Source organism: Moschus berezovskii, chromosome 16, assembly GCF_049115385.1.
Source record: "Moschus berezovskii isolate FMDL1 chromosome 16, NW_MosBer_1.0, whole genome shotgun sequence".
Lineage (NCBI taxonomy): Eukaryota > Metazoa > Chordata > Mammalia > Artiodactyla > Moschidae > Moschus > Moschus berezovskii.
In genome coordinates, this window is record NC_142475.1 from 53,180,604 (window position 1) to 53,319,582 (window position 138,979).

Genomic DNA, 138,979 nt, shown 5'->3' on the forward strand with positions numbered 1-138,979 from the left:
CTTCAGCGCCATGCACGCGGACACGCAGCACTCAGCCTTGCCAGAAACAGACAGCCATGGCAGAGCAGATCGCTCAGAGTGACAACAGTCCCGGGGATGCCAACCTGAACTTCAGGAGGATCCATGGAGGCTTCCTGGAGGAGGTGTGCAAAGTAAGCGAGTGTGACGGGGAGACCACCTGTGCCAGAGAGGTGGACAGGACAGAGGTGCCGGGTGCCCAGTGGGGGGTGTGGGGGTGAGAGACGAGTCACCGACCCCCCAGGGCCATCGGCAGACAGGGCCCAGGAGGACAGCAGTTTGCCCTTTGCCTTTGAGCCTCTGTGGGCTCCGAGTTGCTCACCCAGGAGCACAGGCTCAGAGGGGGGAAGACAGACCTGGGTGGGGTTGGTGAAAGGTTCCAGCCAGGGGGAAAGGGGGAGACGGGGGAGGGGAGGATGCAGGAAGGGGGAGGGGAGGATGCAGGAAGGGCCACAGAGCCTGTGTCCTGGCCCCCAGCCCCCAGGCCCTCCAAGCAGCAACTTCCATACCTTCAATGGGGCCTTGTGGACACAGTCCCAGCTGGGCTGGTTCTCAGCTCGGGAGCCTCAGGAGAGCCCTTTAAGCCCTCACAGCCTCAGTGTCCTCATCGATAAAATGGGCCTAAAATCACAGAGCTCAGAGAGCTGGGGTGTGGAGGGAGTAGGGGGGCTTCAGGAACTTTGAAGACCATTGTGTTATTTGTGTACAACAACCACAGACACACTAAGACAAAGGCCCACATTCGCACGGATGCACGTGCACACACGCGTGCATGAGCACGCTCACGGGCCCACATCCGCACACCCACACACGGGCACAGACACGCAGGCACACGCGCGTTCAGCCTGTGCCCACCTGTTCTCACGCCCCAGTCTTCACAGGTGTGGCCTCAGGCAGGATTAACAAACAGCAGACACCGTACCCTGCTGCTGCTGCTGCTAAGTCACTTCAGTCGTGTCCGACTCTGTGTGACCCCATAGATGGAAGCCCACCAGGCTCCCCCGTCCCTGGGATTCTCCAGGCAAGAACACTGGAGTGGGTTGCCATTTCCTTCTCCAATGTGTGAAAGTGGAAAGTGAAAAGTGAAAGTGAAGTCGCTCAGTCGTGTCCGACCCTTAGCGACCCCACGGACTGCAGCCTACCAGGCTCCTCCATCCATGGGATTTTCTAGGCAATAGTACTGGAGTGGCTTGCCATTGCCTTCTCCGACACCGTACCCTACTTATAAGAAAATACCGATCAAATACTCCAGTTAAATAAGCTGATGTCAGGCCCAATAAAAATGAAAAAGCAGAAACAACGTTCAACACGTGAGACAAGCAGAAAGCCCTCGGTGCATCCCCTGGGTGCTGGGAGTGAGCCCCTGGAGCCTGTAGCTGAGGCCCACCCCTCACCTCCCAGTAGCAAACCCGGAACAGGCCGGGCCTGGCGGGCAGGCTCCGGGCTGGGCCCGGGGGGTCGGCCAGCAGGGGTCTCCCTCCTCTGCTCCCTCCCCAAGCAAGAAGTGGCAGTTTTTAGAAAGTGTCAACTTATTCCCAGCTGTTGTTGCCAAAAAGGGAAAAAAAAGAAAAAACTCTCCTTGGTTTCAAGGAGACTCACAACAACTTCAAGAAAACCACGTGAACGTGATGGGTGCGTTCGTTCCTCTGAGTATCCAGCAGAGGCCAGAGGCCCACGTTTGTCGCACGCGGTTTGGAGCCGCTGGAAGGGGGCCGGGCGGGCCGGGGCCCTCGTCGGGGCCTGGTGTTGTTCCCCCAGGGCCAACGCCAGGCTTCCTGGAAGGCAGCGTCTTTTCTCCCTCCTTATTCCCGGGAATAATGGCTCTTGACATAAACGACTCCCGCTAGCAATTAGTGGTGATTAATGTAGAACTCGCTGCAGAAGTGGAGGAAGTTCGCCTGGAGGGGGCGGGCAAAGCTGGCATATTCACGGCTTTGTGACAAACGCGCGTGGAACGGGAGGCGGGTGCTCCTGGGGGCGTCCTCCAGCACTCTCGGGCCTGGGAACCAGCGGAGGCCAGTGTGGCCAGGGACTGATGACCGGGCTGGGGTCAGAGGACGCAGGCCCCTTCCAGGGACGCTCGCCCACCACAGACCCAGGTGCCTGGGGCTCCAGACGGGAGCCCTCAACGGCCAGGGGAGACCAGCCGTCCTGCGGCCGGAGCGCGGCTAAGCTCGGGCGCACACCCACGCTTTCCTTCAGCTACAAGCTGACCCCACCCGGTGTACCCATCCCTCTGTCCCACGGAAGAGGAGACCAGGGCCAGAGAGGCGAGCGAGCTTGGCCACGGCTCAGGGCCATCAGAGCAAGCACGGACACCGAACCAGGAACCTGCTGGGCGCTCTGCCCGCCATGGCGGCAGAGCGGAGTCTCCCAAGCTGGGAGAGTGGGGGACGACGGGACTGGCCTGGGCTGGGGCTGGGACGCTCTGGGGCGGGCCCTGCCCTCTCTCCTTGGGCCACAGGAGCCGGCAGAATGACCTGAGCCTGAATGACAGAACACCCTGCAAACTTCCGGCCCCCCTGCCCTCATTAACACCACCCCCCCCTCGCCCTGGCCTGTCCCCAGGATCCCCATTAACTCCATCATGGTGGAGGAGAAGGGATGCTGGCGGTCAGCTCCTCTTTTTAATTTAATTTCAGGGCTCGTTAGCGTTCAATAATTAAAGGCCATGAGAACACTCAACACCCCGGCAACAGCCCAGCACTGGGGCCTCAAATGGGCCTCAGCAGCTCCTGCTGGAGACAGTCCCTGCCCCACAGAGAAAAACCAGCCTCAGGCCAAGTGACAGAGTGCCCATTTCACAGATGAGAAGCCTGAGGACGGACCAAGCCAAGGGACTTCAAGTGCTCCAAGTGCACGCTTCCTCGGCCATTCAAACATCTCAGCCATCACCAGGCTGGTCCTCCTGCCACGCTGAGCCTGGGTCCCCAACACACCCATCTGTCTGAGGCCTCCAACGAGCTGAGCCCGCCACCACCACTGGAGTCTCCCAGGCTCCCCAGACGGCCTCCTCTCCAGCCTCCCCATCCCAGAGGATAGAAGCTCCAGCTTTCCTGCTGCCCCCGGCCAAACCCTGGGCCTCCCTGACACCTCTCCTTCTCTAACCTTCAGGAAATCGCACTGAAGCCGCACCCCTCTCCCAGGTTCCTCTCGGATTTCCAGCACAACTCATCTGGATTGTTGCAATTGCCTCTAGCTCTTGTGGACTTCCCTGGTGCTTCAGATGATAAAGAACCCACCTGAAATGCTGGAGACCTGGGTTTGATACCGGAGTCGGGAAGATCCCCTGGAGGAGGGCATGGCAACCCACTCCAGTGTTCTTGCCTGGAGAATGCCATGGACGGGGGCCTGGTGGGCTACAGAATATGGGGTCGCAAAGAGACACGACTGGGCAACTAACACTTCCACTTTTTAGTGCCTCTGTGGAACCCGCACCCAAAGCTATTTTCAACCCATTGCAGCAAAGTGATCCTTCTAGACCAGTGCTTCTCAAACCTTCTTTCATTTTCTGCCCCTCAGCACCTAAGGAGTCTTTCTAGACATGTCTTCCTAGTTTGCCCCCCATGACATTTTAAGACCACAGATGAACTGTGCATCTCTGTGTGAGTACTTCATGCCTAGTATGTATGTGCTTCAAACATAACAAATAAGATTTCTTCACTGAAATCTTAAGAACCAGAGTTAAGAACCGCCCCCCAGGAACCAGATTTTCCCCTTGGGGGTGAAATCAACACCACCCCTATGAATGCATACTTTAAAGAATTAATGAGATGCTGCCATTGCTCTGCTCCAAGCCCACCCACCGTGGAACGAGCCAAAGTTCTGCTAATTCGGTCCTGACCCCACACAAGAGGCCAGCATCCTTCACCTCCTGGGCTCCCCTCCTCAGAGTCTGCCCCCCACCCTCCTTCCCTGGGGGCTTTGATCAAAACCCTCTCTGGTGCCTTCCTCCCTCACCTGCCTGAAACCCCTCAAGCCTCTCAGCAGCCCTGGATGGCAGCAGTCCCTGGGGCCTGCAACCCCACACCCAGGGCAGGTCGCAGAGCAGAGAGACCATCTGAAAAGGAGCGACAACAGCTCAGCAACTCCATGGAAAGCAGCAGAAGGCACCTGAGGACAGGCCGGGAGGACAGCTGGCTCTGCAGGAGGACAGAGGACAGGGAGAGCGGCCCACGCCCTTCTCCTGCCACGGGCCCCGCAGAACCTGACTCCACGAGGCCTCTTCACAGCTCCCTCCTCTCGTTCTACAGCGTCTGGGGCCGGTGACCTGGGCAGTCACACTCCAGGGCCGGTTTAACGCTCTGCTATCATCATCCTGCCATTTTCCTGATTTTGAACAAGGGCCCCTGTCCCATCTGGCTCTGGGCCTGCACAGTCTCGCCCGCAGAGGCTGTATCAGTCGGGAGGTGCTAGACCGTGCCGCGGGAGGAAACACCCTTTGAATCTCAGGAGCTGGGGCAATGATGGGCGATTCTCACTCTTACTACAGGCGCCTCCAGGACGCATGACGGTGGAGGGGGCACTGTCTCCAGGGCCACGGATCACAGGGCAGAGGAAGGAAAGACTCCTGAGGGTCTTGTCCCAGCAGGAAGTCCTCTGGCCCCGAAGAGACGCATGTCACAGTGACCAGGACTCGCTGGCCAGCACTAGCCGCAGGCCTCACCTAAACACAGGGGGCTGAAGGAGCAGCCCCCATGCAGGGAGATTCCAGAGGCAGGATCAGGACACCCTGGGTGTCCCTGCGCTCGTCCAGCCCACAGCCCCGCTCCTGAGCCAGGGCCGAGGCGGTGGCCCTGACCTGGGCTGGGAGCTCCCTCCAGACCCCATCCGGCCTCCCTCATTGTCATTCCAGGCTGAGCACAGGCCGCATCTTAGGGGGAGGGACGAAAAGTGGTCCTCGCAGCAACTCAATTAATCCTCCATCGGAAATTCTAACACGATCAATTTGGGGAGCCGGCCGACATTGTAACACAGTAATTAGGAACAAGTTTCAACTCCCGGCTTCCTTTGAAGATTGTAATTGCAATTAATTAAACATTCTCACTGTTCCTCAGAGTCTGTTCCCGAGGAAACTGGAGCAGAGGCAAGGGGTGGAGGGGCCTTGACCCCTGTTCCCAGCAGTGCAGGCATCAAATGGGAGCCGTCTCCTTGGAACATGGAAGGACGTGGCGTCTCCTGTCTCCCTGGGAATGCTGTGTTGGCTAGGAGGTTAGAGGGAACCTGCCTCGGGTTCTGAGCTAACACCCCGACTCCTGTCCTCCCCCGGGGACCCCAGGATGCCCAGCTTCCCTGCTCAGCAAGCTGAGAGCCCCCAGTCACATTCATAACATTCAGAGCAGCCCCCACAAACAGGTTCTAGGGACAGAGGTCCTGCGGGACCACTGACAGGTCGCAGCCTGCGCTGAGTACTGCTGCACCAGCGGTGGTGTGAATGACCTGGCGAGGCTGCCAGTGCCCCGAGGGAGGGATGTGGAGAGGAGGTGTGCACTGGGCTCCAGGGTGGAGAAGCAGGACAGAGGAGCAGCAGCCACCCTGGGTTACGACAAGGGGACGAGGCTAGCTGCCAGAGAGCGGACAGTCCCAGCAGAAACAGCTGGCCCTCTGAGGCTGCCACTGCATGCCAGGCCGACCCAGGGGCCCGAACAATGAGCTCCCCCACCTCCACCCAGTGTCCCACCCAGAAGCACTGTGACCATGCTCCCACCTGCCACTGAGGGCCTGAGACTCTGGATAAGTGCTGACCCAGGGCTGCAGCGCCGGTGCATAGAGGGCCCCACTTTCGAGCAGAGGGACGCTGTCTCCCGGAGCCTGGGAGGCAGCCACTGCCCACGCCAGCAAGTACCAGGCCCCAAGGTCACAGCACTCAGCCCCTGACACAACACCCGCGATATTCAGTGCAGAACACCAGGCTTGCTTCTGAGAATACGGCAGAATCTTCTGGCAAGTCAGAGGGGGTGAAAGGGTCTGCAACATTCAAAAGAAGGTGTTTCTCTCCAATTTTCAAAAATAATTGGAAGCATCATTTTTAAGATTTTATCCCCTCAGCCTAAGACTCGAAAGCCAGCCCAGGATAAAACAGCGAGACCAGAGGGCAGAGGCACCCCACCTGGGAGGTCATGCCCGAGGAAAGCTAGGGCAGAGGGGCTCAGGTGGGCTTTGAGCATCCTAGCAACCAGAGCAAAAAGGCCAGGTGAGGGCTCCACAGCACAGTCTGTACAGAGGGCAGCAGGAGACTCTGCGTCCCCGGAGGGGGCTGCCCAGACACTCATCCAAGGGACAATGAGCAGAGGTCCTGACGCCTCCCAACTCCCCCACCCACAGGTTTCTTGATGCAGGAAGTCTTCCCATCCCTGAATGCCCCCCCCCCCCCCACTGCGTGGGTGGTCAGGAGACAAATTAGATGATCAGCCTTGCTTCACAGGAAAGAGTAGAGGTCCCGCTGTGGCCATTTCTGACCCAAGCTTTTCTCCAGTAACAGCATACTTAATTGGAAGAGAAAACATGTAATTTAGCAAAACAAAAAAAAGTCAGCCCAGGGGCCACACCCCAGGGCTCACACCTCCTGGCTGTGATGGACATAGGAGTCACCTCCTCAGCATCCCTTCCATTCCCCTCAAGCAGACCCCCCATACTGTTCCTGGCCGTATTCTTAGAGTCCAGTCAGGGTAACTCCACTCCCTGGTCATAGGGGTTGGTTCAGGAAACACATGCCTAGGTCAGTCAGTACAGGATACTCTCTGATTTGGGACTAGACACGCGACCCTACTGGACCCATAGGCCATTCAGGGAAGCTTCTAGGGGCTTGAGATGGATCCATTCTTCCATGAGAGCTCTGGGACGCCAGTGGCCTCTCTCCTCGTCAGTGGCCAGGGAGGCTGAAAAGTCAGGAGGCGCATCAGGCATGCTGCCATCATTAAGGAAGCTAGTCTGAGGGCTAGATCCAACCTTGAGCTCCTGGGTCAAACCTTACCTGAATCTCAGTTTATTTCTGGATCTTCCAGTTACATGAACCATTCTTTTTAACTTTCTGCCATTTAAGCCTGTTGAAGCCAGGCCTTTTGTGGCTATAATGTGGAGTTCTAATAATATGCTGGCTTATGCTCTTGAGCACGTTCCTTCCCCTCTCTAGGCCCCAGGGCCCTCTTCCACCCACTGACCTCATGGAACCACAGGGAGGATGAAAAGATGCAGTAAACATGAAAGGGCTTTGGGACCCTAGAGTCTTGTGGGGAGGACTCTAGAGTCTTCCCCATAAGGGGACGGCGATTCACCAGTGAGAGTCCCTTCTTGCTCATTGTGTTCTGGCCTTGCACCCCCTGCTTCCAGTCCTGTGACCTTTGAAGCTTTTATTTTTAATTGCTCAGCCTTCGCACAGTCTGTCCGCTCTGCCTGGAGCCCCCTCCCCAAATGTTCAAGTGACGGGTTCTCCTCACTCTTCCAATCTCAAATGTCACCTCCTCCAAGAGGCCCTCATGACCACTTTGTTTGAAATGGGGCCTGTCCTTACTCCTTTTCTTCATCGTACTTACTGCTGTTTTTATTTTTTTAATCACGTTTGTTTCTTTAGTAGATTACTTATTTGGTTACTTAGCTTTCCCCCCTAGGTCAGTACTTCTCAAACTAGAGGTGGGAAAGGGCCACGTTTTTATTTCCAACACGTCATAGACGAATATTCCATGTGTGCATGCCAAGTCACTCAATGGTGTCTGACTCTTTGCGACTCCATGGACTATAGCCCACCAGGCTCCTCTGTCCATGGGATTCTCCAGGCAAGAGTACTGGAGTGGGGTGCCATGTCCTCCTCCAGGGGACCTTCTGGACCCGGGGATTGAACCTGCATCTCCTGTGTCTCCTGCGTGGGCAGGCGGGTTCTTCACCACTAGTGCCACCTGGGAAGCCCCAATACTTCCATAAACTACATTAAAAATACATTGCTAGAAAAATTTCTATTTAAGGAATATACTAAACATAAACTCCAAATTCTTATCACACTTTACAGTTATAAAGCTACTCTGGCACCTTATAAAAGTTTCTAAACAGTTCCTCCCCATGTATGCTGTTTTTGGGTGAAGTGCAGGCTGGTCCCCACAGCACAAGAGAGGCAGAGCTTAAACACTGGCTTCCCCGGCCCGCAGGCGGGATGGCGGTGCAGCAGTCCCCACGCAGTCTCCCAGGGTCCCCAGAGGGACTTCCGCCCGCCTGCAGGCCTACCTAGCAGCACAGCACGCCCCTCACTGGCTTCCTTCCCTTCCCTGTCTCACCTCCTCACTCCCCTACCTACGGGTCCAAGGGTCACCGCCCGCACCAGGCACCTGCACCCAAATCCACGTTTAGGGCCTGCTTCTGGGGAACCCGAACAATTAGTATTCAACATAGGGATATTGACAGAATCCCTAACGTCATTTCTGTTACCCCGTCAGGAGTCACACACATGAGGATCGCGGTGTAACCACCATACGTCTCTAAAAATTGAAGAGACAGTCCACAAGTAGAAAGGAATCTGGAGCAGGGTCAGGGGTCTTAAAGGGGGAAGCTGAGGACCCCTCCTGCAGAGCCTGAGCCCCTGTCCTCCACAGCTGAGCATTTCTTGTCACTGGTTCTCCTGCACACACTTTGGAAAAACCATCTCTGCCCACCACCAGGACGCTATAAATAACTCCTGGATTAGAAGAAAGGGAAAAAAAAAGCTCCAATTCCATCTGTACTTGAGTAAGAAGGTGCCCTCCAGCCCCCTGCTTCCTGCACTGCCTGGGATCCAAGCCCCCAACAAGAGGAAGGCTGGGCCTTTGCCGGCAGGTGGGAGGAGAAGGTCACCTGGGTCCTGCGTCCAGCAGCTCTGCCCAGCACCAGGAGCCCATGATAGTCTGGCCTCTGCCAGAGCTTCTCACCTACAGAGGGAGACACCCAGGATGGAGGCCAGGTCACCGATGGCCTCAGCCGCTCGCTCAGCCCCATAAGAGGGGTGGGGGTGGGAGTGGGGAGCAGGAGGACCCTCTTCTCTGCAGAGCCAGTACAGAGGGCCGGCAGGAAAGCCCAGGACTGGACTCCCGGTGTGATGTCTGGGTCCTGGCACCTGGTTCCCCAACACATCCTACCCGCCCCTCCCCCGCCCCCGCTGCAACTGCTGTGTCCCTTCCCTCCCATTTCTCCATCCGTGCCCCACCCCCGACCCTGATGCGCCCCTGTCCTGGGAGACGGGACCCCTGCTGAACTTGCAGTCGCACGGGAACCAAATCGCAGCTGCTCCCGGGAGCGCAGGGACCCAGGGTCCTCACCTTCAGTGTGGGGGTGCCAAGGCCCACCAAGAGGCTGGGACCAGGGTCCCAGAGGGCCATTTACTGCCCCCCCCCACTATCCCGGGTCTTCTCCCCCCTACAGTCGCTCCAGGCCTGGCCAGCCCATCCCAGCTGCCACTCCAACTTCCCGCCTTGATTCATTATCCACTTGGGACAAAGTGGACATCCCACACCACCGCGGACCTGACCCCCGAGGATCTGGCTGGCACCAGACTCCCGCCCAGGTGTGTCTGCCTAGAGCCTTGGAGAAGGAGAAGCAGAGGCACTGTACGCTTTATTGACAATCTCGGGACCGCGCTAGCCCAGCCGGGGGGCGCCCCCGCCGGGCGAGGCGGCCTCAGGCCCCGGGAAGACGCTGCCCGCTGCAGCAGGCACCGGCGCCAGCAGCACCAGGCCGGGCCGGGGGCCGGCGCCCGCGTGCGGGTAGCTCAGCGCCAGCTGCTCCAGGCGCCTCTTGCGCAGCGCCGCCTGTGCCGTGCTGTGCAGGGGCCGCAGCAGCGCGGGGGGCGGCGCGCCCGGGCCGCGCAGCAGGAAGTCGAAGCCCGTGCGGTCGTGCGGGTCGTAGAAGAGCGGCCCGCGGGCCGGGTCGGGCCCCGGCGGCCAGGCGAACGGGAAGGGCAGCGTGAAGTCCTCGGTGAGCACGCGGATGGCGAAGTCGTTCTCCTTGCCCAGCGCGCGGTAGGCGCGCCCGATGCCGCGGAAGTGCGCCTCCCACAGCTGTGCGTCCCCACCGTAGATGTCCGGGAACTGGGGCTCCTGGGGCGCGGCGGGGCCTGCGGGCAGGGATGGAGGAGCGGCCAGGGATAAGCAACTCCCGCAGCCACCGCGCTGAGCCAGAGAGGCCAGGGGGGGCCACGTGGAGACAGAGAGGGAAGGGGTGCCGGAGAGGGAGACTAATTTCCAGGGACAGCGCTAAGGAGCCGTGAGAGGCAGAAAGGCCCAGAGGGGTGTGTTAGAATATAGCCACTACATACTATTTGGGCGGAAAGTTCCAGAAGGGGAGGAGTCTGGATAGCTTGGCGGGGACCACGCAGAGCCTGCTGTGGACTTGGGGTCGTCCCCAGAGAGCAGGGGTGACCTGATGACTCTTAGTGGAAAGTCCATCCTGGGCCTGGGCAGAGGATGACCGAGGGGGAGGGGGAGGGGGAACAGAGCCAGGTGAGGGTGAATTCGAAGGAGGACTCAGCAGGGCGAGCACGGAGGGGCCAGAGCTGGCCTTGTGTCAACAGATGGAGGGAGCGGGGAGCCCCGCCTGGGCACAGGGATCTGGGACCCAGGGGCCGACCAGCTTGACCATCTTCACCAGGGAGACGGATCTGGTTGGAAGCTGGGCTGGCGCTGTGTCTGTGGGACACCCCCCTTCTGCCTCTCTCTGGGAGCACATTCCAGGAGAAATGGGGACCTGTCTGATCGCTGACTCACACGTGGATTCCCAGGAGCGGGGGTCTGGTGAAATCCAGCGGTCCACTCTCAGATATCACATGTGTGTGGACGCAGCACTCTGCCCCTGGTTGGGGGCCTCTGCACCCGTGAGGCCCATCCATCCATAGCCCCAGGCAGCAGCCCAAGCCGCCACTCTAAGCCCACACACCTTCTGTGAGCTGCTAGGAGAGACCCTTCCCCCCGCCCCCTTCCTTCCTTCAGCAAAGTGCTTAGTTCTGGGGGTCCTGAACTCAGAGATGCAGCCATAGGCCCTCCTTGGGGATAGATAAGCCTCTGGGGATACAGGACCAACTGGGTAGCTCCTTGGAGACAAGGCAGGACTCGGGGGGAGGTCCTGGGAGGAGTCGATGGATGAACCCATACAAGGCTCTGACCGTGAGTTCTCAGGTCCTCCCGCACACCCCTGTGAGGGGCGACAGCACTCAGACTGTTTTCCTGGTGAGAATGCAGACCCAGAGAGACCCGCCCTGAACTGATGGCCACAGGAGCACTCCATGTGCCACACCCTCCTGCTCGGAGCCCCTGGACAATGACTCTCCTCCCCTTGTAAGTACCCTGGGGCATCTATGTATGCCAGGCTCTGCCACAGCTGTGCACAACACACACTCGGCTTCTCCCAGGCCAGGGACAGGAGCCAGCAGACCCGGGTCAGAGGTCCTTCCTTCGCCTGGGAGAGCCTGGTCTGGGTTCTGGATTCCCTGAGCCTCAGTTTCGCCATCTGAAAAATGAAAACAGTCGAGCCTGTTCTGCCATCCTTGTGGATGAGAAGGTCACGAACCTTTGTGACCCTCTTTGTCAGTGGGAAGTGCCTTTCTAGCTCAGCACCAAAGTGGTTGCTTCCAGAGCCACAGACCCAGGTAGGAGAGGCCGTGGACCGGCTCTGAGCAGGGTGTGAGGCCAGAGGGGCTGGCTCGGGGCCCACTGCACTCAGCACCTTGGACAGGTCCGAGGCAGCCTTGCAGGAGCCTCAGATTTGGGTGGGCAGAATGGCTGTGCCCCCACCCAGGGCAGCCTGTCCTGTCTACCAGGACACCTCCTCCCTGAAGGCCTCCAGGGTGAGTGGCCGGAGGCACAGCACTGCACCGGTGTCCACACCACTGACCTTAGCACCAGCAGGCAGGTGGGCTGTGGGGAGAGGCTTTGGGGTGTTGCTATGAGCCGGGGGTGAGGAGAGCTGTGGAGAAGGGGGGAGGGCCCCGGGAGGCAGGAGAGGACTGACCACCCCTGACCGGCATTTAGCCAGGTGGGTCTGGTGGCTGCGGAGCAGACAGGTGAGGGGTAAGGGCTGCCACGCAGACCACAAGGCGGCCAGGGCAGCAATCCAGGGGAGAGGGGCTGGGGCTCAGCGGAGAAGTGCTGGTTCTACATGTGTCTTGAAGGTGGAGCCCACAGGCTCTGCCGATGGAGGGGCTGGTGGGGGAAGGGAAGGGGAGCAAAGGGAGGACACGCGGTTTCTGGCCTGAGCCACTGGAGGAAAGGAAGCCCCATGTACTGAGAGGAGCAACTTGGGGCTAGGGGCTCAAGAATCTAATTCTGGACCAGTGATGCCTTCAGACAGACCGGGGAAGAGGTGCAGAGGAGAGTTAGCTGGAGTCTGGGCTTGAGGTGGGGCAGGTCCAGGCTGGAGACAGACAGACAGACTCCTGGGAGACGATGGCATTTAAAGCCACAGGGGAGCCCCTGGCGGTCCAGTAGCTAAGACCCATGCTCTCACTGCCGCAGAACTGGACATGATCATGAGAACAGAGAGGGAAGAAGCCTGAGAAGCCGGCCTGGCCCCCAGCTTCCCCAGGTCAGGGAGAGGAGGTGGAGCGACAGTGATGTGAGAGGAGAAGGGGAGCCTGGGGCCCTGAGAGTCAGCGGAACCCTGCGCTGCCCCTTCGCACACACTGCGTGTAAGTCTCTCAGTCGTGTCCGACTCTGTGCCACCCCATGGACCGTAGCCCGCCAGGCTCCTCTGTCCATGGGATTCTCCAGGCAAGAATACTGGAGTGGGTTGCCATGCCCTCCTCCAGGGGATCTTCCAAACCCAGCGATCAAACCCACGTCTCCTATGTCCCTGCATTGGCAGGCGGGTTCTTTACCACTAGCGCCACCTGGGAAGCCCCTGAGCTGCCGATGGGTCACGTCAAAGGGCACCTGAGAACTGACCTCGGGTTCAGCAGCGTGGAGGTCACCCCCGACCCTGACCAGAGCTGCTGTGGCCAAGTCCAGGAAGGAGGCACTGGGTCCACTGCGTTCCAGAGCAAACGGGAGGGAAAGACCAGGAGGCAGCACGTATAAATAACCTTTTCCTGAATTTTTGCTAAAAATGGGGAGCAGGGAAATAGGGCGGTAGCTGCAAGGGAAGTGGGGTCAGGAGACAGGATGTGTAGCTGCATGCTTTTATGTTGATGAGAAAGATCTGGTAAAGAGAAAATGTCAGAATGCAGGAGAGGAGGCTGGAGAGGTGCTGGAGTGATGGCCATGTGCAGGAGGCCAGGCTGGGCCTTGGCTGGGAGGGGGCGGTTCACGCAGGGAGCAGGCGGGGGAGCACGGGGCCCATGGGCCCAGCTGCAGGTGGGCGGCCGCCATGCCCGCAGCCTGTGGGGGTCCTGTTTCTCCGTGAGAGAGGGCGCAAGGCTGGCAGCTGAGTGTGCAGAGGGAGAGGAGGGTGGGCCCTGGGAGCAGGGGTGCGAGGCGGTTGCTGGGAGAGGGGAGGGGCTGGACGAGAGGAGGGATGCCGTGGGACCCTGGCACGGAGTCCCCCCTGCAGCTCGCAGCCAGGAATGTAACGGGAGCATCAGCCTGGTTGAGTTGATCCCCGGCAAGGTGCCCGCAAGGACTAGGCAGAGAGCTGGGGCGGAGGGGTGCCGTCAGATGAGAGAGGGCCCAGGGCAGGAGGGTGTGGTGCGGGTGTGATGATCACTGCAGAGCTGGATGGGGGCGTGAGGGGGCAGGACAGGGCGGGGAGGAGGCAGGAAGCAGGCTGCAAACAGTGGACTAAGGTTCTGCCCACAGTGCTGGAGTCCTGGTCCCAGATTGGGGTCAGCGCCGGGCTGCAGTCTGGATGCTGGTAAGGCATGACCACCGCATGGGTGGCTGGGGACACGTTTCTCAGAGAGGCATCTGGGGGACTGAGGGGCCAGCAGAAGGGAGAGATCGGCCATGCGATGGCAGCAGAGGTGGAGAGACGGTCAGCGTCCAGGCCCCAAAATCCACGGGGTGGGGGGGATAAGAGCCCTCCCCGTATGGGTGTGTGTCTGCTTTTGTTACTGCTGACCACGTGGCATGTGGGGTCTAGTTCCCTGACCAAGGATAGGACCCACGCCCCCTGCATTGGGAGCACGGACTCTTAACCACTGGTCCACCAGGGAAGTCCCAGAGTTTGTACTTCTGAGGACCTGGGACGAGCCCTGGGCTTTTAGGGAGGTGGGGGGAGGGGGCCAGAGAATGAATAGGAAGGGCTCTGAGGAGTGAGGAGGGCCCTGGCCCGCGCCCCGGCTCAGGGTCCATGGGCTGCAGGGCCCCGGGGTCCCCACCCTACCCTGCCCTGCTGTGTGATCCTGGGGAACCCCCCAGGGAGAGGTGGGGGTGCTGCCTTCTCTCCCACGTTCGCAGAACCCAGCTGCCACGAGCGCCCCGTTCTCCTCCATCCCGACCCCCTCCGCGTGTCTCACCTGGAGTGGCTACAGGACACGGGGGCAGACCTGCCGGGCTGGGGTCCCCGGAACAGGGGGAAGCCATGTCAGCAGCCTGAGGTCAGGCTTGTTTACCTGGCTGCCCAGGAGACTGGGGGAGGGGCCTTCTGGGAAGGAGAGAACCTTGCATTTAAAGGGACCCCACCTGAAAGTGCCCTGGGGCTGGGGGGAGGGTCAGCAGGCACGGGGGCCTCTCCCCTGACCCCCCACGGCTCACCTGGCCCTTCTCAGGAGCCGTGGGGACCCCACCCTGGTGCTCGGAGACCTCCGTCCTCACCCCAGTGACCTGCCCGGGCTAACCCCTCCCTGCTGGCTCTGAAGCTTGGAGCCCGGCAAGGGGCTGGACAGCCTCCAGCTCTCCTCTGGAAGCCCTGGGGAGCGTGTTTTAAGTCCACTAACAAAACGACAGGGGCAGCACAGGATACAGAGAATCCCCCTGTGTTCCTCAAGCTGGTGAGAGAGGAGCGCACGGCTCCCTCCCGTTCACCCCCATGTGAGCCCACAGCACAGCTCCTGACCCACGATGGCCAGCTGCTCTGGGCACAGGCACCTGGGGACCGTTTCCTCCATCAGGGAGACCCGGGTCCCGAGTGCCAGGGGTGATCCTGAGAAGCGGCGACCCAGAGCCCAGGTGGCGCTAGTGGTAAAGGAAAGAGTGGTACAGAGTCCTGCCGATGCAGGGGACACAAGAGACGCAGGCTGGATCCCTGGGTGGGGAAGATCCCCTGGAGTAGGAACTGGCAACCTGCTCCAGTGTTCTCGCCTGGGAAACCCCATGGACAGAGGAGCCTGGCGGGCTACAGTCCGTGAGGTCACAAAGAGTCGGACACAGCTGAGCACAGACACAGACCCCTGCCTGGCACTCACCGCCTCACACCTACCAGTGCGTCCGTAGCCCCTGGCCAGGAAGGCGTGGACTCGGATGTGGGGGAGGCCCGGTGGGTGGGAGCACGGCCAGCCCTTGGGCCTCAAAGGCAGCTGAAGGATGCCTGTGTCTCAAGGACCGGCCTGCTTCCCAAGGTCCTGTGCTGCAGCCACATGGGCCACCAGACACCAGCTCTCAGGGCAGACGTCGTACCAGCTCAGCCCAGCCCGGTGACCCTGGGTGGCCGCTTGCTATCCGCATGGTGGGGTCAACACAGGAGAAAAACCAGACACTGACATTCCACAAATGGTCACTGAACACTGGACAAGACAGGCCTGTTAACAGCCACGCAAGCCCTGCGTAATAGGGTAACTGCCAAACCGTGGCAACAAGGAGCAACTTCAATAAGGTGGTGCCATCCAGCGGTCCAGGCCCACCTGCAGCCATCCAGGCATCCAGGGCTCCAGGGCAGGCCTGGCTCCTTCCAACTGTGGCTCTGCCCCTTGAGGGCGTGGTCTCATCCACTGTCGTTCCCATCTCCTTCTCCACCAGGAAGAGGAGGGTGGGGGACCCTCTCTGGCCAGCAGTTTCCCTGGTAGCTCAGCTGGTGAAATTCCTCCTTCAACGTGGGAGACCCCGGTTCGATTCCTGGGTCGGGAAGATCCCCTGGAGAAGGGATAGGCTACCCACTCCAGTAACCTTGGGCTTCCCTGGTAGCTTGGATGGTAAAGAATCTGCCTGCAGTGCAGGAGACCTGGGTTCGATCCCTGGGTCAGGACGATCCCATGGAGGAGGGCATGGCAACCCACTCCAGTATTTTTGCCTGGAGAAGCCCATTGACAGAGGAACCTGGTGTTCTGCAGCCAGAACCTGGCGACCATGGGGTCGCAAACAGTCGGACACGACTAAGCGACTAAGCACAGAAATTGTGCACTTCACTTCTCAAATGCCAGGGTGAGAATTAAGTCACGTGGTTGCTCTTGGCTGCAAGGGAGGCTGGGGAATGTAGTCGCAGCTGGGCGGCTGGGTGCTCAGCATTCGAAGGGACAGCTGCTGGCCGGCCTGCCTCCACGATTAGGATAGACCCAGCGTGCAGTAGTCCAGTCTCCCCCTGAAGCACGCTGTCTTGTTTCCTAGTGCTGCTGTGACAATCACCACAGTCAGTGGTTTAAGACAGCATCACTGGGATGCATCACTGGCCGTGCTACTCCCACGGCTCCCGGGAGAACCGGCTCCCCCCTCTCCCTGCTCCTGGGGACAGCCAGCATCCCTTGGTACCCACGCCCCCAACCCCCACCCCTGCCCCGTGGGCACATGGCCTCCTCCTCTTCTGTCTGTGATAAAACTCCCCCTGCCCGTCTCCATAAAGATGCCTGTGGTCGCTTTAAGGGACCTCCCAGATAATCCGGATAATCTCCCCATCGGAGGATTCTTGACTTAATCACAGCCACAAAGCCCCCCCCCCCTTTTTTTTTTGCCATATAAGGTAACAATTACAGGTTCCAAGGATTGGAACATAGCTCTCTTTGGGAGGCCATTATTCAGCCTCGCTCCAGGCCGTAAGGAACGATTTGAGGACAGGACTTGACCCCAGGGCACGTGGTAGGACAGAGGGAGGCGGGTGAATCAGGGCGATTCAGGTTAAGTGGTCATCTCCGGGAGCCGCTGGGGCTCAGCGCCCCTGCCCAGGCCATCCTGTCTGAAGGTGAGGGCCTAGTCACCCACCCACCCGATCAGTCATGAGTTAAGTGCTGCTCCCCGGAGAGGTGATCCCCTGAATCTCCCACCAGGGCCAGAGAGCCCTTCAGACAAAGAAACACAGGGGCTGGCATGGAGCTCCCGGGACGGGAAGAGCCCAGTGCATGGGAATGGGGCAGGCCCATAGTTCCCCAGCCTCCACCTCAGGGAGCTCACAGCCTAACTGCACAGAGGGCAAAGGTCAAGGCCATGAAACAGACAGCCGTTGGGATGAGGATGAGAGGAAACTCTCAGGGACCCGTGGGGTGGCAGCGGCAGGGGTAACCCCCGGAGACCATCCCGTGGTCGAGGTCAGCCTCGTGGAGCCATGACACTGACGCTGAGAGCCAAGATGGGATGCCACGGGGAGGGAGGGAAGGAGGGTCTGAGGACGGGCCCCTGCAGACACCCTGTGGCGGCAACGGGCACAGTACCCCGGGGATGAGAAACCGCCCCCAGGGGCCAGGCAGCTGCTGAACAGTGAGTCGAGGGAGCGGCACCGAGGGACAGTGGGGGCCTTCTGCAGCCTGGGGTCCCGACCCAAGCATTCCTGCCTCTTCCATCTCCACAGTCACCTCCCTTCTCAGCAGCTCGTCCCCTGCCCCGGCCCCCCACTGCCCAGAGGGCAGGGCAGAGCGAGCGGGCCAGGCTGAGTGTGGCGTGGGCACAGGCTGCTGGCCACGGGCAGGGCACCCGCCGAGGAGGAGGGGCAGGCAGGCCCTGCAGCCCAGGCTCCCCACTTAATCCCCTCCTGGCGCTGCACTGCCTCTTGGTTATTTTTAAAATCTCATTTTCAGAAAGTGGAGAAGAAAACCTCTTTCTTTGGCCTTTTTCCCCTTTTTTCTCTGTGGAAGATTAGGAGAGGGGTGTGGAGGAAGGAGGGAGCCTGGAAGAGCAGGAGGCACCTTTGGCTGCCCACCTGCTTGGGTGCCAGGGCCTCTGCTGACTGCCCCCCACCCCGAGAGCCCCAGAGACACAAGGCGGGACCCCTCCTTGGGCAGCCAGGTCTCAGCTGCTGCTTTCGCCCAGTGGGCGCATTGTCAGTGCCAACTTTACGCTGGAGCATGGATGGTGGGGGCTCTGGGTGTCCACCCTCATGGGGTGCAGGGCCTGTGGGGAGAGAAGGCCAACAGGGATCCGCCCCTGGCTGGGAGGCTGGGGGAGGGGCAGGAGCTGCCTGGAGCAGGGCCCGGCGGAGGGCAGGGAGGGTTCTAGAGCTAGACTGCATGCATGGGCAGAGCCCAGTGAGCCTGGGTGGCTGGCAGGACATGGACTGACCTCAGGGGCCAGGGAGCCTGAGGGCCCATCAGGCAGGTGCCCTCACTGCTCCCCCACAGGACATTCCACAGGGGAGGACCTCCCTGAGCCAGGAAGGCCTGGAGCGTGGGACTGGACTCCCAGCTCTGCTCCTGAGGCTGGGCCAGCTGTCTGCCAGCCTGCTAAGTCGCTCCCAGTTCTAACCCTATGGACTGAAACCCGCCAGGGTCCTCTGTCCATGGGCTTCTCCAGGCAAGGAGACCGGAGTGGGTTGCCATTTCCTCCTCCAGGGGATCTTCCTGACCCAGGGATCGAACCCGCAGCTCCTGCACTGCAGGTGGATTCTTTACCACTGAGTCACCTGGGAGCCCTGGGCCTGCTGCGTTTGATGGTTAAATACCTCAGGAGGGTGTCAGGCAGTCTGATGTAGCCACTGTGCTCCTGGGAACCCATCCTCAGGGGGTAGAATTTGTCTGCCAGTCATCTCCCATCAGAACCCCAGCCGACACCACCCCACCTCCCAGAACTCAGAGTTCCTGTTGAACCAACCTCTGCAGGGAGAATAAATGCTCTGGGAGCCCAGAGAAGTCAGGAGTGGTGTCTCAGAGGAGGTGACTTGGGCTGGGGTCCCCAAGGGCGAATAGGAGAGTGCAGGTTTTTCTTTAGGAAGCAGGGGTGTGGAGGGGCGGGGTGACACCGGGTGAAGACCAGGCTCGTGCACGTGCGGTTACGGCTGGCTGCAGGTGCAGGGATGGGCCATTCGGGGGAGAGACTGGGCTCAGCTCTTAATGCAGTGGGGTTACAGCCAAGGGGCAGGGCGGAGGGGGTGGGGGCGGGCAGTGGATGGAAAGTAACTAGGAGGAGGTATTAGGAGTAGGGGTAGTCTAGCTAGATCCACCTACCAGGGTTCTTGCGGAGGCAGGCTGGGTGCTCACACCTCACCTGGGAGAGAGCCGAGGATGAGGACCCTGAACAGAGGCAGGGGGCGCGGGGCAGGGGAAAGGAAGAGGGAGCGGTGTTCTTGCTAGAACTGCACTATGAGGAAGAGCAAGGATGGGCCCAGGAGAAGGTTCCGGAGCCCGGCTAAAGTTTGGTCCAGCAAAGACTCTTTGTCAAGGACATTCCAGGAGGAAGGCATTGTAGAGGCTCACAGGGCTGGCCTGGCTGCGGCTGGGAACTGAGGGGGCTGGGGTGGGCATGGAAGGGGGCAGAGAGAAGCGGCCTGGGTAGCAGGGCAGGGGCAGGGCTGCTGGGCCCTGGGTCAGGCCCGTCCTCTCTGGGGCAGTAGCAGCAGCCTCCTCCCCTAGGGGTCCAGGCTGGAGCCCGCGAGCCGCGGTGCGCCAGGGGCCTGGGCGGTGGGACGCTGAGGCCCCCCTCCCACCCGCGACCTGCCCTCTGCGCTCAGGAGGGCTGTGGCCGATGGCGAGCCCGTTTCTGCGGGAACGGCCCGCCCCTGGGGTCCCCCGCCTCGAATCCTGCCTGGGCCCACAGCGCCATCTGTCGGCGGGACGGGAAGGCTGGAGCGGAGCTGGCCCGAGGCCCCTGGGGAGGGACGGGTACCCTGCGGAGCAGGGTGCGCGATGGTCCACTGGCCTCGTGCTCACCCTGGGGTGAGCTGTGAGGGCCTGGTTTTTAACCTGGCTCCACCGTTGGCTGTTGTGTGACCTCCAGCCAGTTCCTGACCCTCTCTGAGCATCATCCCCATCGCAGGGAGGTGAGCACACCCGTCCTCCAGGTTACTATGAAAAGTGGCCATGAGGCTGGGAGCCCACATGTGGCAGAGGTGGTCCCCCCTGGCACTGAAGGTGCTCCCCAGTTCCTGAGAGTTTCATGGGGGAAGCAGGCGGGCGGAATGACCCAGCCGGGGACTTGCAGCCCTGACATCTCACCGTTTTCAAACGTGGTGAAGGGTAGCAGGAGCTGGACAAGGATCAGACCCAGGTCTCAGTGTCCCCTGGGGCTGACGCCTGTCCCCACAGGAGGCTCATCCACTCCCACCCTAACATCCAGCCCCCCCTTGGACCCTGCAGGAACAGGAGTGCCCCCCCCGCCCCCGCCCGGCAGCTCATCCATTGTCCATCTGGGGCTTGCTAGAAAGTTCTGTGGAAAACCTGCCTCCCTGTAACCCAGGTATGTTCCAAGAGCCCAGAAGGCCCGTGGGGAATTTCTGGGGCCAGGGCCCAGGAACCGACCCCCCACCCCGGCTCATCCCTTTGGGGGCCAGCCTCTTTCTGTACCCTGCCTTCTCCTCCCTTCTGCCTGGAGCCCTAAGGAGGGGTGGGCAGCTATAGAGAACCCCAACCCAATGCTTCCCTCTTGGCCCCAATTCCAAATTCCTAAGGGGAGGAACTGGTTGGCCCACCTTGCCCGGTCAGCCTTGTCGATGTCCAACAATGGCTCACCAAAAAAGAAAGAAACCAAAGGCCCTGACCTGCAGCATTGCCCATGACCGTGGTGTAAAGGCTCCCACTACAGCTGGTCCCCTGCCGCCCCTGTGATGGTTGGCACAGAGTCTGGCAGAGATCCACGGTACCGCCCCATATACAGACAGAGACACATAGATCACCTCTAGGACATGAGTGACAGTAAAATACATGCAACAAGCAAGAAGTGGTGAGCTAGGGACACTTATTACCTCTGTTTTTATTAGCGTCCCTTCCATTGTAGGCTTCTATGGTGGTATTTAACAAGCAACCCTCAACATTGCTGAGCATTTAAGCACTAATCACACAAGTCTGTAGGCCACTAGACAGAGTGGCTATAGGGGGGCCCACCCTGGAGGTGTCAGGGCCCAGCCCTGAGAAAGGGTCACTGTCAACACCTGTTCTGGGAGCTTTGTGGGATCCAGGCTCCCAGGGACCCTCCTTCATGATTCATGGACCCAGTTTTCAACAGTCCCTTTCACGGTGCTGAAGGATGGGAGAGGGCGAACCGGGCTACGAACGGGACTGCCCCACACGCCCCCATCAGAGCGAGCTGAGCCAAAGGCTTGGGGAAAACCCCATCCCCCGGCTGCCTGGATGAGCAGGACCCTGCCCGATCCTCACTCTCAGCCTCAGGCTCCTCCCTGCACAGCGTGCAGATCCAGGAGCCCCATCTCGTGGGACATCCTGAAGTTCAGCTGCAGTTAGCCCTGGTGCGGCTGCCCACCAAGTCAGCCGTGCCGTGTTGGGCACCCATCTCTTGCCAAGCCCCTTTCAGGGAAAACCAGCTGGGGAAGGGGCATCACCAGCCCCTATTTCTAGAGAGGTCACAGCCTTGGAAAGGTCGCCTGCCCGGCAGAGCCAGAGCTGTGGGGCTGACCCCCGGGGCGGCTGCAGTGCCCCCAAGGCCTCAGAGGTAGGCGGTTGCTGTCTGTTGACTCTCTGGCTTCCTGCACGTGGCCAGGGTCCCACACGTGTGTGTCTCCAGGACACAGGGGCTGCGGGCACAGCACAGCTGCGAGGACGCCTCAAGATCAGGGCCGGCTGGGCAGGGGCTGCCCCAGAGCGCGCCGGCCCACCAGCAGATCCAGACACCAGCTGTCCACTGCCTGGGGCCTCCTCACCGGTGGCCCCTCCACACGGGAAGACCCTGGGGCCTCCGGCAGTGGAGTCTGCTGACAAAGGTCCCTGCTGGGAGCCCTGGTCTGTCTTCGGGACCTAGCTCCCCTGTAGCCACACAATTGGACCAGGGGACCACGAGCAGGAAGCCCACTGCGGACCCGCCCAGAGGGCTTCTGCTGGGCGGCCATTCAGTCCAGCTCTGCCTGCTTCCCACACGGAGCACACAGTAAGTTACCCGTTGCTGCGGAACAAACAACCGCAGACTCAGGGACCTAAGACTCCACGCGTTTACTGCCTTGCAGCCGCTTGGGTCAGGAATCCAGGCGGGCTTTAGCTGGGCCTCCTGCCTCGGGGCGTCTCCAGGGTGCAGCAGGGTGTCAGCCAGGTCCACAGGTGTCCAGAAGGAGACAACTAAGAGCCAGAAGTGGAGGGACTCGCTGAGGGCATAGGTGTACACACACGCACGCGCGTGCACACACACACACGGGGGCTGTATACACACACACACACACACGGGGGCTGTATACACACACACACACACACGGGGGCTGTGCACACACACACACACACACGGGGGCTGTGCACACACACACACATACACACGGGGGCTGTGCACACACACACACACACACACACACATACACGGGGGCTGTGCCCAGACACAGTGTTTGATTCCACAGCCCTGTCCTTTGCAAGGTGCCGTGGGTGCTGCAAGCATTGTGACCTCAGCGGTGAGGTCAGGGCTGGCTGGGGTGGGGGAGGGGGACCCCAGAGATAGAGCTGCTCGGCCAGGCCTGAGGAGAGAGTGAGCAGCACCTCCAGACTGCACCCCAACATGGATGCGCAGCATTCACAAAAGATACACAGCCACGCCAGGACGGACAGGACCTTCTCAGGCAGGTCCCAGAAACCCAGGTCAGCCCAGCACCGGGCAGGGGTCCCCCACAGGGCAAGGCAGCAAGGGGCGGACCCCCAGGGCCTGGGCCCAGGACGGAGGGGTCCTGCAGAGTGCCGGCAGCCGCCTGGAGTGGGAGTTAGGGGTGGACTCCCACCTGGCAGCCCTCAACCTGGTGGAGAGGAGACTGGGGGACGGCAGCGCGGTGCGATGGGGTGCAGGGAGAGAGAGGGGGCTCAAGTTCCAGCACGGCCTTTGCCGTCACACCACCTGTGGCTGCCGATGCTTGTGGAGACCAACGGTGTGAGATGGAGTGGACGGATGGACAGAGCGTGGGCATGCTGTCCCTCTGCTGCCCGGAACCTCGACCTCATCGAGAGGGTGCAGCAGCCTGTTTTCTAAGAGACTTGAGGGATGTGCACGAAGGGAAGGTCCTCTGTGGCCTTTGGTTCGGGGTTCCCTGCGCCCCAGGTGGGCCCAAGGGCAGCTCTGTCTCCTGAGTCCAGCAGCAGGTCAGAGGCTGGCGGGCAGGCTCCCTCTCCAGTCCCCAGCCCCCCAGGCCCACAGTGTGCTGCGTGGGGACTGGGGCAGGTCGGCTTTCCAGGCTGTCCGGGGGGTGCCCAGGTGAGGTTCTCACCTGTGCTTCCATGTTCGTGTCTGTCCCCGAGGGAGCCGCCCGCCCCGCCCCACCACGCAGCTCTTCTGTTCTGCACCATCGCTTCTGCCTGCGTGCTCAGGCCGGTCTCCCCTCTGCCACGTCCCGCCTCACGTCTGGGGCGAGAAGACGCTCCCCCTGCAGCTGTCTGCTGACTGCGTTCCTATTCTCCTGTCTTTTAAAATACGCTCAATCCTGGTCGCCACGGGACCCGGGGTTTGGGGGGGTTGGAGGGGGCAGGTTTGTGGTGAGACACAGATCTCGCTTGCGGCTGTGGTCAACCCTGAACGGCCAAGGCCCCTCCAGGGTGCAGGAGGGGCCACGTTCGGTGAGAAAAGCTGAGCCCTCCAGGAGCAGCACGCGACTGGCTGGTTTTCTGAGAGGCCGTAGGAAGGAGGGGGCTTCCCAGGTGGCCCTGGTGGGTAAAGAACCCACCTGCCGATGGAGGAGACTTAAGAGATTCAGTTTCGATCCCTGGGTGGGGAAGATCTCCTGGAAGAGGGCACAGCAACCCACTCCAGTATTCTTGCCTGGAGAATCCCATGGACAGAGGAGCCTGGCGGACTACAGTCCATAGGGTCACAGAGAGTCAGACACGACCGAGAGACTGAGTACCCACGTAGGAAGGGGGGCCTTCCAGGAGGGGCGGTGTGTGTACTGAGCCCCAGCGGTCACACCCCTGGGATGCAGGCTTTGGAGTCGCAGCCAGTCTGAACGGACGCTGTCCTGCAGAGGCTGTGTTGTCCTGGGGCGGGCCGCTGAGCCTCTGTGTCTCAGCACCTCATGGGGTTGGTGTGAGGACAGGGCAGACAGGATCAAGCTCCTGACACAAGCCCTTGCTCATTGGCACCAGTGGGGGTGCTGGTGAGGTGGGTGGTGGGGCAAAGTACAGTCTGGGAGAATCCCCTGCTGACTACACAGTCACTGGTCCCCAGAGAGGCAGATGGTGGACAGGGGCAGAGGGTCCTCAGGCTGGACATGGCCAGGGATGGGGAAGGCCCCCACACTCCAGGCAGGAAGGCCAGCTGGGAGGGGAGCTGAAGGTAGCAGCTCCAGGTGGGCGGGAGGACAGTCCCACTGTCCGAGGCTGACCTTGGCTTCTCCCAAGAGCACGCCCCCAGCAGCATCCACTCACTCGGTCAGTCACTGGGCCTTCGCCCCGGGCCTTCCCTGGGACATGCGGGGGACCCAGAAACAGCCAGTACATCTCCAGGGGGACTGGGAAGGAAAAGGCCCAGGGGTTGGTCAGTGGAGCCGCCAGGGTTTCTGTGAGCTCAGGGGGAGTCAAGGAGGGCCATCAGTCATCAGGGAGCCGGGGGACACACCCCCTACCCTAGGATGCGCTGACCATGGCGAGCAGGCAGAAGGCAACTTCACGTGGCCCCTGCAAGGGGTCAAGGAGGACGGGGAGGGGGAGGACACACGCTCTGGGCAGACAGGAGAGCGGAGGCCCAGGCTCAGCCGGAAGGGCTCAGGCAGCTGACCCGGTGCGGAGGCTGCAGAGGACAGGCCGCTAGGCTCCCAGTGAGCTGGAAAGGCTGGACCCAGAAGAGCCCGGCGCGGCTGATGGCTGCTCTGGACATGTCACTCTACTGTTCTTTGCACAAACATTTGCTGAGTCCCTGCTAGGAATACCAGGCACGGTTCCAGGTGTTGGGGACACAGCTGGAAAGAAGACATGAAGAGCCCTGTCTCCTGGCTTACATTCCAGTGGGGGAGACAGCCAATAAACACTAGACATGGTCCAGAGAATTATAGTGTTCAGGTGGAAAGGGGTCCGGGAGGAAATCCACAGGTTTAGGGAGTGGAGAGTGCGGGGCGAGGGTCAGATTTTAAAGAAGCTCATCAAGAAAAATACAACTGAGCAAAGAAGTGAAGGGGGGGAGGTGAGGGGCTGAGCCGAGCAGCACTCTGGAGGGAGGATGGTCCCCAAACAGGAACAGCCAGTGCAAAGGTCCTGAGGTATAAGTGTGCATGGCGGGTTCAGCAACAGCGGGAGCCCTCTGCACCTGGGTTGGGTGGAGTGAGCAAGAAAAAGCCAGAGAAAGGGACTTCCCTGGTGCTCCAGAAGTTAACACTCCAAGCTTCCACTGCAGGGGGAATGGGTTCGATCCCTGGTTGAGGAAATGAGATCCTGAATGCCCCAAGGATCCTGCGTGCCACGAGGCGTGGCCAAAAAGTAAAAAATAAATAAATGTTTAAGAGAAAAGAAATAGCAGAAGGAGACGAGATGGGGGTCATTTTTGTTCTTATTTCTTTGGTTTGGTTTTTTAAGCTATGTTGTTGTTCAGTCGCTAAACTATTTCTTTCTTATTTAAATGCAGTGAAATTCACCCTTGTCAGTGTCCAGTTCTACAAGCTTTTTCTTTTTAATTAACTTAATTTTCTGGGGGCCATACTGCGCAGCATGTGGGGTCTTAGTTCCCTGACCAGGGATCGAACCTTCACCCCCTGCAGTGGAAGCTCCGAGTCCCAACTGCTGGACAGCCAGGGAAGTCCCAGTTCTAGATTGGGACTCATGCAGGGTCCCAAACTCATACAGTGGTGTATTCACTACCACACACAAGCTATGAAACTGTTCCATCTCCCCCTGCAAATTCCCCATGCCGCTTTTCGCAATCAATCCTCCAGCAACTCCACTATCCCCAGAAACCACTGATCTGTTTTCTGTCTGTACAGTTTTACCTTTTCAGAATGTCACAAAAATAGAACAAGGCAGCAGGCAGCTTTGGGGGTCTGTTTTCTCATGCAGCGTAGTGCACTTAAGCCTCCTGCACGCGGTCCCCTTCTTCAGTCACCCCTCTCGTTACTGCTGAGTAGTATTTCTGTGGATACTGAAATAAAATGCACAGTGTTTTGTGCATTCACCAGTTGAAGGACATTTGGATTTTTTCTGTTTGGGGTTATTATAAAGCCACAGTAAACATCTGTGTACAGATTTTTGTGTGACGTTGTCATTTCACTTCGGTAAATGCCTAGGAGTAGAATAGCTGAGTCGGATAGTAAATGTAGGTTTTCCTTTCTAAGAAAGTACCAAACTACCCTCCACACTGGCTGTACCATTTTGCATTTCCACGGGCAGTGATGGGACCTCTAGTTACTCTGTCTTCTCACCGGCACTTGGTATTTTCTGGTTTTTCTTTTCTCCATTCTAGTAGATGTGTATCGATATCCCACTGTGGTTTTAATTTGTTTCCCTCGTGGGGAATGGTGTGGAGCAGTTTTTATGGGCTTATTTGCCATCTGCTTTTCTCCTTTAGTGGAATGTCATTTGAATCTTTTTACCTGTATTTTCTCAGGTTGTTTGTGTTTTGTTCATATGGTATTTGTATATTTCAGGCATAGTCTTTTATCAGGTATGTGATTTGCAAATTCTTCCTCCAAGTCCAAAGCTTATCTTTTCATTTGTTGTAGCTGTCTTTCAAAAAGCAGAAATTCTTAATTTTCGTGAACTTATTTCCCAATTTTTTATGTTATGGATGGTACCTTTGGTGTCACATACAAGACCTCTTTGTGCAGCTCAGGATCACAGATATCCTCCTAAAGAGATTCTTCTGGAAGTTTTAGAATTTGAGGTTTCACTTTAAGTCTGTGACCACCTTTGAGTTAATTTATGTTTGTAGTGAGATATAAATTGGGGTTTATGTTTTACATGTGTTTATCCAGTTACTGCAGCACCATTTATTGAATAGACTATCCTTTCTTAATTGAATGGCTTTTGCACCTTCACCGTAATGCGTGTGGGTCTTCTTCTAGACTCTATAGTTTGCTCCTTTTGTTTCTGTCTCTGGGCTTTCATCAATACCACACTGCACTGATCACTATGACTCTATTATAAACCTCCAGATCAGCAGTATCAGCGCTCCAGTTCTTCTCTCAAAATCATTTGGCTATCTTCATTCCTTTACTTTTCCATATAAATTTTAGGAACAATTTGTTGGCTACTACAAAAATAAAAAAATGCTTCTGGAATTTTGATGAAAATTGCGTTGAATATGTAGATAAATTCAGAGAAAATAGACAACAATATTGAGTCCTCCAATCTGTGAACATGGTATGTTGCTCCATTTATTAAAGTCTTTATTTCTTTCAACAGTATATTTTACAGTATATCAATCTTACAATTATTTGATACATTTATACCCAAATATCTCATGATTTTTAGTGCTATTGTTTATAGTACCTTTTTATTTTAATTCCCAGTTCGTTGATGGTACCTAGAAACATGACTGATTTTTGTATGCTGACTTTATATTTGCCAATTTGCTGAATTCACTTTTAGTTCCGGTAGGGTGGATTTTAGATTCTTTGGAATTTTCCATTTAGATAATACCATCCTCTCGGCCTCTATGGCACCTCCCTCCGTAAACACACGGGGCCATTCAGATGCATACACCCAAGGCCTCTTTTCCCTTTCAGAATTTCCTCCCACATCTCTGAATTCACAGAGAACCAGTCCTACATGAAGGTACCTCAGAAGTCTGCCCATGCGGACAGACAGAGTCACCCCAGCACCATCCTGCTCTGCAAGTCACAGAGCAGCCAGGCCACCCTGATGCCCAAGGACAGCAGTACATTAATTGAGGAAACCTACAATGCAGGTGACCCCCAGCCCTGGGACTCGGTTCCACCAGACCCCATCAGTCCCTCCCCCTGAGGAAGTCTTGGGGACAAGGGCCAGAGCCGGCCCTCCTTGTAGGACCCTGGGGTGTCAAGAGGCGTGGATCTGGTGCAACTGTCAGCAGGGCCTCCTCATTGGCCTCTCCACACCTCCTGGGACACTATGAGAAGCCCAAAGTGCCCTCTCTCAGCCCTCCCCGCCACTCTCCTCCAGCACCGTTCACACCCTAGAACCTCAGCTCACACCTGGCCCTCTCACCGGAATGCTTTTCCCCTCCTCCAAAGGATGACCTGCCTTCATCCTTGTAGGCAGAGCTAAAATGCCACCCTCTCTGGGAAGCCAGTCCTGACTGCCCCTTTGTCTTAGGATTTATCACCCCTCCTCTCTGTGTGTGCCCAGGGCCTTTTATACAACTTCCCCACAGAACTCAAGTCCGCTGATCCTGGGTAGGGCTCTCCTGGGCTGGAGACTCCTTCAGAACGGAGCCAGGCCCTCACTCCCCTTGGAGCCGCACACACAGTCTTAGAATAAATGAACACCTCTGAATGTTGGGTGACTGGATGGAGGATGCAGGGGTGAGGAAAGAGGGAGGGTTGAGGGGTGGAGGCATGAAGGCTCGATTCATCAACAGATAGGAGGATGGATGGGTAGATGGGTGAAGAGCGAGTAGATGGATGGATAGATGGATTTAGGAATGGAAGGTCGGATGGACCGAAGGTGGGTAGATGGGTACATTTATTAATGGATGGACTGATGAATGAGCATAAGGATGAGCAGGCAGGTGGGTGGACCGGTGGACTGATGGATAGAAAGACATGGATAAATGTATGGATGGATGGACAGATCGACGGACGCATGGATGATAGATGAACGGGTGAATGGATGGGTGAAAAGGAGACTGAACCAGTGAATGGAGCGAGTGCTGCACGAGTGAGCGAGAATGCATTCCCTGCTTGCTTTCTTGCTTCTGATCTCAGAAGGACCGGCAGAGCGGTTAGGAGTCCCAGGATCTCCCAGAGTCCCCCGCCCTGCCCTGCGCGCCCGGCCCCGCCCTGCCCTGCGCGCCCGGCCCCGCCCTGCCCTGCGCGCCCGGCCCCGCCCTCCCCTAAGCGCCAGGCCCTGCTGGTGCACCGTGGCCCTCCCACAGCGCACCCACCTCACGCCTTCTGCCTCAGCCATCTGCTTCAAGCTGCTCCGGGACCTCGGTGGTTCAGACTCACACCTGAGGTCCATCATCAAGAAAATCAAGACCTTGGCTCAAGGGGACCCCAACCTGGTGCTAGAAACCATTCACAACTGCTTTGTAAACAACCAGCAGGTGGGAGCAGTTAGGGCTCTTCAGGGCGGGCGTGCGGAGGGGAGGGGAGGGCTAGACCCAAAGCAAGTTCGGACCTTGGTTCCTCCGGACAGCAGAGCCATGATTTGCGGCAAGCCAGTCTCCCCATGTGTCCAGCGAGCCAGCAAGGGGTGGGTGGAAAGTAGACCAACATATGTGGACCATCCTCTGAACAGTCTCTCGATAAACGATCGTGATTCCCAGAGATGAGAACACTGACGCTTAGAGGAGGGAAGTGATTTGCCTGAAGTCACAGGGGAGGGATGGTTGGGTGGATGATTAGGGGAAAGCTCTATCTGGATTTTTTAATGAATGGATAGATAAAAGAAAGAATGGATGAACTGGTAGAATGCTCTTTAGATCCCCTGGCAGTTCCCTGAGGATGGGGACAAGTGTTTATTCATCTGTCTCTGCAGAACCTAGCTCAGGGCTGTTCACAAAGGTGTCGCTGCATGGATGGCCAAATGCGTCCACTATGCTATCTCCTCGCTGGCCTCTTTACACACACACACCCACCCCCCGCCACTGCTGCTCCCATGGCGACTCCCCACTTAAGTCCCTGAGCCTGTGTCCACCCTGCCGCCCACAGATCTCCACCCGGCACAAGTTGCAGCTCTTCCACGTCCTAGGGGCGGTCATTAGAGCCAGTGAGTCCCTGGAGGAGACCTGGGAGAAGTCCTTCATGCAGCTGGCCCTGGAGAACATGACCAAGATCACGGTGAGTCTCCCCCCACCACCCACCCCCAGCAAATAGGCCATTCCACAAAGGCTTCTGGGGTGCAGGCAGCTGCCGCAGGGACCCAAAGAATGTTGAGAATGCCCAGCCTTGTGGCTGACCAAGCGATTCTGCCGATTTTCTTATTTTCTTACCACCAGCCCCTTCAGAGGGACAACCTCATGCACCCACTTTACAGCAGAGAAAGATGAGTCTCAGAGAGTTCTTGGCTGGTCTGTGCATCCCACCCATTCCCCAGGCAGTGACTCAGCCCTTGGCTGCCTGCCTCTGGGTCTCCACCTATTGAAGACCACAGGTTTGGACCTGGACCGCACATCCCCCAGCAGGTGGGGGCAGGTGCTTCTCTGGGTGCACAAGCCGGTCCAGGACTCACAGGGAGAGCACGTGCCTCCTGGTGCCTCCATCCTGCACAACGCCCAGCACGTGCCTGGCTCTGGGTCCGTTTTAGCCTCTGTGCTGGGCGGTCCTGCATCCTTGCAGCCCAGCTGCTTGGGTCCTTTGCTTCTGGAAGACGCTTGCCTGATTCCCCAGGACATCGTCTCCTGGGCTTCTCAGTACTAGGCTTCAGGAACGCCTGACTCACAGACCCAGAGCTCTCCATAGTTCCTCGTGCGCCCGTCCCGCCTCCCCGCCCTTCGTGCTCCTCTCTGAGGAGCCGTCGCCTTCCACACCTTTGACTGCATTCTCTGTGCGTTTCCGTGAGCCTTTCGCTTTGGTCTTGGTCTTTGTTCTCAGAAAGTTCCCATCTCATCAGCTTAATAGCTGCACAGATGCAGTGTCAGCTCTTGTCTCTCAGGATATTAAAGGGACAGGTTTGCTTCAGGCTTTCTCTCTGTTTGGCCTCTATTTCCTCTGAGTAGCTTTTCTCTGGGTTTCATCCGGTTTGCGGGTTTGGCGATGGTTCTGGTCCCTCCCGCACCCGCGGCCTTCTCTGTGTGGCCATCTGCCTGTGCATAGGAGCTGCTAAGGTGCTCTGGGCACACAGGAGGGTGATGAGATTGGGGTCCACTGCAGAGTTACAAGGTGAGCCCCCTTCTGTCCTCCATGTGTCCCCATCCCTGAGAGTCGTTCCTCTCGGGCCATCCAGATTTCCCGGGGAAGACCTGATCTGGGGCTCAGCCCCGTGCGGCAGAGTGGAGAACCTGACCCAGGAAGTGTCTGTCCCCCACCCTCGCAGGCCTGGCCTCCCCACCCAGAGACCCTCAGCCTGGCCTCTCCAGAGACCCTGCGGGTGTGCAGGGTGGGGAAGAGATCTGGGCACTGGACTACTTCGCACACACTCTACCCTCTCCCCGGCCTCCCCAGCTGTAAGCATCTGGGAGACGCACCCCCCAGGATTTCTACCAGACCACGTGTGGTGTTGGTGGGGGCCAGTTCTCAGCTTGCCTCACCGCCAGCTTAGCGCTCAGCCCAGTTACCTCACCCAGAGGGTTGGCTATCACCCTTTGTAAAAATCTCCTAAATGTAGAGTAGTTGAGGGCTGTTCCTGAAAGAGCAAAATCAGGTTCAACCCACCATCTTAACCGGAAGCCCTCATAGTCACCTTTTCAACAAATCATAACGATATAACGATTTCATATGATGACTCAGACAGCACGGAGAATAAGCCCTGAGTGTGGCAACACAGCGCCGGGCGGCCTGAGGCTGCCCCTCCAGTAGGGCGTGGTGGGCCTGGCTGGGGTGCAAGGAGGGCAAGGGGGCTGGCCAGCTGGGCCTCTGCCCCCGAGACGCTGACACTGACTCCTCAGGCCAGAGATCTCGGGACAGAAGCAGAGACTCTGTTTCTGAATCCCTGGTGGTTAAGAGTTAAGACTCCAAGGCCGTGATGTTGTCCTAAGCTCCCAGGAGTTCCGGAGAGAGATGCCATTGAGTAGAGCCTTCAGGATGCGTGTCCAGAGTGTAGGTGTTGGAGCGAGCTTTCAAGATGGACTCGCGTTTGGATGGACAGGACAAGCGGGCACTGTGTTCCAGGCGGGAGACACAGCATATGTGCAAAGGCTTCGCAGCAGGGATAACGACGATGGGATTCTGGATCAGGAAAAGGCCCATGGATGTGAACATTCACGTGTGATCCTGAGCCCTGGGGATGAGCCTCACCTTCACCCGCCTGCTTTGCGTGTCGGGCTTCCTCAGCCTCAGTTTTCCATCTAAAACCTGGGTTGACAGTAGCTGTCTTGCCCACCAAACCAGACCCCATGTGTGAGATGTCAAGGCACCATCTCACCACCCACTCTTCCTTTCTGCCCCCTGCCCAGGAGCTGGAGGAGGCCTACCAGGACGCAGCCAGCAACCTGCTGGTGGCCATCTGCAGGCACTCGTGGCGGGTGGTGGCCCAGCACCTGGAGACCGAGGTCCTGTTGGGCGTCTTCCCGCATCGCAGTTTCTTCTACGTGATGGGCATCATGGCCTCTGACGGTATGTCCTGCCCTCGGGGTGTGGGCCCGGCCACCCTCTGTCTGCAGGCTAGCAGGGCGGGGCAGGCCGTGAAGAGAGCAGGAGGGGGCCGGCAGGGCTGCTGACCCACGGGACACACTCAGGACCGAGCATCAGCTGCTCAACAGGGAAGCCATCCAGACGGCCACAGGCTGCGGCCCGGACACCCCCACGGCCCATCTGTGCTGCCCGTCCTGACGAGGCTGCGCTCCTGCCCTCGGCATTTCAGCCACAGGCCTGGACACAGCCAGGGCCGAACGAGGAGGTTCCAGGAGGAAGGCCTGCACTGCTGCACGGTCCGTGGTCCTCTCCGTTGGTTCCCGGCAGACGGACAGGCCGAGCTCACAGAGACTGCGACAGCCCTGGGCACCCAGCCACACGTCACAGGCCCGGGAGGCCCATATTTCTGTGCCTCCTCCGTGGCTGCTGCCTCTGAGCCACTGGAAGAGCCACCTTGGATAGTGGGGGGGCTGTGAGGACCCCTGGGGAGCCCTCATGGGGGGGTCTCACCAGGATGAGGCTCAGCTAACACTCTGAGTTCCTGTCATGCCCGTCTCTGCCGTCGGGAGCTCACAGCCTCGGTAGGGAGGCAAACTCACCTCTCACCAGGCACTCATTCACTCACTCACAAGCACGAGCTGAACTCACTGCTGCCCAGCTGGGGGGTACTTCTGACCTGGTGGGCATCAGGGAGGACATCCCAGAGGAGGCAGACAACTCTGAGCCACGCCTTGCAGGATGAGTAGGGGTTTGAGGAGGAAATGGTGTGAGTACACCTCGGGGCCTTAGGAAGGAGCTAGTCAACAGCCTCAGCGGCAGGGGTTGGGGGGGTTCAGCTCAGAGGGAGAAATGGGTGTGGTGGGTCTGCTGTCTCCAGGGCGACCCAGAGGGGAGGGCTCAGAGGCTGCGCTTGGGAATAAGGCTGGGAGGAAGCAGGCCTCAGCTTGGCTCGTCTTTGCACCCCTTCCCTGGAGTTGACAGGCTGGGTGGAGGTCCCTCTGTGCCTCGGGTCACCTCTGAGAACCCCCAGAGCAATCCCCGAAGTGGCCCCTCTTTCTGAGGCTGGATTTCCAAAGCTCCATAAAGGCTTTCCAGCCGCCCAGTGTGCCCCTCTCTGGGCCTTGTTTTCCCACCGTTGAGGAGACCCAAGCACATCCCAAGGGACCATGCCCAGAGGGAACCCCTGTTCCACTGTCGGTGAGCCTGAGGCCCAGAGAGGGAAGCTGACCCACCTGAGGTCACACAGCATGGATGGCAGGACCATGACGCCAGCCCAGCGCTCTGGACCCCCAAGTCCAGCTCACCAGCCTCAGAGCTCACCTCCCCCAGGGAGCCGGACACACACGGGGCAATGTAGCCCTGACTCACTCATGTCCAAGGGATGGGGGAGATGGAGCCCAAGATCCAGCCCCGGCCGTGGACACAGGACCTGGCCTCCAGTGACCGCCACCTCCACTCTCTCCCTCAGAGAATCTCTTCAAGGAGGGAGAGAAGGCTGACTGGGAAGAGCAGCTGGCCAAGGTAGGGAGGGAGCCCAGCCACGGGGGCCTTCTGCGGGGATGATGGGGGGCGAGGGTGGGCACCCGCTCAGCCCTGGGAGGGCGGAGGAGGCTCACGACAGGAGGCGGAGAGAAGGGAAGGCTGGTACCGAGGAGCAGCAGGGTCCCTGGGAGTCAGGATGTGAACTTGTCTCTAGACACCTGACACAGAGCAAGTGTCCAACACACACAAGGCCCTTCCCGCCCGCCCTGGGGTCTGGGTCCATGGCTGAGGGGCCCAGAGAGGATGCAGAGGCCAGATGGGAGAGCAGAGGGGCAAGGAGGAGGGTGGTGGGGACTGAAGCTGTCACGGCGAGGACGGGTGTCACGCTGCTCCCGCTCCAACCACACACCACATGGCCGGGAGAAGGGACGCCGGGCCTGGCAGGCCTGGATTCAAGTCCAGATTCAACCAACCGCAGCTGTGTGTCCTGGATGGCCTACTTTGCCTCTCTGTACCTTATTTCCTCTATCAAATGGGGGTGAAAGTACCAACCCCCAGTGCTTGCTGTGAAATGATAGGAAATAATCTACACGGTGTCTGGCACTGTGCGTGACAGACAGGAAGCCCTCACTCACTGCATTAGTTATTATCATCATATAGTAGCAGCAGAATAGTTGTAATTAAATAGCATTTAGTGGGAATAACAGCGCCAGCAGCAGCAATACAGGTAATTAATAGAAAAATAAGACAGAAAATCACTAAGTACATAGAAGACTTGAACAACATACTTAACCAAATTGATCTAATTGATGTTCTTTTCAAATGTAAATGGAACGTTACCAAGACAGACCGTTTGCTGGGCCATATATCAGGTTTCAATAAATTTAAAAGGACTGAAATCAAACAGAGTACATTCTCTGCCCAGAACATCAATTAGAGATCAGTACCAAAAATATATCTGGAAAAATTCCAAAAACTTGGAAATTAGACATCACTCTTAAATAACCCACAAGCCACAGAAGAAATCACAAGGAAAATATTTTGAAACTATTTAGAAAATATTTTGAAATGAATGAAAAAGAAAGCACAATATGAAAATTTGGAAATTTGTGGGGCTCAACAAAAAACAATGCTTAGAAGAAATTTATATTTGTAATGCCCAGACTGGAAAAGAAAAAAGATAAAATCTATTATCTAAACTCCATTTTAAGGAGCCATCCCCCAAAGTGCAAATTAAGCCCAAAGTAGAAGAAAGAAAATAATAAAAAGTAGAAGAAAAATCATGATTTTTTTTAAATGGACAATCAATAGAGAGTAAATAAAACCAAAAATAGGTTTTTCAAAAATATTAAGTGATAATTTCTTTGATAAGCTGATCAAGAAAATAAAAAATATTCATTATCAGTAAAGATAGAATATCACTGAACAACCTTTAAACATTTATGATTCCAATAAATTAGGCAATTTAGATTGAATAAACAAATTCCCTAGAAAACACAAGCCACAAAACTGACAAGAGAAGAAACAGAGGATCTGAGTAGCCCTGGATAAAAGAAATTGGAGTCATATTTTATAAACCTTCCCACAGGCTTCGCTGGTTAATTCTATCACAAGTTAAAGTGTCAGTCGCTCAGTCGTGTCTTTGCGACCCTTTGGACTGTAGCCTGCCAGGCTCCTCTGTCCATGGGATTCTCCAGGCAAGAATACTGAAGTGGGTTGCCATTCCCTTCTCCAGGGCATCTTCCCACCCCAGGGATTCAACCTGGGTCTCCTGCTTTACCGACAGATTCTCTACCATCTGAGCTACCAGGGAAGCCCATCACAAGTTAATGCAGAAATAATGCCAATAGAGCAAGAAGGAACACTCTTGAAAGCATCTTATGAGGCCAGCACAACTCCAACACCAAAGCCAGAAGAAGACATTACAAGAAAGCTACAGACCAATATCTTTTATGAAGATGAACTCAAAAATATTTAGCAAAAGATTAGCAAGAAAAATCTGCCTTTTTGTTTACCCACCTGGAATCTCTCACATCCCAGCCCTTTGGGGTTTCTACAGAGACCTTGTTAATAGCTGTGAGTCACGAAACCGCTGGCGGCTGATAATGAAAGTCCACCTCTCACCCTGTCGCCTCTCTGAAGGTTGAGAGGTGGGTCAGAGTTCCAACTGTCGATCCAGGATTGGTTCTCCTGGCAACTCGCCCTCATCCAGGGGCTCTCCAGAAGTGGAACCAGGCTTCTTGTGAACAACAAAAGACACCTTTACTGCTCTCATCACTTAGGAAAGGGTTTCAGAAGAAGATGAAGACCACGTGTATATTTTTAAGTCCCAGTATAACATTGAGGGAGGCTCTTCACAAAGCAGGAGTAGGAGGAAACTAGTATCTATGGAAACCCTACCACTCACGTACCTAATGATGAGTGAATGACCCCTTCCCACTAAGATCAGAATAGGCAAAGAGGTCCGCAGTCTCCACTTCTGGTCCACATTGCACTGAGGTCCTAGCCAGGGCGGTAAGGTAACAGACAGGTGAAGACAGATACGCGGATTACAACGGAGAATGAAAAGCTGTCTTTGCAGACAACGTGATTGCATACACAGAAAGTCTCACAGCTTTTTAAACTCTGGGACCATTAATTACTAATAATTGAATCAATATGCAAATGTCAACTGAATTTCTGTGTACTAACAATAAACAATTGGAAAATAAACTTCTAAAAAACTATGATGCAGTCACATTAAAAACATGACTCAGACAAATTTAACAAAATATGGGCAAGATCTTTACAAAACACTGCAAAAAGAAATTAAATAAAACCTAAATAAATGCAGATAAATGATCATGGATAACAAGAGTCAATAATGTTAAGATGTCAATTCTAAAAATTGATTTGTGTATTGCTAGTGGTGATGCCAACCAACTTCATTATAGAATTAAATAAAATCTATAAAATTTTATACGGAAATTTCAAAAGACCTAGAATAGCCAGAACAATCTTGAAAAAGAGCATAATTACAAGAATTACACTAGCTGACTTCAAGATTTCCTATATAGCTACAATCAACAAGATAGTGAGAATTGACAGAGATAGAATAGAAACTCCAACATAAAACCACACTTATGTGATGGATTAATTTATTTTTAATGGTACCAAAGCAATTTAATAGGGAAAGTCTTTTGAACAAATGGTTCTGCAACAATCACCTATCTGGGGGGTAAAAAGGAACTTTAATGCCTGCCTCGAACCATTCACAAAAGCTAATTTGAGATGGGCCCAAGGCCTAAATATTAAAAAACAAAAAAGTTTCTTGAGGAAAACACAGGAGACAATCTTGCCTTTATCTTGGGGCAGGTAAATATTTCTTGGAACCCAGAAATCACTCAGCATAAAAAATTTTTTAAATGGATAAATTGGATTCCATCTGAATTAAAGCTCCTGCTCATCCCACAATACTATGAGGAAATGAAAAAAGGGACATCAGAGACATGAAGAAAATATTCACGAGACATATCTCTGACAAGGGATTGTATCCAGAATAAGTGAAGAACTCTTCCAAAAATCAGGGAGGAAAGACAAACAGCCCAGCTGCAAAAGTGAACGAAGATTTAAGTAGGCGTGTCACAGAGGAAGGCAGATGAATGACCGAAAGCCACAGACACGACGGTCAGCATCTTGAATCCTCAGGGAAATGTCAGTTAACATGTGGGAGCGACCTCCACCCCCCACGGACAGACCTCAGAGGAGAAAGAAGGGCTCAGCCAAATGCTGGTGGGGAAGTGCCCGCTGCGGGCGGGATGGGGAAACCTGCTTGGAAAGCTGACATTTTCTTATACCGTTAGGACTCGGCAGTTCCACTGTCAGTACTAACCCCAGAGGCATGAAACATTCGTACACAAAATTACACCCAGAAGCATGTTCCCAGCAGCCTTATTCACAAGAGCCTCAGACTGGAGACAGCCTGTGGAGGCAGACTCATCCCCTCCCAGAGATCTAAAATCACTGACTTGTCACCCACCTGAGGAAACTGGAGACAGGAGAGCGAGTTACACTGATGCTGAGCAGCAGAAATGAAATAATTAAAGAACAGAAACGGAGGCGTCAACGTGAACAAGCGTGCAGCAGCACGGCAAATCTCAAACACACACTGAGGGAAAAAACACCAGACACAGGGCTTCCCTGGTGGGTCCGGTGGCTAAGAACCGCCTTGCCATGCAAGGGACATTGGTTTGGTCCCTGGTCCGGGAAGATTCCACATGCTCAGGAGCAAGTAATCCCAAGTGCCGCAACTGCTGAGACTCCTCTCTGGAGCCGGCGAGCCGCAGCTACGGAATGAAGCCCAGGCTCTAGAGCCCGAGCCCCACAGGCAGAGAGGCCCCTGCGGTGAGAAGCCCGCACACCGCAATTCAGAGGAGCCCTCCGCAGGAGAAAGCCCGCTCGCAGCACCGAAGACCACAGCCAGAGACTGAATCAGCATGTCTCTTTAAGAAACACCAGACATAGAAAAGCACACACCGCAGGACTCCAGTCATACGAAATTCTAGAAGAGGCAAAATTAACCTTATGGCAGGCGAACTGAATCAAACCGGTCTTGTGGGGATGGAGATTAACTAGGAGTGATCATGAGAGAGTTTTCTGGGGCAGTCAGAAATGGTCCACATATTGATGGGGTGAGACATTACTCTGCCGACAAAGGTCCGTCTAGTCAAAGCTATGGTTTTTTCCAGTAGTCACGTGTGGATGTGCGAGTTGGACCATAAACAAAGTTGAGCACCGAAGAATTGTTGCTTTTGAACTGTGGTGTTGGAGAAGACTCCTGAGAGTCCTTTGGACTGCAAGGAGAGCCAACAAGTCCATCCTAAAGGAAATCAGTCCTGGATATTCACGGAAAGGACTGATGCTGAAGCTGAAGCTTCAATACTTTGGCCAGCTCATGCGAAGAACTGACTCATTGGAAAAGACCCTGATGCTGGGCAAGATTGAAGGCGGGAGGAGAAGGGGGCGACAGGATGACATGGTTGGATGGCATCACTGACTCGATGGACATGACTTTGAGCAAGCTCCGGGACTTGGTGATGGACAGGGAAGCCTGGCATGCTGCAGTCCACCGGGTCACAAAGAGTCGGACACGACTGAGCGACTGCACTGAGCTGAGACACACGTACGTTTGTCAAAATTCATTGCACTGCACAGTGATGATACCTGTGTCTCACTGTAAGTCAAAAAGACCGCAATATTAAAATATTTAAAGCTTTAAAGAGAATTCTGGAAACAGATGTGGTTCAAATTTCATAATATTTCAAAATACAAAAAGAAATATGGGGCCCACCTTATATATTCTGTAAACATTCTTAGCAGGGTCTAGGACTGATGCAGAATCAGATAGATGACTATCTCTGCTATGGAAACATGCAGAATTCACACTAATTCCCATAAACAGTGTTGTAGCAGTTTGGGCTCCACTTTGGCCCCAAATGCTGGAACATGCTGCCATGAACAAAAAAGAGACACCGAAGGTTTGGGGGAGGGGACAGAAGCCCCTGGTGCTTCTGGAGAAATTAGGAGCTTCCAGGAGGCTAGGGTTCCCTGGGCATTCAGCAGACACCTGTCCTGTGGGCATGTGGGAGAGCCGCCCAGGTCCTGCTGCACCCCAGCAAATGGACCAGGTGTGGGGCACGACCGGGGCAGACAGGCTCCTCTAGATTCTGCCCTGTTGTGTGTGCATGCTAAACCGCTTCAGTCATGTATCTGACTCTCTGCGGCCCTATGAACTGTAGCCCACCAACCTCCTCTGTCCATGGGATTCTCCAGGCAACAAGGTGTAGGTTGCCATGCCCTTCAGGGGATCTTCCTGACCCAGGGATCAAACCTGCATCTCATGCTTCCTGCATTGGCGGGCTGGTTCTTTACCGCCAGCACCACCTGGGAAGCGCTGGAGGAGTGGAGATGGCTAATGTGCAGTGAAAGCATTAGTCACTCAGTCATGTCCCACTCTTTGCGACCCCATGGACCGTAGCCCGCCAGGCTCCTCTGTCCATAGGAATTTCCAGGCAAGAGTACTGGAGTGGGTAGTCATTCCCTTCTCTAGGGGATCTTCCCGACCCAGTGATAGGGCTCAGATCTCCTGCATTGTAGGCAGATTCTTTACCATCTGAGCCACAAGGGAAGCCCTAGGCTAGAGCAGTTTCCATTTCCAGGTCCAAGGGTGCATCACCAGAGGGGGTGCAGACGGTCCTGCCTGCAGAGGGCGCCCTTGTCTCCGAGTATGGCCCTGCTAGTGCCTGGAGAATCCCAGAGACAGGGGACCCTGGTGGGCTGCCGTCTATGGGGTCACACAGAGTCAGACACGACTGAAGTGACTTAGCAGCAGCAGCAGCAGTGCTCCTTTAGGGTAGATCCCCAGAAACGGAATTAGTTGGGGAAATGGATGCATAAAATAGTGAAGTCTCTCAGTCGTGTCCGACCCTTAGCGACCCCACGGACTACAACCTACCAGGCTCCTCCATCCATGGGATTTTCTAGGCAAGAGTACTGGAGTGGCTTGCCATTGCCTTCTCCGATATAAATTTTAGTTAACATTGCCCAAACCTGCACGTTAACGTGATTCAATCACCTCCAAAATGTGGAGCTTTTGCTATTTCTCAATCTTGGCCAAAATGATACATCATCTTAATTTCCATTTCTTAATATTAGTAAGGTTGAGTTTATATATCTCTATTTTTAAGTGGATTGTCATTTTTTTCTTATTGGTTTATAAAGTGCTCTTTGTCAATGATATTAATTCTTGGCAACAGATCACGGAAAGAAAAAAAAACTACTGTGTCTTTCAACATAATTTATGGTGATTTGGCTAAACAAACTTCTTGAAATGTTTATCTTCACATTTACCAGCCTTTTCTTCTTTTAAGGTATTTGGGTTGGGAGCATAATTAGAAGGAGTCTCTCCATCAGAAAGAATCTTAGGATCAAAATCTTAGACGACTTGTATTGTGGAAACCAGGAACACTGAAAATAGAGAGGCTGTGTATTTATCATCATAAAATGATGCAGTGTTAGGGCTTTTAGGACTTTATGTTTAGAAGGGACTTCTCATTCATTTATTAGATCATTGGTTCATTCATTCATTCAAAAATACTGACAGAGTGTCAACTACCTGTGGGCACTGTTTTCGGTGCTGGGGAGACAGCCATGGGCAAACAAGACCAACCTTGCCCCCCAGGCACCCACACTCTGGTGCAGCCACCTTGAGGGGACACGCCACGGGGCCTCTCTGACAGCCGAGCCCCGGCCCAGCCCTGGGGACATGGTCAGGCTCCTGGTTTCCAGCCCCTCCTTGAGACTCTCCAGGGAGGGGCATCTTGAAGCATGAGTTTCTCATCCCCAAGGGCAAGCAAACAAGTCAGAGAGCGGACCCTGGAGCCTCAGGAGAGGGAAGCGGGGAGAAGGACAGCGGAGTCAGGACCCCAAGCGGTTGGGGGCGGGCCGGACTGGGGGAGACTCACAGGGTGGAGACAGAGACCCTCTGCACACCCACCCCTGTCTGCTCACAGATGGCCAGCAAGTCGGTGCCATTTCTGAACATAGAAGGGTGGTCCAAGGAGCTGCTGGAGGCACTCACCAAGCCTGACCAGACACAGCAGGAGCAGCCCCCGGAGAAGGTGGGACACCCGCACCCCTGGTGCCCACCGCGCAGGCCCAGCGCTCTGTCCATGGGCCCCACACCCAGAGCAAGCCCCAGGCCCCAGAAGAAACAGAGGGCGGGGGCCGGGCGGTAGGACTTGCTGCCACACCCTTGACGCTTCATCACCAGGCCAGGGATTGCTGGTCACAAAGCAGAGCGGCGCAGGGGCCTGCACGGGGGAAGTGGCAGGTCGCCCGGTGGGCAGGGGCTGAGAAGGGGTTCAGGCTTCAGACAGGAAGCTGAGGGCTTCCCCAGGCCTTCCTGTTCATCTACTATGGGCTGATGCTGCAAGCCGAAGAGAACGGCACCGCGGTCAGGACACACCTGAAAACCCTGCTGGAAACGTCCCACCAGTGGCCCAAGCAGAGGGAGGTAAGGCTGTAGCGGCCACTCAGTGCCAACTGCCTGACCCTGAGCACAGGCTTAGCCTGAGCCTGGTCACACTGAGCCCTGACCTGAGCCCTGACCCTGGTCATACTCTGAGCCGTGACCCTGGTCAACACACTGAGCCCTGACCCTGATCAAACTCTGAGTCCTGAGCCTCATCACATACCGAGTCCTGACCCTGGTCAAACTCTGAGCCCTGACCCTGGTCCCACTCTGAGCCCTGAGCCTCGTCACATACCGAGTCCTGACCCTGGTCATACACTCTGAGCCCTGACCCTGGTCCCACTCTGGGCCCTGACCCTGGTCAACACACTGAGCCCTGACCCTGGTCCCACTCTGAGCCCTGAGCCTCGTCACATACTGAGTCCTGATCCTGGTCATACACTCTGAGCCCTGAGCCTCGTCACATACCGAGCCCTGACCCTGGTCATACACTCTGAACCCTGACCCTGGTCACACTCTGGGCCCTGACCCTGGTCAACACACTGAGCCCTGACCCTGATCAAACCCTGAGCCCTGAGCCTCGTCACATACCGAGTCCTGACCCTGGTCATACACTCTGAGCCCTGACCCTGGTCCCACTCTGAGCCCTGACCCTGGTCACACTCTGAGTCCTGACCCTGGTCAACACACTGAGCCCTGACCCTGGTCAACACACTGAGCACTGACCCTGGTCATACACTCTGAGCCCTGACCCTGGTCCCACTCTGAGCCCTGACCCTGGTCCCACTCTGAGCCCTGACCCTGGTCAACACACTGAGCCCTGACCCTGGTCACACTGTGAGCCCTGACCCTGGTCCCACTCTGAGCCCTGACCCTGGTCCCACTCTTGAGCCCTGACCCTGGTCCCACTCTTGAGCCCTGACCCTGGTCCCACTCTTGAGCCCTGACCCTGGTCAACACACTGAGCCCTGACCCAGGTCACACTCTGAGCCCTGACCCTGGTCACACTGTGAGCCCTGACCCTGGTCCCACTCTGAGCCCTGACACTGGTTCCACTAAGAGCCCTGACCCTGGTCACACACTCTGAGACCTTACCCTGGTCCCACTCTGAGCCCTGACCCTGGTCCCACTCTGAGCCCTGACACTGGTTCCACTAAGAACCCTGACGCTGGTCACACACTCTTGAGACCTTACCCTGGTCCCACTCTGAGCCCTGACCCTGGTCCCACTCTGAGTCCTGACCCTGGTCAACACACTGAGCCCTGACCCAGGACACACTCTGAGCCCTGACCCTGGTCCCACTCTGAGCCCTGACACTGGTTCCACTTAGAACCCTGACCCTGGTCACACACTCTGAGACCTTACCCTGGTCCCACTCTGAGCCCTGACCCTGGTCCCACTCTGAGCTCTGACCCAGGTCACACTCTGAGCCCTGACCCTGGTCACACTGTGAGCCCTGACCCTGGTCCCACTCTGAGCCCTGACCCTGGTCAACACACTGAGCCTTGACACTGGTTCCACTAAGAGCCCTGACCCTGGTCACACACTCTGAGACCTTACCCTGGTCACACTCTGAGCCCTGACCCTGGTCACACCCTGAGTCCATCACAGCTGTGTCCTTTTCCTTCTACCTGGACCCTCATTCCCTGCTCTGGCGTGGGGCTTGAAACCTAGGGGTGGGGAGGCAGCAGTAGCAGGGCTCCACAGAGTCACCTCTCCCCCAACCCCACCTCGCCTCCAGCCCCACAAAGAGACGCCCCACAAGGCTGGACTCAGATGTGTGTGTCCTCCCAGGCTGGTGGGAGGCAGGTGCCCTGTGCCCTCGGACAAGTTCCCTCCCTCCCTGGGCCTCAGTTTCCACACACCCAGGTGAGGGGTAGGCCAGATCCTACCAGCCCACATCAGTGACCCCTGCCCCCCACCCGCACAGGGCATCGCGCTCACCGTGGGGATGGCCGCCGCCCGCCACCTGGACCACGTCTGGGCTGTCCTGGAGCAGTTTGGCAAGAGCACGCGCATCGGGTGGAGCCTGAACAGCTTCTCCCCCAAGGTGCTGGCTCTCCGGCGGCCAGAGGCCTGGACTGCGGACAGGGACGCTGGGCCTCCGTGGGGTGGGGGCTCCTGGGGCCGATTAGGGGGAAAGGCTGTGGGCCGCGCCCCCGGGCCTCCGGCCCACCTCTGCAGCAGCAGCGTGGCCCCCGCACCGCAATTTCCCCCTCCTCGATGGTGCCCCCTCAGGGAGCCCAGCTGTGAGGCCAACACGGCCGGGGCTCCAGGGACAGCTCCCGCGTGGCTGCCTGCCTGCCTGCCGCGTGGTGGTTGGCGGCTCTTTGATTCTGGGCCTCGTCCAAAGCAGGAGACGAGGGCCTGAGGCCAGCCCTGGGGAGCCCCCGAGGCGGAAGCAGTGGAGCGACCCCAGGAGGCGAGCCAGGATAGGAAGGGGGGGATGAGTGAGAACCGGGACCGCGGCCGAGGCCCGGCCTCCTCCTCGCAGTTCTGCACCTGGCAGGGGGCAGAGCAGCGGCTGGGACCCGAGGCTCAGACCCCCAGAGAGGGTCTAGTCACTGACGGACCGCGGGATCACAGTGTCCTCAAGGGGCATCGAGGGCCCCCACTCTCTGGCTCTCCCCTGGAGCCAACGCGCCGGGTGCCCCAACACTGTCTCTCTAGGTCCAGACACGCCCTCCCAGGCCCCCTGCAGCCTGAGATGGGACAGAGGGGGGCCAGGTCCTGGGCCCCTGGGGAGGGCCACCCCAAGGCTGGAAGGGTGAGGAGCTGACTCCAGCCCATTCTAGCAGAGACAAGCACCCCCGGGTACACCTCCGAGTGACCCCACGAGACCCAGCCCGCCGCCCCCAGGGAGACAGCCCCATCTCCCCTATTTTCCTTGTGAGATAAACTGAAGTCCACCCTGCCTCCAGGACCCCGCTAGTGCCTGGGGTGCCTCCCGTCACCGCCCCCCAGGGGAAGGCTCAGCAGGGCCCCCGTGTGCCTGACCTGCCCCGCCCCCACCCCACTGTGCCCAGAACTCAGAGGACCTGCGGTGGAAGTGGGCGAGCAGCACCATCCTCCTCGCCTACGGCCAGATGGCGGACAAGGCCAGGGCCCACATCCTCCCGTGGGTGGACAACATCCTGTCCCGGATGATCTTCTTCTTTCACTGCAGCTCCTGGGTACGGCCTCCAGCCCACCCCAGAGCCCACCAGAGCAGGGTCAGGATTAGACCTCCCAGGGCCCCGGAGACCACCAGAGAAGGGCCAGGATTCTAGATCCTCCAGGGCCCCAGAGCCCACCAGAGCAGGATCAGGATTAGACCTCCCAGGGCCCGGGAGCCCACCTGAGTGGGGTCAGGATTAGCCCTCCCAGGGCCTTGGAGACCACCAGAGAAGGGTCAGGATTCTAGACACCCCAGGGCCCCGGAGACCACCCGAGAAGGGCCAGGATTCTAGATCCCCCAGGGCCCCAGAGCCCACCAGAGCGGGATCAGGATTAGACCTCCCAGGGCCCCAGAGCCCACCTCCCCACCCCACCCCAACGTGGGCCTGGCCTCCTCCTCATCCTTCCCACCTAACACTTCATGGGTTTTCGTGAGGATCCCAGCCCTCCGCCTCCCCCCTGAAAGCAAGCCCTGGGTTCTCACTCGGGGGAACTGGATGCCCCGTGATGACAGTCCCCTGACCCGGCTCCCCAGGAACAGTGAAGGGCCAGGCAGCCCCGTGAGGCCACTGCACACTTGATCCTTTGGACCTGGGGTAGCCACATATCATGAGAAGCTGGACACTGGGCTCCTTACGGGCACCTCTGACACTTAAGCATCACCAGCTGTTCACACTGTTAAAATCACACGGGTCCCCCCATCCCAGGGCCTATGCGGCCCCAGCCGGAGGTCTCTGCTGTCCCCCCATCAGCAGCAGCCCTGCTGCCATGTGTGACAGTGGCCCTCCTGCTCTCCCTCTGGTACTCCCACTCCCCGACCTGCCCCCTTGCTCTGCTGTCTGACCCCAGGACGAGACCCTGAAGCAGAGCTTCCTCACGGCCATACTCATGCTGGTGGGGGCCATCAGCCGCAAGGAGGGTGCCCAAAGCTACAAGTTCTTGCAAGTGTCCGAGCTCCTCGAGTGTCTGATGGTGAGTGCAAGGTCCTTGGGCAGGGGAAGGGCTCCCCAGGGATGGACCAGGCACCCCCCTCACACAGCAGCACTCACGAGAGGCACCATTGGAATAGATGGGCCAGCTGGACTTCTAGAGCGTGGACAAGCCCCTCACAGGCTTTCACACCTGGAGGCACATCCACGGCCCTCACGTGACTCGCTCCCTACAGTGACCCTGAGCTGGCCAAGGATATCTACCACACAGCTGATGTGGCTGAGACCCCGGAAGGCCAGCACCATCCATTCTGCCAATACTGACCTAGCTTGCAGCACTAGTTACTAGGGGTTTGGGCCTCGCAAAACCTGTGAGATGGTGGAGGAAACTCACAAGTGATAAATAATTATGCAGTAGCAATGACAACAATAACGGTCTCATTTTCTGAGCCCCTCCTGTGACCCAGACACACTGCTTTGTGTGCCTTGCTTCCCACCTAACACAAGGGCAATGGCATCATATTACTTGTGAATACACGAAGCTCAGAGCAGTTTGGAGGCATGCCCAGGGTCATGCAAGTTCATGTGTGGATAGCTAGGATTCAGGCATGATCCATCTGATTCTAAAGTCTATGCTCTAATTGTCTAAGGTGGTGGGGGGACGTGGGGGGGTCAGATCACAGAGGCCCCCCCCCGTGAGGATCCAGAGCAGAAGCAGAATCTTGCAGGTTAGAGGGGTGCTGGGCACCCAGGCCTTTAGGCGGGAAGGAGACTTGGTGTTAGAAGTGGGACAGGCCCAGGTATGCAGAGAGATTCAGCCCTCGCCCGGGATTTGCAGCTTCTGATGGAGAAGGAGCCGCAGGACACGCTGTGCACCCCGACTCGCCAGCAGACCATTCGCATCATCATCAGTCTCTGGTAGGCTCCCTGGCCCCACACAGTGCCCTGCTCAGCATCCGCTGTCAGCCAGGACAGCGAGGTGGGAGACATCAGGCGTCAAGGCCCTCCTGGGCAGGGCTAGGGACCTGAGCCAGCGCAGGCCACCCTGGGAGGCAGGTGGCCGTCTGACGGAGGCCCCCGCCCTCCCCACCTTGTCGCCACAGTAAGCTGAGGCCACCGCTGGACTTGAAGACGAAATCTCGGCTTCTGTCCGTCAGCCTCCGCAGCGTGATGTCCCTGCCGCTGCTGGAGGCCCTGGAGGAGCACACCTGCCTCTTTCTGGAGCCGCCCAACATACAGGTGCGAGCCTGGCACCTGCACCCCTTCCGGAGGGGCTCCCTGGGGAAGAATGTCAAGTCCTGCATACTGCTCTTGGGTTGGGAGGGGGCCACTGAGGCACCCACCTCCCACCGTAGGCCAGGACTGGGGGTGTTTAACTGTTCTGAGCCCACCTGTAAAAAGGGGGTGATGATCCAAGAGCTATGGTCCTTAGCACTGAGGCTGAAAGGAAACCCTGGGTGTCCCGCGTGTGGGCAAAGCAGCGCTCTGCACGTAGAATGGGTGGCCTCCCTGCCTCTTGCCGGCACTGACAGCGTGCAGCTGAGTGTCACCCACGCCGCCGCTGCAGCTGGTCTGGTCCTGCCCGCGCTAGTGGCTGCAAGAAGGAGCTCGGATGTGCGCTCCACGCCCCTGGCCGGCCGCCCACCCTCTCAAGCTCTGTCCAAGCAAGCCGCACTGCGGGGAGATGCCTGCCATTGCGGGCAGCCGCCACCGGGGGGCGCGTGCAGCCTCACGCGGCGCCGCCGCCGCCAGGCGCCCCGCCCACTGCAAAGGGCCGGCAACCGGTGCTAACTGAACACTCACCGGGCGCCAGGCCCACCCAGCAACTGCGTTAGCTCAGCTTCCCAGCAGCAACCCGTCCAGAGAGCGAGGAAACCAGCTCAGAGAAGTGGAGGTGTCGGGAGGGAGAGGCGGGGCTGATCTCCTCCCTTTGCCTCTGGACCGGGCTCTTTAGGCCACTTCCCCAGGCTGAATCCAGGATGGAGCCGGCAGACATGCAGCTTGGGTGTGGGTGAGAGTGAGGGGCCCCCTGGACCCAGGGCGACACCACTGCAGCGGCTCTCCAGAAGCAGGACGTCTGCCTAGATCCAACCCTGTGGGAGTCCAAGGTGCCCGGGTTACCAGGTGATGACCCCACAGCCAGACCCTCAGGGAGTGCAGCCGGGAGCCAGGCGCTGGGCTGGGGCTTCCTGTTTGCTCTCACCCTGTGTCCACGTCCACCCTGACAGGGGCCTGGCTCCAGCCCAGTTCTCAGGTGACAAAGGCAGGCTCAGTGAGCTGAAGTGGCCCCCAGGGAGCTGACGGCCAGCGCCCCAAGGCTCTCCTCCAGTGGATACTCCCTGTGGCCCTTCCCTCCCTGGGCACGCCTGACTTGCCAAGCGGCCAAGATTGAGGGTCTCCTGTGTTTGCAGGACCAGTGCAAAATGAAAACGGGGGCCTTTGTTTAAACCTTTTTGAGAATTTCAAGATGGCAATGGCAGAGCATTCAAGTAGACATGAGAGCCTTCCGGGCCAGGTCTTGAGCGGGTTACATGCTCGTAAATCTTCTCGCCACTGAGAATCCTGTGACCTGGGGCAGGCCCCAGACCACCCATACTCCACGGCTGCCCAGTGGGGGTCCTGGGGGGGCCCTTCCTGGGCATGATGTGAGCTCGCTGGTGTGCAGCCCATCCTGGGGAGCGTGCAGGAAGCGGGCAGCGAGAGGCTGATGCACATAGGCCCCCCAGGAGGCCTCAACCTTCCCTCCGGCCCTGGGGCTCAGCTGCCCCCTGACCTGCTCCACGCCCCACACAGACCCTCTACAAGGAGACCATAGAGGCCCTGGAGCAGATGCTGCAGAGCTTCATCATGCAGAACCCCACATCCAAGGAGCTGCACTTCCTGCTGTCGGTGAGGGTGCGGGGCAGTGCGGGGAGGGGATGGGGGCAGAGGACGCAGGGCCTGAGCCGGGCATGGGACTGGTCTAGACAAGGGCTGTCCATCTCTAGGGATCACTGTGGTTTAGGACAAATGGGGCGGGCAGGTGCAGTGAGCACAGCCTGATGGCCAGTGTGCCATGAAGGCCACAGCAAAGCGAGTTGGTGAGGAAAGAGGCCATGGCCCTGCCCCGGAGGGACCTGCCCTCCTTCCCACTGAGAGGACAGCCCCTGCAGCAGGTTCCCGGCTTCAAGGGCGTCTCCCAAGCCTACCACTCCCACTCTGTCACTGCCCTCCAGAGTCCTTCCCTGATAGGAGGGAGAGAAGCCAACAGTCAGGGGAGGCCCAGACAGGGGAGGCTGCCTCTGCTGGGAGGGTGGAGGTCAGGGCCAGCAGGCCTCTGCAGAGGAGGGGCAGAGAGGACCCCAGGGCAGAGGGCACACAGGAGCAAAGCTGAGCAGCCCAGCGAGCACACTGGGCGAGAATGGAGGGAGGTTCTGCATGGCTGGATCCTGGGGTGGGCACAGAGCTGGCGGCAGTGGGTCAGAGTGAGGTTAGGTCAGCAGGGGCCAGGCCATCTCAGGCTCGGGGCCCAGTGGAGCTGAGGGGGAGCCGCTGCGGCAGGGACTGCCGACCTGGGGAGCACAGATGGAAGTCGGGGTCGGGTGTGTGAGCCTGGCCAGGAGAAAACGTTGTCACAGGACACAACCGAGTCACAGGATCTCCCAGCACTTCATCCTCACCCAGAGGCAGAATCGTCCATCCCCGTAACAAAAAGGCTCAAACGCGGCTTAAGAAGTGTTCAACCTGTCTCAGTATGTGTTTGAATTTCTTTGTAAGTCTGTGCCTTTACGGTGTGCACAGAAAAGCATTGTTCTGGAAAGATATACATTGCAGAGAAACAGGTTAAGAACCTGGCGGCTCAAAAGACTTTCAGTAGGAGGTGCGTGTCAGCTACAAGAGAAAGAATTAACACCTCCTCTTGGAACGCCGGCCTGGAGCAGAGGGATTAGCAGAGGCAGTGAAAAGAGAGGAGGAAGGCTTGATAGGACGAGTGGTGGACAGCGCGGGGCTGGGACTGGGAGGGGCCTGAGCCGAGGGTGTGGCTTGGCCTTGAGTGGGTGTGGCTTAGGGTGTGGTCTGGGCTGGGGGCGGGGCCTGTCGGGAGCTGGGATCCCAGGCGGCCGCCCCCCTCCCTGCCCCCACCACCTGCAGCACCTGTACGTCTGGCTGCAGTCGGAGAAGGCACACGAGCGGCAGCGGGCTGTCCACAGCTGCTTGGGCCTCCTCAAATTCCTGAGCCACAACCTCCACCTGGACGTGAGTATCGTCTCTCCGGCCCCAGGCCCACACCCGCCAAGCCGCTCTTCCCCCGCCCGAGCCTGCCAAGGCGCATGGGGTCCCTGCCCCCAGGACAGGCAGGATCCCCGAGTCCCCTGTGACCTGGCCAGGCACTCCTCCTCCTCACACACAAGGATGCAGCCAGGGTTGGGAGTCGGGGGGCCCCTGCTGAAGGCCTCCCAGATGAAGGCTGAACCCAGGCTCCCTGACGCCCGATCCAGGACACTGGGCTTTTGCCAACGCAGACTGAAGCCTCAGGCAGGTTGTCCACCCTGAGCCTGTCTCTCAGGGAAATGGGAGGAAAGGAGTCCTCCTCGGAGAGACACAGCGGGTGTCCAATGGGAGACTTTAAAAGTGCCGCCCTGCCCCAGACTAGGGCAGGCAGCTCTGTGCGGAGCAGCCACTGTCCCTCTGCCCTCGTCCATCACAATCTCCGTCGTTTCACGGATCACAGCTTAACCACCATCTGTCACTAACGCCCTTGGGTTGAGTGAGCATCAGCACGCGTTCAGGGAGTGAGTGGTTCTGCATTTATCAGCCAAAATCAGCATCAATTCCTCAGGGAGACTCACAGGGAGATGAGGAAATTATTTCCTCGGCCTGGTGCCCAGCGGGCGTGCCTTTCTAATGAAGGCAGGTGGGCGGCTGGGAAACAGGCACATTTTGCCAAAGGCAAGCTTTCAGTGTTCAGACCCCTCCAGCATTCCTTTGGTGAGGAGGACCCCTCTGCAGGGGTTCAACGTGTCTTCCACTTACTCAAAATCAACTTCTGCAACATAAGACTGGGTCTGGGAGAGGCAAGTCAGGCACTTGCCTAGGGCACACTTGTGGAGGCACCAAAACACTCTGCAAGCAAGATAAATATTTTAATGGGATGTTTTAAACAATCAAATCAGCAAACTGTGGCCCTTGGGCTGGCCACCTGTTGTTGTAAATAAAGCTTTATTGGAACCAGGGCTGGGATTAGGGTGAGGTGAGTGAGGCAAGGTCATGGACGTGCAGGCTCAGATCCTGTCTTTATTGAAAACTTGGAAACTTTTTCAGACGGGTTTTTTAGCATCCATTTTGGTTTCGATAAATATTACATTAAGATAGTTTTCTCTTGTGTCCTGAGCTTTTTTGGCAACCCCTAACATTTTGTCTGGGGAGCTTCCCCGGTGGCTCAGTGGTAAAGAATCCGCCTGCCAATGCAGGAGACACAGGTTCGATCCCTGGGTCAGGAAAACTCCCTGGAGAAGGAAATGGCAACTCACTTCAGTATTCTTGCCTGGGAAATCCCAGGGACAGAAGAGCCTGGCGGGCTCCAGTCCATGGGGTCGCAAAAGAGTCGGACACAACTGAGCAACTAAACAGAAACGTTTTGTCCAGACCTGAATCCCGGCCCTGCATAGAGTTTGAAGGGATCCTTTCTGACGCCAGCCATGCTGGGGTGAGTGCGTGGCTGCTAGGATCTGTGTAAGTGGTTCTCTGCACTCTCGCTACAGCTCGGAGAGGACTTGAAACAAATTGGGCAGCTGGTGGGCATGCTGGGGATTCTGTGCCAGGACCCGGACAAGACTACCCGGCGCTTCAGCCTGGAAGGAGTGGACCTTCTCTACAAGCTCCTCATGCACCAGAGAGGTGAGCCTCTGAGGGTCCCCACGGAGAACCCGCTCCCACCACGGCCACAGCCTCAGCCCAACCCACGCCAGCACTCCTGAACCCAGCTCCCCCCAGACCTCCCCCAGACCCAGCCTCTGACCTCAGCCAGCAGCACAGTCATGGCTTTGTCACGACCTGCAGACCCACTGACTCCCCACCCTAAACTTGGACCGAGGCGTGACCCTGACTTGAGATGACCCCACCCCACCCACTGCAGGTCCCGCCCTAGACCCCAAGGCACCTTTGCCCACCCTCACCCCTGCCCCATCCCACCCCTGACCAGGAGGAAAAGCTTCGCAGGAGCAAGCACCGGGCCCCCAGAACCATCCCCAGGCCAGCAAAGAAGGACCCCTGCTCTGGAGCAGCAGGGACCAGAAGGCTGCTCCCCCAAGCCGCTACAAAGTGGCACCCTTGAAGGACCATCTCTTACAGTCCGGCGGCTCCCAAGTCATCAAGGTCAAAGCCTTTAGAATCCTGGGCAGATCTGGGTGGGGGGATGTGGCCATGCTCTGCTCGGACCCCTACCACTACCCCTCTGCCGCGGTTCCCCCTGAGGCCAGGGTGTGAGTTTAAAACCGAGGCCAGGATCTCACCTGTATCTCTGGTAATTAACTAGAGGTTTGGAGGACCATGTCTCCTGGGAAGGAGGAGCTGGGGGAGCAGGGGCTGGAGATAGACACTGGGGTCAGCAGCGCAGGCTTGAGTCCAGCTCTGTCTCTCGCGGCTGTGCACTCTTGAGCAAGCTCCTTCCGTCTGCGCCTCAGTCTTCCTCGTGAAATGGGCAGTGATGCCAACAAAATTCCAGCCAGCAGGAATTCCTAATAGATGGTGCTGGCTGGCTAGCTCCCAAGGTGGGCATCCTCTGAGGCACCAAACGGTGTCCTTCTCGGTGACCCTCTGCAGATACAGCCTCGACTTCCTCACTTTCCCGGGGTTTCTCCCCATCCTCTGAGAGCCAAACCCTCCTCCTTTGAAGGCATACCATGTCTCCCCTCTTCCGCTGTCATCTGACCTCCCGCAGCCAGGCCCTCCTTAGTCAGTGGCTTGGGGTGTCCAGCATCTCCCCGGCTCCCTTTTGTCATCTCAGTGAGATCCCGAGTCTCTGGGACCGTCCATATCTGTGTGAACTGTGCCTTTTCTGAAGATGAGCGAGGCTGGGACCCCGGATGTGGGCTGGATGCTGGCGTTGGCTGGACTGGCCGAGTTTCCTAGAGCCTCATGTTTGGAGTGGTCAGTTCATGATGTCTCCGCTATGGTGGCCCCTCTTGCTGTTGAACCCATGACTAATGACGACCCCTGTGTGGAGTGTGTCTGTCAGTCTGCCCAGTAGACCTCCGGGCCAGAAGTCGAGTCCCACCTGGGCCCAACACAGGCTCTGGTGGTAGAATCAGGCTTCAGTAAACACCCGTTCAGTGGAGTCAGCTTGAACCAAATGATGAAGAGGGAGTACCTGGCTAGTAGGTGCCCAGTGGGTTTTGAATCCAGCCCTGTCTGACTCCAGAACTGTGCTCTCTGCAGCTGCAGTGACTGTCAGCCCACTGAGGCCAATCCGGAAAAGGTTAATAGGGAAAAACCTAAAGCCCTGGAGCCAGTACATCAGTTGTCCAGGGCCAGGATGGGGAAACCAGGCAGGGCTTCTGTTTACACCTGAGGACCTGGACTAGGGGAAGAGACAGGGCTGGAGGGAGGGTTCCCTGGGGCCAGCTCAGAGGCGCCCAGGGGTTAAGGGGTCCTGGAGCACTGGGGCTCTCAGGTGGATGGAGTGACTAGGAACATAGGGTCCAGGACCTGGGAAGAGCAGTCTGCCCCACCCTGCATGGTCCCCAGTGCACAGGGACGGGGCACTCAGCTCGGCTTCTCCTTGAACAGGAAGCAGTGACAGAGAGAGCACAGAAAGGGGAGTGGATGGGAGGGTCTGCTGATCAAGGGATGACGGTTCTGAGAAGGTTTGGGGTGGAGAACAGACCTGGGTTCTTGTCCCAAGTCTACCCTGCATTCCCCACGTGGTCTTGTAAACACTATAACTTCATCGCTACCATGAGCCATCACCACCTTCACCACCACCTCAACCACCACTGTCACTACCACCACCAACAATCCTACCATCACCACCACCATCACCACCACCATCACCACAATCACCACCATCAACACAACCATCACCACCACCATCACCACCATCATCACCACCACCACCATCACCACCACCATCACCACCATCACCACCACCACCACCACCACCATCACCACCACCACCACCATCACCACCATCACCACCATCACCACCACCATCACTACCACCATCACTACCACCACCACCATCATCACCATCACCACCACCACCACCATCACCACCACCACCACCACCACCATCACCACCACCACCACCATCACCACCACCATCACTACCATCACCACCATCACCATCACCACCACCACCACCACCATCACCACCACCACCACCATCATCACCACCACCACCACCATCAACACAACCATCACCACCACCACCACCATCACCATCACCATCACCACCACCATCATCACCACCACCACCACCACCACCATCACCACCACCACCACCATCACCACCACCATCACCACCACCACCACCATCACCACCACCATCACCACCACCATCACTACCATCACCACCATCACCACCACCACCACCACCACCACCGACACCACCACCACCACCACCACCACCACCGACACCATCACCACAGAACCACCATCACTGCCACCTCCAGCTCACATTTTTTCATTCCTTGGGCTAAAAGAAGATATTCACAAGTACTTAGCAAAACTGAGATTGTAGTATTCTGGGATTCTGAGAGTTTAACCATCATTCCAGATTGAATTTCCTCAAAAACATTCTAATACTAGAACTTTAACCAAAATTTACCATTTTAGCAAACAACTTTAAATACAATCGTAAAACAAATGATCAACCAGATTTACGTAGTAGTCTAATATTCTAACACTAAAAGTTACTTTTAGCTACAAATATGCCCATATGCAGGTCAAGAAGCAGCAGTTAGAACCGGACATGGAACAACAGACTGGTTCCAAATTGGGAAAATGAGTACGTCAAAGCTGTATATTGTCACCTTTCTTATCTAACTTATATGCAGAGTATATCATGTGAAATGCTGGACTGGATGAAGCATAAGCTGGAATCAAGATTGCCGGGAGAAATATCAATAACCACAGATATGCAGATGACACCACCCTTATGGCAGAATGTGAAGAGGAACTAAAGAGCCTTTTGATCAAAGTGAAAGAGGAGAGTGAAAAAGCTGGCTTGAAACTCAACATTCAGGAAACAAAGATCATGGCATCCAGTCCCATCGCTTCATGGCAAATAGATGAGGATACAATGGAAATAGTGACAGACTTTATTTTCTTGGGCTCCAAAATCACTGCAGATGGTGATTGCAACCATGAAATTAAGAGATGCTTGCTCCTTGGAAGAAAAGCTCTGACCAACCTAGACAGCATATTAAAAAACAGAGACATTACCGACAAAGGTCCATATAGTCAAAGCTGTGGTTTTTCCAGTAGTCGTGTATGCATGTGAGAGTTGGACCATAAATAAAGCTGAGGGCTGAACAGTTAATGCTTTTGAACTGTGGTGTTGGAGAAGACTTTGAGAGTCCTTTGAACAGCAAGGAGATCAAACCAGTCAATCCTAAAGGAAATCAATCCTGAATATTCATTGGAAGGACTGATGTTGAAGCTCCAAGACTCTGGCCACGTGATGCAAAGAACTGACTCACTAGAAAAGACCCTGATGCTGGGAAAGATTGAGGGCAGGAGGAGAAGGGGACGACAGAGGATAAGATGTTTGGATGGCATCACCGACTCAATGGACATGAATTTGAGCAAGCTCTGGGAGTTGGTGATGGACAGGGAAGCCTGGCTTGCCCCGGTTCATGGGGTTGCAAAGAGTCAGACATGACTGAGGGACTGAACTGAACTGAACAAATATGCCATTAAAATTATCCTCACCTCCTAATCGATAACTGGTAAACTGACATTCTCACAGTTTACCAAAATTTTAGAACAATAAGATTCTGTTAATAATGACTATTCTAACATTCATGTATTTTTATATCTATTGTACATGCAAACATCCTAACAGACTTTCAGACATCTCAACAAATGCCCTGAAGTGCCCAGGAACATTTTACCATCCGACCATCTTCTCAAGCATTAGTGTTCAGTTAGCCTTCCCAAGCATGACTCCACCACCAGCGTTCTGTCTTCCTTTGGTTACCAGTTGCTCAGAGTCAGAGCTTTCCCACAGAACTTTCTGGAGGGATGAAGTGTCTGTATCTGCACCACATAGGTGGCCACTGTCCCTCTGTGACTACTGAGCTCTTGAAATGCAGCAGTGCAGGGACTTCCCTGGTGTCCAGAGGTTGGAGCTCAACGCTTTCTCTGCTGGGGCCCCGGCTCAGTCCCTGGACAGGGAACTAAGACCCCTCGAGCCGAGCGAGTGCAGCCAAATTAAAAAGAGAAAAAAATGTAGCTGGTGCAATTGACGAACTGAGTTTTAAATTTTGCTTCATTTTCTTTTATGGGCTCACCACATAGCGTGCACGATCTTAGTTCCCAATCCTACACCCTAGGCGGTGAATGTACAGAGTCCTAACCACTGGATCACCAGGGATTCCCTGAATTTTTCGTAATTAAATTTAAACAGCTTGGTATGGCTGGTGGCTACCATATGGAGCAGCACTGCTCTAAGTCTTTCCTGAAGGTTCCACCTGGGCATTCTCCCTCTTGGAGACTATGGTCTGAGGCTGTGGAGCAGGGATCCCACCCCTCGACCTTTCATTCCCCGAGAGTACCCTCATCCCCCTAGAGCAGCTCAGGGACTAGGGGGATGACCCACCTCCCTGGACGCCCCCTCCCAGGAGAATGTGGGCAGCAAGCAGAGTCGGGCTCCCTGGCAAGCCCTGCTAGGGGATGGGAGCCCTGGCTTCTGGACCCAGCCTGGCCCTGCCTAGCCCTCCCGGGCGCCGTGAATGAGGGCAGCTCATCTGCCTTCCCAGGCCTGGGGCTTGGTGAAGGTGACCCTGAAGATCCTTCAAAGATCTGAAGTTGAGTTGCTCTTGGTAAAACTCTGCAAGGAGGGGAGTGGGGAGTGGCCACCTGGGCAGAGGCTAATAGATGAGCTGAGGACCTGGCAGAGGAAGGGCAGGGATGAGGCTGGCCGGGGCAGGCGTGTCCCAGAACAGCCCTGAGGTCTGAGTGAGGAAGGAGCCGTGTCCCTGCCCCTCTGCTGGTCATCACACCCTCTCTTCCTGCCCCTGGGCTGTGGCTGGCTCAGAGACACGTGCAGGAGAGCACACCGCAAGATGGGTGCCCTTGTTGGGGCCCCAGAGGCGTGGGGCTCAGGCGTCTGGCAGTGCTTAGAGACTTGGGGAGCCTGGAGCATTGAGACGGGGTATGAGTGCAGCCAAGCAGGCGGGTGCCCAGCGCCGGGGACCACGGTGACGGCACCTCCCTCCCACCGCTACAGGAGATCATGAAGTATCTCAAGAGGGCAGAGCTGACTGACCTCATCTGGACGGCCGTTGATGGCCTGGGCTCCACCAGCCCCTTCCGCGTGCAGGCGGCCGCCGACATGCTGCGCACTGTCATCCAGGAGCACGAGGCCAAGCTGCAGACTGTGAGGGTGGTGGGGCCTCCCGCGGAGGGACCGCCAGGATGGGGCAGGGGGCAGGGGGGCGGGCCCAGCATCGGCACCCAGGGGCTACAGCTGCGGGTCCCAGGCGGAGTCCCCAAGCTAGGGCCTGAGGGGGAGACCCAGACCCCACCCTCTGATGGGTCCCAGTGAGTGAGTGAATGCAGGATGAAATGGCCCACACAGGTGTCCCGGGGCCCTGGGGGGTGTTTGCAGGGTCTGGGGCAGACACGGGCTGATGGAGTGGGGATAGGATGGGAGTGGGGGGGAGGAAGGCCCAGCCCGGACCCTCCAGGAGCTCTGGATCTGCCTCCAGACTGATGAGGAGGGGCAGCGCGGGCCCCTGGGGGGACTCCCAGATGGAGGATGACTGATGCCTTGGCGGGGGGGGGTGCTCTTGGAGCCAGGCATGAATGGATGAGTAATGAGACCCGAAAGTGGAAGGGGAGGGGCCTGCCAGACATCAGAGCAGTAGGTACCAAAGTGATGCCCAGGACACAATGTCATCTGAACATAGGGCAGACACCCTGTCCCCGCAACCCCAAGACAGGGGCTAGAGGCTCTAGCCCCTGGGTGTGTCTGACCTTCAGTGATTGGGCAATGTTTAGACAGACTTGGACGACCCCAAATGCTGTGCAGATGATGCTTGTCCCCCTATCAGCCCGGGGGTCCCCTTCTGACTCGTGTCCAGGGCAGAGAAGCACCTTCCCCGTCAGACCTCCCTCTTAGAGCCCCCAGGGCAGGGCTGTGCGTCCCCCTCAGGAGAGCACTCTACCTGAAGGGGCTCCATGCCCATCAGGGCAGCTCCTCCCTCCCCATTCAGGCTCCCCCGGTGGGGCCTGGCCCCCTGCCCGGACCAGCCCTCTCCCCGTAGTCTTCCTCCCCACACAGGTTGCCAGCCTGGGCCGTGCCATCCACCTGCAGCTCTGTTTCGTCCGCATCCCCCAAGCCAAGGAAAATGCCCTGCAGGCCATCACCCTGCTGGCCCGGAACCACACCTCCGAGCTGGTGGCCACCTTCCTGGACTTCTCCATTACCCTGGACAGGTGCCCAGCCCTCCTTCCCTCCCCGCCCCAGTGCCCACCGCCCTTCCTCCCCCAGGCAGAGGGCAGGACCTCTGCACCCTGCCTGCCCTCCTGCTTGCCCATGAACAGGGCTGGGGGCCCCAAGGGAGCACTTACCTGTTCATTTACTGTGCCCCTCCTGGGGCCAGCCCTGGGGAGGCACCACCACCGTCCCTTCTCTCGGTGACCCCATAACACACCCCGCCCAGCCACCACCACCCATCACCTGGCGGAGAGGGGCCTGGGATGCTGGGTGCTCCCGGCAAGACCCCTGTCAACACCAAACCCTCTCCATCCTTCCTGCTCCTCCAGGGACCCTCACCCTGGCCCCACCCCCCAGTGGCACCACAGTCCCCAGGCCCCTGAGCCTGGAGAACAGTACTTTATCTCTAAAATCCCAGTTCTGAGCCCCAGGTCTTCAGTCTATACCACCTGCTTACCCAGCCACCACGCACCTGCCCTGGGTCACTCCTGGAACCTTGAGGTTGTACCTCCTGGTTGCCGACTCCCTCTCGCTCACTCCTGCTGCCTTGATCTTGGGGGTGCCAGCATCTTTCGCTCACCCTGATGCCTCAAGACCTGGACCTCCTCTCCCGTCCCCCTCAGCCTCCCCCTCCCACAGTCATAGCCTCGGCTCAGTCACCTTCAGTTTTAAGCATCTGTCCCCTACCCTGACCCCCTCTCCCGCCTCACTCCGTCTGGTACCCGCCCCCCCCACCCCCGACCAGTGAGCCTCTGCCCTCCGGGACCTTCACGTTCACTGCCTTGCTCACCTCCTCATGGCCCCGCCCTGTCCTCACCTCCCTACTTGCCAGCATAGAACCTGCCTCCCGGTGTCAAAGTAACCCCCTGAACAGTCCCCAAGCCCCTGGGCCCCTTCGTCACACTCAGCTTGCAAAACTCACCTGGCTCCGTCTACTCCACACCTGCGCCTGTGCAGCCAAGTGCAGGAAAGAGCGTGCCGCCACCCCCTAAATTCCCAGCCGCACGTCTCCATGGAGCCCTCCCCTCTCCGCAGCCCCCAGCGCCTCTGCCCCCCCGCGCCCCCGCCTCACACTCGGCCGCCGACCTTGCTTCCATACCACTGAAAAATTGGAAGCCACCAGAAGAGAACTCTCACAAGCTCCCAGAGCCCAGGACCTGTTTCCAGGATGATTTCTAATTTTCATATGGAAGGGACTTTTTGTTTTATTAGCAATGTCTAGTTTTATTGCATTGTGATCAGAGAGTGTCACCAAATATTTCTGGTTTATGTAATTTACTGATCTTTTAAACAATTTTTGTGAATATTCTATGGGCACTTGAAAGGGTTTTTTTTTTTTCTTTTCTATTATCAGGTCTAGGATTTGCTATGAAGATTTACTTTATCGATTCTGTTGTTTAGATCTTCTACCTCCTTACTTAACTTGTGTCTATTTGATCTGTCTTGTACTGAGAGTGGTATGTTAAAGTTTCCTATTATTAATATGATTCTATCTATGTATCCTTCCATCTCCTGTGGTTTTTATTAGTACTTCATAAGGTTGTCATGTTATTTGGTGTATACATATTCATAAGTGCTATATCTTCTTTATGGATCGTGACTTTCAGCACTAAAAAGTGCCCTGCCTTGTCACAGTTAATGCTTGAAGGGCTTGAATTCCATTTTCTCATCAGAGTCACGTCCCCCACTTGCCCATTTTTCCACATTTGCCCATATTCATTTGTCTGTGCTTTCATTTAACCTTTCAGGATCCATTTGTTTCAGGTGTCATCGTATTTATAGCACATAGTTCGGTCTTGACCTATGATCAGGTTGAAAATCCTTTTATGTTAATAGATGGGTTGAGTCCATTTGCATTTATTGATGCGACTGATGTGTCAACCTCAGTTCTGTCATCATATTTTGTCATTGCGTGCGTTTTGTTTGCTACGTGTTTTTCTGTGCAATGTGTGTTCTTTGATCTTTGGCTGCTTTTTGTTTAGGAAGAGGTGTATTTTTGTTCTAATTTGTACTCCTAGCCTATTTTAGTGTCCTTACTCCCTTTTTTCCTTGTTTAACTCTTTAACATCTGGTTTACCCATTTCTACTGATATCCTTAAACTCCCACCCACGCCCATGTAACAACCAGTGAGATTATTCATCCCTGTCCAGCTGTGTTTCCATTTGCACTGTTCTTTGTCAGGATTTGCACTGTCCTCCTCCCACGTTGGTTTTTAGTGCATGCAGACATTCACCCTAAGTCCCTTTGCCAAAGATTTCTAGGTCATCCCTTAGCTTGACAAAGTTAATGCTCTGACAGTTTCCTCAAGAAGGCTCATGGATTCAGAATGCCCTAGCTTCTTTTATATTGAAAGTTGTTTACTTGAAAGGTGGCTTGGCTGAATATAAAATCCTTGGTTCACACTTTCTTTTATTAACTTGTTTTTTTGGTGTGTGTGTTTGTTTTTTTGTTTTTTGGCCACACCATGCAGAATGTGGGATCCTAGTTTCCCAACCAAGGATTGAACCCAAGCCCCCTGCATTGGGAGCATGGAGTCTTAGCCACTGGCCTGCCCGGGAAGCCTCTAAGTGACTTTTAGTGCTGCTCAGGTGTTGCCTTGCTTTGTTTTTGAAAAGCCTCATGACAGTGCTTTTGTTTGGTTTGGTTTTGTTGTCTTTGTAAGTTATCTTTTGGCCTGGAGACTTTGGAAATTGTTTTCTTTATCTTTGAAATTCAACAGTTTTACTAAGAAATGTCAAGATTGGACCATTCTGTGTTCATTTTCCCGGGTACCTGAAAAGTCTTTTGAATATGTAGATTTACGTCTCTAACGTTTCTAGAAAGTTCTCTAGGTTGTAATTTTTCTCTTCCAGTTTATTGAGACATAATTGGACATACAGCGCTGGATAAGTTTAAGGTGTACAGGATGATGATTTGACTTACATATATCATGAAATGATTACCGCAAGAATTTAGTGAACGTTCATCATCTCATATAGACACAAAATAAAAGAAAAATTGTTTTTCCTTGTGATGAGAACTCTTAGGATTTCCTTTCTTAGTAACTTCCACATGGAAGTATGCAGCGGTGTTCATTAATCGTGCTGTGTGTTGCACCCCTAGTCTTCTTTATCTTACAACTGGAAGGCCTTTAGACCACCTCCACCTAATTCCCCCACCCCACCCCTCGCCTCTGGTAACCACAAATCTGGCCTCTCTGTGCGCTCGCTTGTCTTGAAGTGTAGCTGACCTGCGACACCGAGCAGGGCCTAGTGAGCAACGTGGCGATTCTGCGTTTCCACGCGCTCCACAGTGCTGTCCGCGCGCAGAGGCGCTGCCTCTCCACTGCACGCCCCCTGCCCGCGCCACCCCCGAGCCTCCCCCGCTGTGCAGCTGGGACTTTGTGCCTCTTAGTCTCCCTCACCCACTTCTCTCTTGGTTATAATTTCAAGTATTGGTTCCATCCCATTGTTTGTCTCCTTCTCCCCAGACTCCAGAGATTCAAATGCTGCTCCTCCCTTGCCTGTCTTCCGTCCCCGCGTCTTTCTCTGTGCCCCTTAGTGCTTCTCTTAAACTCACCTTTACTGTCTTGGCCTCTCTGCTCTTCCTCAATGTTCCTTTCTAAATTTTCACTTGAGTCGTATCTCTCTTGAGCACCACTTCCGAGTTCAGTCAACTCTCTTTATCCTTTCTTATTAGAGGGTGTTTCTTGGTCCTTTTTGAATTTATAATTCAGGGCAGGGTGGTTTTTCCCGTCTTTAAATGCTTGCTTGAGTATATTGACCTGCAGGAGAGGCGTTGTCTTACACTTTTTTTCTGCATCATGATTGTTTATTAGGGGAGGAATTTTCTTATTGGATCTGTGTTTTCTGTTTTCCAAGGAAGGGTTGCAATAACTCTGTGACTCTGTTAATTTTTCTCCTGTTTATATACACTATTGGAGTGTTTTGTAGGATTTCAAGTTCAATGGCACCCTCTTCTGTCAGCGTAACAAAGACCAGATAACTTAGCAGATTTTTAGTTTCGGTGGTAGGTGAGAGGGCTGTGTATCCTCCACTCTCGGGGGTGCTTTTTTTCTCGTGCAGCTCCTTGAATGTTTCCTATTTCTCACTTTTACCTTTCACTAACCAATTTCAAAGGGTACGTCTTTCTTTTCTGCCCTTTCTTTCCTCCCCAAAGCTGTGTGTCTTGAAGGCTGCCCTTCAGACGAGCATCCTTTCCAGTCCCTTTCCTGGGATCCATGCTTTGGTTTACTTGCTCCCCTTCTTTTTGTTGTTTCATAGCCTCAGGCTTAAGATGGACCTCGTCTTCCTGAAGATAATTTAGATCGGCTCCGAGCCCTGTTGGCAGCTCCCGTGCCCTCTCCTCCCCAGGGTTTCTCTCAGCCTGCCTTTATCTGCCGCAGGGCTTTGCGGAGGAGCAGGGTTGGGCGAGAGAACGAGGCGCTGCAGGCGGGGCGGGTAGCTCTCCCCTGCTTGCAGCGTCTCTCAGGGCGCACTGTGGTGTGGTGTGGCCTTCCTTTGCTTCTTGCTGTATTGCTTCTCAAGGACATTTGGAGAGGTGCGGGGACCCCGGCAGCCACCGTTGTCCTCGGCTGCTCAGGCCCATAGGTCAGTTTTGCCCATCCCGGAGTTTGTGTCTCGTTTCCCCAGTGCTAAGCAGCACATTTCTCAAGTGTCAGCGTCCATGCAGCGGAGCACAGTTTGCACCGATGGCGCCTTCTCCCGGGCTGACGGGGTGGGGGGTCTCAGTCGCCTGGGGGCACTCTCAGCCGGAGGCCAGTGCACATTTTAAAGTCCCTGCAGGAGGGCTTTTGGGGGCCCGCACGGGTGGTGTGAATTCAGCGCCCCGGGCCGGTTTTGTGGTCCAGACTCTCAGGCACACCCTCCTTCCCTTCACAGGCTGAGTGAGCACCGGGTCTTCTCGCTGTGTCTTCCTGCCGGACAGGCTCTTCATCTTCTCTGGCTTCATCCCGGTCACCTGTACACACAGCCCGTGGGGCCCAGCCTTTATGATGGGGCCCCTATTAGACTCCCCTGTTGGATGCCTCCCTTTCTTGGGAACACATGGAATAAGGGCGGTGTGTCCCGAAAGCATCAACAGGATTGTGTGACCCGTACCCTTCCAGGATGCTTTTGTTGTCTGTTTTCTTTTCCCCTCAACATTTTGTGTTTAAGATTCATCCCGTTAGGTTACGTCTAGTTGGGGTTCATTCACTTTGAGTTGCTGTGTCATGTCCCATCTTGGTAAACGCCAGCTACCCTTGTTAGTGTGGACGGACGTTTGAGCCTGGGTCTGTGCTTAACACTGCTGTGAAGCTGCACATACGTGTGTCCTGAGACACACCCAAGCTCAGTTTCCTTGTGCAGACATGTCACTCACCTAACATGATGCAAAATACTCTCAACATGCTTAAACCACCTCTCCCACCCACGGTATTTGTGTATATGTAGCTCCTGTTACTCCATGTCTTCACTGACACTGAACATCAACCTTTTAGCCAACCATCAAAATTTTAGTCAATCTGGTGGGTGGTATTAATCATATTTCCATGTTAATTTTCATTTTGCTGATTAAATAATGAGGTTGTACATCTTTTCATGCAATTCTTGGCCATTGGGACATCTTCTTCGGGATGCCTGTTCAAGTATCCTACAGATTTTTCTGTTGGGTTATCCCTCTTTTTCTTATCAATTTCTAGGAATTCTTTATGTAATCTGGATACACGGTCTCTGTTGATTATTATATTACATATCTTCTCCACTTTGCAGCTTTCCTGTCTCTCCCTCACTAGGTCCTTTCATGAAGAGGAGTTCCCAGGTCCATCATTTATTCTCAGACGTTACCTTATAAAAGTCCTAGAGTGTGGGAACTTCCCTGGTGGCCCAGTGGTTAAGACTGCTCTCCCAATTCAGGGGGCCCTCAATCCCTCCTCGAGGAACTAACATCCCACATGTCACATGGCACAGGCAAAAAAAAAAAAAAACCCAAGACTTTGCCTTTCTCATTCAGCCCTCCGACTGCCCAGCTGAGGACCGTGTGCAGGGCCCTGCCTTCAGGCTCTCTGCCCGGCACTGCTGCCTGTGCCAGGCCAGCACCCAAGGTTCCCATTCCTACAGCTTTAGAACGATTCACGCCCCCTCATCCAGAAAGCCTCCCCGCCTCCTCCTCCTCCTCCTGCGAGGCTGTCCTGGCCACTCACGGCCCTTTGCCTTTCTCCATAAACTTTAGAATCATCACCAAGCTCCCTTGTTTTCTTTTTCCTCATTCACCCGTGGGCGACTGGTTTTATTGGATTGGCCCTCAGAGCTGGACTGGGAGTAACCCTTGCTTTGTCACGCTCACCCACCCTGGCTCTAGGCATGGCCAGCTTTCTTTAATTTAGTTCTTTACTTAGAACAGGGATTCTTCTCGGTAATCAAATGCTCACCTGGGAGGCCCTCGTCTGGACAAATGCCAGGGCCCTGGTTATAAGCTGCACCTAAGGACCAGGCTGCCCACCCTCACTGGCTCCATCCCCTGCTCACCCACCCAAGGGTCTCCATTCTTTTTCTTTCATTTTATATAGTGTGTTTGCATCCAAATATATTCCTGCTGCTGCTGCTAAGTCACTTCAGTCGTGTCCGACTCAGTGTGACCCCATAGACGGAAGCCCACCAGGCTCCCCCGTCCCTGGGATTCTCCAGGCAAGAACACTGGAGTGGGTTGCCATTTCCTTCTCCAATGTGTGAAAGTGAAAAGTGAAAGTGAAGTCGCTCAGTCGTGTCCGACCCTTAGCGACCCCACGGACTGCAGCCTACCAGGCTCCTCCCTCCATGGGATTTTCTAGGCAAGAGTACTGGAGTGGCTTGCCATTGCCTTCTCCAAAACATTTTATTTGCAGTTTCTATAATTTATATAAAGAGCATCATGATGCATATAGTCTTTGAAGAGTTTTTTCACTGGCCTGATATTAATGTAGATTTTTAGGTCTAGATTCTCTATCTAACCTAAATCTAGTAACATCAGTTCTTTCTTTAGGATTATATTGTATGCCCCTTTCCACTTTTATTTTTCATAGACTTCTTTTGGAGCTGTTTTAGATTTGCAGAAAAATTAAGCAGAAGTTGCAAGGTTCCCATCTACTTCCCTCTCCTGCCAGGCTCTTTTCTTGGTAACATCTTGCCTCAGTGTGGTAGACTTATTACACTTGATAAACCAATATTGATATATTATTGTTAACAAGTCTATAGTTTACATTAGAGCCCACTCTTGGGGATGTACATTCTATGGGACAAATGTGCGATGACAGGTATTGACTATTATAGTATCAAACGGAATAGCTTTGTGGCCCCAACCCCCCTGCGCTGTCTGCTCACCCCTCCCTCCCTCTAAACCCCTGGCAACCTCTGATCTTTTGACTGTCTCCATGGTTTTGCCTTTTTCAGACGTCATAGAGCTGGAATCGTCCTGTGTAGCCTTTGTAGGTTAGCTTCTGTCACTTTCTGATAAGCTTTCAGGTTCTTCTATGTCTTCATGTCAACCACTCTCACCCCCTAGGAACTCTCTCTTTCTTATTTCTTTGTTGTTGGGGGCGGGAGTGTGAAACGATCCCCACAGTAAGTCTAGTCAGCAGTCATCATCATTCCTAGGTACAGATCTTTGTCCTGTGACGAGAACTTGTAAAGTGGCAAAAGCTGAAAACGTGCAGTACATTGTTAGCAATCCCAGTCGCCCCGCACTGGGTTACGTCCCTGTGACTTATTTCCCCGTTTCGCCTACCTCCAACTCCTCACCTCTAGCAACCCCCAACCTGTTCTCTGTAGAGAGGAGCCTGGGTTTTGTTTCCTTGGGTTGGATTTTGGTTTCATTTAGATTCCATGTATAAGCGAGATCATGTGGTATTTGTCTTTCTGTCTCTGATTTATTTCACTGAACATAATACCCTCAGGAGAAGGAAATGGCACCCCACTCCAGTACTCTTGCCTAGAAAATCCCATGGACGGAGGAGCCTGATAGGCTGCAGTCCATGGGGTCGCTAAGAGTCGGACACGACTGAGCGACTTCACTTTCAATTTTCACTTTCATACCTTGGAGAAGGAAATGGCAACCCACTCCAGTGTTCTTGCCTGGAGAATCCCAGGGACGGGGAAGCCTGGTGGGCTGCCGTCTATGGGGTCTCACAGAGCCAGACACAACTGAAGTGACTTAGCAGCAATACCCTCAAGGCTGATATGTGTTATCTCAAATGGCAAGATTTCCTTCTTTCTTATGGCTGAATGATATTTCATTTTATACACACACACACACACACATGCATAGGGCTTCCCAGGTGGCTCATTGGTAGAGAATCTGCCTGTCAATGCAGGAGATGTGGGTTCAATTCCTGGTCAGGGAAGATCCCCTGGAGAAGGAAACAGCAACCCTCTCCGGTATTATTGCCTGGGAAATCCCATGGCAAGAAGAGTTTGACAGGCTACAATCCAGGGGGTTGCAAAAGAGTTGGACGTGACTTAGCAACTACACAACAACAGCATGTATGTGTCTGTTGACGGGCAATTATGTCTTCTCCTTATCTTGGCAATTATAAATAATGCTGCTATGAACATGGGGGCTCACATATCTTTTCAAATTAGTGTTTTCATATTCTTCATATAAATTCCCATAAATGAGGCCATGTGGTGGTCCGATTTTTAGTGTTTTGATGAATCTTCATACTATTTTCCTTAATGGCTGCACCAATTTACATTTCCACCAATAGAGCATGAGGGTTCTATTTTCTCCACATCCTGGCCAGCACTCATTATTCCCCATCGTTTTGATAACAGGTGTGAGCTGACAGCTTATTGTGGTTTTGATTCCCATCTCCCTGATGACGAGAGACGCAGAGCATCTTTTCATGGACCTACTGGCCGTCTGTATACCTTCTTTGGAAAGTGTCTGTTCAGATCCTCCGCCCGTTTTTTAATTGGACGGTGTGGGGAGCTTTTGTTTACTTTTGATGTTGAGTTGTGTGTGTGTTTCATGTGTCTTGGACACTGAAACCCGCTTTTGTAAGTGTGGTCTGCAGATACTCTCCCCCATTTGCTGCGCCGCCTTTCATCCTGTCGACGGCTCACACTGTTTTGCAGAAGCGTTTCAGTCTGACGCAGTCTTGTTTGTTGATTCTTGCTTTTGTTCTCTCTGCTTTCGGTGTCAGATCCAAAAACTGATTGCCAAGACTGACGTCAAGGAGCTTGCCGCCTGTGTTTTCTTCTAGGCGTTATACAGTTTCAGGCCTTACATTCAAGTCTTTAATCATTTAGAGTTAATTTTTGTATTTGGGGTAAGATAGAGGTCCAGTTTTATTATTTTGCATGAGGCTGACCAGTTTTTCCCAACATTTGTTGAAAAGACTGTCTTTCCCCATTGTATGTTCTTGGCTCCTTTGTCTTAAATTAGTTGAGCACGTCTGTGTGGGCTTATTTCTGGGCTGGGAATGCTTCCTTAACATGGCTTCAAGGCCCACACTTGCCTGACCTCCCAAGCTGCTACTGCTCAGCCTCCTGGCTGCTTCTTCCTGTCCCCTGACCTCTTAGCTCGGGGATTGCAGGGCTGACTTCAGGCCTCATCTCCACTTACACTCCTTCCCTGATGGCCACATCCCCAGACCAGGCGGAAAGGCCATGGGACTAGACACGCCTGACCTCCAATACCAGCTTCCCGTTATGAGGCAGGGCCCTGCTCAGGGCACACCGTGTCTCTAGTCCTCAGTTTCCCCTCGTGCAAAATGGGCACAAGGACTCTGCAAAGCCCTACATACACCAGTGACGGCCCCTAAGTTGGCCCAGGTCAGGCCCGAGGGAGCTGGTGGTCCTCAGCAAACCCAGGCCTAGAAGGAAATGGCCACTGTATGGCAAGCCCTAAAGGCTGAGCGGGACCAGGTCCTGTGAGGAGGCCCAGAGGCAAGAGAGGAGGGAAGGCAGGCAGGTGCTAGAGGTCAGAGGGCAGGGGTCAGAGGCTGATAGATTCGGGCACCAGCTAGACTTGTCCTGACTGTACTTAGGCGCCATGGAGGGTGACAGAGTCTGCCACTGGGATGAGAGGGGCCTCAAAGAGGAAAGACCCGGGACCATGGGCCAGGGCAGCCAGCCCCACCTCTGCTGTAGCCGGGGCTGCACACACTGTTGTCCAGGCCCCAGTCCGCGTGTCCCTTCCCCATCTCACCCACCCATCCTGCCAGGGTTCAGTTCAGGACCAGCCTGGCTTCCTCCCAGGCACCCGACTGCAGGCACCTGAGGCCCTGGGCATGGTGGCTGCTGCTGTGACCCAGGCTGGGCGGGCCGGAGTCTCAGTGCCACCCTCACAGCCACCCTTTGCCTGCAGTGACGTCTGCCGGTTGTGGAGGGCCCTGGGTGCCGAGCAACCCGTGAGCCACCTGGTGCTGGCCAAGCTGCTGGGCTGGCTGCAGAAGCGGTCCCTGCTTATTAGGACCAGCGGCGGCAGCCGCCAGCCCAAGGAGAAGGCCTACCTGCGCTCCCTGGCTGTGAGTCTCTGCCCCCACCACCCCAGATGCCGTCCCAGCTGCCTTCTCGAGTGTGTTCAGTCACACATGGGTGTGAGGCACCCATAGTGTGTGCCAGGCCCCGGGGAGGGGGGGCCCCATACTCAGGCTGTGAAAGCCCTGTCCTGCCCAGCCTGGCTTGGATGAGGGGGCCTCCAAGGTGGCCCCAGCTGGGAGCTGACCCTGGGTCCAGGCCCAGCTCCCCACTTCCCAACCAAAGGCCCTGGACCCCTCCAGCCAGGTTCAGGCAGCGAGGAAGGGCATGGAGAGACAAGTGAACCCCTGCCCCCATACGTGGGTTCTGGAGGAATCTTAGAGACTGTCTCCAGCAGCTCCCACCCTCCTGTAGAAGTCCACACCCACTGCCCACCACTCCCCCCAGCTTGCCCCACAAGCCTGGATTCTGCTTGCACAGCCCCCGGAGCAGGAGGCTTGTTTCCTAACACGCTTCACCTGGGCTGGACTCTGACGGGGCCGCAGCTGTGCTCCAACCATTTGATCCAGGGCTGAGAACCCACTCGCAACCCCAGCCCCCAGAGCAGTGGGCAGAGCTCCTAGGCAAGCTGCTGCCCCCAGCCGAGGGGTGTGACAGCCACACTTGGTGACCGGAGAAGCCCACCCTGTCTCCATGCCAGCCCTCCATCAGCCCGGCCCCTCGACACCCCCAGACCCGGACCCTCCCTGTAGGAAACCAGACTCAGCATGGGGTCAGCAGGGCGGCCTTCAATGGGTCCTGCCCTCCTATTCTCATTCCCCCCCACCTTGAGAATGTTCTGGGCCCAAGGCCCCTCTCCAGGTGTGGGAGGCCCTGGGGCTGCTGTCTGGTAGCTCCCCCTTCCAGGACCGTGTGTCCCCCACCCAGCGTTCATTCACGGGCACCTGCCATGTGCCAGGCTCTGTGTTGGGGGCATTGCAGGGAGCACAGCCCAGGGGGCTGAGGGGCCAGACACAAGGCAGTGACTGAGGGCGGAGGGCAGAGTGGACAGGGATGGTGGGCTGTAGGACCCGCCTGCAGGGTCGGCAATGGGAGGGGGCGGGCGGGAAGCATGCAGGGTCCAGAGAGCGGGCCACGCCCCCAGGAGGTACGTCTCACGCGGGGACTTGGCTGTGGTCCCGGAGACAGCGGGCAGACACAGGGAGGCAAGGTCGGCGTGGGTTTTGTGGGAAGCTGGCCCCTCAGCAGCCCCTGCCGCCCCCGCAGGCCATGAACGTGCTGTGCGAGCTGCACTTCGCCCATGAGTTCAAGCAGGCCATGCGGGAGGCCTTTCCCGAGCTCCTCCTGGCCTTCCTCTCCCAGACGCACTACCTCCTGGAGATGAACCTGTCCAAGGAGCCCCAACCCGGCAAGGAGGCCCACGAGACAGCCCTGTTCGACCCCCAGAGGTAAGGCCTGGGCCCCAGAGAGGCGGTGCATGGGCTTCCCAGGGCTGAGGGACAGAGCTCCACAGCCGGGCAGCTTAGAGCCGCAGGCGGGTATTCTCGCACGGTGCCAGAGGCTGGCACTCCGGATCCAAGGCTGGCAGAGCCGCGCTCCTCCAAAACCTGCAGGGGAGGCTCCTCCCCGTCTCCTGGGTGCTCCTGGCTTGTAGACGTCCCCCTCCCGTTTCAGCCTCCAGCTTCACCATGTGTCTCTGTGTCTATTGCTCTCTTCTTATGAGGACGTCAGTCCTGGTGAACTCAGGCCATCCTACTGACCTCATTGTAACTTGATTCCATCTGCAAAGACCCAAATGAGTGTCAGGACTTGGATGGTTTCTGGGGACACAGTTGGATCCCCAATAGACATGATTCCAAACACAGCTGCCTCCAGCAGTCAGCATGGAGGGCAGGTGGGCATCCTGCTTCCTTGGACTGCAGGTGCCTGGCAGCCTAGACGCCCGGGTACAGCTGACCCATGGGGACTCCAGGGGCCCACACGGCACAGCGTATCTTACCCAAATATGGTCCCTGCGGGGATTCTGAGAGATGAGTGTTGCCTTCCCCTTTGACGGATGAGGAAACTGAGGCTCAGAGAGGGCCAGAGGCTTCCCCCGAGCCACACAGAGTGTCTGTGCGCTGCTGACCGAGAGCCCATAGAATGGCAGGGGTGTCTGCCCAGCGATCACTTGGCCCTGCAGGCAGATGCCCACAAGGTCCTGTTGCACAGAGTGCTCAACCCCGACGCCTTATGCCTCTGATGTCATGGACAGTCATCGGCCTCCCCCAAGTGCGCACCCTTGGCCGGCGTGGACAGGACTCGTGTGGGAGGGTCCGCGCCCCACCCCTCACTCGGGTGGTGGCACTGGCTGGCCGCCTGGCCTTCCCCTGCACTAGGGCGCATCTTGAGAAATCCATTAAGCGAGTCTTTAAAAGCCGCTGGGGCCGACTCTATTCATTTGTTTGTATTACGATGTGCTTCACACAATTTGACAGTTTGAACAGCTCTCCCCAAGGCATATCACTGAAAAAAAAGTCACTTCTCTCATATTGCTTCTGAATTCGAATGTGCATAAAGTTCTTTTTTATTCAAATCAACCATGCAAAATGCATGAATCTTCCCTAATAAGCTAATAAAACATTCTCCTCCCCAAAATAGGAGGGTTAGGAGAAAGCTCTGATGAACCGCCTCCATCCATCAGCTTCCCTCCCCTGCCCCCATGGGGCCAGCCTCCACCTGTTCCTCCCCTGCCCCCCCTTGCTGCCCACCACCCCAAGTCAGACCAGGCCTCACCTGTGCTTAGGATCCTCCCTTCCTCTTCCCCTTCTTTCAACTCCGAGAAGGGCCGAATCCTTCCAGCGGTCCAGTGGCCCTGCATCTAGCTCCCCATCACCTCCAGAGCCTCCTTTCTGCCACACACCCTCACCCTCCACATGCACCCTCTGCTCCAGCCTCAGTGTCTTCCTGCCATTCCTCGGACCCCACGCTCCTGCCTCAGGGCCTTTGCACTTGCTGCACCCTCTTCCTGGGACGTTCTTCCCGACAGCCTCACCTCCATGGCTCCCAGCCGCCTTCTGTGCAAGAGCAGTCCTGCTTTCACACTGTTACGTTCTCCCATCTACAGCTGTCATCCGTGCCCCGTACGATGGAGGCTCTGGGGAGCAGGGACGTCTGTCTCATGCAGGGCTCTCCCCCAGACAGCAAGGGTGTCTGTCATCTCACTGTGGGGCCGGGGGCCTTCTGCTCAGACCCAGCTGTACCAAGATGCTCCAGCAGCGTCAGCCCTCCCCCTCCACCTCTCGAGTCTTGGCTTCTCTCTGGGCAGATTCTCCCAAAGAGAAGGGTGGGGGCCCAGCAACCACAGAACAGACTGGCACCCTGGGCTCATTCCCTCGGCTTTGATGGGCCCAGTGTAGCTCACACACTCACCCCTGAACCAATCGCCTTGGCCACGGGGGCAGGTGGGACTCCTACTAAGCAGGTCTGGGGTCACACCCTCCCTGGAGCTAGGAGGGGACCTGGGCTCCCTTCCCCAGAGGACAGCTGCAATACTGGTACCATCCCCAGGGGCCCGAGAGTGGGGCAGGCCAATCAGCAGTGATGCTGGCCAGCCGTCAAGGACGGTGAGGAGGTCTGCAGCCACTCCCAGGTCTCAGAGGGCAGCCCTGCCCAGGCGGAGCACTGCAGTCCCAAGTCTGATGCCTGGAGGAGGCAATGGTACCGTTGAGGGAGCCGGGTGCCGAGGAAGAATCTGGGTGCAGCTGTTGAGAGACCCACTGTCCTGTGGTTGCCCCCAAGAGTGTCGGGGGGAGAGGTTGCAGCCATACCTGTGACAGCCATGCAAGACTCAAGGCAGAGTCAGGCTAGTCCTGGGCCTCTGAGGTTCCTGGCATCCTGCTGAGCTGGGCTGGCCCCTGGGACCAACAAGTGAGGGTTTGGTTCCACTTCCTGCCAGGGCACAAGCACCCATTCCAGCTCTGACTGTGGGGCCCTCCCCTTCCTGTGCATCTCTGATGAACAGAACCCCTTTCTTGTAGAGACGTTTCCTGCTTTGGTCAGTTCTCAGCCAGCTCCTTCTCAAGTTGATGTCCATCCTGCCCTACGAAGGACTTCTCATTCCTCTTGTTTCATCCATTATGGGCTGAGTCTCTTTAACTCTAATGGAGCATCTCATTTCTCCTCATTCCAAAGACGTGCCCATCGACCACTTAGAGGCATAAGCCAACACATTTCCCTTTTTGCCCTGGCTGCCAGGAAGCTCGTAAATGAAGTTCAGTTCAGTTGCTCAGATGTGTCTGACCCTTTGCAACCCCATGGACTGCTGCAGGCCAGGCTTCCCCGTCCATCACCAACTCCCAGAGCTTGCTCAAACTCACATCCATCAAGTCGGTGATGCCATCCAACCATCTCATCCTCTGTCGTCCCCTTCTCCTCCTGCCCTCAATCTTTCCCAGCATCAGGGTCTTTTCCAATGAGTTGGTTCTTCACATCAGGGGGCCAAAGTACTGGAGCTTCAGCTTCAGCATCAGGCCTTCCAGCGAATATTCAGGACTGAATGTCTTTAGGACTGACTGGCTGGGGCCCTGCTGAGAGTCTGTAAAGTTATTGTTGAGCAATCTCTCACTGTGGCACAGGGTGCTTCCTTCTCTGTCTTACTTCCTGATTAGTCTTCTTTTCAACTTAAAGCTTTAATTTAAAGCTCTTTTATTTAAACTGTATTCGCGATCCTAGGTTTTGGCAGTTGGCAAGTAAAAATCAGCAATGAATAATGACATGCTGTGTGCCACCTGGATCTGAGATCTAAGATCGCCTCCTAACCCTGCTGTGAGCGCTCCGAGCTGGTCGCTCCGTCTCACGGCCTTGGTTTCTTCTTCTGTGGGAGGGGCTGGGCCCTCCCTAGGTGTTGGGAGGGTCAGGAGCAGCAGAGGACTGGGCAGCCTCTATGCTAGGGCGACCCTGGGCGAGCGGCCGACACTCTGGGCCTCAGTTGAGGGTTGGAAGTCAGGACCCCAGCCCACGCATCTTCTCCTGGATTTGTCCAGTTGGGGTGCCGTGGTCTCGGGCCCCGGGGGCCCCCTGATTCCTCAGACTCACGGTGAGTTGTGACGTCACAGGGAGTGAGCCGGGATCCCTGAGCAGGGAGGGATGGATGGGGAGGTGCTGTGCCCCAGCCTGGAGTCCCCACAGTCCTGCTCGGACCGGCCTCCTTCCCTGCCCTCAGCCTTGGCTGCCCTCCCGCTCTGAGGTCGAAAAGAGGAAAGGATTAACAGACCGTGGATCATTCGGTCGATACTTGCTAAGTGTAGTGGGGGCCCCACTCGTACTAATGGATACAGACGGTGCGTGCCCTGCCCCTGACCGTGCTGTCAGCGGACAGGCACCCATGCGCTCGGGAGCTCAACCCCGTGGAAATGCAGACAGGGTCCGGGGACGGCCCGGTGACCTTGCCTGGAGAGGGCCCTGAGGAGAGGCAGAGCCTCGCGGGGAAGACACGGGGGTGCCCCTGCATGTGGGTCCCTGAGGACCGACTCTGAGCACAGACCTGAAAGACGGTTAGAGGTCACCGTGTGGGGAAGGAAGAGCACACAGCCTTCCAGGCAGGGGGACCCCAAAGCAGAAGGGACAGGAAGGAGGGGACCCTGAAGCGGGGGGAGCCACGGGGGCTCCACATCGAGGGAGTGACAGGACCTGGTCGGCACTGGAGAGACGTAGAAGCATGAGGAGACCCACACTGCCTCCGGAGGCTCGCGTCCGGCTGGGGGGCTCCAGGTGGAGAAGAAAGTTCCCGCCCCAGTCCCTCACCGGCCTGGGGATGCATCCCAGGGCGCTGACGCACAGGAAGCCCCAGCTCCAGGCGGACCCCGCGGGCTCCCCACCTCCGCACCCTGCCCTCCAGCCCCACCTCATCTTCAGGGCCCTCTGCCCCCGGCCCCCCTGGGGCTGAAGGAGGAACAGAGGGGAGTCCTGCACGGCTGGCCTTGGACCCCAGGGGCTCTGCTCTCTGTCGGTCATGGGGCTGCGTGGGTTTCAGGTGACACAGCTCCTGGTGCAAGGCCAGGGGTCCTGGGCTGGGGGTCATGGTCTTTAGGGCCCCACGAGGGAGGACATTCACCCCAAGAATCAGCAAGGGAGCCCCAAGGACGCCCCACCAGCCGGATGCCCTGGTACAGCTGTGGGGACACAGTGACCCCACGGTGCCGTGGGACCAGAAGATTCCAAGAGTCCTCACAGAGCAGACAAAATACCACCGTGCCCAGAGCCCCGTTCTCCCAAAGCCGTCGTCACTCCGGCTGAGACCAGTGACCCAGAAAATGCAGCCTCTTCTTGGTGGCACGGCTTGAGGCGAGAGAACAGGCCCGCTGACATTTGTGCTGGCGCCACCGGGGACTCACGGAGTGGCATTTCATCCCTTCACGTCGGGTTTTGCAAATCTGATCAGAGTGGCGCCTGGTCAGAGCTGACAGCCTCACTCCAGGGGCCGCTCACAGGTCCATGGGAAGCCACCAGGTGCAGGGTGGCTGGGCAGGGAGACAGACCACAGAGCTATTCCGGGGCCCTTGACCCTGTGGGGCCTGGGGCAGCCCTGGGCCTGTGGCTCGAGAGCACTGTGCAGGCATGGAGCCCGGAGCCTGGCTGGACTCTGCTTCTGCGGGCCCTGGCAGGGCTGTGTGAGCAGGACAGGGCCCCGGGCAGCACAGTCCCTGACCTGCATGCGGTCCCACCCTGCTGCAGTCCGGCGCACTGTCTTGAGCCCATGCAAACACGCCGCCAGCAGAAGCCAGTTTCCCGCATCTTCAGGGTCCCGGCACTCTCTGGGCTCCCGTAATCCCACACCCCCAGCTGCCCTCCCACCCCGTCCACTCCCCCTGCATTCTCAGCCCCACATTCAAATACCACAGTCTGTCAAGGCTCAGTCAGACCCCCTCCACCCTGCAACTTGGGGAACCACGGGTCCCCCGATATCTCTACTTCTCTCTCCAGCCCTGTCCTCTCAGCCTCAGCCCTGAAAAGCCAGCTGCAGGCATCTCCCACTGGCCACGCGCCTAGCCTATCTGGAGCTTCCCCCTGGAACCACCCCCCTCCCAGGACAGCCCCTGCCCATTCTACACCCCAACATTTCTGCTGAAGGAGGGCAGGAGCGAGCTGTCCCAGAGAGGCTTGGTGCTGCCAGGCCCGGAGCAGAGACGGAAGCCAGGAGGCACCTTTCCACCCAGGGCAGGTGGGCACTCTCCCCGAGGCCGAGGCTGCCTAGTGACCCCTCTGCTCCCCCGCAGCACGACGCTGAAGGCACTGAAGAGCCTGCTGTTCACCACCAGGCACTGGCGGGACTTCGCCCACATGGAGCTGCAGGGCGCCTGGGACCTCTTTGCCACCATCCACACCTACCCACAGGGCGTGGGCCTCCTCGCCAGGTAGGGGAGGGGCGGGGCCAGGGAAAGGGGCCCGTCCTGGGTCATCCCTGCCCAGGAGGCTGGGCTACAGACTGCAGAGGCCCCCAGGACCTGCCGTGAGCACAGCCCCAAGGACTCACGCGTGTACACACAGGGCACAGGGGCATGGATGACGCGGGCTCACTGGCACACCCTGGGGGCCTAGAATGCAGACCTCTTGCCCAACACCTGGCCCCCGCCTTGGCCATGGGCTCCTAGGGGACCGGAGCAGGTCCGCTCCCCTGTCCACCCCACGCTTGGCCCATGCCTGGCAGCCAATGGGTGGCCAGTGGGTGCAGAGGGAGCAGGAAAAGGTCAGACAGAGGCGTGCCCAGTCCGCTCAGCAGCACTTCTGGCCGCCGGGCCCCCAGGTTGGGTGGTGGCGGGAGGGTGGACATGGGCTGTGCCCACGAGCCCGGCCCGCCCTTCCCCCTGTGCCCAGGGCCATGGTGCAGAACCACTGCGGGCAGATGAAGGCGCTGACCTTCCATCTGCTGCCCAACCTACAGAGCCCGGAGGAGTGGGAGAGGAAGGCGGCCATCATCATCTTCACGGAGGTGGGGGCCTGGGGGCCCCTCAGGGACAGCCTGCACCCCGTCTCCAGCTGAACCCACCAGGACCTCCCTTGACCAACAGATTCCGCACACCCCACCTTCCCACTCCCAGCTCCTCGGGGCCCACGGTCAGGGGCTCCTGGTTTAGGCCCCTCTCCACCTGCATCCTGGGGGACTGTCTTTCTACTCCCCCAGCCCTGATGTCTTGGGGTCCCGCCCCTGGAACAGTGAAGCTGAAAGGGAAATGGCTGGAACCAGACAGGCACTGGGTGTACCAGGCCCTGGGGCTGAGAGCTGGGCCGTGGCCGGACAGGGCGGGGGCCTTTGTCTTTTCCGTAATGGACACAGCCTGGTGCGACTCCACACGCCACCCCTGTAGTGACATCTGGCTCTTCCTCCATGGGGCTGAGTCTCCAGGTACCCCATGAGTCAGGCTGTATTGAGTATGTTGGTCCCAGCTTTGCTGTGTGACCTCAGCAAGGCCCTTTCCCCCTCTGGGCCCATTTCCCTAGCTATGCACTGAAGGATTGAAGCAGCTTGGCATTGGGTTTCAAACACTCATTAACCAAGATACCCAGAGAGGGGCAGGTCAGCCACGCTCCCCGAGCCCCAGCCCTGGTCCTAGAGCCTGGCTGCCACAGACGCAGACCCCCTACGAGAGGCTGCCAGGCCTGACCCGCCTGCCCGGGCGTCCAGTTCCTCTACAGCCCCATCCTGCTGGAGGTACTCCCCAAAGAGGTCACCCTGTCCGTGCTGGTGCGAAGCCTCAGGGACCCCAGCCCCGAGATCCGCGTGCTGAGCCTACAGGGCCTAGGGAACATTCTTTTCCACCCGAAAAAGGTAAGTGGGTGCGGGGAGCGGTGACAGACGCCCTGCAGAGCAGCTGGGCACACGGGACCTTTGTGTCGTTCCCGTTAGAAATCTGCTCTGCTGGTCCAGTCCACGGTCGGACCTCCGTCCCAGCACCCAGGTGATGCTCAGAGAGTGTTTGTTGCTGTTAAGTGACTCACAGGCTGAAAATAAATCTAATATTGTAGAACCAAACAGAGTTTAGGAACCCAATGAAGTTGCCGAAAACTTGTTTGAAAGGTGCAAAACCAGCCTAGCTTGCACGAGGAGTCCCTGATCAGGTGTGTGACAGTAGGAACTGTTCATTTGCTGGCATGTCACTTCCTGACAGCTCATCCAGAGAGTTCACACTGCACCCGAGAGGAGCAGAAAGAACTGGCGGAAAATGAACTTAGCTTTTCCTTTCTAAAGTAATGTCAGACTGGGAAATGGTCATTGCCAGTTAGAAGGTCTGGGGTCACCACTGGTGCACCCACCTCCCTGCACGTGAGATGCCAGTGACTTCAGCGGTGCCCACTCAACCAAATTTGTCGTCTGGCCTCCAAGACCCCTCTGACCCCTGGGGAAGCCAGGAATGGGGGCAAAGGCAGGGTAGGGCATAGGAAGGGAAAGTTGGTCTCCAGGACTTGGAGGGGAGCCCTCTGGCCAGAAAGGGGTCCGACAGGAAGGACCTGGAGGCCATTGACATGGGTTAGTGCTCCCCTAACCCCAGGAGGACCCCAGGATCTCAGAGAGGGGAAGCCTGTCCCGTCTGTCCACAACTCCCGGGGGACAGACCAGGGCTAGGAGCACATCTCCCCGGACGGCAGAGCCAGGGTGAGATGGAGCAGGGTGGGTACAGTGCGGGTGCCCAGGCCTGGATGGGGGTCTGGGAAGGGGTCGCAGAGGGAGCCAGCCCCGGCACGCGTGGCCCACCACCCCCCGCCCCCCCGCAGGCAAGCCTGCTCCGCAGACAGCTGCCGCCCTTCCTCAAGGGCTTCTTCCAGAACAGCGGGCCGGTGCTGGAGTGCCTCATGGGCACCGTGTCGGACGTGCTGCACCGCCTGGGCGCACACAGCACGAAGGCCCAGGGCCTCAGCATCGCCACCAATGCCCGCTCCTTCTTCGATGACGTGAGTGCGCCCGGGAGGGGCGGGCACCCCATCTCGCGCCCCTGCGGTGCCTCCCCACGCTCCCTTCCTCGAAAGCCGCTATCCCACTGGGGCAGGGAGGCGGAGGGGCAGGGCAACTCCCCGGGTGTGGCGTGCATGGCACAGGTGGGCCTGCCGCTGGCACTCGCCCTGCACCTTCAGCTGAACGCCACACCTTCATCTCAGCCCCACGTCCTCACCCTCCTGACTCATCAGCCCCTGTGGATGACAGATTCTCCTTCAGGGCAAGTCAGAGGGATAAGCCCGCCCTCCCAAGTCAGCATCCGTGACACGTGGGTTGTCAGGATGCGACCATAGGCATGAGAGAGGAATGAGTGTAGGTCCCTGAGGACGGCCTGTGACCCTCCCCAGGAGCCGGCAGAGGTGGGAAGCACAGCCCTGCCCCGAGAGATGTCTGAGGGGGCAGGCGCAGCCCTGCCCCGAGAGATGTCTGAGGGGGGAGGCTGAGGTCTGTCCCCGGAGCCTGTAGTCCTGATGAAGGGGTCCTGCTGAGGGACTGGGCCCCACGTCCCGCCGGAGTGAAGGGTCCCAAGGTGGGTCCGCTGGGCTCTGAGCCTCTGCCTTGCAGGAGCGGGACGGGGTCCGGGCAGCAGCCATAGCACTGTTCGGGGACCTGGTGGCGTCGGTGACGGGCCAGCGGCTGGGCGGCCTGCGAACCCAAGTGCTCCAGACCATGGTGCCCCTGCTCCTGCACCTGGAGGACCGCTGCCCCGCCGTCGCCACGGTCAGTGCCCGGCGCCGGGCCCTCGCCTTGGCAGGGCTGGGGACCCACGGCGGGCAGGGCCTGCCTGAGAGCCTGGGACACGCCCTGGGCCGGAGGGTCTGGCCCCCTCGCTGGTCTTCCTGCTCCTCCCCGTGTGCTCACATGCGCACTCACACACGTGCTCACATGTGGCCGTGTGTCTGTGCTCAGGACACCGTCCGTCCTGCCCACTGCTGTGTCTCAAGCGCCGGGCATGTCCTCGGGCGCAGGTGGTTCATTGAACTTGAAATATGGGCTGAGCCCTATGTGTGCCAGCCGGTGCCCTGCACCAGGCCATTAAGAAATGCCCAGCCTTCCTGCAGCTCCCGGCCGCTGCGGGGATAAACAAGCAGCCAGTTTCCAAGCGGATGGGGACTGAACGCTACCTTCGGTCCAGCGGGGCCGTGGTGCTGGCCAGGGAGGCGGGTGGGCTCAGAGCGCAGCCTGAAGGCAGCGGGAAGGAGCCAGGGAGCCCAGGAGGGCCGCGCCCGCTGCAGCTTCCTCGGAGCCGCCGCCCAAGCCCGGCCCTCCCTGCCGTCCCCGCAGCAGGCCAAGTTCGCCTTCTACCGCTGCTCCGTGCTGCTCCAGTGGCGGCTGCAGCACACCGTCTTCTGCACGCTGGCCTGGGAGAAGGGCCTTAACACCCGCCACTTCCTCTGGAGCTGCCTGGTGAGGGCCCGCAGCGGGGAGGGGGTGGGCGGCTGGCCGCCGGGTTCCCGGGCCGGCTGGCTCTGGCCCCAGAGAGTGACAGAGACGTGCTCCCCAGATGAGCCACAGCCAGGAGGAGTTCGGCATCCACTTGGCGCAGGCCCTCAGCTACCTCCACAGCCGCCACCACCACATCAAGACCTGGGCGGCGCTCTTCATAGGTGAGCGGGGCTGGGGGCCGGGCTTAGGGACCCCCAGGCCTGCCCTGCCTGAGCACCCTGAGCCTCACCCTCGCCCATGTCTCCACTGCGGCTGGAACATGGGTTCCGCTGACACGCGAGGAGAGGGGCGAGTGAGGGCGTCTCAGGGGTTCAGTTCTTTGGGCCGGGCCCTTCTGTGTTCTGGCCGTGTCTTTCCAGCGGTCCCTCACACAGAACTCCTTCCCTAGGCCAGGGAGGGGGAGAGGGAGAGTGGGAAGGGGGAGAGGTTCGGGAGCCCCCTCCCACTGGCCGGCATGCTCGTCTGTCACGCAGGTTATACCATCTGCCGCCACCCCCAGGCCATGTCCCAGATGGTCAGTGACGTGGACACAGAGCTGCTGTTCCGCAGTAAGGGAACACTCTTGCTCCATCCACCCCCATCCGTGTCAGCAGGGAGCATGGGCCCCCAAACACAGCAGGCAGGGTGGGGAAGGGGAGCGCCCACGCCCGGAAGGCCAAGGAGGCAGGGTCTGGGTGCCCAACTGCCCCACCCCACGTGGGAAGGAGGACGCTCCTCCACCAGGGCTGTGGGCAGACAGGGCGTGGAGGGTACCTCTGATTCGTCCCTCCTTTCCTGGAGCTTTTGAGGATCTCAAAAAGAACCCCGAACCCAGCATCCGAGACTTCGCCAGCAGGCAGGCTTCCTTCCTGCAGAAGCTGGCAGCCAGACCGCGGTGACCTCCAGCTGTCGTCCCCCACCGCCCCCCTACCCCCTACCCCCTCCCCCGTGCCCACCGCACCGCGCAGCCCTGCCGTGTCCGCACAGAGCTTGGCTGCATGACATTTTTCCATTTGAAAGAAAGATCTAGATTCAACAAAGAAGCGTCACACCTCTGCGCTCCCTGCCCACCATCCCATGGGCCCCCCGGAGACACTGGCAGGCCAGGGGTTGGGCGCGGACGGTGTGTCCCCCAGAGACAAACTGTGTAGTCTGGGCAGGGACTCCCACTTGTGGCCACCAGGTGGCTTCCCGGTGACCAGAGCCAAGCCACGGCCCGCTGATGTCCTGGGTGCTGAGCGGGCACTCCCAAGGCCTCCATGGCCCTTGGGGCTCATGGCTGAGTGGAGTCGCTCACCATGGCACCCCCGCAGGCTTCCGTCTGTCTCCGGCTTAGAGCTCCGTAGTCACTGGGAGGCTGATGGTGGGGAAGAGGTCCCTTGGCTGGTATCCCTCTGCCCAGGGGACTCGAAGTCACCCTCCACCCCGTCTCTAGCCTCCTGAGCCCTGTCAGGGCTGGCAGCTGGGGTTGGCAGCAGAACCAGCCTGGCTCAGTCAGATCTTCCAGGTGGGCTTGGCCCACCCTGAATGACTGAGGCGAGGGTCTCAACACTCTGAGCCTCAGCTGTCCCATCGAGACCCCGTGGAAGGTTGAGTCCAGAAGAGGTCCCCGGACTCCGAGGGAGCCCCTGAAGACCCACCTGAGCTTCGGCGGGTCCTTCCCCTCCCAGCCTTGGTTTTTCCACTTGTGCAATGGGCAGGTGGGCTCTTCCCTCGCCTGAGAGAGCCTCCCTGCCGGAGTCCTCCCTAGGGCCTCCCCCAGGTGGCCGCTGTCCAGCAGGAGGTCCAGCTTACCCCCTGCCATTCCCCCCACGTGCCCTCCCAGGCCCTCCCCACTCGGCCCAGGCAGAGCTTCTATCCGGAGAACTCGCCCCACATCCCCTGCCTTGGGACCTCCACGTGACCCAGCCCTCGAGGGCCTGCCAAACAAGGCCCCCCACGCCTCGTCAGGCTCTCCCACCACTCTCCATAGACTGTGAGCCCCTCGGGGTAGACCTGGGGTTGCACCCACAAGGCCCCACAACTTGGATGGTGGGTTGAAAAAAATACAGCAACTGCAAACTCACTGGTGTCATTCAATATGAGCGGGGAGAGGAGTGAAAGACCCTGGGCAGAGCTGGGCCCCACCCACCCATCTGCGAGTCTCTGAATGGCGCCACTTTAGGAGGGGCTTTGGGTGGGTTTGGCTATTCACAGCTCTCCACTTTGCCCACGGCCCTGTGGGTGCCCCCATCCTACTTCTGCTACAACCCCTGGCTAGGAAGAGGGTCCCCGAGCCCAGGGGGGGCCTCTTACACATCCCCCTGCCTCACCCCAGTTCATCCAGCCCCTGGGAAGTCTGGTCTTAGTAAAAGCCTGGAGCTGGGTAGGCCTGGACCCCAGAGGCTTCTGCAGCTGATGGTGACTGGATAAGCCCCTGGGGGAACCAAGACAGGTGAAGCCTGAAGTTGAGGGAGCACAGGCCTCACCAGCAGGGTGGAGGGCTCTAGACCCAGGCACAAAGGAGCTGCCCCACTAACCAGCAGCAACAGTTGACTACCAGGCCGGCCACAGCAGGCCAGGGGCGGGAGAAAGGGCCTGAGTCCTAGTGGGTGGGCCACCATCCCACCTGGGGGAGGCACGGCCAACCTGACCCGGGGAGGGCCGGCCCCGGCTCTGCGAGAGCAGAGAGCTGCTTACGGAGCAGGGCAACATCCATGCCTTCTAGCAGGCCCAGTCCCCAACACACTCTGACCTTTCACCCCAGGAGCCCCGGGGTCACCCTCCACCCCTTCAGCCTCCCCTCCCCGCCCCAGGGTGAGGAGTTGGCGTGTCCCCCCACCCCAAGCCCAGTGGGCACCATCACCCCCTCCGTTCTCTGGGCTTCCAAGACTGATGTGAGGACACTTAGTGGGGGGCACACGGGGCAGCCACCCCACCTGACACATGGCCCAGAAGAATTACCAAGTGACCCATCCCGTCCCGCACGGGGGCCATGCCAGTGACCCGGCCCCCAACACAGCAACAGTGCAACTGGGCAGAGCCCACTGGGCCTCAGCCCCTACTCTATTCAATCTGGGACGGCCCCACCCTGAGCCAGGGAGTGCAGGGACCCAGCGTGGACACCAGAGGGCAGCCGAGCACAGCTGGCAGGAGGGGCTGCGTCCCGCAGCATCCCTGGGTCCCGCCAGCCCCCCAAGGCCGCCCACACCCCGTTTTCCAGGCACACGCAGCCACAGGGTCTGGTTTTATTGCCTTCAAGTGTCCAGAACACCTGACTGCCCCAGACCCAATAATTTAAGGTGCCAAGAACAGGTCAGGGTGAGGGGCCGCAGACCAGGGGCTGGGCCCAGTGGTTAAAAAATACAGCAGCCCCCAAACAGGCCAGGAAGGAGAGCTGCCCGGAGGCGGTGTGGGCAGGGCATTAGCAGGACAGCCAGGGACACAGGGCAGGGGGATTGGAGAGGATTAAGCCTCAGAGAGACAGTGAGGGCTGAGGGCACAGAGAGACAGACACGCGGGCAGAGACAAAAGGAAGGATGGTCCAGACAGCTGTGCGCGCGCACGCACACGTGGGCACGCACGCGCGCGCGCGCACACACCTGCTGGCGTGGACGGAGGGAGGGGCAGACAGAAAACACCCGTGAGGGGTGGGGGGCGGGCTGCACGGCTGGTGGCGGGTGTGCCCGGGGAGCTGAGGGCAGCGGCAGAGCGCGGCCCGTGGCGGGAGCCCTGCTGAGCCCGCGGCCGGGCACCCAGGTCCCCGAGCTACATGGTGCAGCACTTGCTCTTGTGCGCGTGGGGGTCCTTGAACCGCAGTCTCTGCTTCGGCCGGTATTTTTCCAGGTAGGTCAGCTGTTTGCTGTTGATGGCTCCGCGCCGCTTCCTGGGCAGATGGGACCGAGCTGGGGGTCAGGCAGGACCCAGGCTCGGCCACCCGCCCTGCCCCAGAGCTGCAGGCCCCAGAGGCGCGAGGGGCTGGAGTGGGTCCCCGTGACCCACAGAGCCCTCCCACCTCTGGGCCTTTGCCCAGGCTGTTCCTACTGCCAGAATCAGTCACTGCAGCCACCGCTGCTGACCTTCAGGTCACCTGGCTATCACTCCTCCAGGCTGACCACCTCATCTCCCCAACCCCAAGGTCCCCACTTTCCAAGGCCCCTGTGTTTATCTGGGTACCACCCCCCAAAAGCAGAGCCCACAGGCATGGAGCCTGGCATGCTGGCTGGCTGGGAGGGAGAGGAGAGGAGGCAGGAGGTGGCCCTCAGGTGCCTGGGTGTGGGGGTACCTAGCACTGCCCACCAGGCGCTTCCAGAGGTCATCTGTCCCCACCACCCGTGACCTCGGACATGGCTGTGGACTGGCTCTGGTCAATGACGCATGGGCAGGGAGGAGCAAGCCTGCACTGTTCTGAGTCACCAGGTTGGGCCCAGCCCCCAGCCACAGGCCTCGGACCTGGAACTAGGGAACCGCGGGCTCAGCGAGGTGCATGGGGGCAGAGGTGACGGTGAAGGCCTGGCCCTTACCCTGGGGCCGCCTCAGATCTGTGCCAAGGCACAGAGCTGTACACAGGCTCATGGAGAGAAGCCGTGTGCCCGGTGTGTGTGCACACGTGCCAGGGTCCCAAGGAGGCCAGAGCTCCTGCAGGCACAGGCAGGGCTGCCTGCCTGACTGATAAACAAGCCTGCCTCTGGGAGAAAGAGATGGCTGTGCCCTGGAAACTGTCGTCGGGGGAGCAGCACAAGAAGACACCCAGGCACGGACTGTGTGCGTGTCTCACACACACACACACACAGTGGGTGGGCTAGGGGCAGGCTCAGGTCCTCTGTGCCCACCCGCCCACCCCACTGTCCCTGCTGCCACCCCAGGACCCTGTTCCGCCGGGGCACATTTCCCGGGGGCAGCGGCAGACAGGAGTCCCTGCCCGCAAGGAGAGGAGGCTGGGAGACCTCCGTGGGGGCCTAGAATGGGGCGCAGAGGGCCCAGGGGCCAGGGCTTCACAAGGGCAGTCCTCAAAGATCCTGGGGTGGCAGCTGTCCCAGGGGGTTGGGGTAGCTGGGGCAGGTGGCACTGGGGGGCTCCTTTCACTGCTGGGCTGGGTTGGATGGCTTCTGGGGGTTCTTCCTCTCCCAAGAGCTGAGGAGAGTGACACCCCGCGTCAGGAGTGCTGGAGGCTTAAAGAGGTGTCTGCCCCAGCTCCCTGTGTCAGCGATGGGTGTGGGCCAGCCTGTTCCTCAGCACCGCAGGGCCTGTGTGCACTGATGCACCCCAGGCTGAAGGAGCCATGGGCCCAAGAGGGGACCAGCCAGGCCCTCCGTGGAGCCTCTCCTCACCCTCTCCTCCCAGTCTGGGGAGCAGACCACACACAGGGACCTGTCCTCTGTCAGGGCGAGGCAGCCTGAGTGGTACGCTGGTTCCACAGCAGGAGGCTGCACTGAACCGGGGAAGGCCTCAGAGGACGGCCCGGGGCCAGGGCTCAGGAGCGCCTCCTGGCAGGGCCCTGGGCCCCTGCAGGGTAGGGAGGGAAGGATAAGGACCCCCTGCACCCAGACCCCCGAGCACCCCCAGCGCCCTTCCCCACCAGCCACTCACTGTCGGATGAACTGGATGGCGTCCTCGTATTTCATCCCGCTCTCGATGAGGGCCAGCGCCACGAGGACTGGAGCCCTGGGCGGATGGCAGGGCCAGGTCACCCAGGCCTGGGCACCTACCCCCTCCCCAACGCCTTCACCCTCGGGGCCTGGGGGCAGCCCAGGCTTCCCCAGTGGCCTTCCCGCCCCCAGGGAGGGCACAGGCTCCTCCTGCGCCTGCGGTGTGACCTCAGGTGGGCGGGGCCACCTCTCTATGCCTCAGGCTGCTCGTGTATAAACGTGTAGGTGGGAGGGTTGAAGGAGGGAGAGCAAAGTGCTGGGCTCAGGTCTGGCCGTGGATGATCATGAGCTTGATTCTCGGTTATGAACCACATTCACGATTCCCATGACTAGCTGGTGAGTGTGGGGTCTTTGTGTCTGGGGAGGGGCAGGGCTGTCAGCTCCTTCCCTCACGAAGTCCCAGCCACAGCCGCGGGGAGCAGGATCAGACTTTGGGAAGGACTTCCGCCCCGCCCCCCCAGAAGGAAGTCACGTGACGTGGGCTCAGCACCCACGCCCAAGGGCAAACCAGGCCAAGAGGTCCCCAAGTTCAAGCCAGCCACCCTGCCCCACTGGCTCACCGCCCCAGGCCGGCCACGCAGTGCACAGCTACACAGCTGCCAGGGTCATCACAGAACTTGTTCTTCAGCAGGCTCAGCCAGTCCTCCACCACTTTGCCGGGCGGGGGTGCCCCGTCATCAAACGGCCAGTCCTGCAGAAGGCAGCAGCCCGTGAGGACCCCCAACTTGAAGGTGGGGTGAGAGCTGGGGCCCAGGCCAGCCTACCCAGGGGCACTCTGATAAGCAAGGAGGATACCGGGAGCCCCCTGTATGGGTGACAGTCGGGGCACAGGCCCCAGAGAGCACCCCCCTACAGGGCTCCTCCCCATCGTCTCCTCCAGGAAGTCTTCCCAGAACACCCTGCTCTTTTTGGGGGAGCAGCCCCGGGAGCCCTACTCCCCTCTCATCAGTCCATGCCATGGTTCTGGACTCACCCAGCCTGAGCTGTTCTGGGCCCACAGACCCAAGGGGTCTGGTCCATGAACGTGGCTGACATAGGCCTTTCTGTGTCCCCAGCCCCCAGCACAGCGGCACACAGCAGGCCGGGCCCTGAGGCTGGAGTCAGTGCACTTCCCATGGAGCACATTCACAGGGGCAGCGGGGCCACCCCAGAATCAGCACCACTTGGCACCAGGGGTGCATCCACGTGTCCACAGAGGCCAGGCACCTGGGCATCTGATCCTGTTCCCAAGCTCCAGATTCAGCACCCCTGGAGGGCCCCCAGAGGACACAGGTCTGCCTGGCAACCGCATGTGTAACCCAAACCCCTTCCCACCCGGGAGGCATGGGAAAGCCGCTGAGCCCTGTGCTCCGGGCTACTTTACAGCGTTCGTCTGGCGCCCTTCAGGCACCCCCACTCTAGACGGGAGGACCCCGGGTCACTCAGCGGGGAAGGGACAGGCCTGTCCCCCTAAAGGCTCCGGCCCCTCTCACCAGCTTCGTCACTGTCACCTGGCTCGGGGGCCTCCCCACAGGGCAGGAACCACGTGGCCCATCCCACGGGGCCTGCTGCCTGGATGCCAGTCCCCAGCACCGGGGACCAAGGAAACCGCCCCAAGGGTCCCTCCCCACGGCCTCAGGAGAGCCTCCCCAGGGACCCGCCAGGTGCACCCAGCCCGCCCCCGGGAGGCACCCGCTGCCCGGCGCCAAGGCCCCAGACGCAGCCTGCGCGCACACACGGCGGGGGCGGCGGCGCGCAGCAAGGCCACACGTGCCTGCCTCCCCGCCCGAGCCGGCCACCCCCACCCCGCCGCACGCGGCCCTCACCACAACCGTGATGCCGTCCTTCTCCAGCGGGGCCTTGTCGTAGGTCACCTCACACACGCGCACCACGGTGGTGGCCCCGTACTTCTTCAGGTCCTGGCAGGGAGGGAGGAGGGAGGCGGGGCTGGGCGGGGGACAGTAAGGCTGGGGCCCAGCGTGAATCGCCAGCGGCTCACGCACGGACTTTCGGGCTCAGGGACCTGCGGGGGTGGGACAGCTCTTCCTGATGCTTCTGGAGCAAGTGTCCCTGAGCTCGCCCCGCAGCAGGCAGGGGAACCCACCCACCCGCATCACCACTGAGGCAACACAGCTGGGAGCCCAACTTCCAGCATGACCTCCCTCCTCTCGGATGCCCAGGACCCCAGAGCACACCAGCAACTTCCAGACCGAGATCCCGGGTCCCCAGGCAGGGTGAGGACACCAGAGCCCACACGTGAGCCCCCGTGTTGAGCAGCCCTCCCAGCCCGGACTGCAGGGACAGGTCCACCCAGGGGCAGAGCCAGGCCCCGCACGGGGGCCTTCAGGGTCTCAGGGGCGGGTCACCTCGGGGCGGGGAGGGTCAGCACCTGGGCCCAGAGGGCGCCCAGGAGGGAGCCAGGCCCCACACACCAGCGGGGAAGCCCCAAGCTACCCGGGGAAAAGTCAAGTCAGTCCACAGCCAGCGCAGGGATATTTATACGCTGGGGTGGGGGCGCTCCACTTCATGGGGTCCACGTGCACCCACCCCCACCCGCTCCCGGCAGCTATTTTAGGAGCAGCGAGGAACCAGCTGCTGGACCTTGCTCACCATGCGACGGGGACACTGGACACAGTGAGGAGAGCACAGAGCTATTCTGAGAGTGCGGGGAGCAGGGCCGGAGCAGAACTCTGAGGCCAAAGGGGCATCACAGATTCCTCTGGGCCTGCAGCCCAGGGTGCTGCCACCCAGACCAGGCTGGGCCCAGACCTCATGACAGACTGAGTGCTGACCCCAGTCCCGCTCTGAGCCCTGAGCCTGGTCCCGCTCTGAGCCCTGACCCTGGTCCTACTCTGAGCTCTGATCCTGGTCCCGCTCTGAGCCCTGAGCCTGGTCCCGCTCTGAGCCCTGACCCTGGTCCTACTCTGAGCCCTGAGCCTGGTCCCGCTCTGAGCTCTGATCCTGGTCCCACTCTGAGCCCTGAGCCTGGTCCTACTCTGAGCTCTGATCCTGGTCCCACTCTGAGCTCTGATCCTGGTCCCACTCTGAGCCCTGAGCCTGGTCCCACACTGAGCCCTGACCCTGGTCCTGCACTGACCCTGGTCACACACTGAGCCCTGACCCTGGTCACACTCTGACTCCTGACCGTGGTCACACTGAGCCCTGACCCTGGTCCTACTCTAAGCTCTGACCTAGGTCACACTCTGAGCCCTGACCCAGGTCACATTCTGAGCCCTGATCCTGGTTACACGCTGACTCCTGACCCTGGTCACACTCTGACTCCTGACCCTGCTCACAAACTGAGCCCTGACCTTGCTCACACTCTGACTCCTGACACTGGTCACACACTGAGCCCTGACCCTGGTCACACTCTGAGCCCTGACCCTGCTCACACTCTGAGCCCTGACCCTGCTCACACTCTGACTCCTGGCCCTGCTCACACTCTGAGCCCTGACCCCGGTCCCACTCTGAACCCTGACTCTGCTCACACTCTGAGCCCTGAACCTGCTCACACTCTAAGCCCTGACCCTGGTCACACTGAGCCCTGACCCTGGTCACACTCTGACTCCTGGCCCTGCTCACACTCTGAGCCCTGACCCTACTCACACTGAGCCCTGACCCTGCTCACACTCTGAGCCCTGACCCTGGTCCCACACTTAGCCCTGACCCCGGTCCCGGTCTGAGGCCTGACCCCCATCATGGGCCCTGCAGGGGGACAGCCCTCCTCCACAGGGTCCGCAGCTCAGTGTCCAGAGCCCAGGTCTCCCGATGGCAGGGTGCCCACTGCCTCCCTCCCTAGTCTAGCATCTGCACAGTTGCTGACGTCCTTCTGTGCCCGGGCTCCTGTTCAGCCATGAAGAGCACTCAGAGGGGCTTATCTCTTGTTGCTGAGAGAACGGCTGGAGGTCTGAGGTCACAAAAGGCCCAGCACACAGCCACAGGCTCTGCAAACAGCAAGGATTGCTGCGGAGTTCAGGCTTCTTCGGGAGCCCTGCAGAGAACGGCAGGCTCTGCAGACATTTGGTCCTATCTGCCGGGGCCACGTGGAGAAGGCAATGGCAAGCCACTCCAGTACTCTTGCCTGGAAAATCCCATGGATGGAGGAGCCTGGTAGGCTGCAGTCCGTGGGGTCGCTAGGGGTCGGACACGACTTCACTTTCACTTTTCACTTTCACACATTGGAGAAGGAAATGGCAACCCACTCCAGTGTTCTTGCCTGGAGAATCCCAGGGACGGGGGAGCCTGGTGGGCTTCCGTCTATGGGGTCACACAGAGTCGGACACGATTGAAGTAACTTAGCAGCTGGGGCGACGAGCAGCAGACAGCTCACCTGCTGGCTCTCGGGGTACAGTGGTCACTCTCTCCCACGGCCGGCTTAGACTGCTGCCCAGCCCTTCCTCACACAGATACCTGTGCCAGGAGCTCCCAGCCCAGTTCCAAGGAGCCCCTGGAGCCCATGGGCTTCCCATGGCCTGGGCTGGCTGTGGAGCTGGTCTTCACGCCCTGTCCCCGTCCTGCTTTCTCCAGGCTGTTTAAGCAGCCGGTCCTCTCCTGCGGGGACCACCACCCCCTTCTCCTCCTGCTCAGCCTCTGTACAGAGGCCAGATGGCCAGCAAAGGGCTCGGGACTGCACCAGCCACAGGGATGTCCTGAGGAGGCGAGACAGTACCTCTGCACCTGTCTCTGCTCACGCGGCATGGGTCCCAGTGCCCACCCTGCTGACCCCCCGCAGCCCTCACACCCCAGCCCCCCACACACTCTTCGTGTGCCTCTCCCGGGGGCCCTGTCATCCCAAGCTCTCCTCTCACTTGGAGGCTCCCAGCCTCGCCATCAGGCGTGCCGGATGCTCACCTCGATGAAGCTGCTGAGGGTGGCGTTGGTGGGGTTGTGCGTGATGAGGAAGCGCATGTTCTTGTAGCTGACCTCCACGGGGGCCGGCCGGTTCATCCGTGCCATGGCTGCTGCCCGCAGATGGGGCTGGGGATGTGAACGCAAGAAGGGCCCACCACCCCCAGAACCCAAGGAGCACGAGATGCCTGTGCTTGTCTGAGACAGAGAAAATGCTTTTAAAAAACAAACAAACAAAAACCTGCCCCCAGACCCCGCACAAATATTGTGCAAATACTTGGGTGGGGGGGAGGATACTGCCCGGATCACGGGTGGATGATAAAAAAACAAAACCCAACCCTTTACAAAACAAAAAGAACAAAAGAGGCCCCCCCCCCACCCCAGAAGTAAAACAGGCCGAGTCCAAGCTCCTGCCTCTCAGGGCTGGAGAATTACAAGGGGGCAAAAGCAAAAATAACAACCACCAAAAAAACTCAGCAAAGAAAACTCTAAAAAGCCCAAAGTGAATCCGGCTGCCGAAGCCGTGGCCGGCACTGCGCCTGTCGCCGGGGACACCCCCTCAGCATCGGTGGACGGCTAGAGGGCCACCTCTGCTCCAAGGCCCCAGACCCCCAAGGATTAAAGGAAGAACAAACTTGAAACTGAACCAATGGGGCTGCCATGGGGTGGGGGTGGCAGGCAGCAGCCGGAGGCCGACAGCGGGTGGCAGTAACGCGGGGCCTCCGTCACGTTACCCCATTGGGGTACAGAGAGACCTGGAGCGGGGCGTGGGACTCAGGCCGCAGAGCCAGCCCTGGGCCAGGCGGCGGGGGCCATGGGCGGGCGAGGGCAATGGTGAGGCCGGAGGCGCGGGGGCCTCAGCAGCGGGTGCAGTGAGGATGCTGGACGCGGCAATACTCAGGGCTGCCCCCGCAAGGGCTTCTCCATAAATCCCAGGCTGGTCAGCGGCAGGCAGCGTCTGGGGAGGGGGGAGAAGGCAATGAAAAGGGGTCCTGGCCCGTACCCCTCTCTCACTGGGCCTCGGTTTCCCTCTCAGGGAAACCATGAGTGTGCTGAACCGCAACACATGATTTCAAGGCATTTATGGTGACAGAGCCACCCCCCGAAGCCCAGGCCCCTCCATGACGCCCCGCCCCCACCACCAGCCAGTCAGTCCCCTACTCTGCGGAATTCTGGCCTCTGGGGCGTCTCTAAGCCCAGATCACTCTGGAGCAGCCCTGGTCCTCGGGGGAAGGGGCTCCGGCATGGAAGCCAAGGTGACAGAGCACAGTAGGGGATGGGGGCAGCGTGGCAGCATCCCCACACACAGACACAAGCCACCTTACACGTCTCCCAGCAGCTCCCCGTGGAAACCAGAGGCTCTGCTCAGCCTCTGCCCTGGGCCGCTGTCCACCACTCGCCCACAGGGCTGGCCACACAATGGAAGCAAACAAGCCACTGCCCTCCAGGAGCTCAAAGAAGCAGGGACAGCCCACAGGAGCCCACAGGCCGGGGCCGGCCGCCAGGCCCTTGCCAAGGTGGTGACAACACAGGTGGCCGGGACGGGGGTCCCACCATGACAGGGCCGCAAACAGGGACATTGCCGGGCCCCAGAGGTGGCCGTCAAGCACCTGCAGGCCTGCCTCTCCCTCTCTAGGCCCCAAAAGGCCAGTGCCAGGGGCCCCAACAGGAGCAATGAGCCCCACTCCCATCCCCACGGACAGGCTGGGAGACCTTTAGCACGTCACTAGCCTCGGTTTCCCCATCTGCAAACTGAGGGGCCAGAGAAGATGCCCCCAAGGCCCCTCCGGCACTACCCAGTGGTCAGCAGACTCCTCCAGCCACTGGGCTTAGCCTGGCCCCGCTGTCAGAACCCACACCTGCTTACCGGGCAGGTCCTCCATCCACCCACCCAACACCTCTTACCTCTGCCCCGCCCAGCACCCCTTTCCCCAGCTGCCAACCAGGCCAGCTGGGCCCCTGGAGCCTCAGCCTGGGTGCGGACCAGGCCTGCAGCTGGGACCCGGACACCGCGGGGTGTGGACGGCGGGCGACTCCACGGCTGCTCCAGGCTTACGCTCTGCCCCTTGCCCGGTTCAGGAAGGTTACGCGGGGGTCCCCAGGGAGGGGGTCAAAGGCAGGGAGAAGGGACCGCGCACCATCCCAGAGTGGGCTTCTGCTTGGAGTGTGGGCAAGGAAAGAGCCAGCCACCAGGCGCCCTGAACAGCACGTGAAAACCTGCCCTCCTGGGGCTGCGGGAGGTCCCCGTGCATGCATGTTTACAGAAGGGAGGAAAGGGGCCCAGGGAAGCCACAGGACGACAGGCCTCTCCCGAGGGCCCGACCCACCACCTCCCCACCTGCTGGACACCTGGGGAGACCCCGTGGGCAAGGGCAGACGGCCTGGCTCTCCTGACAGCGTCCCTGGAGAGCCCCCCCACAGTCCTGCCCATGTGAAACCTCTCACCTGCAGGCAGGGGCCCAGGGTCAGGCTGGCTGGGGGCAGGGGTCAGGGCCCCAGCTGGAATGGGGTCAGGATCTGGGCTGAGGCTGGATTAAGATCACTGCCCAGCTGAGCTGGGGTCTTGCCAGACACCCCACTTGTCTCCTCAACGTCTAGGGCCCCCACCCCCAGGTGAGAAGGAAACTGTGAAACCCCCCTTGCTGCCCCCAGGCTGTCCCACCAGGCTCAACCAGGCTGTGCCCCCGCCCCAGGGCAGAGCCCCCCTTCCTAACCACACCACCCCCACCTTGAGGTCACCGAGCAGGCCCCCAGGCAGGGCTGACCCAAGTCCACCAGCTAGTACCCCTTACGTCCACCCTCACCTCCACCCCCGGACACAGATGCCCTCCTGGAAGCCCCAGGCCCCTCCCTCTGGCCTTCCCACCACCGGCCCCACACTGCAGTCCTGGGGCCCCAGCTGCCCTGCACACAGACTCTGAGCTCTCTGCTATGTCCCGGACAGTCCTCCTTTCCAGACCCATTAGGAGAGGCCCCGGCCTGGCCCCTGTCCGCAGATGAGTAAACAGGCCAGGGCGGGCTGGGGGAACTTCCAGGGCCCTGAGCAGGCTAGGCCCGGGAAGAGCTCCCCGTGGGAGTTCCCAGCCTCAAGTCCCGGTGGCACAGCTGACTGAGGAGCTGGAGTTTGACTCCAGAGGGCTTCCAGAGTGCCAGCCTCCGTGGACCCGGGACCCTGTCCGACATGGGGGAAGGCTGCAGGGCCAGGGTTCCTGGGGGTCCCAGGAGAGCTAAGGAGGGGGAGCGTGGGAGTGCGCAGGACCGGGCCGGGAGGGCGCGGGTGGGGCGGCGGCGAGCGCCTGTCCCGCAGCGCACGCAGGGCGGGTGCGGGAGGGGCTCGTGCGGAGGGTGCGGCTCCTTCCCGGGGCGGGGCTGGGGTCCTCCCGGCACACCCCGCCCTCGCGGCCCCGGCTCACCGGCTGGCAAGCGTCCTGCCGCCGCCTCCGTTCGCGCGGGCCGGGCAGGGCCGGGGCGCGGCGGCCAAGGCTCAGTGCGCGGGGCGCGCCGGCCTCCCCGCGGACGCTCGGCGGCCGGGCTGCGGGGGGGCTATTTCTAGCGCCCGGGCATCACGTGGGCGGCGTGGCCGTGACCAGCGGGCGACCCGGCTGGTAGTGACTCCGACACCTGCCGCCTAAATATAACCACAGGCCAGCCCGCACGCTGGGGCAAACAAAGCGGGCCAGGCCGGGAGAGGAAGCAGCGCCGGCGGAGGAAGGGGAAACGCAAGGGCGGGGGCGCCGCCCGCGCACCCCGCCTTCCTCCCGCCGTGCCCTGAACCCTCCAGCGGCTGCCCCAGCAGGGAGCGGGCGCTGCCCCAGGTCCGGAGGAGCTCAGCTGGAGCCGGGGCCCTGGCGGGGACCTCAGTTCAGGTCCAGAGGGCGAGCTTCCTTTTGGGAATGGAAAGGAGGGTGCCTCGTGGCCCAGGTGGGCTCCAGAAGCTGGTGCCCACAGGATGAAGGACGGTGACCGACACCTGGTCTGGCCCTGCTCAGAGCCCAGCCCAGCTCTCCAGCCTCAAACCCCAGGACCTCTCTACTTCCTGAGCACCTACTGTGTGCCAGACACTGCTGTCCCTCACTGAACCCTCGACATACCCCTGGGGGTGCTGCTATCACTCCCTCCCCCCCAACCCCCCAGTATGCAGGTAGGGAAACTGAGGCGGGGGGGCACTCAAGGAGGCAGCCTTCACCCAGGGAGGGTCTCCACCTCCCGCTCTTTCTCCAGTGCTCAGTGCAGAGGCCCCCTCCCCAGGAGGCTCTCTGTGGTGGGAAACCCTCCCCTGGGCCCAGGCCTGAAGCCCGAGCAGGGTGCTGGCTTCACCTCCTGGAAGCACCAGCTCAGGAACACGCGCGCTCCGCAGACTGTGAGCCCCGAGAGCGCGCAGCCAGGCACCGCAGGCAACCGTGTACCTGCCCCGGCCAGCCCGGGGGCCCATGGAACGGGGTGGAGCAGGGTGGGTAGAGCCCCCAGCACACAGGGTCCTCAGGGGCCCTGCCTCGCTGGGAACCCGGCTCTGAGCCCAGCTCCCAGCCAGCCAGCCTGGCCCCTGCAATCATCGGTCAGCGCCGCAGGGGCGGGGTGGGAGGAACTGGCCAGGGGCCCAGCCCAGAGCAGGGCCGGGTCCCAGGCTCTCCCCACACACATACCCAGAGTGTCAGCCAGGCCCGGGGACCCGCGCTCCCCGACCCCTGCCAGGCGAGCAGGCAGAGGCAAGGAGAGGACGGCCGTGTGCAGGGCAGAAAGGCCGGCCGGAGCCCCGCCCCAGCCAAGCCAGGTCCCTGCCCACCAGCTCAGGAGCCCCGGGGCAAGGGCTCCTCCACCCAGAACCAAGGTGGGCTCGGCCCAGGACACCCATTCCAGTGCTCTTAGGCCCCAGCTTCCAGCAGCCTCTTTCTAAAGGCCAGCTCTGGGCACTTAGGGCCCCACCAGTCTCCCATCTTGACGGCTTCCTGAGAGTCTGTCCCCTCAGACACCGTGCTGGACGCTGCATGCCATGAGAAAAGCCCATCGGACACACTGTATTAATAAAATAGCAGCTCAGAGGGGTCGAGGGACTTAACCCGAGACACACAGCCGACAAGCAGAAGAACCAAAGTCCAGCTGAGTTCTGCTGACCCGGAGACCCTGACCCTCTGGAGAGAGGACCCCTGGGCAAGCTGCTCTCCCTCCACGTCACGCTGCATCCCCATCCATACAAGCTGAGAGGTCCCATCAGCTTTGTGGACCTGCACCCAGGACCCAGAGCCCACCGGGCTGCTGAGCCCGCAAACCAGCACCCCTGTCCCCCCCTCCACTGGGGGCACCCACTCTGGCCAGGCCTGGGGGCCACCTGCTGGCCTGGCACCATCCCAAGCCCTTCGGAGAAGTCTATTTTTATCAGGGCAGGAGCCGTTCCTGGAATCCTCCCAGACAAGCCCAAGTCCACATGCTGCTTGAGGGCAGGGAGGGGACCCAACAGGCCGAGCCCACGCCCCCCCCCCCCGGGGGAGTCTACCCAGAGCCCCCTGCTCTTGCGCCCACAGCACCGAGGATCTGGCCCCCTCACTGACCAAGTTCGGCCGCCTGCCCTCCCTGCAGCCACAGGCCCTTCAGAGCAGTTTCCCCACCCCCGGGGAACGTGTGTCCTGAAGGAGGGGCTCAACTCCACCCGCCTCCTCTGCACAGAGCCTGGCACCAGGAGGCCCCCCACTTATTGTGGAAGGAACAAATGACCCAACGTCCTGGGCAGAGCTCCAGATCTGGGCAACATCCAGAAACCATCACGGGATCGCAGCCCCTGAAGTCCAGAGGAACCTCAGAGGTCACCCACACCGTCTCATCACCAGCTTGCACACCTCTGGTGATGGGGGGCTCGCTGCTCTTTGGCGGCACCTTCCACCCTGGGCAGCTCCCCGAGTTATGTGTCCACCTACTCTGGGGCCTCCTGGATGGGGCCCAGCAGGAGGCACCCTGCAGAGCAGACTAAGCCAGCACAGCAGGCGCTGTGGAGGGCAGAATTGGAGGATAGGGTGGTCAGGGAAGGCTTCCTGGAAGAGTTGGCCAGGGAGGGCAACAGGCATGCAGGTCACAACTGGAAGCTCATCATCAGGGCTCGACCAGCTGCCCTGACTCCCTGTGCAACCTGGGGCTGTCACTTGCTCTCTCTGGAGCTTGAGACCTCTTCTGTAAGTGGTGACACCGCCAGGAAGGGAAGCCACTTTCCAGTGGTGCCAGCTCCAAGCCAGTCAAGAGACGCCCAGGCTCTGACCTGGAAGCAGAGCTGTTAGGAGCAGGCTTGAGTTTCCACCCGGGGAAGGCGCCTGTTCTCTGCCAGGATCTGGGGATGAGAAGAGGGCTGCAAACACACTGCCCCCAGACGCTGCACGGGGTCACCCTCACCACACCGGGTTTAACGATGCCTCATGGGCGTGGTACACTCTTGCCAACTCAAGTGGCTGGCACCCACATGCCATCAGCCCCCAGCATGGCCCGGGTGGGCCACAGCGCCACTGCGGACTCAGGAGCAGGTTGGTGGCTGTGGGCGAGGCTGCGGGGCCCCAGCCTGGCCGCCACCTGTGGTGGGCACAGAGCAGGCAGCCAGGTGAGCCAGACCAGGCACCTCGGGTCTTCTGAACCCTGTGGCGACCCCGAATCCACCAGGCCCACCCGAAGCCTCCCTGGTCTCAATGGCACCATTGGACAGGCACCCAGGAGAGGGGTTTGGCCTTCCCCACAGCCGGGCTCCTGGGGCCCTGGCCCTCCCCACCTTGGCCTCAGCTGGCCTGGCCTCACCGTGCAGGGCCTGGAGCCTCCCCTGAAGGGCCCAGCACGAGAGGAGAGGGCAGAGGACGGACAGAGGGCCGACCTGCCCACGGGGTCTGGGGTTGAGCCTGATGCTGTCTGGGACCACCTGCCCTTGGGGGTCCCAGCTCCTCATCGGAAAAAGGTATGACAAGCCCTGCCCGGCCAGGAGGAGGGCCCGTGGGCACTGATGGCTGGAAAACGGGGCCTCTGTGGCCACCAGACAGCAGCTCCGACGAGGGAACAGGGCAGCAGGGGAAGCACGACCAGGAGCCCTCCAGGTGTCACCTCTGCCCCCACGGCGAGGGCCCCCACCGGAGCCAGCCCCCTCTCCCACATCCTGGCCAGCTCCTCCTGCTGGGGGCTCACAGCTGGGGGCACATGCAGGGTCAGCGGCACGTGGGAGGGGTGGCTCCAGCTGCCCAGGCAGGCTGCCTGTGCCATCACACAGTGACACGCTGGCCGCAGCTCATCCCGGCGTCCTGCACAAGGAGGGAGTGCACCCCTGGGGCTGCGGCCTCTGCTCGAAGCCCCACTGTTCACCTGTCACTGACCAGGACCCCTCCCCCGACCCGAGGCCTCAGCCCTGGCTCTGAGCCCAGTCTGGCCCCTGGGTCCTACCTGCAGCCTCCCCTGCTCCCACCCCGGACCTCAGGATTCCTCCAAGGGGGACAGGGGAGCCAGCATCCGTTCATTCATTCATCCATCCAATTCACAAGTGTTCACTGAGCATCTTGCTCCACTGCCGAGTGCCAGGCTGAGCTTAGGGACACAAGGGAAGAAGTCACCAGTAGATGCAAAAAGCCTGCCCTGCCCTCTCCTGCCCCACCCCCGCCCTGATGGGGCATCTGGCCACCCCTCTGCACCCCAACCCCCACCCTGAGAAGCCACCTCCTAGACTGCCCCTCACAGGTGGGGCTGGATAATACTGTGGCTGCCCAGAGGGGCTGGGAGTGCCCCCCAACCCCATACAGGTGGCATTACTGACCCTGGGGTCACCGCAAAGAGACCTCACTCCCCCAGTGCCTCAGTTTCCCAGGCTGCCACCTGCAGGGATAGAATGTGGCATTTTCACAGTGCCACCTGTCACTGGGCTACCAGGTCTCACCTGGACCACACCGGCCAACGGCCCAGCCGCCCCTCCCCTGGCTTCCACCAGGGGAGCACCACCCCCCTGCAACTGCCTCCTCGCCTCCGGGGGTGGACACTGGGGGTCAAGAGTGAGCAAACCTCCACGACCCCAGGTGGAGTGGGGGTCGGTGGCAGGACACACAACCAGGCAATGGACTGTTAGACAGAAAGGACCCTGGTGGGGGGTAAGGGGGTAAACACGAGGCTTCTCAGAGGACGTGGCCTTTGGGCAGAGAGTCAGGACACACACGCATGGCACAGGTCCCCGAGAAGGGACACATCAGACCCCCTTGAACCCCGCGAGAACAGCGCACCCTGTCTAGCACTGCTTGCCAGTCCAGGACCTTTCCACCACCACCATCGCCCTCACCCTACGCACCCCCAACCTGAGGCGGAAGACTGAGTGCCCCGTTCCACACGGAGGCCAGACGGAGACGCAGAGCAGGGCTGTCTGAGACCTGGGATCCTTCTCTTCGCCCCAGTGAGTCACAGAAACCTCACGGTTTGGAGCCCGGGCCCGGGGGCGTGCTAACACAGACAAGGCCTTCAGTGCAGCCGCAACAGCAGCCCAGCAGCAAGCAGCAGCGCCAGCCTCCCAGCTCCAGGTCCTCAACTCAGAGCCCAGCAGCTCTCCGGCTCAACACAATTAGCACCAACCCCTCAGGGGGTTATTAAAACCCAAGATAACAATGGCTGACAGTCTAAGCTGCCACTCGTTAACAATAAACATCAACGATTGTAGAGAACCTGCTTTCTGAGGAAGCCCGAAGATAGCTGGAGTCAAAGGCCAGGAGGTCCTCACTTCTGGGCTGGGGGTTCCACCTCCCTGATCCGTTTGGTACACGGGGGCTGGACGAGGCCCAACTGGTCACTGTGAGGCTCAGAGTCCCAATCCGCATTAACGGCCACACCAACCACAGAGGCACGTGGGTCAGGCTATTGCCAGCCCCAGAGCACCCCCTAGGGCACCTGCTGACCAGGTGACCCCAGGCAGCCCCCCTCACCACGGGTGGCAAGGACTGCCACCCCCTTTCACGCCCCAGCGTGGTGACACGTGACCAACCATGTGGTGGTGTCGTGACCCTCGTCTAACAAGACAGGACATGGGTGCAGCGGTCTCGGTCACTGCCCACGGGGCACAGCCAGGCTGGACACCCCCCACCGGCCCTGGGGCCCTGCTCCGCACTGTGACCCTGTCCCACCTCCAACTGTGTGACCTGCGATCCCGGTCACCCGCGCCCTGTACCACTGAGGCAGGGCGGCCACGCCCCAGAGGCCCAGGGCGCACCGCAATATCACAGAGCCTGGAAGGAGAGTGTGCTAGGCCCCCTCGCCCCATCTGACGGAGGAAACCACTGAGGCTCCCCGCTGAGCCACAAGCATGAGCAGGACAGCCTGGGGACCCCGGGGTCCCGTGATCTCTTGGGCTCTGCCCCCACGGTGCCCACATCCCAGTCCCCACCCACCTGAGCCTGCCAGGAGCCCACAGACACTCACTCGCTGTCCGGCGTCCTGAGTCCTGGAGGCCTGCAGAGGCCGCGCCCCCAGCCCAGCTTTATCCCCGGTCTGGCCTCCGGCCCTCCCTGCCCTCCCCACGTCAAAGGCCCTGGGACCGCCCGCCGGCCAAGGAGGCGGGGGCTCAGGCAGGGGCAGCCCCGGAAGGATCCGGGCTCCCAGGGCAGTCCCAGCAGCCAAGCGGGGGGAGGGGGGGATCCGGGACACAAGTCGGAGGTCACAGCGGGCACCCTGGTCTCGTCGCGAAGAGGGCAGGAGAACCCCTCCCCCTTGGGCCAGGCTCTGGGGCCTACTGGGGGCAGGACAGTCCCCAGGGCCCTGTAACCGCTGGCAGGCAGAGCTGAAGGGGACAGGCGGGGCAGGTGGGCGGCAGCAGAGCCACTGGGGAGGGGAGGGGTCAGAGGCCCAGCCCGAGCCCGTGGATGGCAGGGTGGGCACTTCGAGACAGCCAGGTCTCTGGTCTGTCTCCCCACTGCCTGCTGTGGGTTGGAAAGGGGCTCCTGAGGCCCTTTCCTTGCAGAGGGGAGCTCACTGCACCTCCAGAGAAACAGCCCAGCCCTCTGCAGTCTGCCCCCCACATAAGAAGTCCCCCAGGACCCCCCCCAGGCTACTCAAGGGGGCAACCAGGTTTGCCCAGAGCCCCCTCGGAGCTCAGTGCTCAGTTCCTCCTGTTGTCCCGTTTCCTCCACAAGGAAGTGGGGGAGAAAGCTAACAGGCAGGTTAGCACACCCCACCCAGGCCTGGGAGCCGGCAGCAAACACACTAAGGAAGCGGGAACCCCCGCCCGTGGGGGAAGGGCCGTTCCTGCTTCCCAGGGTCAGGGTCACTCGCCCCTCCCCCACCAGGATGCTGCCCCCGTCTTGGTGACATCAGGAGGGGTGGAACCCACAAGGCCGGGGTGGGGTGTGTATTTCAGGCTCCCCCAGCCCCCAGGCCTGTACTTCCTGGGGGCAGAGGCAGGCCATGCTCTGCTTGCATCCCGCCCGGTGTGCAACAGGGGCAGTTCCTACCCTCCGCCACGCATTCGGCCGCCCATAACCTCCCCCTCCCTGCCCCATCGCTAGATCCCCACTGGTCCCCACCGGCCACCACCCCAGATGGAGGCCCTTCCCCAAGGGCCTATCACCCAGGTTCAGCCCCTCATGACCACCCAGTGCCTCGGCCAACCCCCAAAGCCCTCTTCAGCAACCCCCCAGCCCTCTGCCCTGACGCTGCCTGGGTCCCCCACACAGACATGGGGTGTCCACCGTTCTGGGCCCAGGCCTCCTACCCACCGGGGACCCTGGCATCTGTATTCACACAGGCAGCTGGGCTGACCTGGGCGGCTGGGAGCAGTGTTCTGTAGGTCCTGCCAGGCCCCCAGGCTCTCTGCTTGGGGAGCCCCCAGCCCCAGGGCTGGAGGGGGCTCTGGTTATCTGGGATGCAGAGCCCATCACGCTGAGATTCTAGACTGGAGGAACAGAGCGTCAAGCCTGCCCCGCACTCGGAGTTAGACCTGCACCCACAGCCCCTGGCACCCTCCTCCTGGGCCCCGTAGGGCTGGCACCAACTCCTGGCACCATGCCACCCCGTCTCCAAGGCCCCTAAAGGCCGATGCCCAGAATGGGTCTGGCCTCCGGGAAGGGCATGGAGTTTCGCAGATCCACTTGACGCTAATGGCCCCTGAGAGGCCCTCACACCGCCCCACCATCCCCCGCCAGCACAAGCCCCTGCCAGGAACACGGAGGCCCCAAGAAGGCCCCTGATCCTGGCCTCCCAAGAGCTGAGCGCTCCCCAGGCAGAGCCCAAGCCCCTCCTGCTTCACGAGCACATCGCCGGGACCCTCAACAGGCAGAGGGGCCCCTGGGCTCCCACACTGGGGCCTCAGAGAACAGGGGTGGGAGCCGGGCCTCACAGACGGTCCATGTGGCCCAACAGCTCTCACCGCCCGAGAGGAGGCTACCTGCCAAACCCTCGCCTGCCAGGATCAGCTGGAGACCCCACAGGAGTCCTCAGCCGGCAAGGGGACAAGGCCTGCACGAGCGCCCATGGCACAGAAGTCCTCCTCCCCTGGCTGTTGGGTGCCCTGGGCCCATCTCCTCCCCTCTCTGGGCCTTCTGAGCCAGCAGCAAGGCGCAGGATGAGAAAACAGAACTGCACTCCATAAGCGCCCATGTGGCCTGCTGGACGGGGGCGGGGTGTACACATGATAGGTGGGTTCCAGCGAAGCCCACCCTGCGGGATGGCTCCTGATCAAGCTGGGTGATGGCCCCCAGCCCTGCTCCGTGGAGAAGTGGCTATGGCTAACTCCTGGGGACAGTGAGGGGACAGGGTCCCTGAGGGTGGGCAGGAGAGCCTGAGCAGAGCAGAGGGGCTGTGAGAAGCAGCCAGCACCCGGCAGGCATTCCCCCTCCCAAGGGGGAGCAGGGTAGGCTCCCCCCCAGCACCCTCAGGCAGGGCCGCCAGTCCCCTGTGCCCACCCGAAGGCTCTGCACCCACCAGGGAGGTCAGGAGCCGAGCTGGCCCCTCCTCCTCCAGGAGCCTGGCAGCAGGGTGCCAGGGAGCTTGGGGGCCCAGGGGCGAGTGGACCTTGGAGCATCAGGGTGTGATGGTCACTTCTGTCCACCCCCACACCCAGGAGCCTGGCCAGAGCAGGACCCCCTGCCTGGGTCACAAGACAGGAGACTGCAGCCCAGCTGAACCCAGGTTCACGGGCCCCCCGGAACCCCGAGGCCACCCTCAGCCACTGCCCAGCTCACTTCTCCTCCTACCTCCCATGCACACCCCGACCCTGACCCAGGGTCCAGCCCCATAAAAGGGGAGAAGGCCAAGGCCCCCTCCACGTACTGGCCCCACACGGGGCCCTTGTCGTTGGGCCCTCACCACATCCATCCCCAAACTGGCGCTGGAAGGCACCCAGCCCCCCATCATCTGGATCAGGAAACCCAGGCTCAGGCCTCACAGGGCAGCTCTGAGGGGCTGAGCCAGCATTCCCGGCCAGCCCAGGGTGAGCACTTCTGTGTATTTTCTCCTCCAACCAGGCCCCAGAGGGGACACTGAGGCCCAGCCTCCGCAGATGTCGGGGCTCCAGGAGGCCTAGTCACCCGGAGCCTGCCCAGTCCCCGCCACCCCACCCCTGCCCTGTGCCCAGAGCACAAGGCCGCTGGGGGTCAGGCAGGCAGGAAGGGGGCGCAAGATCATGGAGGTGGCCAGGGCCACTGGCCAAGGCCCTGGTGGATGCACGTCAGAGGGGCCTGCAGGAACCACGGGAAAGAGCGCTGACCTGGCCTCGGGAGGCCACGTCCAAAATAACCAGCCCAGCCGCCCTGCAAGGACTCAGCCGGGCGCACGTAGGCCTCTTAACCCCGGGCGCTGCCAAGCTGGGTGCAGAAGGTCATGGCTATTTCTGGGCCGGCCTGGCAGCGAGACGGAACCCCCCAGCGCCCCCAAAGAGCTGGTGTAAGAGGGGCGGCTGAGGCAGGTCCCAGCTGCAGAAGGCACAGCTTCTACCTCAGGCGGGGGTCCTGCTGGGGGACCCCACGCTGCCCCCTTACAAAAAGCCCATCGGCATCATCCGCATGTCAGGGTCACGTTGGTCCCTTCGGGCGGTCCTGCGCCTCCACACAAAGAACCACAACCGCCCGCAGCACGCGGGGGCTCTGCTCTCCGCTCCCCTAGGTGCACAGGGGAGCCTTTGACTGTGGCAGGAACCCCCTGTGCCCACACGGGCACCCCCTGCCCTGCCAGGCCACACCCCCAGAGACGCCTCGTCACACACAGCCTCCAGCCTGGGACTCCGCCTGCCTCACGCGGGTCAACACCACCGCCCCCATAACTTTGCGGGTGCCAATGATCGTCTGACCAACGGGAACCTGGGCCCCAGAGAGGACATGAGACCCTGAGGTGCAGCCTCACTCGAACCACCAGGCCAGGCAGGTTCCCTGTGGGCCGAGGGGAAGGGGACGGCTCCCGTTCATCACCCCAGACCCAGGCTTCTGCGAGCACGAGCTTGGGAGCTGCCCGCTTCCCGCCCTGGCTTCCCCACTGTGAGCCGCGCGCCGCTGGGCTCATCTCTCAGCCTCGCTGCACCTCAGTCTGTTCACCTGTGAGACAGGTTCACTGGAGGCTCATCCCGCGTGGAGCTGCCGCTGGCTGCTCTCCTGGGTCTGGAAGGTCGCTCCCCTCCCGAGAAGCCTCCCGGATGCTCCCACTGCGCTGGGCGCCCACGGGGGCTCGGATGGGACTCTGGGATCCCCGGGAGGGGCCACATCCAGGGTCCTGCTTCTCCCAGTGGGTTCCTTGGACACTTGAGGGGACTTCTTTCCGCAGGGTGTCTCAGAGCCCTCATTTCTCTTCACACAGGGCAATCTGAAGGTGGGCAGTCAGCAGCACATTTCCAGAATGTTTCTGAAACCAGGCACTAGCAACGAGACGCCTCCCAGAGCCTACCTCGGCAACAGCAGGCTAGGCTGGAGGAGGGCCCCAGCCATGAGGGTCCGAGAGCCTCCAGGCCTGGTCCCCCACTCTGGCTCGCCTGTGTGTCTGGGAGCATCTCTCTGAGCCTAGGCCCCCTCTGTGAGGACGGACGATGAAGACTGCGGGCAGGGCTTTGAGGGGTGCGGCGGGCGGGCCACGCTGGCGGTCACTGCGTGGCCATCACATCAGGGTGAGGGCCGAGCACGCACTCCTCCCCTCCCCCATGTCCCCACCCAGGCCATGCCAAGGCGACAGTGACCTGAGGGTGGCAGGATTAGCTCCTGGATGCAGGGGTCCCCTGCCACGAAAACGGCCCAGAGGCCCAGCCCAGGCAGGCAGCGGGAAGGCCCCAGCCCCGCCAACCCCAGCAGCGCGGCTTCCCCAGACAGAAGACAGCAGAGGCCAGCACTGCGTGTCCGGGGCAGCCAGGCATCAGGACCCGGGCGCCTGCACCCCCAGCTTAAGCACCTGCTCAGCTCCCGGGGAGGGAGTGGGGACCCATGGGGACAGAGGACCAGTGGGAAACCCTCCTTTCTGGGGCTGAGCCTCCTGCGGGGCTGAGGTGCCTTCCAGCCTGGGGTCTGCACCAGCCCCAGCTCCCTTGAGGGGCTCAGGGCATGGCTGTGGGCCAGCGGGCAGCCTCAGCTGCCTCACCTCTCCCTGCCCAGTGGCTGACTTCAGCCGCTCTCCCTGGACCGCACAGCACAGCCCCACAGCCTCCAGGAGGGGCTGGGGGCAGAGGCCAGGGGAGCTGGCCTGAGGGTGGCCCCCAGGGCCCAGAGACTTGTCTCCACCTGGCAGCATCATGCCAGCCATTCCCATGGTCAGAAGGAAGCAGTGGCCTGCAGGCCTCCTCCAGAGAGCCAGGCCAGGACTCGGAGGGGACAGCTGCCAGTCAGCACCTTGGAGCCCAGGAGGCCCCTGGCGACAACTTCTCCATGCCAGGCACAGACGCCCAGAGTCAGACAACCAGGTCCTGCTGTACAGCACAGGGAACGCCACTCAATATCCTGTGATAAACCGTAAAGCAAAAGAACATGAAAAAGAGTACGGATGCGGCGGGCTCCCCTTGCGGCTCAGTGGGTAAAGAATCTGCCTGCAGTGTAAGACACCCAGCTTCGATCCCTGGGTTGGGACGATCCCCTGGAGAACGGAATGGCTACCCACTCCAGCATTCTGGCCTGGAGACTTCCACGGACAGAGGAGCCTTGCGGACTACAGTCCACAGGGTCGCAAAGAGTCGGACATGACCGAGTGACTAAAGAACATATACATACATATAAGAGCCACTTTGCCATACAGGAGAAATTAACACAACACAGTAAATCAATTAGACTTCAATTCAGTAAAAATGCCCAGGGCCAGGTGGGTGTGAGTGCCGGGCAGCCCCTCCTCACCAGACCCAGCAAGGCCAATGTAAAAAGAAAAATATGCTCAGGGACAGACCAGGCAAGGGACACACTTCAGAGACCACCAAGCGGGTGCCCTCTTTGCTCCATCTGACCCCTTGGTGATGTTGAGCCCCTGCGGGGACCTGGGGGGCAGAGCACAACGGGGGCTGCCCAAGTGCCCTCCCGGCTCTGTGCCCAAAGCCCCTGGGGCACCGTGCCACCTGGGCTCTGGGATCAAAGCTGGGGAGGCACCAACGACAGATCCCAAACAGAGAAGACAGGCCCCACGCCGCAGGGGGACGGGGTCCTGGAACAGGGGAGGGGCCTTTGTGTGCAGGCATCGACCTGCCCCGAGGCCCTCAGTCCCCTATCCGCGCAGACCGGGGGAGAAGGACACCTACCTGCGGTCCCGCACCCGCTGGGCCCCACGTCCCGACAGCGAGCAGGTGCTTCTTCACTTTCTCCTGCAAGAGCGGACCGAGCCCCTGCCTGCTAGAGCCCTGGCCAGAGCCGAGTTAATCCTATTTGCCAGACTAACTGTGAGCCTGCTCAAGCCAGGCTGTGTAGGGCAGGGGAGCTGTTTAATTTTTTTTTTAATGGAGATAAAATTCACCTAACGTGCTGTTCCCCCTTTTAGCTATCTGAAAGTACACACTTCGGTGTTTTTTTTAGTACATTCACAGTGTCATGTAGTCATCACCACCACCAATCCCAGAACATTTCCATCACGCTCTAAAGGTATCCCACGCCTGTCGGCAGACACTGCCCATCCCCCTGCCCCAGGCCTTGGCAACAGCGAATCTGCTGTCTCGATGGATTTGCCTGTTCTGGACGTTTTACACAAACGGAGTAAATCACGTGTGGTCCTTCACGTCGGGGTCCCTTCACTCCAGATAGCACCTCCCAGGCTCACCCACACTGTCAGGTAGATCAGGACGCTGAGTGACGTCTGCAGTGTGGACAGAGGATATCTGGGTCATTTCCAGGTCTGGCCTCACTTCACCCACGGGGACTGAGCTGCAGCACGTCACCAGGGAGCAGGGCTGCATGGGAGGGTCCAGGTGGCACAGGGGCCACACATGGCAGCTCCTGGTCAGCTCCTTCCCAGGCCCACCAGGCTGCCCAGGTCACTGGGCAGATCCCGGGGGGACACAGGCCCCAGCGGCTGGGTGGGAGGGAAGGGGCGTCCAGGGTTCCAGGCAGGACAGGGCTGGCCTTCAAGGAAGGGGAAGGTCGGTCAAAGCCTTTTTAGAAGTTAAAAACGTAATTGTCACACAAGTAGTGACCACGCGTCTAGGATCTATTCCATCTGTGATGGAACTGGCAGAGGCAGTGACGGTTCGGAGGAGAATCCCTCGATTCCAGGTGCTAACACCAGAGAGGAGGGGAGAGACGGGCGGTGTTCGACAGGGCAATGCCACCATCACCCAGCGAGGCCGTCTCCCCAGCCAGACAAAGCGGCACGCCCAGGCGCCTCCCCCACCTCCAGGGCAGATACAGACGTCCCAAGAAAGCTGGACGGCACCCAACAGTCACAGAAGGACATGCCGTCCCCCTTCTGCCTTAAGAGATCCAAGCGGGTGAATAGGGGTGGGCGTCTGGGCGGAGAGCACGGCCTGAGCAAAGGCCTCAAGGCAGGCAAGAGCAGGGTTCCCAGGGCGGGTGGGCTTGAGGTGGGCACTGGTCCTCGGAGTCGCCAGAGGGATGGGGGGTGGTCTCTGCGATCCCGGATTCAGGCGTGTCACAGAGTCAAGCGTGAAGTCAGGGGGAGGCAGTGGAACTCCCCAGAGCCCCTGGTCAGGGGCGAGAGGACCGCCATGGGCGGTGAGCTGGCAGCACCTAGGCCCAGGCAACTGAGGCCACCGGGGGTGACCAGGAGTCTGGGGAGCACCTACCCACAGCCAGTCCCCCGCTGGCATCGCAGGGCCCCCACGCCACCCCCACACCCTACGTGGTGAGAGCTGAATCAGTCCTGTCCGCCTCGCCGACACTCGCAGCAGGAAACACAGCAGGCTCACAGCTGGAAGGAAGGCCCCCCGCCGTTTCCTTCCTCCTCCGCTCCAGCCTCACCTGTGTGCTGCACGGAGGGACTCTCTGCAGCCCCGTGGGCTGTAGCCCACCAGCCTCCTCTGTCCATGGGAGTCTCCAGGCAAGAATACTGGAGTGGTTGCATTTCCTTCTCCAGGGGATCTTCCCGACCCAGGGATCAAACCATGTCTCCTGTGTCGCCTGCACTGCAGGTGAATTCTTTACCGGCTGAGCCCTCGGGGAAGCCCACCTCAACTGCGCTCCTGTTATTACTGAAACGCGCCCCCGGAACCTGCCTCTGGCTCTCTGTGCCCACCGTGAGTCTGTCCCCACGCCATCCTGCGCCACCACCAGGCCTCTGCCTTTGGGCGCCACCTCCCCAGGACTCCTTCCTGCGCCTCTGCAAAACCCACCTCCTTGGAAGCGAGCTCACCTGCTCACAAGCTCTCACTGAGCTCTTACACGTGCCCTGGCTGTGCTGTGGACCCAAGGGCACTCTCAGGGAGCAAAGTTCAGTTCCTCGCCCAACAGTGAGTTCAGCCACAGCAACTGGGGGGTGACCCTGGGGGCCAGATACCCCCAGGCCACAGCCCTAGCAACGGCAAGACAAGAAAAGAGGCCCTCAGCTGCCAAGGAGCCCCTGCCCCAGCTGGACCCGCAACACACTGGGAAGCCCCCATCTCTGACCCAGCTTCCACCCAGGCCCCTCACCGAAGGGCAGGGGCGTGGAGCCCCGCTTCACAGGCCATCACAGAGCGTACCGCACCCAGGAAGGCACGGTCTGGGGCCCGGGGCCAGCTTCCCAGGCTCCGGGCTCTCGACTCAGTGTTCCCCAGCACCCTTCAAGGCTTCTCCCATTTCAAAAACCTCTCGACGAGCACCAGAGAGCCCACCTCGGTCTCTGCCACCTCCACCACTCCTGGACATGCGTTCAGCCAACATCTCTAAAGAGAGCATCCCTCCTCCCCGTCCCGTGTTCTGCTGGATTGTCTCTTTACAAGGCAGCGGGACGAGGCCAGTGCTGCTCAGACCTGGGTCAGCCACACTCCATCTCTGGGAGGAACCCGCATCCCCAGGGCGGCCACAAGGCTGGGTCACAGACTAGCAGGCCTGGCGTGAAGTAGTGCTCGGGAAGAAGGGTCACGGACCCTCCTGGGCCAGGCCCACGGCTGCCTGTCCTCGGCCCATGGATGCCCCTGGCCCAGGACTGGCTGGTGGCCACGCCTCCCGGCAGTGGGTCCTGCATCCCAGATCCGCCCGAGGCCCTGGTTCTCACGCTCGCTTCCTTGGGGTGGAGAGTGGGGGCAGGGCACGATGCGCTCACCCAGGCCTTGAAACCACAGCCCCCTCTCTGGAGCCTGTGCCCACAAGGACCCGGGGCCAGAGCCTTTCACTGGGAGCGGGGGTGAGGGGGAGGGACAGGGAAGCACAAGGCGGGAGACGAGGAAGGGGGACCGAAGGAGAGCAGAAGACCCGGTGGGGGTGCTCCCTGGCCTCCCCAGGGCTGGCCAGACAGGGCTGTCTGACCCTGAGCCCACCAGGGTCCTTCTGAAAACAGGAGGCCAGGCAGGAGCAAGGCAGCCAAGAACACAGGACGCGAGGGGTCAGCGTCCGTCCTGAAGCCGGGCAGGCCCGGCTGGCAGTGTCCGTGGGAACAGGGCCCAGGCCCGGCCGGCCACACTCGGGCCAGTCAGTGGGCATCGGGGCCGCGGCAAAGGCTGGGGCAGCTGGGCATGTCCCGAGCGGTGGAAGCCCAGGCCCTGATCCTGCCCCGCCCGTGTCCAGACCTGCAGGCTGATCTGGGGCAGAGGGTGTCTCGTGGGGACCCTGGGGAAGGCTGGAGGGGCGGTGAGGGGAGAGAGAAAGGGTCGGCAAGGCACAATCACCCCTACCCTCACCATCCACGCCCCCAGACCCCGCCGGCACTCTCCCCGTCTCCTACCTCCCCTCAGCCCCAGACCCCTTAGCCACCTCCACCCTGACCCTCAGCTGGCACCAAGTGTCTCCCTCTGGGTTAGGGGCTCCTCCTCCAGCTCCCTGGACCACCACCTCCCCTAACCACATGCAGCCCACCCAGGGCAGAGGCCACAGTGGCATCGTGTGTGTGTGGAGACCGTGACTTCGTGGGCTGTGGCCACACTGGACTTCAGGTGGGGACGGGGCAGCTGACGAGGTGGGCGGACAGCTGGACACTGATGAGCGGCACAGTCTGCACTCCAGCCCGCATGCCCCGCAGGCTCTGCCCGGCTCCGTCCTCCACGCTCCCTGCCCCCCACGCTCCACCCGGGGACCCCCAGCCACTGGCTGTCCTCACAGGCCTGGGGGCCCCTCGGGACGGCCCTTCCGGTGACTTCCTGCCAGGGAAGCTGGGGGGAGGGGTAAACAAGGCCTCCAGATGGCTTCCTGCGGGCTGCCCGCAAGCGTGGGAACGGGCCAGCCCCGGGGCCATGGAGGAGGGGAGGGCTGCGCCCACAGCAGAGCACCTTCTGCCCCCCTCCCTGGACGCCCCCCTTTGACACCTCCCAACACACGCACCTCCATCTACAGAGCAGGACAGGCCCCACAGGTGGGTCAGAAGCAGGGCCTCCTGCCCACCACGGCCCTTCCTTATCAGGCCTGCCCATCTGCAGAGGAAGGGACCCCCGCCCCATCTGAGAGGCAGGGGACACCAAGGCCAGAGAGGAAAGGGTCTCCCAGGGCACGATGAGTCAGTGGCTGGGCGGAGGGCGGTCAGCCCCCACCTCAGCACGCACCTAGAGGCTCCTCATCTGTAAACAGGGGGATGACGGTCTGGCTCCAGGCCCCTCGACAAGGACAGCCCAGCCCCGGCTCGGGGGGCACCGGTGACAGCATGTCTGCCCCCCAGAACGGGGCCCTTGGTCCTGGAGACAGAGCAGTGACAGCCACCGCCGCCCAGCTGACCGAGAGGATGAAGGCCGTGCCTGAAGCAGCGCCCCTCCGGCCCAGAGCGGCCTCACGAGGGCCACTGAGGAGATGCTCTTAACTCAGGCCCTGAGTCCCGGGGAGCCACCCTCACCTGGCTCCCCTCCAGCCGCTGCGATGACCACATCCTTCAAGCCCAGGAGGGATACTACCTCCTCTCAGAAGGACTCCCGGATTTCCCGTCCCCACACAACCTCAAAGTCTGGGGGACACACACTCCAGGAAGGCGACAGCTGTCCCCTGCAAGTCCTGCTGTTCACCCGTGGTCCCTCCCAGGGTCAGGAACACCTCTCTCTGCCCTCTCCCATCCCCCACGGGGCCACTGCAGGCCTGGCAGCCCCTCGAGGGGCACATGAAGTCAGGAGTGAGTAGGGGGCCTGCAGCCTGCACCCCCTACTCCACTATACAGCAGCCAAGCTGGTGGTGGTGGGGCAAGAGGGATGCACCCAGGGAGAGGAGGCTGTCACGGGGTGCTAATTCACAAAAGGGTCCGTCCAGGCCCAGGACCCAGGCCCCCGGGTGCCACCAGGAGAGAGGCCCGCAGCCAGTGGCGAGTAAATAACTACACGTTACTCAGCAGCCTGTTCCTGCATAATCCAGCACGGGCCCAGCAGCCCGGCGCCCGGCGCGGTTATGAACCTCCTGGGCTGTCTGACTTTTCATGAGGAGCCCCATCGTAAGGAACACCACCGAGTCTGTGCTGAACACTCACACAGAGCACGGTTAGGGTGACGCTCCAACCCCGACGTGAGCCTCTGGGGCGGGCAGTACTGCCAAGGTAGGGCCCCAGGCCCTCTCTGCCCACGCCCTGCACAGGATCAGACCCAAGAGCACAACTTGACAGGCGAACGCAGGCCCCCCAGACGGCCCCTTCCGAGGTCGCAGCCTTGGAGACTTAAAGGGCTAGGCTGCCGGGCAGACGCACGGTTGCAAGCAGGTTGTTTGGCTCAGGGGGCTCCGGCTAAACCGCCAAGGCCACCAGCTTTGTCCTGACCCCCATCCAGTCTGCAGTGGGGTCCAGGGTCTACTCCGAGCTCCCCATTCTCTAGACAAGAAAACTGAGACCCAGGAAAGGCAGAGGCTGGCCCAGGGTCACCCAGAAGCCTAGCAGAGCTAGGGCCATGGCTCTGGGCTCCCTAGGGCCGTGTGGAAGGGACAGCGAGGTCTTGGTGGGAAGTCCTGGGCACCCTCAGGCACCCCCTGAGCTCCTCGTGGCAATTCCCAGCAGATGTGCCGGTGGGCAGCCGGCCAGAGAGAAGTGAAGGCCAGGAGAAGGCCCAGCAGCTGACCCCGTGGGGAGATGAAAGCGGAGGAAATGTTTGGCTTGGCAGGGCCCGGTCTAGGCAAGGGAGGAGGAGGGCCACCCTGGCTTCAGCAGACGATACCCAGGGATGCCAGCGGGCACAGCAGAAAGGCACACCGCTGGGGGCGGGCTCAGGACAGACAGCAGGTAAACCCACCACAGGTGGCCATGGGCTGTGACGGATGGGCAGCGGTCGCCAGGGGAGCTCGGGTGGGGTGGCAGGGAACCCTTCTGGCCCTCCCGGGCCTCTTCCAGGAAGCCTGAGTCACAGGAGGGGCCCCAGGGCCAGGAGAGTGGCTGGGAGCACCAGTCCCATGGGAAGGGGACAGGGCAGGGCCGCCCGCCTCCTCCAGCTGGGCCAGCCCCAGCTTCGGGGTCTTTGCGGCGAGTGAGGCCATGGGAACAGGCTCGGGCAGCTCCCAGGAGGGGCTGGGGGGATGGAGGAGCTGGTGTCAGCAGGTCAGAGCCCCCCTTCCACAGGAGGGGAACTGAGACCCTAGAGGAGAAAAGCTGGCTCAGAGCCAGACAGTTAATGACCTGTTATCAATCAAGGGGGGCTCTGGTCAGCGGGGAGACCCACAGCCACGCACATCAACGTCCTGGCCAGCTCTGTTCCAACGCATCAGTTCCCAGCATTGCACCAGAGACCATCCCACCACCCTGCTCTAGAACACCCCATGGCTCCCACTGCCCCTTCCCTCAGACTCTGAGTCAGGAAATGGAACCAGGGCCCAAGGCAGCTCCAGCCTTCCACCTACCCGCGTCAGCCGTGCTGCTTCCTGCCTGGGGGATATGGGGGTGCATGCACAGAGCACCAAGCATCTGGGGGCGCCGCCCCCATTGACAACCTCAGAGCTGATCTTGGCCCCTCATTTGCGGGTGCAGGATGGAAACCCAGGGTGATGACACCCACCCTGGATTCATCCAGGACTCAGCCAAGCTCCAGGCAGGCACACAGTAAATGCACAATAAAGGCAGTGGCCAGGAAGACCCAGGAGAGAGAGCGGGTTCGTGGCTCAGAGGCCCGAGAAGGGGGGACAGCGGGAGGAGCCACTCGGGGCTCAGGTCTGACCGCTGGACGAGTTTCTCCTGACATGCCTCCCAGAGGCTGCAATGGCCAAGGACAGCGGAACCCCCGTTCAGTCATCCTGGAGGATCACCACCTTCTAGAGACACATGCTCTGGTCTCTGCAAGGCTCGAGCCACCTCCCTGCCCACCAAGGCCTCAGGCACTGCGGCTCGGTGCTCACGTCCAGTGTACACACCACCTGCCTTGTGAGGGCCGGCAGCGGACTCGCACTCCTAACAGAGGCCGGGAAGGGGCCAGACCCCAGGCCAGGCCAGACCAGTGCCTCCAGGCCACGGAGGGGTAACTGTGACAAGTCCTGGGCCTGGCCGTGGCTTCCCCCTACTCCTGGCCTGGGCAGCCCTTCCAGATTCCCAACAGGAATCCTTTCCAGCCACCCAGGGGGACTCGCGGCACCAGGCCAGAAGTGGCATTGGACAGAGGGGCTCCCCTTCCTGCGCCACCACTGCCTGGAGCCCCTGTGACCTCGGGAAGCGAGCAGCCTCAGTGAACTTTGGCCTCTCGCTGCAGGGCAGGCGGACAACGACTCCTGTTGCTGGGGGACAGACCAGGACGGACGGAAGGGGCCTGGCACTCAATGGGCACCGACACACCCCGGTAACCGCCTTCTCCAAGGCTCGGCTTCCTTACCTGGAAGGGAGCCATCACCCCTGCCCCCCGGAGTCCCGGCAACAGGAGACGCTCTGGCCCTGGGGACATGGACAGAGTCTTGTTCCACAGAAATGGACCTGCCCTCACTCCCTCCAGCCTTCAGAGGGCCCCTGGGCCTGGTGTCCTGGACAGGAAAACAGCAGGGTGGAGAGGCCAAGCCCTGCGCCCTCCAGCGAACCCAGCAGCCCAAACAGCCAGACACCCAGCCCTGAAGGTCGGGTACGTGAGAGCAGGGCCACACGTGTCCGCTGGTCCTCAGTGCCCACAGAGCAGCCCCTTGACGTGTGCGTCGTGGGCATACACAGCCCCATTGGCCACTTGGTATCACTCTCCCAAGTGAGAGAAGCGTATGGTGAGGCGGGCTTGGGGGTCCACCATGCCCAAGACAGGACAGCCACGCCAGCCCCTCCTAAGGCTGCCCTTTGCCCCTCACCAGCCCCCAGCCCAGCTCCACTTCTTCCTGGCACTGTCACCATCTGACTGCCAACTCCACGGGGCCGGGGCCAGGTCTGCCCCTTGGAAAGCCCCGTAGGGTTTGTGGCGGGCAGGGGCACTAGAGACCAATAGAGGGCCTGATAACAACTTATCAGGGCCCCGGTACACAGTAGGCGCTCAAGCGTTGGTGACTCTGTGAAACGGGAACGCCACCTTGTGGCTCCACCGAGGACCACCATCCAGATGACAGACCGGCCCGCTTCCCAGGGCCTGAAGCGGGACGCACCATCACCCACCCACCCCTCAGTCCAGCACCACGCCTGGCACAGACTGCGGGGCTGTTGGCGGAGGCCAGCTCCCCGAGGGGACAGCAGGGGGCATTCTCTCTTCTTGAATACCTGCAGTGAGGGAGGCCTGGGTGGCTGTAGAGAAACCCCCAAGCCCACCTCCGGCCCCCTTTACTCCGCACAGCAGCCTGTCGGTTAGGGCCACCAACACCCACTTCACAAGGGGGAAAACCAAGGCTCTGGTGAGGGGCTGGACATGACTCTACCTCTCTGGGCCTTAGTTTCCTCATCTGAGAAGCAGGGTTAATAACCTCATGGACAGATCTGAGGAGGTCACTGAGGCAAGGCGCCCACGTAAAGCTGCAGAGGGGGGTCCCTGTCCAGGCAAGGCCACAAGCATCCTGTGTCCACTGACCTCCCTCTGGTCCACAGCCCCACACGGCTCCGGCCTGGGACCAAGGACCCAGGAGTCTACACACCACTGACGCTAAGCTCCCAGGCACTACTCACTACCACCTGCTGGGCTGACCACAGAGCCCGCCAGCCAGAAGCGGAGGCACAGTGCCTGCCCGCTTGCCAGGGCCAGAGTGCCCAGCACACTGTGACCTCTGGCCTGGACCCCACTCACCCTCAGACCCGTGATCAGGGTCCGGCCTGTGGGGTCACCACACTCCACCCAGGTTAGGCCAGGCCCAGGACGACAGCTAATCTGCAGTCACGGAGCTGACATGCCACCCAACCCCAATTCCACCGGCCACCAGCTAGCTGACCTGGAGATCACAGGAGCACGTCCCCGAGCCGCCTGGCCAAGACTGGGACCTGCTCTAAGCTGGGGTACTGCTTGGCCCGATGAACCGCCGCCGGGCTACCAGTGCCCACGCGGTCTGAGAGCCGGGGCTCGCACGGGTCCCAGGGACCTGGAGCTCAACCTGGGCGCCATCCGCGGGGCCGGGAATCCCCGTGGGGTCTGTGGCGGGCAGGGGCGCTAGAGACCAAGTGCCCCCAAACTGTGCGGAGGAGCAAACTGAGCAGAGGGGTGGGGGGCGGCACGCGATCCCCGGCGCTGCTGGGGCTCAGCGACTCCGGATGAGGGGCTCCCGCCCCCTGGATCGGGAGCAGGGACGAAGCCTCCCAGCCCGGCGTCCACCGCCGGCCACGCAGGGGAAGCGGCCGGCGGCGTCCCGAGCCGGCCCCCCACCCCACCCCGGGCTGAGAGCTGCACGTGGCAGGCGCCGGGCCCGCACACGCGCCGCCGAGGCCGCGGGGCGCGGGGTCCCGGCCCCCCAGGAGGCGGCCCGCCCCCGGCCCGCGCGCCCCGCCGCGCGCCCGCACCGCGCGCGCCCCCGCCCGGGCGGGCGCGAGGAGACTGACCTGGCGGTCCGGGCGCCGGCTCCACGGGCGGAGGGCTCGGGGCGCGCGTGCGCGTGCACGAGGGCCTCGGCGCGCGCAGGCGCGGCCCCGCTCCAGGCGCGCGAGGCCCGGCCCGCCGGGTCACGTGGGCGGCGCGGCCCAATGGGAGCGCTCCCTACCCGGGGGCACCCGCGGGCGCGCGCGCGCGCGCGCGGGCCCCGGAGCCCCGCCTGGGCGAGAAGGGGCGTGGCCGTGGGCTCTGAGCGCGGTCCCGTCTCGCTAGCAAGCCGGCTGCGGCAGGACAGCCAGCCGGGCGGTTGGGGAGGCGGGGGGCGACTCGACCCCGAGGTGAAGCCGAGGCAGAGAGATGGAGTCCAACGTCCCAGGCTTTCAGGAAACTTCTGGAGTCCTGGACTTTCCCTTGTGTCATTTGGGGCTGAGCCCCACGCTCCCAGGCCAGTTGCCGCGAAGAGGGGGCACGGAAAAGCAGTCACCCCGCCCGAGGCTTGGAGTCAGACCCGGGCTCGAGGCCTCCAGGCTGCCCCTAATGCATGCAGCTGGCTGGGACCCCCAGGAGATCTTAAGGTGCCCCCCGGGGGACTGGTGAGGGGTCCCCATCTGCATCAGCCCTTCCTAGAGAGCTCTCGGTTCCACCAGTGGTGACAAACGGAGGAGACGCAGCACAGAGACGCGAAGGAGAGGTGAACCTGGAACCGGGCCGGGGGTCTCCTGGGGAGCTCACACTCTCCCCACCGTGTCCCCCACACCAACCCATGGACCCGCAGCCCAGCCAAATGCCCAGCCTCTCCTCGCAGACCCTGGCCCTGCCTCCATTCCCCGAGATGATACCCACCCGCCCACAACAACACCTGGACCCCGGGACCCCCAAAAGGCAAGAGTGAGCACCCATCTTTCTCTGCAGAGTCCTGCAGGGCGGCTCCCGGGCCACCTGACCCGGCACAGCCTCCCTCCAGCCTCCCTCCCCGCCCCCATCACTGCCACGCCTGACACCTGCATGCAGCTCCTCCCACCGGGCAGGGTCCACCCACCGCAGGGCCCTTGCACTTGCTGTTCTTTCTGCCTGGGAAGTCTTGGCCCCAGACCATCTCTGGGGCTCTGTCTTTCACATGTTGTCCCTCTCAGCTGTTGCCTCCTCTGAGAACTCAGTCTCTGCGGACCTCCCCCTCACTCAGCTCAGCAGTGCCTCAAGCTCTGCTAGAAAGTCCCCCAGGCAGTTACACACAGCGTTCACTGTGGTCTGGGTACAGACCTGTGTCGGGCATGCCTTCTGTCCGGCCAAGCCCGCACCTCGCCCTGCAGCAGAGGGACCGCCACCCTCATTCTGCAGGTGAGGGAGTTGAAGCTCAGTAAGGCAGAGCCGTGGGAATTTCCTGGAGGTCCAGTGGTCAGGGGGCTTCCTTAGTAGCTCAGTCAGTAAAGAATCTGCCTGCAGTGCAGGAGACCCGGGTTCGAGCCCTGGGTGGGGAAGATCCCCTGGAGGAGGAAATGGCAACCCACTCCAGTACCCTTGCCTGGAAAATCTCACAGACAGAAAAACCTAGTGGACTATAGTCCATGGGGTCCTAAGAGTCAGACACGACAAAGCGACTAAACCACCACCACCCAGTGGTCAGGACTCGGCCCTTTCACTGTCAGGGCCAGGGTTCAATCCTGGCTTCGTGATGTGGCCAAAAAAAAAAAAGGCAGAGTCGAGATTCAAGCTCAGCTCTGGTTTCCCAGAGCTGGCACCATTACTATGAGTGGAATGGGCGAGGCTAGAAGGGAGACAGAGCTGAACGTGATTTGCAGGTGATTTCTTAGTGGGGAGGGTTGGCTCAGAACTGATCTCCTTTACATGGGAACGGGGCCACAGAGGCAGCAGGTGAGTGAGGGAGAGGCAGAGTTGAAATCTCAGCCCAAATTCCTAATGCCTAAATCCTCCCTGGGATTGAGGGTCCCACACTACCTACCCCCAGTCACTGGACCTGCCCCCCCCACCAGCATGGCTGCCAACTGGGGCGGAGGACCTGAAGGGGAACTGGGTTAGGACAGGAGAGGGGCCCCCGGGGCTGCAGGATTAGAAGATTAACTCCAAGGAGGACAAAGACGAGGTCAATGCTAAGTGGATTTCCAGAAAGCAGCCTCCAGCCCAGCAGGCCTGGCCCCAGAGGAGGCAGGGCCCTGAGGAGGAGCCGGGAGTCAGCTGTGGGCAGTGGGCAGCCCCCCACCAGTGGACAGACCACACGTCTTAACCTCTTCCTGCCTCCGTCCCCTCATCTGTGATGGGGTCAGAGGGACAGCTCCATCTCTGCAGACGAGTCTGGATGCCGGCTTGGCTGCTCCTGGCACTGAGCAGGTGCTCAGTACATGTTCTTAGGATGCTCCTTCCAGAATCGTCTTCAGGCCCCAGCGTCAAACATGAGCCAAGAAAAAAAAAATAGCTTCTTGGGGTTTTTGTTTGTTTATTTGGCTGTGTCGCACAGCGTGTGGGATCTTAGTTTCCTGACCAGGGGTCGAACCCTGGTCCGATCTGCATGGTCCTGCGTGGTCCATGATCTGCATGTCCCCAGCAGTGGAAGTGCAGAGTCCCAACCGCTGGACAGCCAGGGAAGTCCCAAAGAGCTTCTGCTTGAACACTAGGCCAGGTGGATACAAATACTGGGTGCAAGGTACAGGACAGAAGAGTAACTTCGGGACTGGCCTCTGGTGGCCGCATCACACCCACTTCAGCCCCCAGAGCAACGGCACGTCCCGAGTGCAGCGGGACTCTTCCCCCCGACGGTGCCCCACCCCCAGGGTGCACCAGCCCTGAAGGTGTGCACACCGGCCCTGAAGGTGTGCGCACCCTGGCAGCCCTCACCTGAGGGCCTCCCCAGCCTCCCTCCTGCAGACAGACCATCCCCGGGGAGTCCGGTACGCCCGCGAGGCCCCGGAGACACTGCGAGATCTCCATGAGGCCTCTGTGTGACAGCTCCCCCACCCTCACCTGGGGTCAGCCAAGTGACCCTCCTGCACCCAGGTCCCCACCGTGGGCTCTGCTGTTCCGAATATGAAGAGGAAGTCAGACTTGGAGAACAGGGCCTTGAGGGTTCATGTCTCTCGTTCCCAGATTTCCAGTAACACAGTCAAGTTGCTTAAATGATAAGACATTTTTGGGGGGAGAAAAATTGATGTTTTCTTTCTGTTTAAAATGGTATAATTTACTACTTGGTATAAATTATTAATAACTCACGAGAAAAGAGAAAACATCCCTTATATCCAGAAAATAAAACATTAAAGAACTGTTATCTTAGTCACTCACTCTTTGTGATCCCATGGCTTGTAGCCCACCAGGCTCCAAACGATGAGACATTTAACTGGGCTTCCCTTGTGGCTCAGCTGGTAAAGAATCCGTCTGCAATGTGGAAGACCTGGGTTTGATTCCTGGGTCGGGAAGGTCCCCTGGAGAAGGGAAAGGCTACCCACTCTGGTAATCTGGCCTGGAGAATTTCATGGACTGTATAGTCCATGGGGTCGCAAAGAGTCGGATACGACTGAGTGACCTTCACTTTCACTTTCACTATGCTGAGAAAGAATTTTGCTCCGCTATAAAGATAAATGGCAAGCCACTCCAGTACTCTTGCCTAGAAAATCCCATGGACAGAGGAGCCTGGTAGGCTGCAGTACATGGGGTCGCTACGAGTCAGACATGACTGAGCGACTTCACTTTCACTTTTCACTTTCACACATTGGAGAAGGAAATGGCAACCCACTCCAGTGTTCTTGCCTGGAGAATCCCAGGGATGGTGGAGCCTGGTGGGCTTCCGTCTATGGGGTCACACAGAGTCGGACACAACTGAAGTGACTTAGCAGCAGCAGCAGCAAAGATAAATATACATATATAGCTATATATGCTCAGCTGTAAAGAAAACTGAGCGCCAAAGAACTGATGCTTTTGAACTGTGGTGCTGGAGAAGACTCTTCCGAGTCCCTTGGACCGCAAAGAGATCCAACCAGTCAATCCTAAAGGAGATCAGTCCTGGGTGTTCATTGGAAGGACTGATGCTGAAGCTGAAACTCCAGTATTTTGGCCACCTGATGTGCAGAACTGACTCATTGGAAAAGACCCTGATGCTGGGAAAGACTGAAGGCAGGAAGAGACGGGGACAACAGAGAATGAGACGGCTGGATGGCATCACCGACTGGATGGACATGAGTTTGAGTGAACTCCGGGAGTTGGTGATGGACAGGGAGGCCTGGCGAGCTGTGATTCATGGGGTCGCAAGGGTCAGATACGACTGAGCGACTGAACCAAACTGACTGATGCTGAGAAACAGTCGCCTCAAGCTTAGTAGCTTGAAACAGTAAAGACCACGTGTCCTCTCTGAGCGTCCATGGGGCAGCAGTTCCGACACTTAGCTGGGCCGTTCTGGGTGAGGCTCTCTGGGGAGGTGCACTGTGGCCGCCATCATCTGCAGACCCACCTGGGGTACTTGGCGACCTCCGGGTCAGTCCCTAGTGTCCCCAGGGCACCTGGTCAAGCCCACCTCCTGGCCTTTGCACAAGCTGTGCCCTCCATCGGAGAAGCTGCAGCAGAGAGCCAGTAGCCAGAGGACGCAGTCCACTAGGGGTCTCGGCAGTGAGGAGGCCCGGACACCCATCTCGCCCGTGTCCCCAGTACCTTCGGTGGTGGTGAAGGCTTGGCGTGGACTCCAGCGCCGGCCAGAACAGGCATCAGGTGCACCTCGTGGGCGCCCCCTTGTGGTGCCTGTGGGCACGGCCAGCTGCTCTGGAATGAGACCTGGCAGCTTGAGCTCAGCCCAGAGGTCTTAGTGCTCTAGTCCCCGACACAACACAGCGTATTAAAAAGCAGAGACATTTTGCCAACAAAGGTCCGTCTAGTCAAAGCTGTGCTTTTTCCAGTAGTCATGTGTGAATGTGAGAGCTGGACCATAAAGAAAGCTGAGCGCCAAAGAATGGATGCTTTTGAACTGTGGTGTTGGAGAAGACTCTTGAGAGTCCCTTGGACTGCAAGGAGATCCAACCAGTCCATCCTAAAGGAGATCAGTCCTGGGTGTTCATTGGAAGGACTGATGCTAAAGCTGAAACTCCAATACTGATGAGAAGAACTGAAAAGTCCTTGGAAAAGACCCTGATGCTGGGAAAGATTGAAGGCGGGAGGAGAAGGGGACGACAGAGGATGAGGTGGTTGGATGGCATCACTGACTCAATGGACATGAGTTTGAGTAAGCTCTGGGAGTTGGTGATGGACAGGGAGGCCTGGTGTGCTGCAGTCCATGGGGACACAAAGAGTCGGACACGACTGAGCAACTGAACTGACTGACTGTCCCTGAGGGTAGTACTTATGAACTGGGAGGCCTACAGTTTCATTTCATGCTGGGCTCTGGAAATTATGTCTCTGGTCCTGCCCGGCCCCTCCACTCCGCCCTGGAGACCTGGGACTCCAGAGAGATGGCAGCAATGAAATGTACCAGCAGGAACCCCACCACTCAGTTCAAAATGAGGTGCAGAGGGGCCAGACCACACACCCAGGGGCTGGCACTGAGCCTCTGCACCCCAGGGAGGGACTGGGATGGGAAGAGCAGGACGCCACCTTGGCCGGGGCCCACTGGCAGCCCCGCGAAGCTTCTGCACAACCCTGGGGATGGACTTTCATCTCAGTTCTTCGGGATCCCTGATGTATCTGAGTCTGTCCCCACCACCCCTGTGGACCCATGGAGGACAGGTCTCTCTCTGTCTCCTCTCTACCCCAGGGGCTGGAAGGCCAGCCTGGTATAGGCATCGGGGAAGTGAAAGAGTCAGTCACCCAGTGTCTGAGCATCAGAACCCCTGCCACACAGAGCACCAGCAGTCCACCCAGGAGGGCCTGTCCTTTCACCCTGACACGGTGGGAAGGGCCTGGCTCAATGCCCCCCTCAGCAACTGAGGCCCAGACTAGCTAGAGCTGGGAGCTCTCTTGGGTGCAGTCCACAGTCAGGGGGCCTCAGCGAGCCCCAAAAGGGTCACTGCACCCCCACGGGAGTCAGCTCACAAGAGACAGGGTAGAGTGCCTGTGGAAGGCAGGATGGCAGTCTCTGCCGAGACTAGGTCAGGAGGCTTCCTGGAGGAGGAAACATCCCCCAGAGCCCTGAAGCAGGAGGGTGGGTTTGTCCAGGTTTAGGGTGGGGGCTTCAAAGGCCTGGGGAGGAAGGGACAGCCCAGACCACCATCAAGCCAGCGGTGACAGCTGGGGGGCCTGCAGCAAGACCACCAGCTGCATCTCAGTAAACTCACCCCCAATGTGGGACACCCCCAGGGTAGGCCCCCCAGTTCCCCACCCTCAGCACAGGACTCAAAGGCAGGAGCTCCTGAAAGTCTGGGGCAAGCGACTCAGGGAATGGGATGGTGCAGAGAGAGTCCAAGGGACCCCAGGAGACCCAGAGGATGGCGGGGCAGCTGGCCGGCCATCCAGGAAGTCAGGTGGGTAAGAGCGGGGTGGTGGCCCCGGGGCAGTGGGAACTGTCCAGCCAGGTCTCCACAAGCCTGGCCTGTCCTGACCTGCAGAGTGAGTCCCCCTGTGGGGAACAGAGGGCAGCCTAGGAACAGGTGGCCCCATGTCAGAGTCATGGGGTCCCCAACAGTGGCACTTCCCATGAGACAGCCGGTCTGAGCCAAGCAAACCTGATGAGTGCGAGGGTCCCAAACTCTTCCACACACGGGACAAAGCCTGCATGAATCCAGGGGCTGTAGGGGGCCACCCTCAGGGCTCCCCGAGCCTGAAGACTCCTACCGTCCACATGTGGGTGTGTGTCCGTCTTCTCCCTGGCCCCCGCCCCCATCCTCAGTGTTAGGGATTCAGGAGTGTGAGCCCAGTTCAGGGGCCGGGAGAGCTTCGGTGCCTTATGGGCCGTGGCCACCAGGGGGCAGCACGACTCTCCGACTGTCCGCAGCTCCTTGGGGCGGCTCTCTGAGAGCCCCAGAACACAGCGGGCGGGGGGAGGCCCCACTACTCAATACAGACTCCATCTCGGGCTGCTGACGGCTGTGCAGGAGGCTCTGTGGGGTGGCTGGCACCCCAGAAAGCTGCCAGTGCTGAAAGTATGGCCTAGCAGTGTGGTGAGCTCCCCGCCCCGGGAGCGCCCCTATGGATGCCCCATGCTGAACCTCTCTGAGGCTCCCAGCTAGAGTGTGCAAGCCGCAGAGCCCTCACTGACCCTGGAGCTGCCCACCGCTCAAGAATCTGCACCCGCACCAGCATTTACCAGGAGAGCCCACGTGGACACCGGCTGGGCTTTCTGGGCGGCAGGAGGGGCCACCCTCAGCCGCCCCGATCCATCCACCCCCGTCCCCACCTGCAGGTGGCGCCACAGGCCCCACCCTCCTGGAGACACTCGGGGTCTAGGTGACTTGAGGAGGCTGCGCGGGGTCCCCCGGGTAGGCAGGGCAGGTGCAAAGGCACAAAGGTGCAGAAGCACGGGGCAGGCTGGGGACAGGAGGCAGCTGGCACATCAGGACTGGGGTGCACTGTCAGATGTGCCCAGACGGCCTCAGACGCCAGGTGAAGTGCCTGGGCTCTGCAGCGCAGGATGTTCTTCCTGGGCTCGGCAGGGGCTCCTGAGGCATCTTCTGAGTACTTGTCACGTGCCAGGCCCTGGCCAAGCACGTTTCCTACTGCATCTCCTTATCCCCCACTTAACAAAGGAGAAAACCGAGCCTCAGAGAGCGACAGGAACGTGCCCTGCAACAGAGGAACCAAGGCAACCCAGACCCCCAATGCCGATGCTCACTTAGCCACCCACCTGCCTGGGTGTTGAAGACACACGCAGATGCACCCTGTGAGAGATGGGGACAGAGTCAGGGTGAGGTCCCAGGGCGGGGAGGAACCGAGTGGGTTTATTATGGGAAGTGGGGGTGGGGAGACTCACAGTCCCTATGAGACTTAGAGAAGAACCATCAAAAGTAGACCCCACTCTTGGTGAGGCAGGGAACGCCTCATTCTTGGAGGTGACCCTCTGGAAGCTCCTCTGAAAGCAGAGGCGGGAAGAGATGACCCACGTGGGGGAGAACAGCCTGCTGTCCTGGGCACAGCAGCATCTGAAACTCCTTTAGCGAGATGCCCCCTGTGGGGGGAGTCCAGCCTGCTGTCCCGGGCACAGCAGCATCTGAAACTCCTTTTGGGGAATTTTCTTCGGCGCAATTTATGAGGGACAGGAAGGACCAGGCGCCACCCAGCTCCACCCCGCCTGTGCCCAGACACGGCGTTTGGCAGTGGGCGCCCTCAGCTGGCTCTGGGCCCAGGGGGAGGGGCTGCCCGCCAGTAGACAGAACCCCCTCCCTCTGGGCGCTGGCGGAGGAAACTGACCAGTACAGTATGGTGCTCATCATTTCTTTAGCAGCAGATTTCTTTCTGCAAACAAAATTCCCCAGGAAGCCCAAGTTATCTCCCGAATCTATTCATGGTTCAGCGAACTTCTGTAGAACACCTGCTGTGTGCCAGGTCAGTGCCAGGAAGAGACGGTGACGGGGGACGATGCCGGGCGGCTGGGTGGGCACCAGCCAAGGGCAGGCCCTCCACGCAAAAAAAAAACAAAAAAACAGCCCTCATGCTCCCACGCATCCTGGGGAGGCAGGGATTGTGAACATGCCCGGGTCTCAGGCCGGAAACGCAGGCCGGCGCGAACAGTGACTGCAGAGAAGAATCAGTGCGATGAAGGAACTCTGGGGTGACGCCCAGGTCTGCGCCCCAAAGGCCGAGCCCAGGGACTCAGACCAAACCCGGCCTCCTGTGGCTGCCCCGCTCAGGAGGCCCCAGCGGGAAGCAGCGAAGGTGGCCTATCACACGGTCAGAGGCTGAACACAGAGCGGTCAACCCCGTGTGGAACATTCTTCACCACCGGAAAAAACGAGGCCTGACACAGGTGGCCACGGGCGTGGACCCTGAAAGCCTCACGCTCAGGGAGAGAGGCCAGATGCCAAGGACCACGTGTCCTTCCTTGTACACGCAGTGTCCGGAACAGGCCAGTCCACAGACACAGACAAGACGGGCGTGGCCGCCAGGACTGGGAGCGGGGAGTGCCTGTGTCATGGGTACAACGCTTCTTTTGGGGGGTGGTGCAGACTGTCTGGATTTGTTCTAAACAGAGGTTATGGTTGCGTGACACTGTGTATCAAACACCATGGAATTACACACTTCAACATGGTTAATTTTATGTTCTGTGAATTTTTCCTGAATAAAAGCAGGTGGACACTGTGGGTCGGGTGGAGGTGAGAGTGGTCAGGGAACCCCTCTCAGGCTCAAGGGGTCACCGTCCCACCCCCTGACACCAGCCGTGGCCATGACACCGACTTCAGCCCTGGGACCCTGAGCTGGGTGACGGGGGCACTTCCAGGCTGAAGCGTTTAAGAACCAGTGAGCAGTCCTGTGGGGGTGGGTCCCAACGCCTCACATTGGGGACCGTGCTGTCTTCATGTGACGACGGAGCCTCTGTCGCCCTCTGGGTGGGTCGCCAGGCTCCCAGGGAGCAGGAGCCCTGCCCCGCCTCCCCTGACGTAATGTGAGTGGGAAACGCACCTTCAGCAGCCTGGCCCCTGGGAGTCGGGGCTGTCTGTGGCTGCAGCTGTGCCCAGCCTCCACTGACCGCTCACCCACTCTGGGCAGGGCACATCTGGGCGGGCCCTCGATGAGGCCAGGGGTGAGCCAGTGCAAGGAACCTGAGGGAACACTGGAGCCAAGGCCATGAGGCAGATGTGTGCCCGGTGTGGTCAGGGAGGGGCAGGGAGCCAGCAGGGGGAGCCCAGAGGCCACTGCAGTGAGAGGCCATAGCCCTTGGGGCTGTCACTGTAAAGGGATGGGAGCCCTGCGCCGTTCTAAACAGGGAAAGGCAGCGCTGGATTTAAGCTCCGGGAAGATGCTCTGGGCTTTGTGGGAAACGGGCACTTTGAGTAGCAAGTGATAGAAACCAGCATGACACGGGCCTCCCCAGGAAGGAAAGTTAACTCACATGACAGGAAACACGAGGGGAAGGCGAGCTCCTGGCACACGTCGATCAGGGCTGTGGCTGTGCTGCTCTGAGATTCTTCCCTGCCTCATTCTCCGGTGGGACACCCCCCTCGTGGTCACAAAAAGGCTGCCTGCTTCTCCAGCAACAGGAGAAAGCCCAAGACCCCCAAGGCTGCCCCTGGTCACCTTTCTCTCGCTAGAATCAGTCTACACTTGCCCAACCCTGAAGCAATCACTGGCTAGGAGGGAGGGTAGGTGATCTGTGATTGGTCAGAGGGTTGCACTAGGGAAACCCCCGACCCAGCCACACAGAAAGGCCCTGGGAGCTCAGAGCCTCAGGAATCTATCCAGCTCTGGCTCTGCTCCCCCACCCGCCATGACTCCCCATTCCTGCAGGACAGAGCCCAAACTCATGAGCATAGCTCCCACCTATATTCCTAGATTATTTTATCCCTACGATGATCCTGAAAAGTCAATACAACTATTCTCTTCCCTCTAGGGGGTGAGGAAACTGAGGCACAGAGAGGTTAGATAACATGACCCAGGCCACACAGCAGGTAAATGAGGGAGCCAGGAAGCTGGCCCATAGCTTCCCACTCTACCTGCTTTCTGGCCACCCCTTCTTTGGGTGGTCACAGCCCAGCATCCTCTTTCTGCTAGTGATGCCTTTCCCTCCACCTCCTCACTCTTCGCAGAAAGCCAGTTCACATGTCACCTCCTCCAAGAAGTCTTCCTGGGCTCCATTTCTGAGGCAGTAGGGACCTAGGAGCCTGGGGCCAAGACTCAGCTTTGTCTCTGGCCAGCTGGGTAATCTGAACCTCTGAGAACTCACCTACCCAGTAGGGATGGTGACAGAGCTGGGACACTGTGTGAAGGGTGCCCTGAAACCCCCTGTGCCCCCCTCCAACTCTTGTCTCTGGTCAGAATAAGCTTAAGGCCTTCCTCCTGAACCTGGAGTTTCCGCTGACAGCCCAGTGTAAACACAGGGAGGCGCAAGAGAAGAAGTGTCAGCCGGCCTTAAACAAACCTGCTCGGCAGGCCGGAGACAAGGAGCAGGCTGGCGGGCGGCAGGGGCTCTGGCTGGAAGGATTGAAGTGGGATTTAAACAGGATTTGATTTACAAAAAGGAAAAAATAATTATCTGCAAGGTTTGACAAAGTCTGTTCTTGAATAGATGGAGGGATACAGGAATGGAGGAAGGGATGGCTAGATGGATGGATGGGTGGAAGGGAAGAGATCACACCGTCCTGAGACTAACCTCAGGCAGCAGCTAAGCGTCAGCCAGAGTCTAGGATGGAAACTGGGAGCTAAGAGGGCTGCCAGTCAGGCATCTGCTCTAACCAGCGTCTCAGTGTGCTGGCAGGAGCCAAGGTTGGCCCCATGACAGTCACCCCTGGTGCATGTCAGAATCCTGGGGGGCCTTGTAAAATGCTGGTGCCCTGGCTCCCACCCAGGCCACTGAAGCCAGCCTTTCCAGGGCCCGGCCTGGGCATCTGTATTGGATCAAAACTCCCAGGTGATTCTGCTACACACCCACATACGCCACCCCGCACGGCCACGAGCTGGACCTCAAAACACAACTGTTTCTTCACGTGCTCCTCCAGCACCAAATACTGCTGCCCTCTTTGTGCAGAGGGGAAAACTGGGGCCAGGCAGGCCCAGTGACTGGCCTCAGGTGAGAGGCAAAAGGACTAGGCTTGGAGCTCAAATCTGTCATCCCCAGTATCCCCATCACCTCATCTGAGGCCCAGCCCTCTGTCTCTCCAACATCCTGGAGGACCAGGCTGGGGGCAGAAATCAGCCCCAGGGGGAGGGTCCCCAGGCTCGGGGCAAAGGCACTCTGTAGCGGCGACCCCAGCCTGTCCTGGCTCTGACTCTCTGACTCTCAGTGGGACGCTGGGGGCGGCCCCCTGTCTGCAGAGAGGTCAGACCACACCCAACTCTAACCGGCTCAGGGCCTCGGAGCCCTGACGGCTCTGACAGACCCTCACAACACACGTGGATGGTTTCACGCACAAATTCTGGGCGTTCATGGATCCACTGAAACCACCCAGGATCCTAGACTCTGAACCCTGAGTCAGAGGATTCAACCAGACGAACAGAAGACTCTAAGAGCTTCCTCTTACAGGGTGTGTTGTTTAATTACCTGACTTCCCACCTGCTCCCTCAGGTGCCTGGGGGAGACAGACGCTAGGCCGGTGGCCCGCACCTAGAGGCCCTGCCTGTGGTCTGAGGCCACTTCCCCACCCATGCCATGCCCAGCATGCCCCCTCCCCAAACAACCACAGGCGGGACAGAACAGCCATCGCTTCTAGACACGCGGCCCGCTGGATCCCAGCTCCCATCTTGCTCCCGCCTTAGATGAGGGAGGCCCCAACCAGAACTGACTGTCAGCTCTGACCCCTGGCCTGAGAGCCCACCTCACCAGTGGGGACTCTCCTCCCTCCCCACTAGGAGGCCCCACCTTAGCCCTCCCTACTGCCCAGGACCCACTAGCTGCAGTTGGGGAGGGGCTCTCCATGGAGCCCCTGGGCTCTGTTCAGCCCCTAGGCTGTGACTTGGGGCGGAGGATGCAGACGGGGGTCTCTGGTCTCCTCTCCCAGGGCCTCCAGGGCAGCCAGCCCCCTTCTGCTTTTCCCGCAGTGAGGTCTATGTGTAAGTTTTTCACACAGGACACTCTGCAGCTTACGGCATTGGGGGACAGTGGCATTGCATCAACTCCCAGCTCCCTTCTCACCCGGGGTCGGCGGGGAGAGCGACAGTTCTGTCACCCGAGGGTCCTGATGCTACGAGTCTCCGAAGCCCTGCCTTCCCAGTGGCCTTCCTGTCCCCAGTCATCAGAGAAGAGCCCGGGGGTGTGACTCCTGAATCAGGCTGCTTCCCACCCAGCCCTGCCCCGTGGTGACCAGTGCTCCCCCTTGCTGTTTCAGCCATGGGCGGGAGAGGGATTTTATTTGCCACAGATGCATTCCTCACTGCTTCACATTGATTACGGGTCCTTGTGAGGAAGCCCACCTAGGCCCGGAAGCCGGTCTGGGCTCCGTCCGTGCCGGAGATGCTGCCACGGCCGCAGCCGCCACCGTGACGGTCATCTTAATGCCGTCAATGACCACCATCCCCATCATCACCATCAGTGTCATTATCACCATCACGTCCACTTGCGTCCATAGCTGTTGACCAACCTCCCTGCCAGAGCGCACACTCTCACACCCCCAACAGAGAAGGGCCTGACGTGCAGGGTCTGGGGCAAGCAGCCAGGATGGACACTGAGCTCGTGTCCTGAGAGCAGGTCAGGGAGGAGCCAGAGCCTGGAGGCCCCTTGTTGGAAGGAAAGCAGGGCGCGGGCCCAGGCATTCAGTTCAACCCTCTTTCCCTCCCTGACTTGCCCAAGGTCACCCAGGAGGAGATGGGAACCAGATGCTCGGCCATCAGAAAACACCCTTGACCGTGGGCAGGCGTCCTGACAGCCTGAAACCAGGCCTTGGCCCTCACCCTGCCTGACTCTCACTCTTTCCTCAAGCTTCAACCCACGCCCACCCCCTCCCGCCCGTCTAAACACCTTCGAGGTCTGGCCTCTGTCCTCCTGACATGCCTTGTAAGCAGGAAGTAGACAGCAGGTCCTCCCAGCAGATGCTAGACACCCCCACCTCCATGGGAAGGAAGGGGAGGGCTTGGGAGGGGCCTCCCTTAGGACCCAGCACCCTCCCCCAACTCCCCATCGGAAAGTGAAACCTCCCTGGGACGGGCACAGGGACGCAGGGCATGGAGGTCACAGGGACAGCTGTGGTGTGTTCTCAGGCGGTGGGTGGCATGTAAGCGGACTGGGTGCCCTGACTACTGACCCTGGCCGGTGAACAAGCCCTGGCTCAGGCCACGGAGCCCCAGCCCTGGCTCCATCAGCTGGTCAACCACAGAGCCTGGACCCGAGCCCAAGTGCTGGATTCCGAGTCTGGCCCTGTTGTCTCCCACCCACCAGAGCTCCTGAGGGCCTGGCCAGGGCCCTGTGGGGGACACACAAGAGAGAGGGCAGCCTCTCCTGGTCAAGTGCCCTGAGGCCAGGGGCAGAGAATGTCTGTGCCCAGCGCTGACAGAGGGCTAGGGCTGGCAGGATTGGAGGGCCAAGCTCCCCTGGAGGCCTCTGAGAAGACAGCTCAGGACAGAGCGATCTGGGGGGATGGGGTGCCTCCTTAGTGGGAGGTGACTCACTGCACCCCCTCAGCAAGGCCAAGGGTCCTGGTGGGGCAGGGAGCAGACACCCCACCCCAGGGCAGACCCCCATCCACCCCAGGTCAGTTCTCTGCAAAATGCAGGGGGCAGTCAGATCCACGGCTACTCCTATGAACATTTTGGGCCACGTGCTTCTGGCTCCAACTTTAGAAAGACAGTGAACACACACACTCTTTATGACATGACACCGCTGTGGGGTCTGGGGCTGTCCCTTCACAAGCACACTGAGATCCTCAAGCAGCAGGGTCAGGGTCACTCTGAGCAGGACCCTCTCAGACCCCGGTCCTGTCCGGCTGGTCACGGCTGAGGGGCTGAGTCAGACTCACCCGCAAGCTCACCCATCTCTGAACAGGTTGGTCTCCAGGCCCTTGAGCGGGGTTGTGAGGACTGTCCCGCTGGCATGTCTGTCCGGCCGCCCAGTGGCCGCCGTCCGCCCACGCCCTGGCGCCCCACCCCGGGGGCCCTCCCCACTCACCAACCAAGAGAACTGGCACCAACTTTCCGGAAAGCCACTGTCTTGGCCAAAAGAAACAGCGTCCCTCCTCCCATTCCCACCAGCTGCCCGCTCCTCGGGGCCGTGGGCAGTGGGGTGGAGGGGTCCCCATGGGCAAGGACCCTGATCCTCCACCACCCTCAGCCGGGCTTTGTCCCTGCTGCCCAGGTGGACAGACCAACGTCAGGAAGGAGGCAGTCTGGGACGTGTCCAGGGCACCCTCAAGAGGCAGGGGCCAACCCCGGCTCCCACCACCCACCATACTCCATCAGTGGCAAGGAGGGGCTCGGTGTGGGGAAATGTGGGGGTCACCCTCCCCCGAGTGCCTGATTCAAATCCTGGCTCCACCTGCCATTAGCCGGGTGGTCTCAGGCCCCTGCCTTCTCTGAGTCTGTTTCCTTGCCTATAAGAGGGAGGGGCAGTATTGACCGTACATCCCACCCCACCCCAACCCCTTCACTGACCAGAGAGGGCCGCCCGGCCCCTGGAGGAGAGGTCGGGTATGGGGGGCAGTCAGCAAGAACAAGAGGAAGCTGCAGTGAGAGGGGCGGGGGTCGGCCACCAGGAGGAGGGCCCTGTTTATTAGAACGGTGCAAAGCACCCTGGAAGGCCCCCTGGGAAACCCAGGAAAGGCAAGAAAGGGGCCAAGCACCTTGTGATGGAGCCAGGCCAGCCTGCCTGCCCTTTTTTAAAATGAGTGGGCATTTGCCTGTATTGATCTCCTACTATACACCCTCACATATACTGAGCATCAGAGAGAAAGAAACAAGGAAAATTCTGGCCTCATCTGGGGGAGCTAAACATCCAGATAGAGACCAAGTTGATGCGGGAATCCAGACAAACGACCCAGGCCCCAAGCGCCCTCAGAACCCTGGGGCTGAGAGAAGCCAGTCAAGCCAGGCTTCACGGAAGAGGTGGCCTCAACACTGGGGAGGATCTGGACCTAAAGAGACACTGAGAGAACAGTGGGGGCAAAGAGCTCGCCGCCCCCCACAAGACAGCGAGGGGAGGCCCCAGGGTGGCCTCTCTGTCTCAGGGCAGGGGGTGGAGCCTGGGAGAGCCTGGCCTGGAACTTTCGACCCCAGGCTCTTAGACGGGACAGTTCGGAATCAGAATCCTAGGATCGGTGATGTTTGGGGTCTGGGGTCTCGGCCCGGTCCCAGCGGCCATTGGTTCTCCTGCCTGCACAGCACTGATACCATGCAGCAGCTCCAGAACGTGCCCACCCAGGCTCTCTTCCGGACCCTCACAGGGACGGGGAACTCACCGCCCTCCATGGGGGACAGTGGGTGGGACTGCTGCAGGGGCCCTCCCCTCACAGCCCTGCTCCCACTCCAGGGCGGGCGAGCTGAGCGCCAACGTCCAGGGCCACCCTCTAAGTCCTGCGAGCAGGCAGAGACAGACACAGCATGCTGGTCCCATGAGGCCGCCCGGAGGCCGGGAAAGGCCGAAATAGAAAGCAGGTCCCAAGGCCCTGCGGGGGATGTGGTCAGCTCTTGACCTGAGGGGGCCAGTCCGGCACTGCCACGGGAACCAGCGCTCACCCCAGCCCAGGGCGGCCTTGGTGAACAGGGCTGAGGACAGGGCCCTGGGTTTGGGAGAGGCCTGGAACCCACACTCCCTGGCCTGGTCCCAGGATGTAGGGAACTCTCCAGCGTGCCCAGTGGATGGTTCCGGAAGCTTCTTCAGAGGACACAGACCCTCCTCTCAGAAGCGCAATTTCAGACCTGGCTAGCTGCCTGGGCTCAAGCCCCAGCTCCGCCCCTTCCCAGCTGTGTGACCTTGGCCATGGACTCCGCTCCATCAGAAAAGGATGGTGACAAGGGTGCCTCGAGGAGGGGTTGGGGAACACAGAAGTGCTCCACCCGTGCTGGCACATCGGAAGTTCTAGACGCACGGCAGCTGCTCCAGTTGGGCGCCATCACCGTTGCTCGAGTGGCTGGCCCCCTAGACCTGTCCTCAAGCCTCGGGTCATGATCCAGCAGTGGTTCAAGGCGGTGGCCACTGGCATGTGCTGTATCACAGTGCGCGGGACTTAATGGGGGATGGGCAGGGCCCCCGACACGTCCCCAGGCCGCCACGGACCAGGGCTCACACCTGCGCCTGCACCAGCCCCACCAGAGCCCCTCCCACCTGGGGCCAAGTGTACCGAGGGGGCCGTGGGGAGGGAGCGGGGCTCCAGCCCCAAAGAGACCCCCTCCCACCCTCTCCCATGTCCCCAGTAACCCCTGCATCGAATAGACCCAAAGCACCTGTCTCTTCCTCCGGCCCAGGCGTCAGTGTCCTCTGGGGGTGGGAGCTCCCTGGTCCCCACCCTGCCTCCCTGGGGCCGCTGCATGAACCTGGGGGAGGCAGGGGGAGGCCGCCTCTCCCTGCAGGGGTTTGGGGAGGAAATGAGCTGATCCTCAGGTGCGGGCTACGAAGGGACACGCGGGGGGCTCCCACGTACAGCGGCAGCCCAGCATCATCCGCTTGTCCCCCTGCACCTTTCCCCAGGGTTCCCCCAGGGTCCACTTCCATCCCTTCCCTGTACTTGTATCTCAGGACTGGCCCAAGAGCTAGGGCTGCGGCACGGGAGTCCAGGCCTGCTCCCACCAACGCCTGCAGCCATCCATTCTCTGAGTGGCTTTAAAGGGGTCTCTGTCACTCTCTAGGCCTCAGTTTCTGCAGCTGTAAAAGTCGAAAGCAGCTCAAGATGAGCTCCGAGGGGCTCTGGGTAACAGCAGGGCCTCGAAGAGTAGCTCAGGGAACCAAGGGGGCCAGGGGCGGTGGTCCCCATGCCTCAGAGTGCGTTCCCACCCTCACCATGCGCCAGGCCCTGCTCGGCGCCCTGGATGTGTCCCAGTTCCACTCATCCAGCCCCAGCAGCCCTGCTCCTCTTAGGACACGGGCTGGGGGAAGTGGAGGCATCTCAGCCACCCCTCCTCACCCCTGTCACTCCCCTGAGAGCCCGTCCTGGATTCTCCAGCTCCCCACTGGCGGCTGTGGGCCTGGGGCGTCCCCACCCACGTCCCACACGTGGTGGCAGGACTGGGTGCTTCCTGAGAGGAGAGGGGCCCGGCCTGGGGCCTTTCACAGGCCTTACTGTCCCCACCTAGTGGGGGACACCAAAGGTCAGAGCCCAAAGTGAGGGGTCCAACCGGGCTTGAAGCCAGGGATGCCCAAGGGTCCCCAACCCAAACACACACACGCACGCACACGGCACCCTCAACGCCCCACATGGGCCTCCCCTGTGGGTGCTGGGACCTGCCGGGGAGTCTGCAGCACAGGAGGAGGTGTAGCCCTTGACCTCTTAGGAAGGGCCACCCTGCCCAGCCCCAGCCGCTCAGGATCACCCCTGCCCAGCTGGCCTGCCTCCCTCCCCCGCAGGCGCCCTGGCCCCACTCCCCAGGTCCTCGCGTGGGTCCTCCTGTGGGTCCTCCTGTGGCCTGGGGTGAGGGAGCAGGGAAGCTGTCTGGTGCGGCAGGCCCCAGGGTGCTGACAGCAGCGGCCTGGCTGTCGCCCCATGTCCCCTGCCTGACCCTCTGCCCCTGGGCTGCTCAACTGCTTCTATGACCTGGTCCCTCAGAGCAGCAGGTCTCCGGGGGTTGTGAGCCCTAAGACACCATTGCAGAAGCTTACGATCCAGCCGCGAGGGTGAGGGGGCTTCTCCAGGCTCAGGGGTGGGTCTCTTCACTAGGCTGGACTTCAAGGGACAGCCACACGTGAAATTGTTCCCGTCCCATCCACCAGAAGGAATCTTGACCCCAGACCCAGCTGACACGTGACCTCTGACCCCAGACACAGACAGCCTGGCCTGAGCCAGAAGGTAACAAGGGTGAGATCGCCCTGTGTACTCACCTCCACTGAGGGCCTCAGGGGGTCACCCCAAGCTTAGAGGGCTCTGGGACTCCCAGCCCAGAGTTCCGGGGTCGTACAGAGGAGAGCTCCCTGAGGTAAAGGGTGCGCCCTGGCCATCCACAGCGTCCGCTCTGCTCAGAGACCCTCCCCGAGGTTTCCTGGGGAAGCAGCCTTCCCGGGCCTGGGGGAGCCCCGCGGCCCTCAGCAGGGGCACGAGTCCTGGCCAGCCCAGCCGGTGACTCAGCGGCAGTTGGCCATCTCCAGCTCATAAAATCTTCCCCTCGGAAGATTTTATGAGCCCTCCCGCACCCCCCACAGCCTGGCTGGGTCCAGGGTGCCCCCCCAACCTGCTCCCACACAGAAAAAACACTGAGTCCACGCCGCCCCAACCAGACCCAGCCTGCCCCTGCCTTGCCAGCCAGGAGCCAGTGCCAACCCCTGGGCAAGGGACTTGGATGGGCCAGGGTTCCTGTCTCCCTCTGGGCCTCAGTTTCCCCTTCTGAGACAGATATGACCGTGTTCCGAGGAGACCATGGAGGTGTGCGGCCTCAGCCCTGCTTTAGTGGGGAGACTGGTTGAGGGTGGCAGGGAAACTGCTCCAAGGACCACCCTCCCCCAGAATCTTCCATAGCTCCCCGCTGCCCTCGGAGTCAAGTGCCCCATTCTGGTGCCCAGAGGGGCAACAGTGACCCAGTGTGGACGTCCCCCGCTCACTCCCAGCTTCATGGCTCGCCTGGCCCTCCACTCACGGGGACCCTGGCAGGCAGGCCCCGCAGCCCGAGGGCCTCCCCTCCCTCTGTCCTCCCAGGCTGCCTGCCTCCCATCACCCCTGCCTCTGCCGGTGCGATGCCCCCTCCCGCTGGTGCACTTCGGCATGTCCCTCACCAGACGCAGAGAACAGGGACCAGGGCCAGTCCCAGGCCTGTGAGCCCAGCGCCCTGCCCACGGCCAGCTCAGTGGGTGCTTAGCCAAGAGGTCTGGGTGGGTAGGGGCAGGAGACCAGAGGAGGTGCTCAGCACGTCACAGACTTGGCCCTGAGCTCTTCCTGACCTTGACCCTGAAAGCCTGACCCCAGCCCGGCCCCCAGCCCCCTCCCTGCCCAGGGCGTCTGTCCAGGGGGGGCCCCTCCCAGAGCAGGCTGCCCCGCCCTCCCAGCCCTCTGCACACGCGGGTCTTTCACACGCCCCGACCCTGCATCCCTGCAGCACCCACAGAGGTCGAGCCGAGGCACACACGGCCCCAGGCTGGTGCTGGCCACGGGGACACACCCAGGCATGCATGTGCTCCTGCGAAGCCACGTCCGCCCCAGGAACACAGGTGCGTGGACACACAGAGACCCGGACAGCGAGTGTTACAGCCCTCGGTCACGGTCACAGGCGCCACGGGGTCAGAAGGGCAGACAGTGCTGGGGAGAGGGCGGAAGCAGACGGGCGCGGGGCAGCCGGGATGGCTGGGGGCACGGCCCCGCCTCTGTCCCCCAGACAGAAAAGCCCATCTGTGTGAGCCCCCACCACAGCACACGCAGTACCCACGGGTGCCAGCCGTGTTCGCCAGACCAGACACCGGGGGGCAGACAGCCAGGGCTGCTGCTGCCCTCCCTGCCCTTCCCGGGTGATGCAGCTGCCACGCTGCCCTCTGCCTCAGTCTCCTCCCCTGTCTGGCCCAGGCCAGTGGACTCCCCTGGCCCGAGGCTCCCTCCCCCAGGGCCCTGGGACCAGGCTCCTCAGGGGGCTGGCGGGGGCGGGGAAGCAGCCCGCCCCGCCCCACCCCGCCCCCACCGCCGCCTTGCCCAAAAGGAGCCCCGAGCGGGGCCTGACGTCAGGCCCCAGGAAGGCGCGGTCGGTCTGCACAGCCCAGAGCAAGTGGCCCGCGGAGCTGCAGCGAGGGGCCAACTCCTCTGACAGCCGGAGACGGTGCGGTGAGACCCCTCCCTGAGATGCGGCGGTGCAGGGTCCTCACACCCGGGGCAGGCGGGCGGGGGCGGAGAAAGACTGGAAGGGAGAGACCTCAGAGCTGACGGGCTTTGAGGCCCTGCCCTGCAGGGAGCCATTGTACAGACGGGAAAACTGAGGGCGAAGGTGAAGGTGCTGCCGCTGACCGGGCTGGCTGAGGGCTACGGAGGGGGAATTCCCCAGAGCTTGAGGGGCGCCCCTGCTGCCCCAAGCCCCTCTGAGCTGCGAGCTGCGGGGTTTAACGCCCTCCTCTGGACTTCCTTCCTTGCTTCAGCACTCTCATGGTCATCCACCTGGAGCCAGGGGCTGGGCCAAGGAAGGGGTCGGGGACCCCAGAGGCACTGTAAGAGCCCTGGGACCGTGGCGTCCCCCCGCTGGGGCAGGGCTGGGCTTGAGGGATCTGTAGGGACAGGCTCCACGCAGGGCGCGCCCTCTGCCACCCCGCAGCACAGGTCCTTGCCCCAGCCCAGCCCTGCCCTCCCCTTGGAGGGCCAGAGAAACTGAGGCCCAGGGCCCGCCCAGCCCCCAGCGCGGACCTTGCAGCTGGCACTACCCCCACCCGGCTCACCAGCAATGCCTGCCCTGAGAAGGCAGCAGGAACAGGGTCCCGAGAGGGGAGGGCCGGTTGGGAACTGGCTCGTGGCCAGGGCGCTGGGCAGGGAGGACGAGGAGCAGCTGTGCGTCCTGGGGCGGCTGAGAACCGAAGGGACTGGGCTGGTGGCAGTGCGCACGGCCCTCGGACGGGTGACTGGGGCTGCCCGGCAGCCCCCGTATTCTTCCGCCAACATATACTCATTCTCAGCCAGAGGGTCTCCAGGACACCCCATCCCCTCACGGCTGCATGGCCGTGGACAAGTCGCCGCCCCTCTCTGAGTCTTGGGAACAGCAGAGGCTGCTGTTTCCAAGGTCTGGCATGTCGGGGAGGGAACCCACCGTGTCCTGAGCACCTGCTGGGAGCCTGTCCGCGGGTGACTTGATGCGATGAGGTGTGCATGCCCACCTTACAGATGAGGAAACTAAGGCTTGAAGAGTCCAGCGGGTCTCTCAAATCATCTGCTGGTTCCTTTAGCCACAGCCCAGGCCCTGGCCCTCGTGGCGCTGCCAGTCCAGTAGGGGAAAAGCAAGAAACAAATAAACTTGAAGCTGTCGGGTGACAAGAGGGCTGCAAGGGAAAGAAAGCAGGTGGAAGGTGAAGGTGTGCAGGTGGCTGGGTGGTCCAGGAGGGCCTTCCGGAGGTGGCGGCACTGGGGCCTGAAGCACGCTGGAGAATGCCGAGCCCGCTCTGCCGGCCGGCTCTCAGCACACCCTCGTGGTGCTCTGAGCACAGGAGCCTGCTCCCACCTCAGGGCCTTTGCACCCGCTGTTCTCATCCCACCGCCTGGAACGCTGTCCCCCCACGTCCTCCTGAGGCCCCTCCTGCTCCTGACCAGCCAAAGTGGTCCCCCCAGCCACTGTCTAGCCTCCTCCCCCTACCCCGCCCCTGGCTGTGAGCTCCACTAGCCGGAACCAGATCTGCCTGAGGCCCTCCAGGCCCCCAGCACCAGATTCAAGGCCAGGTCTGATGCCTCTGAAACATGTGTTTCTCGCAGTTCCCCTGACCTTGCCACTGAGCTGTGTGGCCTGGAGCAAGCTGCCAGAGCCCTGGACCTCTGAGCCCCCCGGCACAGTGGGCCCTGGGGAAGCTCCAGTGGCATGAGGCAGACACAGGGCAGAGTTCAAAGCCCAGCTCCTGCACGCCTAGCTGGGTGACCCCAGACGGGCCACCTAGCCTCTCTGTGCCTCAGTTCTCTAACAGGCAATACCAACGTGGGGGCATCTTGGCAGGAGTCGTGAGACCCTAGAAAGGGTCCTCTCACAGACAACCCATCAACTGTGGGGTTACGGCTCTGCCCCAGTAGAGGGGTGTCCAGGAGCCTGGAAGGGGGGCTGTGAGTGCCAGGAGCCTTCAGCAGGTGATGCAGTCAGAGGTGGCATGCCAGGCCAAGGGATGAGGCAGAGGCCAGGCAGGTGCAGCCACGGGTCCCACTGCCCCAGGGAGGCTGGGCTGGGGGAGGCAGGCAGGTGCCACACCTGTTTCAGCATCAGGACGAAGTGAGGGATGAGCCAGG

The 138,979-nt window shown here is 59.8% G+C and overlaps 3 protein-coding genes across 4 annotated transcripts; 1 reads left to right on the plus strand and 2 right to left on the minus strand.

Moving 5' to 3' along the window:
* Window positions 1-9,574: 9,574 nt before the first annotated feature.
* C16H8orf90 (chromosome 16 C8orf90 homolog) lies at window positions 9,575-14,521 on the minus strand. Its single transcript, XM_055399007.2, has 2 exons — window positions 14,420-14,521; window positions 9,575-10,090 (listed from the first exon to the last, which is right to left on the minus strand). Exons 1-2 carry the CDS (start codon window positions 14,484-14,486, stop codon window positions 9,615-9,617), a joined length of 543 nt encoding a protein of 180 aa, XP_055254982.1. The 5' UTR covers window positions 14,487-14,521; the 3' UTR covers window positions 9,575-9,614.
* Window positions 14,522-22,679: 8,158 nt separating this feature from the next.
* Window positions 22,680-81,472, plus strand: LOC148775254 (maestro heat-like repeat family member 5). The gene is made up of 31 exons (XM_088844821.1): window positions 22,680-22,759; window positions 27,814-27,995; window positions 29,191-29,333; window positions 29,941-30,069; window positions 32,343-32,502; window positions 33,989-34,041; window positions 41,553-41,660; window positions 41,939-42,055; window positions 43,944-44,063; window positions 45,040-45,186; window positions 46,019-46,141; window positions 46,937-47,016; window positions 47,202-47,337; window positions 48,892-48,987; window positions 50,230-50,334; window positions 51,840-51,975; window positions 52,280-52,452; window positions 57,530-57,685; window positions 58,586-58,740; window positions 69,066-69,225; window positions 70,445-70,626; window positions 72,639-72,641; window positions 76,435-76,572; window positions 77,033-77,147; window positions 77,841-77,984; window positions 78,929-79,105; window positions 79,713-79,868; window positions 80,433-80,555; window positions 80,653-80,755; window positions 81,068-81,142; window positions 81,375-81,472. Exons 1-31 carry the CDS (start codon window positions 22,680-22,682, stop codon window positions 81,470-81,472), a joined length of 3,873 nt encoding a protein of 1,290 aa, XP_088700947.1.
* A 2,314-nt stretch (window positions 81,473-83,786) lies between these two features.
* Window positions 83,787-116,485, minus strand: LOC129560171 (protein tyrosine phosphatase type IVA 3). 2 transcript variants are annotated; one of them, XM_088844823.1, is made up of 6 exons: window positions 116,402-116,485; window positions 91,031-91,985; window positions 88,006-88,098; window positions 86,761-86,891; window positions 86,142-86,216; window positions 83,787-84,438 (listed from the first exon to the last, which is right to left on the minus strand). In XM_088844823.1, the coding sequence occupies exons 2-6, from the start codon at window positions 91,133-91,135 to the stop codon at window positions 84,321-84,323; spliced, it is 522 nt and encodes a 173-aa protein (XP_088700949.1). In that variant the 5' UTR covers window positions 91,136-91,985; window positions 116,402-116,485; the 3' UTR covers window positions 83,787-84,320. The 2 variants fall into 2 exon arrangements, with proteins under 2 accessions (XP_088700949.1, XP_088700948.1); XM_088844822.1 differs by lacking the exon at window positions 116,402-116,485 and adding an exon at window positions 94,441-94,598.
* Window positions 116,486-138,979: the final 22,494 nt, after the last annotated feature.

Excerpts from the sequence above, each read along its gene's own strand:
- C16H8orf90 (XM_055399007.2), bottom strand. The coding sequence starts at position 14,486 with ATGGCTTCCCCCTGTTCCGGGGACCCCAGCCCGGCAGGTCTGCCCCCG. Across the intron at positions 10,091-14,419 it reads GTGTCCTGTAGCCACTCCAG|GCCCCGCCGCGCCCCAGGAG; the intron begins GTGAGACACGCG and ends CCCTGCCCGCAG.
- LOC148775254 (XM_088844821.1), top strand. The coding sequence starts at position 22,680 with ATGGATGCGCAGCATTCACAAAAGATACACAGCCACGCCAGGACGGAC. Across the intron at positions 32,503-33,988 it reads GGGCATCATGGCCTCTGACG|AGAATCTCTTCAAGGAGGGA; the intron begins GTATGTCCTGCC and ends TCTCTCCCTCAG. Across the intron at positions 47,338-48,891 it reads TGGAGCCGCCCAACATACAG|ACCCTCTACAAGGAGACCAT; the intron begins GTGCGAGCCTGG and ends CGCCCCACACAG.
- LOC129560171 (XM_088844823.1), bottom strand. The coding sequence starts at position 91,135 with ATGGCACGGATGAACCGGCCGGCCCCCGTGGAGGTCAGCTACAAGAAC. Across the intron at positions 86,892-88,005 it reads AGGACGGCATCACGGTTGTG|GACTGGCCGTTTGATGACGG; the intron begins GTGAGGGCCGCG and ends TGCCTTCTGCAG. Across the intron at positions 86,217-86,760 it reads TGCGTGGCCGGCCTGGGGCG|GGCTCCAGTCCTCGTGGCGC; the intron begins GTGAGCCAGTGG and ends CCATCCGCCCAG.